Here is a 125614-nt window from a genome sequence, read left to right on the forward strand (position 1 = left end):
TCAAAATGGATGAGAAGACGTTCAAGATGATTCACGCCCGGGTCGCCCTTCCACGTCAAAAACGGATGACAATATCGAAAAAATCGGTAATCTAATTCGATCTGACCGTCGGTTAAGTATTCGTGCGATTGCTTAAACTGTACGAATTGATAAAGAATCCATACGGCAAATATTACATAACAATTTTGCACTTGCAAAAAGTGTGTACCAAAATGGTGCCTAAAATTCTCACGTTTGAACAAGAAGAAGCTCGTAAAAAAGTTTGTACGACACTTTGAATGCCTTATTCGCCGGATCTTGCACCGTGCGACTTCTATCTGTTTCCTAAGGTGTAATCTGCATTAAAAAGAACAAGATTTGAGTCTGTTGAAGCTGTGAAAGAGAAAGCGGCACGCGTCCTGAAGGAGCTGACAGAAGATGACTTCCAGCACTGTTTCGAACAATGGAAGATTCGCATGGAGCGTTGTAGGGATAGAGGAGGAGTGTATATTGAAGATGATAATAAGTAAAAAAGTATGAAATCAAAATAAAAAGTTTTACAGCGTCAGTCTCGTTATTTAATAGCCACACCTCGTATATTTTGACTTAAATGTAGTTTATTTGGTTAGGGCATGTAGAGTTAGGGGAAGTTTAGCTCTACATGAGATCTGATAACTTTTTGACAATGCAAGCCATTATGATCTTCTCTTGGCAACATGTTTTTGGTGGCGATGAACTTGGATTTTTTCCGTCACAGAAAACGTTTATCGCGCGCGTCCCTGTTTCAAAAACCCGGATAAAAAAACTATCCTATGTCCTTTCTCGGGACTTAACTATCTCTATGGCAAGTTCATCAAAATCGGTTCAGTGGTTTAGGCGTGAAAGCAAGACAGACAGAGTTACTTTCGCATTTTTTTATAATATGAGTATATAGACTAGTATAGATTAAATTTTAAGTTAGAGTAGTATAAATAATATAATTCCGAACGTAGACCGAATCGTGGTACAATCATAATATACAAATTTCAAGCAGTCTCTAAAACATGTCCATAGTGTTTTTGTTGTACCATAATAGTTATTCGTTTTATTTAATTAATTATGTAGCCAGTTTATTAAATACAAATTTGATATATTTAGTATTTCGCAGTCTATCCATCTTTTTATACCTGTAATGATGGTGTAGATGCGTGGAAAAAACAATTATACCTATTTGTCTCCAAAACAAACGATTGTGGACTCACTGTACTCGTCTCTATTACACTAGTAGTATTGTAAATTGAAGCCTTGATCCTCGAAATTCCCTTAAGCACCAATCCCCAAAATGACCTCTATTCCATCGGGATAGAGTTCAAAAACAAGTAGTAAGAGTTGATTGGCTTTAATGTCAGGGTAGTTTAGGTCTATGGCACAGATTTAATATAGATTTGCCATTATTTGGATATTTACTGCCGATACTTAGAATGGAAATTGTGTATCGGAAAACAATCTATAGTAATATTATAAAACGTTTGTTTATTTGGTTTGCAAGTTCATTAAACCTAGGCGCAGACCATCGATTTTTAGTCGGCCGATAGTTGGAGCCGATTTTAATTTGTATGAAAATTAAATCGGTGTAATGTGCGCACTTCCATATTACATGCCCATACTGATTAACTGCCCGACTAAACTATCGGCCGACAAAAAGTCAGTGATCTGCTGCGCCTAGGTTAACTTATTGACCCTATTTGATTATTTGCGTTGAACCATCACGCTACGCCGACTAGGAGCAGAGCATCGATGAAAAATGTTGTGAAAATGTTCAAAAATTATTCAAACGACTATCACGCATACGAAGTCGCCAACGTTCGTTCGTTTCAGCCAAATGACGTCCACTGCTGGACAAAGGCCTCTCCCAATGTTTTCCACAATGAACGGTCCTGCGTTGCCCGCATCCAGGCTTTTCCCGCGACCTTTACCAGATCGTCAGTCCACCTAGTAGGAGGCCTGCCTACGCTACGTCTTCCAGCTCGTGGTCGCCACTCGAGAACTTTCCTGCCCCAACGGCGATCGTCTCTACGAAGTCACCAACACAGGTAGCATTAATAAAGGAGAGATGGAAAAATCTGAACATTTACCTAAATATAGAAATTAATATTTTTGGTTGTTTTTACCAATAAGTAATAAGAATTGTAAGAATACTTATAAGGCAATAAATGGTACATTTCTAGGTAAGTCTTACTTTACCAAAGATGAGTAATTTTCCTTTTCACTGAATATACCACCGACAAGGAGGCTCAAAGACAACTAATTACGGAGGAGAGGACTGACTAGTAGGCCCTCCAGAGTTCTTAAAATACAGGGTGTTGTGTAATTTATGGTCATTTTCAGGACAAGTAACTTGTCTTCGTAAAACAAATATAATTTAATTTTTAAACAAACCAATAAATAAGGTCTCTTACATTCGTTCGTTCGTTCGTTTTAGCCGAAAGACGTCCACTGCTGGACAAAGGCCTCCTCCAAGGATTTCCACAAAGACCGGCTCTTACATTAAACAGTACAAACCTATTGTAAACTTATGATCAGAGAACTGTCAACCAAAAGGGTAAAACGAATGAACGCATATTCATTAGGTATTTCAGCATTTTTTTTCACTGGTCCTCAATATTTTAATAAATGAATTTGTAAAGACTCACACCTCTGTATGCTAATAGAGCCGTATGAGTAGAGAAAACGTCAAAAAAATAAATATGTAGTAAAAAAAAACACTTCACCAAAAGTGGAGCACCCTGTAATTACCATATTATCGATAAAGGAAATTGGATACACCCACGATTGACTGCAAATAGCACATTACAGGAAATTATCCAGAAACTGAATATTCCGACGCAAATATCATGTTTCTACTGAAATTCTAATTGAGAAGTGTATTCAAAACTGACATAAATGGACTGATAGACAGGTTGTATAAACTGAGACGTTTCTAATAACTAGACTGTACAATAAACATACCTAAATATATTAAAGTAAAATAGGCTATTTAAAATTATGGCCCTTAATATTTTTATCTGAAAATAATTGGAGATCTACAATTCTACACTAATATTATAAAGAAGAAATATGTAATAATTGTTCGTTTGTTTTGAATAGGCTCTGAAACTACTATATGAACCTATATGGACCTATATGAAAAATGCTTTCACCATTAGAGTCAAGTAGTACATTATTTCTGATGAATATAGATATGATATGAACTACTTAGTGTGAAAATAATTCAACATCTGCTTATTAAAATCTGCATTCCATGATAAATATCGATTAATAAATTCTTTTGACAAATAAAGAATCTTTAACTATTGTGAAACCAACTTAAATCATACAGTTTAATTAATTTTAAAATCTCTCAGTAAAAAGGCACAACTCGAAATGAAAAAGTAATTTAATTCGAAGTGACTAACTGCATCGAGACTGTAATCCTTTGCTGATGTTATTTATTTTTATTCCGCCGCGAGCATAGACAACTTACATTATAGACTTGACTTCTTTTTTAATTATTTATTTTGTAATGTACAACGATGCGATTCTACAATCTACAAGGGTTAAGGAGGTAGCACATACTGTCGCCATAACAACAATGTTAACAGCATTATTGTGTTCCGGTAAGATAAGAATGATAGCCAGTTCCTCCGTGGTTGAGGATTCCGGGTGATGTTCGCTTCCACATTCGGCCTGATCATCACCTACCATCAGGTGAGATACAGGCCAAGAGCTTCCTCGTTGTGGATAAAAAAAACATTTATCTACCCAGAAAGGGATCGTAACTGTATCAACTCGAGGCGGTCAGTATTATTTGTATGAAACGCATACTGCAACGCACACTTATCCGCACCGTAACGTAAACGCCTCGAAAGGCAGTGACAGCTCGCGAAAGACGATACGGTGTTGATCCCTTTCCGAGTTTATAAGTCTGCTATGACCTTTATTTTTCTCTTTTGAGGCGCAGACAGCATATGAAGGTAAAGTCACTTTAGCATCTTAAACAATTGTAATAGGGGCGATTTTGCTACCAAAATGGGTAATCTAATATGCTGTCGTCTGTTAAATACAACTTCGGATGTGTGAAACCCTAAAATATCTTTAACTAAAGTCATTCATTCATTATGTGGCTTCTACGTAGTTCAGTGGTCTGTATTTGCAATAGAGCGCTTTTAATTATCCCGAAGACTTCAAAGCCAAAGTATCGAAGGACCCTGGAGTATTACTTGCTTTATTTATTGCTATTCCAATACGTTACAGGTTTCTTTGCTATTTCTCAAGGCTTAAGAGACCCTAGTATTCCTCGTAATTGGTATGAAAGTTTTCTCAGGGGATTTTCTTTCACTAATAAGGGGACTCAAGGAAAACATAGCCACTGTGATTTTAGTTGTTGCATTAATTACTTACCTAATATACACCCGTTTACAAACATTACTATGAGGTCTCACAGTGCGCGTGGACGCATAAGGTCCCAAAAACCTATTCATAGATATAATAACTTGAGTTACGGAGTGACACACTCGAACCAATTACAGAGCTTTATTCAACGCTGTGCGTTCGACTGCGCATAGCGTTGCTGCTTCACTTAAGCAAGCGTCGTTTGTGAATACGGGTGTTAGTCACTACTAACTAGTCCACATTGCAAAATTCGTGTGGCAATGAAGAAACCTATAATTTTTATTTTAACCATTCACTACCCATTGTTTTACAGATATAATTAAATTAATTAAGGGTGTTTCGTAATGTGGCATTTCACCACAAACGTTTGTGAACTCACGAATTAAAATGGCAGATTTAAAAAATCTGTCTTCATAGGCAAAAAGCTTTGCATTTTTATTTCCGTCACAAGTGGGCCTTGAAAAAACTCAAAGGGAGCTCGGCAGTTAGCGTTTAACCCTTTACAAGCTAACAAAATTTTAATAGCAACCTTAAAACAACTGGGTAGAGCTTAAAATAAAGTGGGAACTATTTTCCCACTGCCTTTACTTAACCCTCCAGCGCGGGGTCAATTAGACCGCGGCCGCATTAGTCATTTAGACCGGCCGTGACCGTGTTAAGGCTGTCTAATTGGGGCGAAGGTGTTAAGAGGTCTGCGGTGAACAACTTTGAAGGTTTTGGGTTAAAGATTTGTTTGGTTCGGTAAAATGTGGAAATCGTAGGACTTATTTTATTTGACCTATCCATCAGCTTCATCATTTTCAGTGATAGACAAGACATTTTTAAGACAGAAAATATCATGTTGTTGCTAATTATGTAGGTAAGTAGGTAGGTATTGTGAGTATTTGTAGTGCTCTATTTATAACAAACATAATCATGAGTGAATTGAAGTTAGTGGTACTACATAGCCCTACACCACTAACGACGTGAAAAAGATAAAAAAAAAATTTTTTTACTACTACCACTACTACGCATTGTTTGGGGTACCTTAAAAATAACTGTACTATGAAATGTTATTTAAAACTAGTAAATATAACAAAAAAAAAATGTTTTCAGAATGAAAATGACCCAAACAGCATTTCTATCAAAGGAAAACATTAATTAAATTAGCGCGCTAATAAATGTCAAGGTGGACGAAAGAAAATATTTTATAGGTGGCCTATTGTGGAAAATATGTAATAAAAATTTTATGGTCCCACCGAGTGATTAAAACGGTGGCACATGTTGTAGGCGAAACACCCATTTCTGGAGAAAACTAAACGCTCAGTTATTATAGGTTTTATTATGCCACAAAATGATTTGTGATGTGCTATCTTAGAGTTGCAAAAATAAAAAAATAAAATTTTCTTAAAAACAAGCTTAAAAAGCTCTAAAAAAAAAATACCTTCGAAAAAATCAATTTATTACATTATTACTTAATTTAAATGACTAAAAGCTTGTCGCGCCTATTTTTCATTGAGCCATGTCACGTGCTTATGGTAGTTGTTGTGAGGTTTGAAGTCAGATGCGATGGTAGTACTAAAGGTGAGGCCAGGAACTATGGACAGGACTAGGACTATGAAATTCTGAAGTTTGACGCGTTTCAGAGTACGATCCTAACATGTGACTGCATTTTTAGTAAACAAATATTATGGGAAATATAATCCCGCGTCAGCTCTTCCCACATCCCACACCCATTTCCTGGGACACCTTTAATCTCCTGGTTTCCCGGTGACAACCTGGAGAGGCTAATTATAAGGAACGAAAATATTATTCCCGTCAGCCAATATACATCTTGCCCAGGTTTATTGCTAATATTTTATTACACTCATACATTACCGTTAATAGAACGGAGTTTTTCTTAATGGTATAAATAATTTATGGGCGTACCTAAATGTATAGAGAAGTGCGATCTTTATTTTTCGCTCTTGAAGTGAAGTATAAGTTAGCCAATATTTTTTTACAAACTTTTTAATAGGATTAATATTTTGTGTAGACAATCATAGTAATTTTTAGACTCCGTTATCTTATATTTTCATGATCAAACAGTTACCACATCCAATCAAAATTAAATTGTGATTTTTTTTTATTCTTACTCGTATTATTTAGTTCGGTCTAGTTTTAATCATTTCAAAATCTTCTCGCATAAATAATGTGACCTTTGATATGAAATCCTAAAATAGTTAAAATACACATTCCATAGTTTTCACATGTTTTTTACGGTACTTTTATAGACTCCAAAAACCTTTTTAGTGTAACTTTATCCATATTTTTAAGGTTTTTGTTTTTGATAACCAACTGGAAAATGCGAAAAGTAAAAAGGTTGGAATAAAACTTTTTCCTATTCAAATTGTTAGTGGACCAAAACTCAGTTACAATATTCTAGTACGGTTTCATGGTTTTCATTTCCTACTCGCTTCGCCCTAGTGGATGTCAACTGGTTAATTAATATTTTTATAGGCTATCCTAATAAAATTCTTTTACAAAATTTCTAAACTGTGAAACATTTCTATATTTCTTATTATAGTGTACGAGTACATTTCTATTTCCATAATAATGTGAGAAGTAATGGTTAATTTCCAATTTTTATCCTTTATTTCCCCTACATCCTTCCCCTAAGGACCAATCTGTCTCTAGGTTAGGTAGGTACTTACCAATATTTCGTTTTTGGTGAAAAACGTAACAAATACGCAAATGTCTGTAACATTTTCCCATTTATAATTTTACTATTCTCTTTTACACTGCATAAATGCTTTTACTTGTTGAAATAATTTTTTATTGATTTATTTCGCATTCCTTTTACCCATCAAACCCAAAGCGGTCTCATGAGGTCAAAGTCAAGGTCAAAACATTTATTCAGTAGGTACTAGGCCCTTTCCTTATACATGTCCCAAATATAGCTTGCCCTACCACCACTTCGGGACAACATAATATGGGCTGGTGCTGAGAAGAAGTGACGTAAGAAACTCAGTCACCTTTGTCAGCCTCTTTTTCAATGAGATACAGCAAATACTTACCGCGGTAGTAATTGATTTCTATTGTCTCGATTCGCGATACTTGAAAGGTATACGATTCGGTGATTATTTAAAACTAATTAATTAGACGACCGTGCGATGAAATTACTTCTCTCAAACATTATTTACCTTCCCTAGGTTAACGGAAACGAGTAACTTGAACCACAACTAATAATTACAACATTTACATGGCTTCATTTGAAAATTCAATTAATACACATTCACCAAAACGAAACCAACTGTTCGATAAATAGTTAGACAGCACATCAGACTACATAGTTGTTGCAAATTCTCCCCTATTGCAACTACATAAGACACTGCTGTGCTTAGCTCGATGGGCTGTCGTCTATAACTATCTTTAAACTATATTATGGTGTGTAGATATACAGGTTGTCCCAAAATTTGCATGTCACACTGGCACCAAAGATGGATGAGCTTAAGACGCATCGAACAAATCTATTAGGCGGTTATCACACTGCGCCGCGCTCCTTAAGTTCTTTTTAAAAATAAATAATGTCAGTCATATTTCTAAACTCATCAAACTTTTCTATGAACATTAATAACTAAAATTGATCATGTCTCAAAACTTATGAAACTTTTTAAAAGGGCTTAAAGCCTACTTGCAAAAATAAAATTATTTTTAAGAGAGATGTGTTCCTGCAGTTAGAGGTAAGATAACCAGTTCCTCATGGTTGAGGATTCCGGGTGAAGCTCGCTTTATGACTTTTCTATGGACATTAGGCTTGTTCGATGAATCTTGGGTCCAACTACCTCCAGTGTCAGAGTGACGTGCTAATTTTGGGACACCCTGTATTATGTCGCCATTTGTTCCCGCGTATAATCGCCTACCTAATTTGCTGATTGCCACTGCGTCGATTCAAATAAACAAACGCTCATGAGTAGTAAACAAACAGGGTTAGTAGCACATTTGAGACATTGACGACTTTGACTTGCCGGTTTAGGTTTGCAGATTTAGTTTGTTTGTTTGTTATCCCGTCTTCGGTCCCGTCGAGAATAATGAAGTGCCAGGATACTATACATTATGTTATAATAATATGTTGGTTATATGTGGCTAAGCAGAACACCTTTTTTAAGCTGTTAACATCTACGAGTATGTAAGTGTTGTTCCAAAGAAATCAATTGATGACTAGAAACAATTAATATGGTAAATTCATAGTAATTTTCGCTGGACAGACACTTGGTGTCATCATCATCGTCGACATCCACTGCTGAACGTGGCATCCCCCAATGTTTTCCAGATTGGAAAGTATCATTCCCCCTTGTCATGTCTTTCTTGTTTGAGATATTTGGTGTGATGATGATGATGGGAATATTAATTAATACGTTTTTATGTAGGTAACCATCACAAAATACCTACATAAATGTAAGCGAACTTAATATTTTTGACTTAAAAAAAATACTTATTGAAAAGTCTACAGTTTCGCTGCGACTAAGTCGCAAGTGTCTTAAGTGTGCGCAGCGAAAGCCTAGAGGTGTACAATCGAGGCTAATGAACGGTACAGCGCTGATTATGCGCTTGTTTGCGCCATATTGTTAGTCGATAATGGCTCTAAATGCGTGTTTATGACGTATAGGCTAAGTTTAATGTCAGACCACTGCACTGGTTTGGTCTTGTTTGGAATTATGACTGCAAATAACACTGCGAAAATTTCGATTATGTTGAAGTATGCAATTTTCATAAAAGAATTTCAATGCAAATTCCTATTGAAAAATTACTCCAGTAGTTCGTTCGGTTCAGCCAAAGCCCCAGTAGTTATCGAATTAAATTATTACCCATTAATAGGCATTCATCATCATCATCATCATCATCATCATCATCATCATCATTTCAGCCATAGGACGACCACTGCTGTACATAGGCCTCCCCCAATGCTTTCCACGTTGATCGATTGGTAGCGGCCTGCGTCCAGCGCTTCCCTGCTACCTTTACGATTTCGTCGGTTCGCCTTGTATTTGGACGTCACACGCTGCGTTTTCCGGTACGCGGCCTCCATTCCAGAACCTTGTCGCCCCATCGGCCGTCGTTAATAGACATTGACACTGCTTATTTTCTCTTTCTTCTTCTTCTTTTGCTTAGCTCTTTTTCCCCTTATTTGGGGTCGGCTCTCCTTGTTCTGAAGCTCTAGGACAGTCTGCCCTGGGTTGTCGAAATATTTATCTGGGTATAAGTCCTTGTCCACCGATTTCCTCCTTGAAATTATTAAAAACATAATGTGACATCTGAATAAATACAGATACATGTAGTTGATAGTCTTTTATATCTTTTTTTAAAGCACAACATTAAAGTATAAAAGGCAAACTTAATGCTATACTTCATTCTCTTCTACTATTAACAGTAAGTAACCTATATGCGTAAAGAGCTCAATAAAAGCATCATAAAACAACTCTAAGTTAAAGTGCAGTTCAATGGCTTGAATGAGATATGCTCGAACTGGGATCGAACTGGACAAGTTTTAAGTGGATTCTCAAAGCTGCTGTTAAAAGTCTTGAAAAGACATCGGTTATTGAATTGAAATGCATATGGATGAAAATACTTGTTTGCTAGACGCAGAAAATTGCAGTTAAACTGTAGTTAAAGGTTTAGTTAAAAATAGAGTGATCTGCTTTGCACTGGAGGGAAGTCGAACCTTAACTTCTATGTTCTTCTGATTAATTTCGTTGGAGGTCCAATGACAGTTTAACTTTCCCCCGGGACAAATTTGACCTTCACAGGAGTTGCAACGGTGAGAACGAGAGGTGGGAATAGTCGCTTCCACCTTCGACCTGATCATCACTTACAATCAGGTGAGATACAGGCCAAGAGCTTCCTCGTTGTGTATAAAAAAACTCCAGTAATTAAAAATAGAAGTTCCTAAGCTAATAATTTGGTAATAAAATATCGAGGCTCATTGAACATAAAACATTTTAATAACATCAATATTTTACATTTTTCCACAGTACCACCACCACCTAAAAGCAGTAATTTATAGATAGTACGCAAACTAAACAACGAAAATAACAACTTCCATTGTGAATATTCATGGAATGGAACGGAATAATTTGATATAGACTGAAAGCCTTTTAAAACATGAAACTACGACCGCTGACGTTTGCCGGCTTTATTGTGATGAATGAAAAATTCTAGTTTTATTTTTGTTTATTTAGATTGCAAAAAATGCGATATTAAGCAAACGACACGGGATGCTATGGAAATTTGAGCAATGCAAGTATGACAAATGACAATGTAATGTTTTGTTTCAGGGGTAAGTAATCGACACGACCCTGCATGACGAAAACGCTACGCGGTGCTACAATATGTAACGCTACGAGACACAGACGCTACGTCAAGCAAACGCTACGCGGTGCTACGAGGTAAGTAATACTCCGAGATACGGACGCTAGGTAGGTAGTACATGACGCAAACCGTAGCGTTACCGCGCTACAACATGTAACACTACGAGACACATATGCTACACGATGTGACGCTACGCTATGCTACGCTACATAATGCGACAAAAGTGCAGCATAGGTCAGACCTTGTCGCATATTGACGGCAGATGTCTTCTCCTATGTAGTGGTAGTGTATTAACAACTAAGGGCTCTTTCAATTTACTTTGCAAGACCGCACACGGCATTTTTTATGACAACTGTGTTGGAATAAAATTGAAAATTACCAATAATTAGTGTGTAGACGTGCTAAAATCAGGCACAAAACGTCTAAATTGAAACCGCCCTAAGAGCTCTGGCATCAGACTTGTTGAAACGTTATTGGTGTCTGACATGACATCTGTGTGCCTACCATGAGTTTACGTTAGGTGAGCTCGCTAGCGAATACGTCAAAAAATTCTATGAAGATTTTATTTCTGGAAAGTAGCCGCTAGGGGCGCTGCACAATATGTCATACATTTAAATGTCATTTTTTTACGCAGTCGCTAGCGAGCACACCTAACGTAAACTCATGGTAGGCACACTGAAGTAGACACGTTAGCTCCTTTCTTCAGCAAGTGTAGAAAACCTAAAGTTTCCCGAATAGTCATGTTTATTTGAAGACTACATACATACATTTATTAAGTAAGTAAATGAAGTAAGGAGACTGTCAAAAAAAAACAATTAATGCTTAATAACATAATTCTGGTTTAAATGTAAAATTAATTGATTTCCCCAGATACCTTAGTTACTTTGCCCGACAAATGTTAGTTTCTAAAACTAACAACTGAATCACGAACCCATGTTCGTTCTAACTTCACGCGGACGTTTATTGAAACGTTACGTTCGCGGAACGTGACCGGAATACAGAGTTTGTTTCTGGTTTCTTGGTCACTGCATCTTCCTGTTTACACTGTAATACTTAATATAGACTTGGTGAAGATTATTAGATATTTAAGGATACTTTCGTTCGTTCGTTTCAGCCGAAAGACGTCCACTGCTGGACAAAGGCCTGCCCCAAGGATTTCCACAAAGACCGGTCCTACGCCGCTCGCATCCAGGCGCCTCCCGCGATTTAAGGATACTTACTTAAATTTAATTTAGATGGTGAGTTTTCATTTAAAAAATTAAATAGAGGAAGAACCGTAAATTCCAGGAGGATATAGGCTGGGTTGCACCATCTTACTTTAACTTTGACAAACGTGAAAAATATGTCGAATTCCATACAAAAAATACGGTCAAAGCCAGGTGGTGCAACTCAGCCTTAGTATTTTAACCTGAAAGTTTCACATATTATTCGGTTGTTCGTGGTTTTAAATAAAAACAGAAGAAAATTTATTTGTATGCTCTGTCAGCGTACATTACTTTTCTTTCTGTGACTTTTATAAAAAGATCAGGCTTTTTTTCTCCTTTTTATTACAATAACATTTAACAGCTTATTTTTCATCATATACCTACTTGTCACTATTATTATCCAACCGGTTTAACCCTGTATTTATGAGCTTGGTTTATGAGCATTATTTTTCTTTTATGGCTTTCAGAACTGTGTTGTCTTTTTTTTAACTATTAAAATGACATTCAAAAAAGCTTGATTTTCACCAAAAACGTCTTTATTATTCGACCATTTTTAACCCTGTATTATGACGAACAACGTTGTGGTCGCGAATTTCTCTCGCAATAACAAGCGGTCGGATGCGGGCAAATATTGGGATGGCTTATGAATTAGGAAAACAGAGCTCGTCTCTATTTTCGGAGCTCTAGTTTATTTATACGTAGCATGTTTGCACCTATATCTTTAGACTATAACGAACGAACATCTGCGATTAAATAGCAGCCACGTAGTTATTTGTTACACAATACCTGCGTATACAACACATATAAGAAAAAGTTGGAAAAACACGCCTAACTTTTTTTTCTTTTTTCTTTTTTCAGCCAAATGACGTAGCTGCTGGACAAAGGCCTCCCCAAGGTTTTCCACAATGAACAGTCCTGCGCTGCCCGCATCCAGGCTCTTCCCGCGACCTTTATCAGATCGTCGGTCCACCTCGACCACCCTCCAAACCCTCCAAATGATGGCACAAACGCCTAACTTAAATCTGAAGTTTTAATTCAAAAGTCTGACATCAAATTCAGATCATTCTAAAATTATCGCTCTAAGGCTGGGTTGCACCATCTTACTTTAACTTTAACAAACGTCAAAAATCTGTCAAACTCCATACAAAAAGCACCGGTTAACGTTATAGTTACGGTCAAAGTTAGGTGGTGGAACTCAGCCTAAAAGTTAATTAAATTCGTAGAATAGGCTAAAGTAGGTAAAGTAGGAAAATATCAATTTTCTGATCCAATCTCTAGAGACCCATCGCGCGTCTCACACGAATAAATAAATTTTTTTATATTCTCTTATCTCTCGATATTACTTTTAGATGCCAAATATGTCGTAATAAACCTAAATATACTTATCTAATACATAAAATTCTCGTGTTACAATATTTGTTACAAAACTTCACTAACTGCTTGACCTATTCATTTAAACTACTAGCTTTTGCCCGCGGCTTCACCCGCGTGAAATTTATTTTGTCACAGATCGTCATAAATTTATAGCCTGTATGTTATTCTGGGTTATAAACGATAATACTGTAAAGTTTCATCAAAATCCGTTCAGTAGTTTTTGCGTGAAAGAGTAACAAACATCCATCCAGACATCCAAACTTTCGTATTTATAATATTAGTAGGATAGTAAGATTTTTCATTCCCCGATAAGGGTTAAACGAAGTCACGCGTACATCCCGGTCACAGCTAGTAATGTATAATATTCCAGTATCTTACCGTATGTGACGCGTTTAACCCTTCAATTTCCCAACAAAGACTGAGACCCGAGCCAAGTCGTATATTGACTGTATGTAACAATTGTACCCAGGGTCCATGGGACGAGAGCACAAACAGAAAAGAGCTATCGGTGTGTGTCCCCATTGTACCCTCGATAAACTAAGAGGCCTTAATCAGGGATGTTTTGGATATCCGTAACCGTAACTTTCGGATATCCGAAATAAAAAAATATCCGTAACCAATTTAAAAGTTTCGGGTAGTTTCGGATGTAGGCAGTTTGAATAGTTTTTTGTATAGCATTATAATGTAAAGGCATAACAGCCTGATTTACCTACCTTTAAATTTTAATTCATCTAGTACCAATTTTTATTTTTTTTTATTACTTTTTATTCGATGTAAAGTGTGCGGCCATGGATGAACCGTGTTGGACAACTATTGCAAATTGCATTCTAAAGCACAGATATCCGTAACCGTAACCAAAACTTTCAGATATACGAAATAAAAAAATATCTGTAACCGTAACCGAAACCGGCCTAATATTAATTATATATCCGTAACCGTATCCATAACCGAAACTACATATCCATAACATCCCTAGCCTTAATAAATAGAAACCATTTCACATGGAAATGTGTTTGACAAAACACCCAGGGTTACTTAAAGACTTCAATGGAATTCGGTCCTTTCGATATATGAATTGCGCAGTAAAGTTAAGTTTCTGTTTTACAAAGTTTCGAAGGGATCTGTTAACAATTCCATTTTGGTAAATTGCAAACAAAAAATCGAGTGAATATTTTTTTTTTTTTTTTTTACACAATAAATGGACATAAATATCCTTGGACATTTTTACACTGCGCCGCTAGTATATATGTAACAATATGAAAGTTACACAACTGTTATCTTCTGTTAATTTATTTTCGACCCATATCTTTGCCTGTATGTTTCCGGTCTGGCCTATATTTATTTCGCTTTTCACGATCAAAACATTTACCATTTAACCCCTTCAAGACTTTTTCGATAATATAGCCTAAGTATACAATATCATCATCATCATCATCATCTCAGCCATAGGACGTCCACTGCAGAACATAGGCATTATACAATATAGGCAGACCTATATCTTAGCCAGCTCTAATCTACAATATGTGTTGAATTTTTCAATAATATAGATTAATTACTATAGTCAGACCGTTGTCTTTACCCGGTTCTAATCTGTATCTAATGATAAAATCTATACCGGCAGTAAAAACGTAATAAAAGATAAGCTTACTTTATTTCAGGACTCCTTATTTACTGCTTTATTTGTTCTTATTTTAGCAATCTTTAGTAACTTACATTTCTCAAACTTACTTGTTACCTAAGTTTTTGCCGGGACTCGTGACACACCGTCACTCTATCTCTCCCAAAACACATTTATCCTCTCAAAATGTACACAAAATCTTCCACATACTCCCAGAAACAACGTTGAAATGGAAATGGCGAAATCATACGTCATTTTTATAAGATTAGCGGCACAGTAAACCATCAAAAGGAGCATGCGAGCATGTAATAAAAATGATAGATCTTTGACAAAGTGAGATGTATACTTATTTTTGTATTTGATCTTCCTTGCTTTGATCTCGACTCTCACTTTGGTACACAAATTAATGTTGTCTACATTATGCGAGATGCTGAAAGATTGTAGCTTCATATTTTTTATGTGAAATATGTTTTCCACATGAGTGGGACGTAAAAGTTTCCAGATACCTAGCCTAAGGCTAAGGCTGAGTGGTAAACCATCTTACTTTAACTTTGACAAACGTCAAAAATCTGTCAAACTTCATACAAAAAGCACCGGCTATTGTTATTGTTAATTATGGTGGAACAAATAGCCTAAGAAATGAGGTGAAAATCATAAATCATCCTTGATGGTTTCTAAAGTTACATGAATAGATATGTTTAAAAATCTTTATTTCTCTAGTTGCATTCAGAAAATTCACTCTTATGAAGTAATTCAAATATTCCTGCTATTAACTGTTCATGGACACAAAGTTTAAACCATTAGTTTCTATTCTGGATAAAATAACTACATCGAAATACATTTTTACGGTCGATCCGTAAATAAAACAAAGGACAAACAATTTTAAGAATTATTCTCCAAAATATAACAATAGGCAATAAATAGTTGCAAAGACAAATGTAACCAAATTCCTTGGGTTAAATATAGACAGTAAATTGAACTGGGCCTTGCACTCTGAAAATGTCTGTAAAAAACTGAGCCAATTCTCATTTGCACTTTATAGGCTCCAATTAATAGTTAATGAAAGCGCTGTACTAACAGCCTACCACAGCTATGTTGCCTCAATACTTAGATATGGATTAATTTTTTGGGGTAATTCATCTAACAGGGAAGTTGTATTTAGAGCACAAAAACGCTGCATTAGATCTATGTATAGTCTAAAGTTAGATGTCTCATGTAAGCCTTATTTCATAAATAAAAAAATCTTGAACTTACCTTGTCTATACATTCTGGAGTGTTGTATATTTATAAAAAATAATATTGATAAATTTGAGTTCAGGACCCGTGAACATCACAAAAACAAACTGTGTGCCATCGAAGCTAAAACTACTTTATTTAATAAGAGTTTCTTTGGAAATGCTCCTCGTATCTATAATAAAGTACCGGAATCCATACGAGACATAAATGACTTTAACATATTTAAATTAAAGCTTAAGGAATATTTAATTGACAAATGCTATTATTCGATAACTGAGTTTTTGACTGTAAAAATATGCTAATGAATTTTATTTGAATCAATATAAATATAATATTATGTAATCAATCGACATTATTTTATGATCAATTGTAATTTGCATGCTAACTGACATTAGCCAAATAGGAATGCACTTTTAATAAAATTCCAACACCACTTATGTATTTACCCTATTTTTTGAGCAAATAAATAATTTGAATTTGAATTTGAAATGAATTCAAATAAAGACCGAATGAAACAATCAGATCATTTCGTATAACGGTTCCATATTGAAACGCCTTTTGTAGAATATTTCCAATAATGGAATTGTATTGAACTTTCAACTTAGCAATCTCAAAACTCGGGCGAGTCGTATTTTTTCATAAGCCCCTTTGATCCACGTTTTTTGTTATATCAATGGAAATTTTCTTCCTTAATAGAAATTGCGATTGAAACGTAGCTCAATTTTATGTGAAATTCCATGATCTTGTTTCACAGTTCTAAGGTCAAAGACGTAAGTTAGCTGTGAATCGTGATCGAGTACATTTCGAAGATTTTTGCAAACTTAATACGTTACGTAATATTATCATGGTTACGATTAGGTATAAAACACTTCCTAAAGACAGTGTTCACGATTTAAGAGGACGCTTTATTCAACTGTTAGTAGAATATCGGTGGTCATAACACGCTCTCTGCCTTCGCGGCCTTATAAAATAACTTCTTCTTGTCGACAACAACAAACCTATACCTATAGTGTCAGCCTAAAACTCCGCTACAAGAGTGGCGTTGACAGTAGCATTCATTAAATCTTCCTGCGTGCCGTTGTTTGGGCAGTCAGGGGCACGACATCATGTGCTTCATCGACTGGGGAACAAAACCGCACCTGCACTCCAAGTTTGAGCCATCCAAGAATCCCCACCTGAATATATTGTCCTACATGATATTCTAAGGTTTTTGTTTCCTTCTCACAAAGCGCGAATTAAAACTCTAGGATTATTAATAACCTTTCATTGCAAAGCCACGAAAAAGCAAATTAATAATCCAGTAATAAAGTTTCAGAACAAATTAAGCAGAATCTATTTTTGGATTCGCACTGAAAAATCGTAGTAACTGTAGGACAATGTCTCAATAAAACTTATTCTAAGTGAAATTGCTTGTTAAAAGTTGGTCGTTTTATTTCTTGGAAGTTGGTATGAAAAAGAACTTGTTTCATCCAATTAAATTGTACTTTCGTCATAATATTTTTAGCATTGAACTGATCTAAAATTATTTTTATATTCAAACTAACTTTGCCTACGGCTTTACTTATGTGAAATTCAGATTATCAAAGATCGTTATAAATTACAGCCTACTATGTATTATTCTGATAAATAGACAACAATACTGTAAAGTTTCATCGAAATCCGTTCAGTACTTTTTGCGTGAAAGAGTAACAAACATACATCCACACAAACTTTCGCATTTATAATACATATTAGTAGGATTGTACAATATTTAAACTGATCTAAAGCCATTTTTATGATCGAATCGTACATTTTTATTTTTATATTAATACTCAATTTATCTCAAAGATTTGCAAATAATTCAATGTAATGGAAAAATGTGAAACGAAAGCTTTTGTGGCTTAGGTGTAATCCGATTATGATACGTTGTGAGCATGATATTTTAAGGCATCGTTTCCCAAACTATAGTTAAGCCCCCTAAAATTAAACTAGAAATATTCAAATGGATATCAGTATCTTCTGAATTTATTAATAAATTAAACAATTAAAATCTAACCATTTAGTCTTCTAAATTTTTAGTATGTCTGTATCTGGAAGTTTCCTACTTAACAGTGATTTGAGGATTCATTTATTATGACTTATAAGATTCTATTACTAGGTATTCGTAGATGTGAGTTGCATTATTATGATGTAGGTATTTGCCAGAAGCGGTAGATTTTCTGATATTTATACGAAGTTACACACTATTAGACTGGATTTTGGAAGAGTCTTTCGCATTATACTGATTAGAACCGCGGTATAAATCGCTCAAGTTCAATTTTAGAAAGGGACCTTTCACACCGTTTATGTTTTAGGATACATTAATCTTTGTGTAAAAATTTTGAAAGCGTCCAATGGTCTATCGGATAGTCTAAAAAATCAACCAATCTTGGCCGCGTGGGTAAAATATTAAAATGGTCCAAAAGTTTGACAGCCACTGTCATTTGAACTGTAACGAGGGCAGATAATGGTGGAGCCCTGTACCGGACGCGAGGCGATTAATCAAAAAGTTATCGGCCGGAAGACTTCTGTTGACAGCCCTGAATTACCTTAACGGATTTCTGTCTATAGGCAGCTAAGGATGTGTCAAATGGGGGTCAAAGTTTGACATGTTTAGTTTTGGATCTGTTGTTATCGTCTTTATATCTGCTTCTATCCTACTAATATTATAAATGTGAAAGTTTGTATGTAGGATGTCATGATTTATGTTTGTTACTCTTTCACGCAAAAACTACTGAACGGATTTTGTTGAAATTTTACAGTATTGTTGTTTGTAACCCAGACTAACAATAGGCTATATTTATGCCGATCTGTGACACTAAATTTTACGCGAGTGAAGCCGCGGGTGGGCAAAAACTAGTGTTTTAATAATAAGCAGGTAAAAATGAATGTTCTAGTAGAGTATAATAAAACCATTCACTCTTCTAATCTAATTAGACAAAAACCTCAATTTAAATCTCTGGTAAATTTGAAAGAGTCTGTAAAGTACAGCTGACTAAAGGATCTGATGCAGCCCATCGATAGGGGAACATAACCAAGTAAGTGATTTATTCTCTTCAAAAATACTTTCGAGCATAGTAGACTTCACAGGTCAAAATGTTGGCCACCCCTGCTATAGCGCATTCCTTAAACTTGTATTATTTTATATGAAAATACCAAAGCCAACTAGTTTAACCTCCAACTTACAAAGTAAATAACAAAAGTAGTGAGTAAAATAACACGAATATGAAACCAACGGAACTGGGTTTCTACCAGAATGTAATCTGGGCTATTATTTTAGAGAATAAACTTTCAAACCTTTTTATTTCCTCTATTTTCCCTAAAATAAAGACCCAAATGTTATTCCTATCCGATTTCCAATTTCTCGAATCCTTACTTTACCACTTCTATCCCGAAAAGGTTATAAAAACATTTCGCCGCCGAATTACCTACTTTTTCTATTTTTGTCCCTACGTTATGTAAACACTAATACATATAGATAGGATTAGAATGAAGCTTTGGCCAAATAGAAATGCAAGCAGTAGACTCAAAACCCATGGTGACTGAGTTTGTTGCGGCGCTTCTTCTCAGCACTTGCCAAATGTTGGTCTCGAAGCGCTGGTAGGGTAAAAAGATTGAGACATGTCGTAGAGGCTCCTTAAGAGCGAAATGACGATTTGTAAGAACTATTTATTAGTATAAAAACAAATAAAGAAATTTTGACTTTGACTCTGACTTTGACATGATCCGCGGCACATCAAGATAACAATATGGTATTTTATGTATTGGTGATAGGTGTGATTTTACAGCCAATATGTACAGTCTCAGGTATTGTCGACTGAATTGAAACAGACGGACAGAAAACGAATAAGAATAATATATCAAAAGACTCATTTACATACGCTATACTTAGATACTAGTTTCAACACTACAACTTTTGCCCCCGACGTGATTCGAACGCGCGACAGCAGTCATGAGGTCTCATACGCAAACCACCAAGTCAAGCGGCTATCAATCCCATAAGCAAGATCATAGCTTATTCCCACGGCTTCACGCGCCTATTCTGATCTAATAAATAAACTACTTTAAAGTGTCATCAAAATCCGTTCATTGGTTTTTGTGTGAAAGAGTAACAAACATACATCCTACACAGACTTCTGCATTTACTCGTAGTTATTAGGACAATAAATGATGAGCCTTCTGTGTCAATGTTTACTGTATAGGGGTGGATTGGGGCAATAATAACATCACACTCCGGTACAATGTAAATATTTTATGGCTAGGATTCGGGCCCGTTGACGCGTCCGTTGGAGATGGAGTAAGCATTTGATTTGACCTACTTCAACTGGCGACCCAACCTGTCCACGCCTTTAATCTTGCGTATTGAATAATGAAGAATAAGGAAACAAACCTTTGGTTTGCAAGTTTAAATTGCTACACAGTTCAAATATAGCTAGAGTAACTTACAATTTAGACTGGAAATTAGGTGTTAGAAATGTATGAATCAAGCAATTCATAAATCGTAATCAAATATTCGTAGTTTATACTCGTAGCACTCACACTTACAACCGTAAGTCTACAAAAACAGATTCCGATTGGGAACAAAATAAATATTTTCCGACCCTTCGAACCAGAATCAATTGACCCCGACTTCCCCAAATTTCCATCGAAATTCTCTAAAGAAAAATGATGATTGGCAAAGTCCAGAGGTCTTATAAGGTTGGTGTTGAAATTTGCGGTTATAAAAGCAAAGTTGTTTTGACCTACAGAGCCTTGATGACCCTTGTTGGCCGTTGGTTATCATGCGATTTCATTTTCATATCACTTAAATTATGCATACTGAGGGTTAATCCCTCAGCTTGTACCGTTTATGAAGGGCTCTAACAAAGGGATGGGTTATTTGGCCGAATTATGGCTTAATGAAAGGTTTTTAGAGGCTGTATTATGCTATTAAGGCTATAAAAAGGTATCAATTTGAAGATTTTCTAACGCATGAATAAAATACCGGAATCTATAATATATCACTGCGATTTCTGGTAAGCCTCTAGGTAAAGCGACGATCTGGTAAAGTTGAAGGGAAGAGGAAATTCATGGGAAGTACGTACTGGATGCGGGCAGCGTGGAAATCCTTGGGGGAGGCCTTTGTCCAGCGGTGGACGTCATTTGTCTGAACGATAAACGAACGAACAAATGTCGTACGCATTGCCCATTAGAGAGAAAGGTCTTAATAATGGATTTTATGTGTTCTAAAATAGGCCAATTAAAATAATCGAAGTTTTCTTTGTTGTTTTTTTATTATTTCTTTCAAAAGATTCTTAACTTTATTTTATTACCTCCAAAGATAGGGGTATCAAAGGGAAAATTTGAGCCCCCAGCGTTAGTCCGTGTAATGAATTAACGTAAGCTAAATACCCTCTAATTACCGAGATAATGTCAAACATATCAGAAACTTGGGTCGAGTTCTTATCTGTGGGCTAATGGTTGCTATCGCTGTGACGTCACATGTTATGTATATTGACGTCAGAATGATTTAGTGCGTTGATCGCGGAGGCTTGATTTTGGGAAGGGTTAATAAAGCTACAGCCACACTGTGCAGTAGATTTAAGACTGGATTCTTACTTGCTTCCTTGGTGTATTTCTTACCAATATGATTCAAAATATAAACGTTATGTTCTTCTTCCAACACAATAAGTTACGGTACAATAACTTAGAAATTAGTTTTTCTACTTTTATGTAGCTATTATTTCAAACTAGGAGGATGTTACACAGTTGTTTTTTTTTTTTAAATAAATATGAAAAGTAAATCATTCAATGATGGCGTAGTTTAATGTGTACCAAAACATTGGTTTACTAGTTAACTCGAAAATATTTAAAAGTTAAATATTTACCTACTAATCAAACATTGGTGCGTGTGTGTGGAAAATTAGGATATTATCCTTTATTTGGGCATGCACTTTTATCGGGTTACAGTCGGATACTTCGATAGCGGAGAGGCCTGGTGCTCTGTAATACAGGCTCGCAGCCAATCTCAGACACCAGTCTCTCGCAATCTAAGAGTAGGCGCACACCGTTGATTTTTCGTCGGCCGATAGTTTGGTCGGGCAGTTGATCAGTATGGGCATGTATGGGAGTGCGCACACTACGCCGATTCGATTTGACCGATTCTTCATACAATTTAAAATCGGGCACAACTATTGGCCAACTAAAAATCAACGGTGTGCGCCTACTCTTAATTGTAGTCCTAATTTAAGATAATCACCTCACATTGTAACCCTTTAGATTGTGGAGAAAATAAAGAATATTTATTATTAATTATTTGGACATGATCCTGAGTTATCAACCAGAATTAAATTAAATGCAATTCAACATGCGTAATACATTTAATAATATTTACCGAGGTTGAAAATCTAAACCGCAGTGAGGCTGTAGTATTAAATAGATTTCCAATCACACAAATTAATTAGAGTTGGTCTGCCTTTAGTTTGGGCTATGAATTATTACGAGCTCTATCGACGAGGATGCCCCGGATTAATCCTGGGCATTATTCATGGACCTAATGGACAATCCTGTTTAGTTTACAAAGGTAACACTATAAACTAATTAATCTGCTGAAGATAATAACGCCCATATTTTATACTAGCGGCCGCCCGCGACTTCGTACGCGTGGACCTCATTTTACCCCCGTTAGATATCATGTGGATAGATCCCCTGCATGAATATTTACGAACGTCAAAAACAGTAGTTTGTCCAGCGCTGTACATTTTAATTTTTAACCAATGACGATAGATGGCGTTTTTAGACATGTAAAGTTTCAACAAAATCCGTTCAGTAGTTTTTGCGTGAAAGAGTAACAAACATCCAGACATCATAACATCCAGACATCCAGACTTTCACCTTTATAATATTAAGTAAGATAAGTAAGATAAGACCTAAGATAACAATTAATAACAATGGGGATGTTGCCTGGGTCAAAAAGCAAGAGTTTTAATTAGTCCGTCATTTAACTTATCAAAAAATACTCTACACGTATTTTTCACTTTTTCAAACTAATGAAAATTTAAAGAGATAAAGCGCCCCAAAGTTCATAAGAAGAGGCCCGTGACGTCAACGCTTGCTTAAAAATGCCGCACGTTGTGACGTCGTGCGCAACTTCAACGCACCATAACTATGTAATTATTTGTTAGATTGACAAATAAAAATATATTGTCCAATATTTTTTGATATTAAACATTACGGACTAAAAAAATTTTTTTAGGCAACTAGCCTATTGTAAGTAACTAACGTAATACCAAGAAATAATATATTTTTATGTACCTACGCAAGCAGCTCATAAATAGGTAACAACCAATAACACTAGGAATGCTATAAAGTAGGTTTACTCAAGTAATACTCGTGTCCATCTATTGGATCTGCAAAACGACGTAACGTACATATTACGAGTATAAGTAACAAGTTACAAATAAACAAAATGAGTGAGATAATAGTAAAGAGCTTAATATTGTAGGAAAATGCTTCCTTATTATGTGCTTCCTTACTGTTTATTGGACGTTACCAAGTGGACCTAAGAACGAAGATTTATAGTTAGTTGGTATTGTATACAATCATCACATCACCTCTACCTGCATGCACATAAGCTAAACATGGCAGCATTTATGTATACTAGAGGATACCAATTGAACTTACTCCATCTTCGTCGGTTGAAGAGTCGAAATCATTCATTAGATAGTATTCCTACAGAAGCAAAATGACACATGGTGCCACGAGATTCAGCGCTTCACAATACTCAAAATATAGTGTGCCAATCCATTCGGTAAAATATATTCTGTGGTTCTGGACTTACTCTGTCCTCGTCAATTGGCTGAGGAGTCGAAGTCATCCATTAGCATTGCGTACAGGTGCAGAATGATATACGGACGGCGAGACACTCCGCTTGATGAACTATGTGTGGATCAGCGACGATATTCTTTTTATTCAAGATTTTTCGTAGAATGAAGCTTGAAAACTCTTTGTAGAAGAACTTAATTTCAGTGTGCCTACCATGAGTTTACGTTAGGTGAGCTCGCTAGCGAATACGTCAAAAAATTCTATGAAGATTTTATTTCTTGAAAGTAGCCGCTAGGGGCGCTGCACAATATGTCATACATTTAAATGACATTTTTTTACGCAGTCGCTAGCGAGCACACCTAACGTAAACTCATGGTAGGCACACAGTTTTCACCCATTTAAAGCGACGATAGCCGAACGGTGAAGGAGTCGGACTAGCCGACTCGTGATCCGGGGAACGCGGGTTCGATCCCCGCCGCCGCTCGACTATTGTGGTGAACTCACTCATGACACAAGCATATTTAGCTTAGTACGAGGAGCTAACGGAAGTATTAGTAATTTGTGAAAACAAATCTATACTATCTACGTATACTAATATTATAAATGCGAAAGTAACTCTGTCTGTCTTGCTTTCACGCCTAAACCACTGAACCGATTTTGATGAAATTTGGCATAGAGATAATTTGAGTTCCGGGAAAGGACATAGGATAGTTTTTATCCCGGTTTTTGAAACAGGTACGCGCGCGATAAAGTTTTTCTGTGACAGACAAAATTCCACGAGCGCGAAGCCGCGGACGGAAAGCTAGTTACTAATAATCTTTTAATAAAATGTCAAACTATTCTTTCCGTTTATAGTTGTCCAACACTGAACCGTTCCAACTATGAAATTATCAGCAGGGTGCCACTATCAATACTGGTTTATTAGTACCAATTTTTGCCACACGACGTTTTATAATCGTTTGACTGCACGTGAACAGCCATCCATACATCCATCGCTTTGTTGACAAGCAACGAGGGCATTAAATTATAATAAAGGTCTTGAAACATAGATAAGTATCCTTTAAAACAAAAAAGGTTTAACTTTCCAACAGTCTGTTATGGAAATCCAAAACTTAAAACTTCTGAAATTACACCTGTTTGCGCACCATAATATCGGCAACAACAAACCCCAAACAAAAGGACTTTACATGAATTAAAAAACTTCTACTTATTGCAGGCATGGCGGCGTCCAATATCGGATCTCACGATATTTCGATATCCCGGATTACCGGTCGTAGGCCAAGGGATAGCGGGTGAAAATAGTATGAAAACATTATTTAAGTCTTTTTTTTTCTTTTTTTCTTTTTTCAGCCAAATGACGTCCACTGCTGGACAAAGGCCTCCCCCAAGGTTTTCCACAATGAACGGTCCTGCGCTGCCCGCATCCAGGCTCTTCCCGCGACCTTTACCAGATCGTCGGTCCACCTAGTAGGAGGCCTGCCCACATTACGTCTTCCAGCCCGTGGTCGCCACTCGAGAACTTTCCTGCCCCAACGGCCATCGTCTCTACGAGCTATGTGCCCCGCCCACTGCCACTTGATTTTAGCAATTCAGCGAGCTATGTCGGTTACTTTGGTTCTCCTGCGGATCGCTCCGAATCGCCCTTTGGGTGACCTTGAGCCTTCTTATGAGGCCCATATTTTTGTTTATAATTTGAGATTTTGAGATTAATGAGGAGATCCGTAAATGAACTAAAGTCGCTGACATTACTTTGTTTTCGTTCGTACGCCCAACGGATTCGCAAGCTGAAGTGGCAATGGGCAGGGCATATAGAACGTAGAACTAACGGACGATGGGGCAGCAAGGTTCTGGAGTGGAGGCCACGTACCGGAAAGCGCAGCGTAGGAGGTCCACCCACAAGGTGGAGCGACGACCTCATAAAGGTAGCGAGAAGGCTCTAGGTGCAGGCCGCCACCAACCGGCAATTGTGGAAATTATTGGGGGAGGCCTATGTTCAGCTGTGGACGTCCTATGGCTGAAATGATGATGATGATGATGATTTGAGATTTCGAATCGCAAATACCGGTAAAGCACTTCACGCTGGCCTTGAAAAAGTCATGGTGTTCGGTTAAACATAGACATTTTTATTCATTTTGCCTAACAGCAAACGATTTTTGCAGTGAAGTTGGTGGAATGTCGAATGCATCGTCTATTATATGGATCAGCATTCTATACTCACATTTTACCTCAAAAAACAAAACGATGTTCCGTTTAATCCGAGACTTTATTCCAATATATAATCTCAAAAAACGTACCTACTGTTCCACGGTATTTTCGTAATAAGAATTCACAAGAACAAATCACTAAAACTATTGATATCACATAAATCCTTCGCAGAATTTGTTCAAAATGGTATTTCACTAAAAACTTTGTGGAATCTCTTACAAAAGGTTACTAGAGTTTACTAAAACCACAGTTTAACCTTCATGGAAACTTATGAACTTGTCATCTTTAGCATTTATTAGAATTGTTGATTTTATCGGAATTTCTACCATATTGATTATATGCTTTTTCTTGGTAAAGTACAGAGTACCGGGGCTTTTGCCACCTCTCGTTTCCACCATTCCAACTCCTATGTAGCTAGTATCTACAGCTTGAATGCCAATAAAAACCCAACCAATGAAAATCAAGTTTATCCCGAGGGAAAGTAAATGAGGGTAAGTGGTAATTGGCACATAAATCGTTCTACCCCTTTTGCAAGTCCATTCCATGAAAGTTTTAATTCTTAATTTTTTCAGCTATATCATATCTAATTTCATTAATAAACTTATTTTTAATTTCATGATGGTGAAGTTATGGGTTCAGTGATACTTCATCAGGTAATTTACTTAGTATCCATTGCAGGATCGCGACTCTCCTAGTTTATTGAAAGAAATAAAAAATGGTTATTTGGCACCAAATACATACAATTATTGGAGGATTTGGCCCACAATTCCCTATGGTTCTGGGATTCATTTGGTACAATCATTGAAATGCATCACTAAATCCCAAAAATCCTTATAAAACTCGTTTCTAAGGCTTACATCTGCAATTAAGTGTCCCGAGGGATTCTCCTCCATAATCCGCTTAGCTTCTCTACTGAGCATTATCTGAATTGTCTTTAGCTTTGTGCTAAATAACACAAACGATGCCTTAGTATAGCGTGTAGATTTAATAAGGAAAAGTGGTGAGAATAGAATACTAATATTCATATACTTATTGCATCTTAAGTTAAAATTATGTGGTTTGATCACGTGTTATTTAATCTTCTAGCTATAACACTCTAGTAATATTAATATTCGAAAAAGTTTCATTAATAAACATACCAAATACGCTTTTCTCTCTCTCGATTCCATAGAATTGACTAACACCCGTATTCACAAACGATACTTACCTATGCAAAGCAGCAACGCTATGCGAAATGAGACATTTCTCAATGCGTTCCATATGACAAGTATTTCAATTCATAAACAATACTTATACGACCCTTGACTATGCAAAATCAGAGTGTTGAATAGAGTTCTGTGATTGGTTCGCTTATGTTACGCACTTCACTCCGCTAACTGACATGACATTCCTGTCATTCAAACGGTGCAACCACAGATATGGATAGATGCAGCATGTGTCAAAAATTGTATGAAGCCGAGCGTGCCACTTTTTAAACGTCATTAGTGTCATTTTAGCGAATTTTAGTGATTGCCGCAACGTAAAAGTAATCGTATCATCGTACTGCATTCGCAAAGTCATCGAAAGATATCGTGTGACTCGATTCGAAAATTAATTAATTCCCATAAAACTGATAATTTGTTAAATACAAAACCAAAAACATCTTTATTTACCTTTTTAAAATAAAGTAATTCTTACAAATCGTCAAATCTCGTTATTTTTTTTACCCTACCAGCGTTTCAAGACATAAATTTGTCAAGTGCATGAATACATGGATCAGTGTGTGTCTTATTGTTATGAGTAAGTACGGTTCCTTGGGATCGGTATGAGTGCACCACATACAGGGACCATGGTTTTAACTCTTAAGAGTACATCGCAGGATATGTATTAAAAACAATGCTACTTTATACTTCTTCTACTGCTACTTTATTCTAATTAATTATTTGCTAATTGTGCTGTTAATTACAATTCTCAATATGTAAATAATATCTTCTTTCTACCGTGTTCGTACTACTGTTCTCGTAAAATCATCGTAACCAATTGTTGTAATCGGATTACATGAACATCACTCGACCATGTATGTCCATTTGGACATATCGGAATGGCACGCTTTGACGATCAACTTGCTGTATCTACTCTAATCCATATCTGTGGGTGCAACGGTTTTTAATTGTCGTTATTTTGAGGATTTGTGAATTAAATAAATATGGATAAAACTACAACTATCAGGTTAGTATGAATACTTCGATTAATAATAATAGTGAAAATCATGTTTCAATCATTATTTTTTAGATAAAAAAGCTGCCGTTTTCTTCTTCCGAAAGAGATCTGCTGATTGTAGCATAATTAGAGAAAGGCCTATTATTGAAGACAAGCATATTATTATCCTCTCTAAAATATCGAGTTGACGAAGCAGGCCTGGGAAATTCTAACAGTGGCGTACAATTCTGAACCATATTTTATGTTTCACAAAGGCTCACACATCAACTGAAAAGCTGCTGGAATAATTTAAAGACCCAAAGAATGAAAGAACTTTCTCAGGAATTAACCCTACAAGGCTCAATTTTTTTTTAGTGCGCGACAAAAATATAATGGTTGTAATTAGTGATGAGAAGATAGGAAAAACTTATAAAAATAAAAATAAAATCTTATTTTACTGAAAAATCAACTTTTTATTTTAGTTCCACATACGGTACCCTGAGCCTTAACTATAATTTTTGGTATTAATAATTAAAATTATTATTCTTAATAAAATGAAATAACTACACACACCGGCAGATTTAGAGGAACGGAAAAAAAAGCATCAATATCATCATTATTTTAGGAAAAAAATGCCTAATTATGACATTATTTTTTAATTTAATTCTAAATATGAAAAAAATAATTGCCAACAGTATATTTTTTTAATTATTTTGTTTAAATTACCCCATCAACAGTTTCGTTGAGTGTTTTGAATTGAATGAAGCTTTTGCTAATTTGGATTTCTTTTACGTGAAAGATGTTTTTTTCTGAGAATATTGTTGTGTAAGCATTCAGTTACTTATAAGGGTTTATTATGCCCAGCTTAGCACCGTCAGAAATCATTAAGGCAGATGAAATGAGAAGTAACGGCCATGCATACAAATCGGCTGCCGTAAGACGTCGTTGATCAGTATCGACCACCCATGGCAGTAACCAACGGTACAGATTGATCATTTCTGTCGTTAGGAGGAGGGTTCAAGTCAGAAAAAGGCGTACTTCGCGACGGGATGACCGTTTTTTACANATGTATTAAAAACAATGCTACTTTATACTTCTTCTACTGCTACTTTATTCTAATTAATTATTTGCTACTTGAGCTGTTAATTACAATTCTCAATCCGTAAATAATATCTTCTTTCTACCGTGTTCGTACTACTGGTCTCGTAAAATCATCGTAACCGATTGTTGTAATCGGATTACATGAACATCACTCGACCATGTATGTCCATTTGGACATATCGGAATGGCACGCTTTGACGATCAACTTGCTGTATCTACTCTAATCCATATCTGTGGGTGCAACGGTTTTTATGTGTCGTTATTTTGTGGATTTGTGAATTAAATAAATATGGATAAAACTACAACTATCAGGTAAGTATGAATACTTCGATTAATAATAATAGTGAAAATCATGTTTCAATCATTATTTTTCAGATAAAAAAGCTGCCGTTTTCTTCTTCCGAAAGAGAGCTGCTGATTGTAGCTTAATAAGAGAAAGGCCTATTATTGGTTGGAGTATAGGAAACGGGGCGCTATTATGTTTCACAAAGGCTCACACATCAACTGAAAAGCTGCTGGAATAATTTAAAGACCCAAAGAATGAAAGAACTTTCTCAGGAATCAATCAAACGTTCTCAACACCCACTAGTAAATAATGTTTTTAAAATATATACGTAAAATATATTCGTACGTAGATTTATGAGGAATAACTAAGCAGAATATACTCAAAGGAATTAAATTCATAATTTGCTTTTCAGGTATCAAGAAATTAAGATTAGTAGTAGCAAGAATGAAGATTAAGACAGAAACAAGAATCAAACGCACCACATTGAATAATATACAACAAGACCAGGCTTTGCACGAGTTGGGGCTACAAAGAGAAAAAATATTGATAGAAAGAGAAAATAATTTGTTTAAACATGAAAAAAGATTTATGATTTACAAATACATAAAATTAAATTAGACATTGAAGATTGATGAAAATAAAACTTCATTAAAAAAAATATGTTTTATTTGCCACTAGCAACTGATACATTATGTAGGTGGCACTGGAAAGCCTCCTCGTAGTTAATTTCCTCAGGTCTTCTTTTATCAGTGGTAAAAGTATGAAAAGTACCCCATCATTGGAAAACCTAAACTAAATTCGTCTGAATTGTAATAATCAAACGGATTTTGGGAATCCCGTATCACTTTTCTGGTACTTATTCTACTTTGCTCATTGATATAATTATCAAATTCTTCTTCACTACTGTAATCCATTGTAAGATAATATCAATAAAATACAACCATAAATAAAGCAAACAAACCTCAAAAACGAGAATAACCTAAAAATTTTGACGTAAATAGACACTATGCGTTGCGTAATACAGCTCCCTGGCTACCTTAGCTTTGCGTTCATTCTAAGGGACGCATAGTGCTTGTCACCACTGAAGTATCGTCTATGAATAGGTTTTTGGGACCCTGTGCATCCACGCGCACTATGAGGCCTCAAAGTAATGTTTGTGAATCTCTTAAATGAGGAAGAAAATTAAAATGTATTTTTTTACACACAACACTAAGTTAGATAGAAACAATGTATTCGCGGTTTATGCTGACTGTATAAGATATTAACATGGTCGCTAAACGTATACAAAATGTCACACCTGTTTAGTATACCTACAGCCCCCAGTCTATACGTGTAACAAAGTTGTACACTTTAGCGGTGACTACACTAGTGATGTTGGAGTATCGATGTTTTTCGGACACCGTACACCGTCACTACGCTAAGAATATTGCTTTGGAATTTAAACCTTACGTTCTGTAATGTCCCGTTACTTTAGAGGTGATTTGTATCGATGCACGTATTAACTAGAAAAAAATTGCATAGCCCCTTGTTTTTATGTATTTAATGTTAACAATGAAAAAGTAGTGCATATTATTTTTAGTTAAGAGATTTTTGGGTACTTAATAATTAAAATAAAAAAGACAACAATACCAAGAGCTTAATAGACTATCAAAATACTCATGAATAAGAGAACCACTAAAGGTGTATGATTGTTTCTTAATTCGATGACGTTCTAGCTTCATTAAGCCTAGGCGCAGACCACCGACTTTTAGTTGGCCAATAGTTCGGGCCCGATTCTAATTTGTATGAAGAATCGGCCGATAAATCGGTGGTCTGCGCCTAGGCTTAGATAATAGTATCATCTTCATTTGGTCATTTTATCGACAATTAAACATCGACATCGCCACATCCCACATCTACCTTGCACAAAGAATGTATCCGCCTCGGAATTCAATTTCGATGGCTGCAGACGGAACGGCGCATACGCCTGATCGCGTCGCCTTTGAGGCACGGTTTGTCTTGCTCTTCACAAATTCGATACGTCATTTGAAACGGGGTTTATGTTACACTAGTCTTTCCTGTGGATTGGTACGCAAATTTTTACAAATCTACAAAACCGCATTTTTGGGAGGAATCTTGCTAATGCTAAAGAAATGTGCCCGAAATGAAATGATATTGTGTTAAAGGGTACGCGCTCGTGTACCCCATTAAAATACTGGGATAAAAATTCCTTTGCGTATTTCCCTTTCTTTGGCCATATAACACATGGAGACGTCGCTTCTGTTGAACGACTTGTGGTGCAGGGAAAGGTTGAGGGCACAAGAGCGCGCGGCAGGTCGCCCATGCGCTGGACTGACCAGATCAGAACCGCACTCAATGGTCCACTCCACGAGTGCACAAGAAAGGCTGCAGTGCGGGAGGAATGGCGACGGATTGTGGGGCTTGCCACCGGACCTGGTGTGATGACCACGACCACTCTGGCAAAGTGTAGCGACGAAGAAGAAAAAGATTTCCCTGGGTTTCAAACTGTCTCTACACCTTTCATCTACATCACAGAGACAGACAGAGTCACTTTCATATAAATAATATCAGTGTAGATGGGGCTACTTAAAAATCTTTTACGTCGTACCAAAGTCACACACAAAATATTCCATTAAAACCACTCCACCATTTCTCCCAAGTCCAAATAATAAGATTACACTAGCGACTGCACCCGGCTTGCGCTCCATTGGTTATTCAATTTATGCCCGCCTCACTTCGCTCCAAGATTTTGAACGGAACCTTTTTTCCTAAGTACATTTGTTTTCGAGTATTAAGAAGAAAATGGGCAAAGACATTTTGAGAAACTTCTCAGAAATGCCGTTACGCTGTTCAAAATAAGGCTTTGATCTCTAACGTTGTATCTTGCGTGCTTTTTAGCAATTTTGTGTGAGATTACTGTCTGTCGTACAGTCAAATGCATTTGTTTTTGTTTTGTCATCTGTCATCCGCTTTGCCCTGGAGGAAAATCGATCCTTTCCTCTAAACTCGCCTTTTTCTTCCGATTCTATACTGTCTGATGTAATTCCCAGAACTATACCTTCCTTCATTGGTTAGGTTTTATAAGCATTCAACCGGAAGATCCTAGCTCTAGTAAATTTTATCAGCACTGGCCCATTTATTGTCCCGAAGCAGTGGTAGGATTAAATAATACTGGGGCGTGTCAAAAGTTTTTTAAAAGCCCACTTGCATAGGATTGATTAGTTTAATCAGTTGTATTGACATAATGGAAACAAAAGGTGAGAACTAAGCTATCAATTACTTGATTACTCAAACTTTTTTCTAAGGACTTAAACGTGTTAATTCCTCCATTTAAACTCCTACAGTGTTCGGAGAAAACTTTAACTACTTCGTGTAGTATTTACTAGTTACTTGATTGTAGGATAAATCTGGAGCAGTCCCTTGTGTAGCTGAAGAGTGTCCACTAATTGCCCGTGTTTGTTCAACGCGGTGGTTCTCAAACTTCACATTAAAAATGCGAACAGCACGTACGACTATAGATCGTTTCATCCACGAAGACGCGCCCCGCCATTCTTCTGCTAATGTTTGAGTGTTATCGGTACACGCTGACTTATCCATGATTGCACAACACGCACACTACAATAATGACGCTCGGATTGCTCGGATCAAACTCCCCGCACCCCGCGTTTCCCTCGACCTAAAATTGGTGGGGCGCGTCTTCGTGGAAGAAACGATCTATAAGTATGTAGGTACATAAAAAAATCTGCAGCAATTACCAAGCTTACACTTTACTGAAGTAAAGTTGTACCACTGCTGAAAAAATTACAATTATAAATGAAAAATTTACAATCATAATTAAAAATTTATAGTTTGAAGTGCTGTTGTACTGTAGGATTGCTACTACATACTTAGTTCAATGATCATACCTGGTATTATCTGATTCATACCAATTTATTCAACTAGAGTATTTTAATTCGCTTGATTAGATTAAAAAGGCCAATATTAAAGGATATTCGCGTTTGTAAAATACAGGAAGAAAACATAGTTTGACCAAAGAAGGTTGAGAACCATTGGTGTTGTGTTAGACACGTCTGTGAGTGTAGTTAAGAGCAGTAAGAAATTGAGTTTGGTGTTGTGGGTGTTTGTTTAAACTGTGAGTCTCGATAGTTATTTGTTTTGGTGAAGGTGCCATTGGAGAGTTCAAGTAAAGTTATGTGCGGTAAACCTCAAAGGACAATAGTTCAAGAGTAACGCCCGTATTCACAAACGATGCTTGCTTAAATGCAGCATCAAATCGAACGCACAGCGATGAATAGAACTCCATGATTGGTTCGTGTGTCACCCTGTGCGTCCACGGGACTTGTGAGACCACATAGTAATGTTTGTGAATACGGGGGTAAATCTCTTCGTCTTTTTATATTGTACTATTTCATTTTCTTATCACATTTTGTTTTTTTAAACCCAATCGCCTCTCGGTTGCAAGAGCTAAAAGATTGTGACGGTGTTTGATCCCTTTCCAGATTGATAAGTGTGCCATGACCTTAAAGTGACGTCTAGTATGGAAATGTTTTTTTATGTACTGAAGTGCTTTTTCAATGTAAATACATAAATATCCTGATCCTGCTTTACTCCACGTCGTGTAGGAGTAACATTGCTCATATTCAATCTTCCGAGAAGAAACAAAAAATAGGCACAGGCCATTAGGATTACAGAAAGATGGCCAGCAAAATTTTTCCCGCCCAATCCGAAGTCGACTTGACAAATATTTATGACGTAGACACGTTAGAACATAGACGTCACGAGAGACGCGTTCAAAGATTGAAAGATCATTTAGGTAAACTAAGTGATGTTTATTAATAATGATTATATTATTAGCCGGTATTCAAGCTAATAGATAATATACTAAGTAGTCTTATTAATGAATAATAGTAGGTACCTATTCAAGCTAATAGATAATCTACTAAGTAGTCTGCCCTTAGAGATAGCAATACGTGACAGTTTTAAGTCCGTAATCGCTTCGATCCAGTTTATCCTGTACATGGTTCAATTCGAAATTAAAACTGTTACGACTATTAGTTACTATTAACTTCGTCTGCGAGGGCTTGTTCATTCGTTCGTTTCAGCCAAATGACGTCCACTGCTGGGCAAAGCCCAAGGATTTCCACGACGACCGGTCCTACGCCACCCGCATCCAGGCACCTTCACCAGATTTGCGAGGGTAGCAGTCACATAATTCCGAATTGGTTGCGAATTTACTTGTTGTTATGTCGTTTTTACGACGGAACCATTGAACCAGTTTTTCTTTTTTTATTATTTTCTATTGACGTTCATAAGTGCCACTTGTGGTCTAAACTGAATAAATACTTTGATTTTGATTTTTTTTTTTATTTTGATGTATATTTTTAAAGAAAAAAGCGCCTTTTGTCTTCATTTTAAAGTCCTTTATCACTGCTGTATTATATCTTTAAGGCCTAAATCACTAATGCCATTTGAGGCCTAAGAAGAGGAGTCTATTTAGTTAAGAAGTCTAACCGCAGTCCAGTAAGCAGATAAAGAAACAAGCTTGTATGTATATGTTATTCAAAAGGTGTGGATGCCGCAATCCGTGATCTCATACATCTTACACGGCGTACACTCACACAGTGATGAATCTAGATTTGATTTCCAAGTTCCATCATCATCATCATTTCAGCCACAGGATGTCCACTAAAATAGAAAGACACGGGTCTCAACGCAACTTTTATGAATCAGTTACATTATGTAGTACTCATGACTTGACGTTTCGGCTGCTATTCTGCAGCCGTTGTCACATGCAGATTGTCCACTACTGATCATTGATGATTTCCACATTGCGTTGGAGCGGCCTGCATCCAGCGCCTTCCTGCTACATTTAAGAGCTTTCCAACTTTGAAAAAGCAATAAAGAAAGATAAAATTAAAAACCTCTTGAAACAATTAACTTTAAACTTTAACCCTTCATCCGTCCTTGGTAAATGTAGCTCGAATTCCAAGAAGGGCTAATAAAGAACGGGCTATACAAACTCCGACTTCATGACCCATCAAAAAGTAATATTTTGATACCAATGAAATATTAAGCGGCAATGAATTTCACAATTTTAATTTACAAAATTAATTTAGGTATTGTCATTTCTCATGGACATAATCAACTACTCATTTTATTTGCAAGCGAATCAAGTTCACAATCTATCACTCATGATTATCCCATAATTAATTACCCTAATAAAAGTTATTATTTAGGTCCTACGCATTTTTGTCATGTCGTGGTCGACACAGGCAAACTTGGCGGCGCACTGTAGCGGACGAGGCGAAGAAGATCGGCAAGACCTGGAGCGAGATCAAGCGAGAAGCTCAAGACCGAACGAGATGGAGGACTGTTGTTGACGCCCTCTGCCCCATCTAGGGGACATAGGACCATAAGTCAAGTAAGTCAAACAAATCTATTTCCAATCCATACTGTACCGAACCACAAAATACCCTAAACATTACGCTACGGTGTGACGTACATTCACGTCATTATTTATTCCGCACACATTAGTATGGGGCTTAGAAGACTCCTTGACGGATTACAACGTGAAAAAGTCTTAGTACAAAAAGATACGGGATGTTTTCGACCTTGTAATGAAGTGGGGGTTAAGGTAAGTTTTATCAGGCACGATGTGAAAGGTAAGTGGTTTGTCTGCGAACTAGTTTATTCGTAGAAGTTTTGTAACATTAATGTGGTTTGTAACATGACATTAAAGCTGTAGATATGTTGATATTGTGTAGAAAGGCTACATGCGGTTTTCATATGTAGTCAGTGTCAAGTAATATCAGTTCATTATGTACAAGTACAGGATGATGAATGATATTTGTTGAAGATGATAACCTCCCGCATCCCTTGAGTTTCAGTTATGATGTGTGACTTCACTGAGACCTCGCTGCGGACTAAACTCATGTACTTTTAAGAGCACAATGGTTTATAATTTACCAGTATTACAAAATTAATATTCCATTATACGAAAATAAACCATCTGCTAAAACATTTCGCTTCATTTTCCCGCCAAAAAGTATATCGGGGTTGTGGACTCTGAAAACAATTGACAATCGATGTTGGTTGAATAAAAAGAAAACAATTTGTTAGTGGCCAGGGGCGGCCAAGGAGTTTTCTGTATACGGCCTCAACAAAAGACCTCTTTAGCGAGTATAAAAAGTATTTTCTCCTAGATTCAATTTTTAGTATTTTATTCCGACAAACCCTTTCAAAAACATTCCCCAAAAAAGCAATAACGAAAAATCGATTAAGATTAAAACAAAAGCAAAATAATACAATGGTTACTCGTGCCTGGTTTTAGATTAACAAGTTAATCATACGATTCCTTGAAGTAATCTTTAGCTTTTAGCATGAAATTATTGCCTTGTTAAACGATTGATAACACGTACCTACCTTTGCTTTGAATCATTGGAAAATGTTTTAGTAAGTTCTTATTACCTTTACAATTAATCAGATTATGGTCTGTCCAGAATATTATAGTAGGTACACTTTGTATGGACTATAATATGTGAATAGATACGTATTTACCGAATAAATGAGGATAAAGAGAACACCCGAAATAACATAAAAAGATGGGCGTTTTATTATTTATTTGGAAATAATTTAGTATAGTTCCACGGATCCGATCAAAGGACAGACTCAATCGAATCGTTGCGAGGCGGCTGTGTGGAATTGACTGTTAACCGCCTTTGTGCCGAAAATTAAATAAAGCGACGACAAAATACTGGCCGCGAAAGAAAATAAAACGTTTTAATTATGAAAGAGAAAAAGAAAGTAACAAGCCAGGAGTTTCATACTTTAACCCTAAACACACCAACTTTTCTAAACTCAACTGTTGCCTTTGGACGAAACATTTATCGAGTTATCAGTTACGATTCTATAGACTAGTATGTACCCAACTTAGAGAAGGTACTGCTCGTATGCGTCCTGTCACATAAAAAAAAAATATGTATTCTGTGGTGAAGGGAGAAATCGAAACTTGATAAGTGTAGACTTGGTTGCGATAAATATCTATAACAAGTCATTCATAAGACAGCATTCTTTACTAAAGGACTACTCTTTTAATAGTCTTTACTGCTAAATGTACCTTCTTTCTCGTTTTAATATTTCATGATCATCAATCCGATCATACAGGGTGTGGTTTTGTAAAACAACGCCCATCTCAGGGGTGGTAGTACACATGAAAGTAATGACAGGAAAAATATAAATAACATTTTAACTATTACTTTAGTACTAAAAACCCATGTTCAAACATCTAAAACTTTCAAGATGGCACTTGTTACCGTCCGCACCACCCCCGCGTACCCCGCTACACCACCGAGTACACGCTGCCGCCGCCCCGGGAGAGCGGTGGAACTGTCCGATAGCTCGCCCGCATAATAATACCATTTTCCTGATTTCATGGATTTTTCCATGAAACTTTAAAATATTTTTTTATACTTTTTTTGGCATCAGTGTCGTGTATACTACCACCCCTGAGATGGGCGTTGTTTTACAAAACCACACCCTGTATAGTCAGCACTACCATCTTTGATTTACCGGCAAATAAAGTTAAGGTGGCCTGATATTTGCTCACGACGTCCACGCGGGGAGTCGAAGAAATCCTAAAAATGATCGACCAATCCGCACTGGAAATTGCCGTTCCCGTAATTTCCTATCTAGATAATATTTCGAAAGATGGCCCATCTCTAGTCCTGCGTAATAAAATATTGCACATACGTCGTACGTTAAGTATAGACGTTTCCCTCACCTACATACATCTTCGCTCGTAAAAACATTGCCCATTACCTACATCGCATTCATTCCAGTTGAAATTAAACTTTGAATGACGCGTCTGCGCCGTACATTCCGCTAACGAAGCTCTCATCTCGTAATAATGCTGAGCATTCGTAATACCTTCAAGCCGTATAGGAATGAGGGAATTCAGGAAATCTATTACAGTATAAGAATGGTAATAATCTTTGCTTAATGATAGGTGACCGACCTATCATTAAGCAAAGAAATGATAGGTGAATGACCTACTTTCATAAATGTCCACAGATATGCGAAAATCAGGCAACAAGTGCCTTGTCCAAATGTCCATCTTATTATAATTTACAGTTCATTGATTCGTATTATACAGTGAAAAACTACACTAGCTATAGCCTGACCAGGAACATAAAAACCCTGGCATAGAGGCGCGTCAATTGCATTTGATAGTGCAACACTGAGTACAGTCGTACCTGTGTTAAATTAATAGGCTAACTTTATGTATCAGGATTCAGGATTACGGGCTAATTTGATATTTTCATAAGTTAACGAAAAAGATTATACTATAGGTAACCTGGTTTAAATAAATTAAATGAAACCATCAATCGAACTAGTAGGATTTATTTTATTATTCATCAATAATCAAATTCTGAACTTGAATATTCAACTGCAATGTCTGCTCATGAACGCTTCAAACTCGGTACTTCTTTCCCAATTCCATAAAATTCAACACTTACAAAGTGACAAAAAAATTTAAAATAGGTAGTTGAAACAAACCACAGCTAATTTTCATAGTGGACTGTACTATACGATAAACATGTCAGTCAATTTGACAACCTTTGTCGGAAACATTATTCAATGAAAATATTGCCGAAACCATAGTATTTCTCTTCGACAAATACTTTAACACATTGTGAACCACTTTTCTTTCACGACTATAAAAAGATTTTAGCAATTTAATACACAAAATCAATTGCGCACATTTAAAATAAAGTTTGTTTACACTTTGACAGCAATAGACTGACATGCAAGGTGACATATCAATGAAGTTTTCAGTACCATTAGTTTTCCGCAACATGGCGAGGGTTTTTATGTTCCTGGTCGGGCTATACATGCTTGGTTTTTTTACTAACCCAACCGTTACACACGTGACATTTTGTTTTGTTTTACTTTTCCGCCTGAAATAGGCAAAGGCATGAAGCGTACACAGCCAAACACAATGCACCAGGGCTTTTTCTTTTTTTATTTGTCACTGGTGATGTCACGACGCGACGCACAGAATTCATTTGTTTCTTCTCCAATGCGCGGGAAAAATAGGCAGCATATTTTATGATCTTGGCCTGTTCCTTCGTTGTAGAAAGGCTAAATTCAAATTAATTCTATCTACCTAGGTTCTACTAAACCACTTTTTATGAGCTGATTATCGCAGATCGGTAATTGTTCATTTAAGTTTGTTATTGAGAACAAAACCTCATTATCTTAAAAGTTCTTGATCAAGGTGCAAGTAAAGGCAAACTTCTAATAGTATTATAGGTACTATTAAATGAAAAGACAGCTGTACATGATTATAGTATCACTAGCTGTGCCCGCGACTTCGTACTCGTACGCCTGAAAATGGTTGGACTTTTTTTTTCCAATTATGCAACATTTTCTATTGGTCATAGTGTGATGTTATAAAGCCTTTTAGCTTTCCTCGATAAATAACTAACCAGCATAAAAACTTTTCCATTCGTACCAGTTACCTAGGTAGTCCTGAGATTAGAACGTTCAACCAAACAAACAAACTCTAGTTTTATTATAATATTAGTAAAATATTAGTAATTATTAAAGTTTAGTTATTAAGTAATTTTAAGTTCTTATGTTCTAAATAATAAGTAAAGTATAGATTAAAATTGACTTGCAAAGGATTCAAGAAACTGGTAAGTAGCATAAACACATTAGCCGTGATAAGAAACTTCAAAACTAAATGTGTTTTAGGCTGAGTTGCACCACCTTTGACCGTAGCTATAACGATAACAGGCGTTTTTTGTATGGAATTTGACAGATTTTTGACGTTTGTCAAAGTTAAAGTAAGATGGTGCAACCCAGCCTTAGTGTTTCATAAAAATAAAACTAGTTACCTAGAACTTGGAGATCATCTGGCGTTATAACGAAAAGTAAATAGTCCAAGTTTAGAAACAATATCCAACCAAAAAGGTGCAAAATAAAATTTTCGCCTGTTTTATTTTTTTACTTTCTGTTATTTTCTTAATTGGGCGAGTTAGTTCATAATTACTTCCAGAATTTACAACTCTACAAAAGTTTATTTTGTTTTATTTTAAAATCAATAACTTAATTTAACCTCACCTTTGTATTATTTTTGAACGTCGTTATACTTATCGAATTCGTAAAATAAGACGTAACATTACTAAAACTTCTGTTAGAGTTAAAACTAAGTTTATCATGACATAACTTTTTTTCTTACAAAGCATACGCCGCGTTTTAACAAAACTAATTAGGCATCCAATAAGTAACTTCACTGGCATAGACAAGTAATTTCATAAAGTCTAAAGTCTACTTATCAAGTAGTTTCTCAGTATTGGATTACTTCAAGCCTCTATAAGTTATATTCATTTTCATCTCGGCGCTTCTCAAGACGGACGGCTGTAGACGGGCGGTTTTATAAATACCAGAATATTGGAAAAAATAATTTATTTTTAGCAAGTTTCTATTAAAACCTTTATATTATCCAATAATTTTGGACAAGACTGGCCTCGCGGCCTCGTCGTGTAAAAGGTTTTTTTACTGTGTTTTTTGGGTGATGATTAAGAGCAATCGATTAAGGTTGTTCATAATTCTTTATTGTAGAATCCTCAACTACAGAAAAACAGCTCATCTTATCTTCAACATCCGAACACAACAAAGCTTTTAAGTTTGTTATGGCTATAGAGCTGGCTATAAGCGCACTGAAAACACAAGTCATGTATATCAACCCAATCGTTCTGAAAACTTTGAAAAATCGAACCCTCTGAGCCTGAGACAGGTGGTCTTACCATATCTAGATCACATACTTCTGTGATACCATATGGCCCTATGGTAGGGTTGCCATAAGTGTGGGGACTCAGACGGGGACATTTAAAGAAAAACTATTAAAGGTAGAAAAAAGGAGCTTTTATTACAACAATAGGTATTAATCAACATTAACCAAAGTATTAAGTATCTGTCAACATTTTTTAATTAGCACACGTTCCCCCTTAGTCTTACTAATAATGGTTGTATAGCGGTGGTATAGCTATACAATCTTTTGACCTTATCTGTCATTGTGACATTTGAATTTGACAGATAAGGACAAAACATTATATTGAAACGTGAACGGACAAGACTAAGTGTCAGCGCTTACGTCGTTCTATCAACGTACGATTAGCCTCATTAGCCTAGCTAGTTAGTCGCGTTTATTTCTACGTAGGTATATTACTGTTTACCAAGTCCAGCCCTCTATTAAATGACTATGATTTTTAAACGGGGACAAATTGCTTATCGGCCGGGACGCCAGGACACCATGCTTCAAACGGGGACATGTCCTGGCGTACGGGGACGTATGGCAACCCTACCCTATGGTATCACAGAACCTAGTCACTGGTCATATAGTAAAGTCCAGTCGCACAATATTTTTTTTATTTTTAATTTTATGTACCTAATTTTTGTTTTGTATCAAAAATAAATTTAATATTGTGTAGGTATATTTAAAAGTGCATGTAATTTGGTGCCAAATAAACATTATTATTCTTTCTTATAAAGTAATTGGAAATTACATAAAAGAGTTGTTGAAAAGACACAATTGGATCTGACCACAAAGTACGAAAGTAAACAAATATAATCGCTCGTCTGCCTCACCGTGTATATAGCGAAAGTAATTGAAAACGTATTCAACATTTTCAATATAACTTTCATAGATTCGAGCTCTACCTTCTGATATTGGTCTTCGACTTCGAATCCTCGTCTGGCCTGGATAATAGTTTTGCTATTTTCCGGTCTAGACTAATACAGCTGTATTTATTAGATTTAGATTTGTATTATTTTGGAATATAGGGTAGAGATTCCGTTTGACGCCATAATTTTTTTCCTCTTAAATTTTAAGGTTGAAATGAGTATCAAAAACACTGTAAAATTAGAAATTATTAATAAAACTAAATATAAGTAAAAAGATAAATTATATCGATTGATGCTTTACATAAACTTAAATAGAGTGGCCAAAACGGTGTAAAGATGACCAAAACCGGTACTTTTACCCTAGGAGCACATCCAATAAGGACAATGTTTTAAAGAAGTCTGATTAAACATAAACAATAGCACTCAATTCCGTAATTAGATCCTCTTGCTTCCTTGCAATCTAAGAGTAAATCGAATCTAGTAGAGAGTTGACCACCCCTACTTGATACAGTCGATTTCGAAAAAAAACATGGGCTTGTTGGATTTATTTACAGTAGGTTATCGGTTATTTTGCTTGTTATACAAACGACGACACGTTAAGCTAAATACTATATCTCATGTACTTATAATAGGTCTTATTAAGAGTATCTTAGAAAAACAATAAACAATTATTACAATTTTGGAAAGCAAAGTATAAAATAAAATAATGTTGAAAAATAAATAATTATAAATTGCAACTTAAATGTTAGTCCGATGTATTTAATTATGGCCTTTATGTATGTACTTATCTATTATATTTTTACAGTAAGTACATTCATTATTTTATTTGTTAAAATACTTACAATATTTATTATTTAGTAGGTAGTTCAATTACGGAAGAGGCGTCAAAATTAATTACATTGTATATCATTAAACATGAGCAATTAACACAATTTGCCATTAATTATCGTCAAATTAGTCGCTATAGTGTGACGTAACACCCATTCAATGAACTACATATTAGGGATGAAATCGGTTGTTATTTCACTAATATAACTTGACATACTTAACGCCTGTAATAAATAATTTTCAGATTATATTTTAGTTAGAGTAACTAATTAAAATTCCAATACAAATAGTTTTGTATGCCTTTTTAGCGTTTTAGGTAAAAGGTTGTTATTACTGTTAAAAATGAATAACGTAAATTTTTTTGCCCCATTACCATATAAGAAGAAGCATGTTTGAAATAAACATAAGGGGTGCAATAAATATACCTAGTCCAAACACAATATTACTGAATCGTTACGCACAGAAAGTTACTGAATTCAAAATGAACCATTCTCAAAACATTCGACTAGAAGTTTTGAGGCAAGTAGTTCAGTTTGTCTCAGCAAAACGACAAATTACTTATTTAGCCTCTATAACTCTAACACTTTTCTCTGCCAACTCTCTATCAACATCATCAGCCTTTAAGATTCCACTGTTGGGCATAGTTTGCATGCAGCTACTTCACGCCACCTTAGCTCGGTCCCACTATTTCTTTCAAACGAATTATAATAAAAAATGCTTATTCTATTGTGTTGTTTATTGTAAGTCAACAAGCAATGTTAACTTTATTTTAAAGAAAAATACATATAATTTTTTATCCAAAATGAGGAAGCTCTTGGCCTGATGGTAAGTGATGATCAGACTGAAGGTGGAAGCGAGCTTCACCCGGAATCCTCAACCACGGAGGAACTATTTTCCTTTTTTATTATTCCACAATAAAAAAAATATCTATCGCTACATCACTCCCACCCTACATACGGTTAGAAATAGCATTTATTGCTAAACGCCTCAATAAATAACCGACAAGAAAAACGATGGTTATCTTAACGACTACCCGTGGAGATGAGGGCACTACATACGATGACGAAAAAATTTACCGCCCGATAAGGAATACCTAAATAATGGCCGTTACAAGGCTTTTCGCGTGAAAAAGTTTGATAGAGCACATCAAGCTTTAGGCACACTACGGCATTTAATGTAGAAGAAAAGTGTGTGTAGGTTCTAGGAAAATCTTCAATATTTAAAAAAGAGCTTACCTACAGCTTTCCTTCCATAGCCCTTCATTCAAACTTCTCAAAATGTACTAGGACACACTCATAATACACTCAGCGGCACGGAATTTGGCCCAAGCCTAAACACCCAGATATGAGGCCAAATAGGTGTTGTATACCTAAGTTTCGTGTGACATGTTAACAGAACATTTGTTTTTGTTAATTTAAGAGCCTAGATTTATAAAAAAATGCGTCTGTTTAACTTTTTTGACTCTAGAAACGCATTTCGTTGTTGGAGCGTAAAGAGTACGGGTAAGTTTAAATTCGATATTAAATGTTTCAAGGGTTTGGCGTTTTGTTTTTTGTTTTTAAATTAATCTTAGGGTTATTCTCATTTCCATAATTTGAGAATAATGCCCATTACTCCAGCTCAAGTTCCTCAAATAGTGTTGCTTAGAAGTCAAGGGCGTATGCAGCGGGAGATGGCTGAAACTTTCAATTTATGGCGTACAAACTTAAGATACACGCTAAAAAAGCATGACCAGACCGCATTTTACATAAGAATACCAAGAAGTGGGGAATTAAAGTGTAAATTAGCACGCGATGACCCGATTATCGTGCTTGCAATATCAAGAAATCGGGTTCTCACTACGTTTGAGATACGCCAGCGTTTACAAACAGCTAGCCCAGTGAATATCAGTGAGCACACAATAAGAAGAAGGATGGAGGATCATAACCTGCATACTCGAAGACCAGCTCGAGGACCAGAACTTCTCCGATACCTCGGAGCAAAAGAATGGCTACTGGGTAACATCTCGCATTACCTCGGAGCAAAAAAATGGCTACTGGTTAACATCGCGCGTTAACTTGGAGCTAAAAATGGGTCAAAGTTACGCGTCGTGTCACAACGCTTATAATAAAAATGTACGAGCACTTGCACAAAATAGTTGTTACAACCAACCTTTTGTTGGGTCTAATTCTCGTCACTACACTGCACAACTTAAAATAATTACGTTTTTTGTCGGTAAAAACGTCCTGGTGACGTCACTTAAGCATTTTTCTTATACTGCGTGCGGTCGTTGCGCGTGCGCACAAAGGAATGAGACCGCTCGGACACCGAGCCCACAGCGTGGTAGGGGTGGGGTTGCCCGCTCTTTTGTTTTTTAATACTACTACGCTGAATATTGTGTGCGGATTGGGTTGTCGTACAGGGGTACTACATGGTAAAATAAATCTCGGAGGCGAAAGCAGGATAATATCGAATGTAAACTTACCCGTACTCTTTACGCTCCAACAACGAAATGCGTTTCTAGAGTCAAAAAAGTTAAACAGACGCATTTTTTTATGAATCTAGCCCCTTAAATTAACAAAAACAAATGTACTGTTAACATGTCACACGAAACTTAGGTATACAACACCTATTTGGCCTCATATCTGGTTGTTTAGGCTTGGGCCAAATTCCGTGCCGCTGAGTGTATGTAGAATCGATTAACTACCTGTATTAATTTAAGAGTGATGAGTAAATAATGTAACATTTTTTCAAAAAGATTGAGTCGACGTTTTTGAACAGTTTTACTTTAAATAGGTGACGCACTAATTTCAGCTATACCCACACATAATTTATTTCATACTATTGTTATAAACAGGAAAGATTTGTATGTTTGTAACCAATAAACTCAAAAACTAGTGTACCAATTTCGCGAGCGAAGAAACGTCAAAAGTTAGTGTTTTAAATAATAATCTTACATTCTTGCCTCTGAGTCCTTCTTTTCACAAATAGAATTAGAGTGTATTTTGTTTAAGCAACCCAAGTTTAACCCTTGTTCCCGACTTTGAGAAATGGTTATTAATACAAAGTTTCCGAGCTAGACGGTTAGCTGGCGTTGTTTTTTAACCCACGGAGAAAAAGGATTCTTTGGAGAGTATTTTTTGTTCTTACAAATTTACGTCTCGGTGAGTTTTGCAAGTATTAAAACGGATATTTAAGCTCGCGTTTTGAACAGGTTAACAGCTTTCTTAATCAAAAAATAAATCGTTTAATTCATAAATTCGTCTGCGTTTAATTCGATCTACAGTCGTAGATACCAAATACCCTATTTATGATTTTAACATTATCTTGAATCCTTGACGACTTATGCATAAAATGTGCACTTCCCTTTTTATCCTTTTGCATTCGTAATTTTAACTCTAGATAATTCATGATTTAGCAGTAGTTTGTCAAAGACACTGTTTGTGAGATGTGCCCATTGTGTTAGTAGGGCAATCTCTCATCATAATCTTTATGATTATGGGACCAAAAGTATTCTTCCATTTAATATCCACTGTTTCCAGACAGTATTGATTCAGGATTTAGAGCTGCCACACCCTCCCCTGTTCCACCAGTCCACCTAATCCAAGTACTTGTGATGCTAATGCATTGCAGTCTAAATGCATGGGGTCTTTGCCGTTTCGCATTTCCATTACACCATGTCATTTGGAAGGAGGAGAATATTAGATTTTGTCTACGTATTTCATTGACTCTTCAGTTCACCTACCTTTGGCTGTCTACATTTTTGAGGCTTACATCCGTATTCACAAACGATGCTCGCTTAAGTGAAGCAGCAAATCGAACGCATAGCGTTGAATAGAACTCTGTGATTGGTTCGTATGTCACCCTGTGCGTCCACGCGGACTATGAGACCTCATCGTGTTTGTGAATACGGACGTTAGTATAGTACACACACTTTTACTACTAATATAATCGTCAGGTTTTAATGTAGACACTCACAAGTTACACTAGAATTTACTTAGAAGCGGTGTACGATAACCAAACTGTTAACTTTTGTATGTTAACAACTTGCTCTACCTAAGGCTTCCGATTAAACTTAAAGACTACAACTAAGCAAATAAGTTTTACATGCTTGCCCAATAAAGCTTTGTAATACCTGTATAAAGTGCCAAACATTCTGTATGTTTGGCCAGTTAGCCGGTCTCCCTTTCGTTCGTTTGTTGCAGCCAAATGACGTTCACAACTTGACAAAGGCCACCCTCAAGGATTTTCACAACGGCCAGTTTTGCGCTGTCTGCATCCAGATTCCAGGTACATCCCGCGACCTTCACCACATCTTTGGCCCACCTAGTGAAAGGCCTGTCCGCCCACACTACGTCTTCTTACTTTCCTATAAATATTTGTCTTTTCTTTTTTTAAGCCACAAAGATGCGTTTAATGGATGACATCATGTCCCAATATAACCAAAGCCCTATGTCTGTTTCGGGACAATAAGGTGGTGGTGTACCTACAAACGGGACACATAAGTAAAAGTAAAGTAAAAAGTACTGCAATAAGATTACAATCTTTATTTTTTCCGTAATTTTAAAATCTCGTAACGTGCTATAAGTTGGAACCAGTAGCCTTCACACAACTGCTGGGTCGAGGTTCATTTCCCGCCGTGTTGATCCAGGTCTGTTGACTCAGTCGAGCTTGAAAACATTTCAACTGTAGGGCTGAATGTTCCACGTTTGTGAGCCATTGAATATATGTACTACGAAATAAAACTGCTTGACCTACCTCTCCTTAAACGAATTCACTGAGTTGACCACCAAAAGATGGCGATATTTCGTAAGGCGAGTGACATCTGTCCACAAACAAATGCTGCTTATGATAATTACCATCACTCGAGAGATATCACGGTTGAGAAGAGAAGAAGCAGTTTTTTCTAAAGAGTATTAAGTATTATAGTAAAGACCTATGTTCAGCAGCGGACGTCCTGTGGGAGATATATGATGATTAAATATTCCCACTAACCCTCTCAAAGCGGTTGTGATAGGAGTGGATCCATGCACCACGCCAGAATTAGTCCAGCGGATAACAAGGTCATGCTCTCAAAAATTATAAAAAACATTCAAGTTTGGGTCCGATATTGTTTTTATGTGTACAATAAAGATTTTAAATAAATAAATATAGTGTAATACAAATAGGCTCATATGAATTACGAATTACTTACTGTACCTATCGATAGTTAATAACTTTCCTGCTTCTCAACTGCAATGAGCGTCCGTTATTGTAATAACAACTACGTTTTAACGGCAAGAGTGTAATAACAGCCGTAAGTGGTGTAGTAAAAGTTCTGTTCTCCCAGAGTTGTTATTATGACTCTTAGGAACACAGTAAATATAAATCTCGCCATTTTGCACGGAGTTTTGTTACAATGGATTACAATGCAGTAGGATTACGTCATTATTATTTCAGTCGACTGAACATAGGCCTCCCCCAATGATTTCCACATCGACCGGTTGGTAGCGGCCTGCATCCAGCGCCTTCCTGCTACCTTTATGAGGTCGTCGGTTTAGGGTTACGTAGAGTGGCGTAATTTTCAAAGAGACTAGCTGCTAGAGGGTACCGAGCCTTGTGTAACTAAAACTTCTTCCGCCTTCAGAATGTTAATAAAATTGTTTGGAAAACATAGGAAAAATACAAGTTGCGGTTTCTATAATATATTTTTTTTAACTTGACTTGATCCATAGCATTGAAGAGAACCTACTGTATTCCCGTACCTTGTACAGAACTACTTAAAATGCATTGCGGTATCCATTAAAAGTCTCAATTGAGAAAAACTGTACCTACTCTATTTTAACTCACTACGTTTGTTATTACGATGGAAACGGTTTTCCTTTTTACGGTTTTTTCGTCTTCAAACTTAACAAATTCACACTTTCAGAGATAGATAACATATGAAATCAGACAATGCATGATTCGCAATTTAATTAAATCGACTCTCCAAAATGTAATTCTATTCTAACTTTGCTATAACAATATTTGATTTTGAAACATATTCAGTACTCACCAGTTTTAGTATTGGGTTTAAAGACAACTTCACGCCATAGATGGCGCTTACAAGATAAAATTTGCTATTAGAAAAACGTGAAAATACAGCGCACTTCATAGCATAGTTATTAAGTTGGTAACATTATTAACTTTTCTCTATTATTGATTTATTCTTTGATTTATTAATCACTTATATTATGGTATGCCAACCAGGCGAAACATAGTGAGACTATCACAATGTAATATTTTTATCTGTAAACACCTATGTTTCACAATAAATAATTTGGATTTTTTGAATTTGAATTATTCGTATTAACTATCTCTTCGTCCTCTTTGGTATCTAAGTATCGCTTGTTACAACAAGAGAACAATCCAAATAAATCGTCTCTTGTAAAACAACAAGAGAAGATTTGTTTCGCTGTTTGAGAATAATTTTATTTTTAAATTTTGTAACGTTTTGTAACAGGGATTCGAACACAACTGGAGTTGTAGCCCAACACAAACACTAACCTAGAAGAAAATGTAAGTAATAGCACAGTTTAATTTCCACCTACAAGGCGGACCGAAGACCTCATAAAGGTAGCAGGAAGGCGCTGGATGCAGGCCGCTATCAACCAGGCGATGTGGAAGTCATTGGAGGAGGCCTATGTTCAGCAATGGACGTACTGTGGCCGAAATGATGATAGTTTAATTTCAACATTGTAGAGTCTATTGAATCAGTTTGTCTATAATTTCAGCTCTCGTCTGCCGGAGCTTTAAATTAATTAACCAGTCAGAACAGACTATTAAATTAGCTGCTGTATGGTATAAATAGAGCTGAATGAAAGTTAAACCGTGTCTATTTTTGCTCAGTCTACAATTCTACATGTCTCCATTGTCCTGGCTAGTATTTTAATATTATTTATTCACGTTACTTTTAACCGAGTATGTGGTTAATGCTGTTGTCTTACATAAAATATTATAGACTAGAGCTGGTGAACGCCAGACCTACGTCATTTTATAAAAGCTGAACGTTTGTTAGCGTATGCTCCCAATATAGGATAGAATGTTGGTGAATCATGAAGTTTGGGTCATCATGGCTTTGGCAGCTATCCTAAAAATACTGTCTGGCAAGGAAATGGAACTTTCAAAACTGTCTGGCTGATGTGGAAACAACTTCTAATCATTGCCCAAATATTATACATAAAAATCAGATTTTATGGTATAACGATTTACAATAGAATTCTCTCACCTGTTAATCACTGGGTGAAATAGACAATTTATAAGAACAACAATAAGCTTATAGCAAACAACAGGGTCTCAAAGGAAATCATAACTTGCAGAGAGCCAATCCGGCGCGAATATAACGGTTAACTTTGTAAAACTTTATGAAACTTCAATAGGGGTAAGAATCACCTTCGAAGGCTAATTTTATAGATAAAAAATATGACTTTTCTTAATATATCTAAGTCAAGACAAAACAAAAAGCATATTTACATATGGAGAACCCAAGTGACCGACATAGCTCGCAGAATTGCTAAACTTGGCAGTAGGCGGGGCAGAAAAGTTCTCGAGTGGCGACCACGAGCCGGAAGACGTAGCGTGGACAGGCCTCCTACTAGATGGACCGACGATCTGGTGAAGGTCGCGGGAGGTGCCTGGATGCGAGCGGCGCAGGACCGGTCTTTGTGGAAATCCTTGGAGGAGGCCTTTGTCCAGCAGTGGACGTCTTTCGGCTGAAACCAACGATGGTCATTTTACATAGCTTCCCACTCGGTTGACTGACTATCTGGTGAAGGTCGCGAGAGGTGCCTGGATGCGAGCGGCGCAGGACCGGTCTTAATCCCCTGACCGCGCAGGGGTGGCTTAAATCTAGAAGTAGACGAAAACATCTGATTGAAACGATTTTAACCAGCGTCATCTTGTGACAAAATAAGCAAGCTAAATCATCTTATGATTTTTGTCTCCATCTAGTCTGCATTATAGAAACCCAGCTCCCTCCAACTTACCACAGGCGAATTGAGTATGTGGCCTACGTTTACGTTTACGTTTGCGTTAACGACAAAAATCAGTAAATTCGAATTCAATTTTTCCGCATCAATAAGTTTTCCATTTAGATTAAAAAGTGTAGGTTTAACGATATATGAGAGACAATATTTTTGTGTAAATTAAATCGGATACAAGCAAACCACGGGCGAGTGCGAATTATTAAATATTGAGAGGATAAATGGGTTTAGGAAAAATTGAACGTTGTGTATATTGTAAAAGTCCGCCTGGCTAGCTACCACCATCTTTCCTAAGTCTGTCGCCATAACAACAATGTTAACAGCATTCTTGTGTTCCGGCAGTTAGAGGTAAGATAGCCAGTTCCTCCGTGGTTGAGGATTCCGGGTGAAGCTCGCTTCCACCTTCGGCCTGATCGTCACTTACCATCAGGTGAGATACAGGCCAAGAGCTTCCTCGTTGTGGATAAAAAAAAAAAAAAAAAAAACGTGAATTCATTTGATTGCCTTTGCGGTTTGCATATTTTAAATAAATAACTGGTATTTCATTAATAAAGAAAACATTGCCTATTGAAACAGTCGTAATGAAATACTATGAAAAAAACCTTACGACACAACTTTTTAGGGGCCTACCTCAAATCCTCAAAGAAAAACTACTTGATCGGCAAATTAGTTCTTTAGTAATGTGTTTTTCTTAATAACCGTCATAGCCATCTATATGGTTCAATGAGGGCTACATATTATCGATTTTACATCGTGACAGTACCTGACTTAAGACCTTACTCTACAGGCCGCCGCCTGGTGAGGGCAAATATAATAGCCCTCACCTTCAGAAGCATGAAATCTTCGTATCACACACGTCAACAGCACATCAAACTATTATTTGTCGCCTCTATTACAACTACATAAAACACCACAGTTGTCTTTATCTCCGTGAGTTCCCCAAATAAAACACAATCGCAAGCGTTTCATTGTAGTTTCACGCTGCGCCCGCGAGCGAATCGTGTAATATTCTTCCCATTTGTTGCCTGTCGCTTAAAAGTCCCGTTCTATCCCGCTGATAAGTATCGGGATTTGCTGGGAATTCCTGTGTGGAGCGAAAAATAATACTGTGGATTGGAAAGCGAAGGAATAGGTTGCCTTGCTTGTAGTAATGTAGAATCGAAGACACCTAAAGTATTTTGGTATCTCTGTGTAGTTGGAATGGATTAGATTTTCAAGTTCACTGGGCGACGTGTCTTATAGAGTGCTGTTTTAAAATATTCTAGAATGCTGTTTTAAAAATACTCCACTCTTCTTAACACTCTCTCTATGTATAACTTAACTTTACACATACATACTCCTAAGTCAATCAGAAGAACTACCAATCCAGGTGGCTGTCATAGCTATACAGGGTGGAAACGATAAGTGATCTCACTCGATTATTTCTAAACTATACAAGATATCGAAAAACTGATTACTGACCCTGAAAGTGCTTCACGAGCTCTTTCAAACGGTACCAATAACAGGTTACAGAATAATCGGGATCTATCCGAAAATTCAATGTTTCCAGCTTCCATACTAAATGTATGCCAACCACTCAATATTAGGAGTGTACTTTTTTTAAAACTTTAAATAAACTCGTAAATTGCATTCTTATTTAAAATTATTTATGAAAAACATTAGTTTTAGGCTTTACTTGCTATAAAATTTGCTATAATATTATCAAGAGATGAGTACCATTATCTGTGATAGTACTAAATGTATGGAAGATGGAAACATTGAATTTTTAGATAGATACAGTTTATTCTGTAACTTAATATTGATACCATTGGATAGAGCTCGTGAAGCACTTTTAGGATCAGTAACCAGTTTTATGATATCTTTTGTAGTTTTTAATATTATGAGGCTGTACCAAATGTATGGAAGCTGGAAACATTGAATTTTCGGATAGATCCAGTTTATTCTTTAACCTATTATTGGTACCGTTTGATAGAGCTCATGAAGCACTTTCAGGATCAGTAACTAGTTTTTTGATATCTTGTATAGTTTAGAAATAATCCAGTGAGATCACTTATCGTTTCCACCCTGTATAGTAATTTCTAAACACCAATAATAGCCCCGTTAACCCCTTGTGGTAAGGTCCTCAGATCTTGATTCGGCCCGTCCGCTACCGAGTACCGACACTTTAAAGCTATCAAATCAAATCATTTAATTAGCTTGAAAGTGGTACATATAAGTAGACGATAAAGTAGATTAGAGTAGGATCACACATTTCACCATAACAATGTGGCATGCAAAAAAATAAAATGTAAACAATGTCATTATAATATTTCTGGTTATTCGTTCTGGGTGAACTAACTTGACCCTGGTACATTAGAAGTTGCACTGATGTAAACAAAAGATTTAAGTAAAGGTAATCCTAATGTTTTCTTTCAGAGCTTAATAATCTCTAACGTAAGCCCTAAAACGTACAAATGCGACCCAATTTAGGAACCGGCTTGTTTAATTTGCCCCCGAATTGAGTAAAAGTATTTAATGTAATGGAGAACAGGAAAAAAGATTTTCTTTCACATACACACATACTGGAACGTCTCAAGAGAACGTGAAGGCATTTTCTTTATATCCAAAAAATCCAAATTATTCTAAAGCCGCCTTTGCGAATAATTAGGGGTAGGTACACAAATTGTAAAATATCCTGCTGTAAAGGGCAAGAATATACTGAGTGGCAGTAGCAGATTTCTCGAAAATGTCCGACATATATTTTAGTTTTTTTTTAACCCTGCTACACTAAGATCACTAAGTACCTAGTATTATTGTTGTAGGCATAATTACTGCTACGTCTTGTCACTTAAATTTTAAAATGTTTAATCTACCTGCAGTCTTTTCACCACACCTCAGCACTACTCTATTGATGTTCCGAATAATAAAATAAAAAACCCTATATAGATTAAATCATCCAATATGTATGATGGTTCTGAAGGTTAGGTTGGGTTAATACTAACAGTACTCATGTGCCTAGAATGGAGGCAATAATCAGACAGCAAGCGTTGTTCTGTCTGGCTAGACTAATCTGAGGGCCGCGAACATAATAGCCCCTAATTATTACGTGAGGCTACGCTGGCTCTGGCACAGTACAATTGAAACAGCTAGTTCACTCCGCTACTTAACCAATTAAGAATTGATAATCATCATCATCATCATCATCTCAGCCATAGGACGTCCACTGCTGAACATAGGCCTCCCCCAATGCTTTCCATGTTGGAAGCGGCCTGCGTCCAGCGTATTCACAAACGATGCTTGCTTAAGTGAAGCAGCAAATCGAACGCACAGCGTTGAATAGAGCTGTCATTGGTTCGTATGTCACTTTGTGCGTCCACGCGCACTGTGAGACCTCATAGTAATGCTTGTGAATACGGGCGTTAGTGTAGAGTCTTCTGTGCCATTAAGAGTAGAGACGCAAATGAAATATTTAACATTAATATTATGTAATATTATAGGACTTACCCGAGAAGATTTCTTCATACCTACTCTGCTTGTCATCGGTTCTACTTGAAAATGTCCCACTGCCACCTTCGATTTCAATATATTTATAAATGTAATTTTCCCTTTGAATTACAGGTTACTTTGTCTAAAAAGTTTGGTTGAGGAGTCCGGATGAAGCTCGCTTCCACCTTCGGCTTGATCATCACTTTTCATCATTTGAGACGCACGCCAAGAGCTTCTTCGTTGTATATAAAAAAAAAAGATAACTTATTAGACCTGAAGGCTTAAGATGCGCGCCGCGATAAGCGGTTATCATGCCATTTTATCGATTTTGCCCATACATTTTGACGTCGATAAAAGTTATCACGGCGCGCATCTTAGGCCTACTGGCTGTTCTTCTTTAGCTACATCTCATACATACATATTTGGGCAGAATTATGCGCGTATGTAGAGGGTAATCTTCATAACTAATGAAGGGATTCTACCTACAATACAAGTTTAATTGTTGACGTTACGGCACTAGATTGTAGTCAGACAACTGGTGTGTGATTAACGATGATTAAAAGCTGGAGTGCATGAATTGTGCAACTTTTTTGGTACCATCTTATAATGTGGTATAAAAGGTCACTGATTTTTATTTCAAGAGATCGCCCGTATTCACAAACGATGCTTGCTTTTAAGTGAAGCAGCAAATCGAACGCACAGCGTTGAATAGAGCTCTGTGATTGGTTCGTGTGTCACCCTGTGCGCCCACGCGCACTGTGAGACCTCATAGTAATGTCGATGATGATGTCGAGCGTTCGGCGATGTCCGTGAGTAGACATTTGTGAATACGGGCGTATGTATATTAGGTCCTGAAATTAGGCTGTACTTATAGCTATTTCCATCCGTAATTTAGTGAATTTTGCTGATGATATAGATTATAGAGATAGTTGGGACGGTATTTAGTCGGTTAATAAAAATTTTCAGGTAGGTAAATATATGGTGAACTAATTTTATATTATTGTTTAATCAACAAACCTTCCTTTCTTAACCAACCTTTTTCTTTTTATCCAATAATCTTCTATATCCCTATCCTTACCACGTTCAATACAATTTAGCTATAATCTCCTCGTTCTTCTGAAACGTTCGTACTGGAAACATAGTAATATGTATACAGATACATATTGAAGCCTCTGACATTCCCGGCCTATTCGTTACGCCTACGTGTAATAAGATATGTACGAAATGTATATGTACTAGAGAATGTGCCTGTCTGTATATTGACACAGGATAAATGTAGGAGGTTCATTTTATTGTAATTAAGTAGCTCATAAGACTTAGAATTGAGAGCCTCGCTTAATATTTATTTTGAAATAAAATGCTTGCCATAAAGTACTATATTTATTTGTATGCTATTTTATCATACATGTCTCAAAATTAGCACGTCACACTGACACCAGAGGTAAATGAGCTTAAGACGCATCTAACAAGTATATTAAGTCAATTTTTAAAAATAACTAATAAGAGTCATATTTCAAAACTCATCAAACTTTTCTATGGAAATGAATAAATAGAATTGGTCATAATATCTTAAAACTTATGAAACTTTTCTGTGGACATATTAAGCTTGTTCGATGCGTCTTAGACTCAGCTACCTCCAGTGTCAGTGTGACGTGCTAATTTTGGGACACCCTGTATAGTAACAATATACTTATTTATATCTGAAATAAATGAATAAATAAATTACTGGTGTAAATATAATAATAATCTTTCAATCATTGACTAGTTTAACCTTATTTCTTTTAATTTTCTTCAGAGATGACGTCATAATACTAAAACAATTAAAAAAGCATGTAAAGATAAAGTGCTTTATTTATTACAGAATTTATACAGACTCCGCCGAATACATACAAAAACATTAACAATTTCAAGACGAAACTAATCACATCGATACCTACCTATAGCATAGTTCCAAATAACCTATAGCTGAGACCTATCAAGCCATAACAATTAGGATGCCCGCGCACGTACGATTTCGTCGCTTGAATAAATTCCTACATTTCGACCGATTGATGGATTGATTATTCGAAATAAATTCCCAAACGAGTGACAGATTCCCCGAAGAAATCGCCCGTGTGCGCATACCCTTAGTACTAATTGACGACGATAGTGACAAACAAGGCAGTGACGACTGTGCGAAGAAATGAACTTCTACTTTAAAATCGAGTACTCATATCATTATCAGTCCATACTTAATCGCTAAAAGAATCTAAAGAAAGGTCACTGGACTATGACGGATGATCACTAGTCGAGGTATCTAATTAACAAATAAATATCTTAATACTAAGGCCGTACACAGACTGGCGACGTGTTGTCGGAGTATTTTTTGGTGTGACGTCACTCTGTGTAGAGCCTGCTTGTCAAATTGAAAAGGGAGATTACACTTTAAAGAGTTATAACTAATGTTACTATACTACTTTTATAACATGGCCACTATTTTAAATTAAACTTTTCTAATTAGGCTTTCCAACTAGAGATCTTTAGGCGTTTTTACTTGGTTTTAACAGCAGTTATTGGAATCAAGTACGCTTTACTCCAAATTAAATTCAAATATCGTTGAAACCAAACCTAGAACTACATTTTGTCACATTTTAGTCTTCACGATTCGTGTAGTGCACATAAACAACTACCAAAAGCCACAGTAAAAAGTCATCAAAGTAAGACACGTCTCAAGAAACCCATTTTATGAATCGTTTTTGAATTCTGATGCTTTACAAATATGGTTTCAGGTAAGTTGTGTTGTCTGATCAAACTTAGTTTCAGTGTCAAACCTCTAGTACGACTCTACCGTTAAATTGAGCGTACCACAATCGTATAATGTTTGCACTCATTACTAGCACGAATGCATGCCACTATCGAGAAATTGCTACTACTAAGTGTGGCAGTGTAGCAGTGTGCACAGTACATACTGTGTCGAAACACTGCTAATAATAAGCATGCTCACTTCGATATTTCATGAGCATGTGTAACTGTACCTTTACACTCATAAGCACGCGCGTGTCTTTAAGTGAGATGTCTTACTATAACCTTTTTACTGTGGCTCACAGCGTACTAAAACGTTGGTTTAGAGTTTTAGACCACGAACCGTATCTTTACAGTGTAATCCCCCAGTGTATACGACTAAACCGCGTTGCCGGCACTGTGCACATTCCCGTTCACGCTCAGTGGAATGGTGTTGAACTCATCGTCGATATCTTCGTTTTTCCTGGAAAAGAAAATTGGTGTTAGCGTAAATTTGACTGTGAACACGTTAGGTTTAAATCGGTGGTTGGATCAGCGAGATTTTCTCGTATTAGATTTTAGATTTACATGATGATAAAAGATTACATAGAAAGAAATCAATTTACGGTGTATTGGAATACACTACGGTTAATACGGATTAGGTATAATGGAATGACTCTCCAATTAACTAGGACAATAAAATCTACATAATAATATAACCAAAATGACTTCATATTTTTATCAGCCGACAATTTAACCTGCTTCTAATTTTTATGAAGAATCAGCCAAAAGTTTGGTTGGGTTTGAGGTAATTTGTAAGGGATTGACCGAAACCAAATCGGTGTATGGGTATTTTCATACATGTTCATACTAATTAACTGCCTGACTAAACTATCCGCCGGCAAGTCTCTAAATCTGGTAGTCTGCGAGGACGTTTATAAATTGCTTTACATAATAATATTAATTTTGTCCACTAAAGCGCCAGAAATTTTCACAGTAGGTGGTAGTGACAAAAACAGAGGCTCACAAATTAGGTACGAATATATTTCCATCCCTAGAGTACTAATAAACATTTTAATTATCTTAAAAGGTTAGTACCTACGTAAAACTTAAGTTATTATGTACTAGCTTTTGCCCGTGGCTTTGTCCGTATGAAATTCAGTTTGTCACAGATCGTTATAATTTTTAAGCTATATGTTATTCTGATGTTAAACAATAATACTGTGAAGTTTCCTCAAGATCCGTCCAGCTGTTTTTGCGTGAAAGAGTAACAAACATACATCCATACAAACTTTCGCATTTATAATATTAGTAAGATCACGTCTATCAAGTTACACAATTTCTGAAAAGCGCCAAAAATTTTACAATAACTAATTACTCTAAGAATTAATTCATGAACGAAAATGACTGACTGAAATTTTAAAGGGTAATCTTGTGAATTTGAAACTGTCTTAGCTTAAGCCTCATTTTCAACATCTTTCTTAAATAGTGATGCCCCACTGTCGATGATGGACACCATCGATTTATGACATCTATGAATAGAGAACATGTGGAAAGAAGATTTTGCTTATTTACAACCCTTGATAAACAATTAACTAAATAAATAAATAGTTATCCTTGGACATTTTACACTGCGCCTCTAGTCTTAAACTAAGCAAAGCTTGTACTATGGGTACTAGACGCCGGATATACACTTAAATACTTTAAACATACTAAACTGGAATAAGTAATGATGATAATATCATGACCACTACTTAATCGTCAAAAAATGCTAAACTTCACATTGTTGTCATATTGACGTAAATAGCATGATGTTTACTGTGCTAACCAAATCCCTTTATTAATTTCAAGGAAAAAATCTCCATTTCCAACATTCTTTCGAAAATCCTAAAGTTGAAAAAAATATCAAAAATTATATTTTTGTATTTTTATCGCCACTAATTTAAATTCTATCGAAACATCGCCCATCACTACTAAACAATGTCGCGTCTCGAAATGTGTATGAAAATTTCATCAAACGCTCATAATTCGTATTTACACAAATGAAATGGAAATTAATTCGGATCTAATTTGTTAAATGAAAGTCGAGTTTAGCAAAGGGCAGATGTTATCAAAGATGGACTATCGAGGGTCTAGTAAGTTCATTATAACAAAACTGGAAACAAATTCCGAATTATTAATATATTAATTAATTCCAATTGAGGCAGGAGCTTGATAAGGAAAATTTAATTAAAACTGAAACAGTTTAATAAAATAGTATTGACTAAAACTCTATTTTGTCTGTTTTCAAAACAGCAATATTTTTAACACGATAGAAAGGAGCAAAGTATTTATAAACCATATTATTGTTGATGTACCTACTTAGGTCTTGGAATTATATTCCAGTTCCTATAATAAAAGAAGAACGATCATTCTGTGACCCAGACTCGACAGAAACATGGGTTTGAGTTTTTTTTTTGGGGCGTGACCGTTCTTCTTTCGACTAGGTACTTATTTATTTTTTAGCTATGTGGATCATCCGACAATCACTAGATTACAAAGACGCATGAAATCCGAAACAAAAAAGAATTCGATTGTTACTTTTTCCTTTTCTTCGAAAACAAAAGATTGTCGCCTAATTAATCGTATCGTAACGGAAAAGTATTATTTCGAGTAAGCTCCTTACTCTTACTAAGATGATACAAGCAACGTGACTTCCTCAATCAACTGGATTGGACAATAGTTTGTGTACGGACTACAGAGCCTGGAGAACGTTATCTTAGACAGCTGGATGCCCCATTGTGAGTGGGCCTTTGTACATTATCTTTGCCTTGATTGCTAAGAGGCAGTGCTTCTAAGATAGGCATTTCATGGCTTAGATGATGAAATCCAATGCTTTATAGTTTAAAAACATTAAAATTTCCTCATCAGGTCATTTATAGGGAATGCTAATGCTTAACCGGAGTCAGTGCAGTGCCTCAAGTTTGTAAGGTAGGGTGTTTTTCTGACAAAACTTCAGATCTCCAGATTTCGTGGGTCGAATTACGAAAAGGCGTAACTAACAAAATGGCGATATTGAGTTACACACCATGTTATTTAAAAACAATTTTATAACCTCATAAAAGATCGTAGCTGAATTCTTTGTCAGAAAGCAAAGTATTGACAGTTAGAAAGGGCCGAAATGCACATTTTCCGTACTTCCAAATCTTTAAATGTCGCTCCTGTAAAATTGATAAAAATCAGTTAAGTCTTTCGTGATTCGACCCACGATTTAAATCACTGTCATGTCACGTCACTTTCTGTGCCGCTCCCATAAGGCACACAGTTAAGAGTTATACCTATAGCCTTCATTGAAGCCCTGCTCCTTCTCCTTAGAAGCAAAAGAGAGAACGCTACAACAGCGTTCCCAAATATTGCCAAAATTATTGCAATGCTAGTTAACTACCTCTAACTACAAATGTAATCAAATTACTGTATTTATTATACAGGGTGTTAGGTAAATGGGTATATGAGCCGACACTAGCGAATGTTAACATGGTCATATAAATGGTATGGTGAAGTCAGAAAATTGATATCTTCATTTTATTTATTTTAAATGTTCATACAAAATAAAATTTACAAAATCAGATTTGTATGAAAATTAAAATAATTAAAATTATGATATCAATTTTCTGACTTCACCATACCATTTATATGCATATGTTAACATGGGCTAGTGTCGGCTCATATACCCATTTACCTAACACCCTGTATATGTCATTGTTTACTGTACATACGTCATTGTCAAAAACCTTGTCTTCGCTTCTCTGGGTCCAGTTAGTATGACGGCTATCTTTATCAAAGCAAATTCTCCATATTTTCTCTATAATAAATTAATCAATTCAAATAAAAGTAAATCATGCTGTATTGTCTGAAGTGAAAATAAAATAAATAAATGTACCTAATTCTTCGAAAAAACAAATCGTATAAGCAGCTAATAATAGAATAATATCGATTATTGTTGCTCACTAGTTCTCTAGTCTAGGCTGTTCTCTACGAGTATGTTGATCGATAGTCTTGTATTAGATATTGGATACTCGATAGTCGATAAACTATGATCGTGCTATATCGACAACGTAATAAAATATTATTTTCACAATTTTTCAATCATGATGTTGAAAAGCATCATTTTGCTGACATACATTTGTATGTACAAAAAGAATTTGTTCAAATTCAGCGATAAAGTGTCTGTTTCTAGTGTCAAAGCTAAATTGTTTTGTCTTTTTTCATCACAGTAAAATTATCATTTGATAGATAGTAACAAAGCATTCTATAAACGATGTTATGGTACGTTTTTATTTTGAACTATGATTTTTATGTATCTTCTTATTGACCGTTTTGGTTGTAATTTCAAACCAGAATGTTGATTTTATTTTACCAAATACTAATTTGGAAATAAACACACACTGCTTATGTGTCCCACCGGGAAATGAACCCAGGATTTACGGTATTATCGATATCGATAACATACATTTTACTCGTTACATCACTCAAGCCTTCGGACCCTATAGTTGACAAATCTACGCTAATGGACTGACTTCCTGTGGTCTACCGCACCTTTCAATGCCTCACAGAAACAGTAACTCTTATTGCAACGGGGTAGAGTTCAAATTGCAGTGACAATGGTAATAGCAGAACTAGCAATCACTTAAGGCACGACCTGTCAGTTGTGGGCAACCTTTTGAATTTACAAGTTGTGTTTATGTATAGGGCCTTCAAGTATAGCACTTAAAATTACAATTAAATGATTCTTAAATAATAATGTATTTCATGATTGATTGATGAAATGAATGATTAAATTATTAATAGATTCTTTAAACAACAGCTTTTGAACACTCTTCTGATTTCATATAGGCTATTAACAGCTTCAGACCCCTACGGCTTCCAAAGCACAGAATCTTATTTCTCGGACTTCCATCTACTGTCCAGTCTACAATGGAACAATTTCAATGTGACCAATTAGTTTTACCAATTCTTAGAACGCAACCAATTAGTTCTTAAAAAAAGACAGAACGAAACCAATTTCACAGATTAACAATCCTTGAAGCTTCTCAAAACTTCACTGATTAAAGGCTTGCATAAGTCGCACTCACACGTTGAGGACCCCTGGCTTGTGCAAACAATCTTGCGCATAGTTTAACGAACTCTATAAAGGTGAGTGTAGACTAGAGCTTACTTATAGCAGAACGAGCCGCTCTGTGAATGTTCTAGTGAATCATCTTTTCACGAACCAAACGTCGAGCACGTTCGCCGTTTTGTTACAACCTGATTGTACAAATCAACGACGTATTGGTGTAACATTTTGTCTAGCCTTTGCGCGAACGCGGGCGATACACATGTCAAGAAAGAGTGAACACAAGGTACAACAAAGTGTTATGGGTAAATGCACAGTTGCTGTGAGAATTACACCGAATAGAGCTCTTGAGCATTCGCAGTAACGTTACATTACATAAAAATGCTTTAGCAACTGAATTTTTACCTGTATTGTACCATTCGTAAGAACGTTACATCACATAGAAATTCTCTAATCCAGTGTTTCTTTACCAGTGGTCCGCGGACACCTGAGGGTCGTCGAGCATAATAATATGTATGGGGGTTTATAGGACCATTTAACAATCCTAAATAAATGCCACCATTTTTATTAAGGGGGTCCTTAAAATTGTGCTTAATTTCCTAAGGGTCCGTGGACCAAAAAAGTTTAGAAACGCTGCTCTAGTCTATAGTCACCTTAACTTTGAACGAACTGTTCTATGCGCGAGGGAACTATCCCGCGGCTCTTTCATATGAATGGCTCAAGACGATTCCATGCATATTAAACGATGTGCGCTCTAAAAAGTGTTATTAGAATTTCCATTCAAAAATGTTCTCTTGTGGGTTTTTGGACGGCATTATGCATGTGGGTTTTGAACGTAGTAAAAGTTAATAATTTTATACTCGGTGAAACGTAGATTGTCGCTCGCTAGCCAGGATAAGTATGCATTTATTTTAACACCAACAGCTGAATGAGTTAAACTGAACTGAATTGTCAACAGGAGATAAACCTGTATGAAGAAGAATACAAACCTGTATAGACACCTAAAACATAGCACTATTTACAGGTTGAGTTGGGAAGGCGTTGCCGAAGCCGAAGAGCGTTGACATTATTTTCCGCATAATACAACTATTTGTTGACTCGAAAAGAATCAATAGCAATTTTAATAATATAAAGCTGTATTGTGACATGTAATACGTATTATTGATTCAGTTGCTTATGATGTACCAATAAAACTAACATTCATAGTAAATTTTATATTTTATCATTTGTCATATTGTCATTTTTACTGCGCTAGTATTTTTCATAGAAATACCATAAATACACGAACTACAAGAATAAATGTCTTTAGGGCCAAAATAATCAGTATGTAATACAACAACATACTTCTTCTTAATCCACGCCCCGAGTTATAAAACACACTAACTCCCAAACTAACAACTCTAACCTATACAAAATGTTCGCAGTTCCAACATTGATAGGGCAAAAAGAAACAAGAGTAAAAATGTCCGACAACATTGTTCTCCACACAGAAAGTTACGGATTTCGTTACAGAATTTAGTTACCAGATTTCTGTCCAGAACAGTGAAGCGTGTATTTTAGGCAACTTTGAAAATACACCCGGTTTTTAAAACATTTTACGGTAGATAGAGTTTCATTTATCATAGAGACGCATGGGTTTTTATGTTTGGATAAACTAGAGGTGAGCTTGATTTATTTACGTTGAAAGCATTTACACGAAATGCATTGTTATATAAACTGAGATATTTTAATATTTACGCTTTACATTTTTGAAATTAAATAATAACAATCTTTATGAGCAGGTTCGATTGGTAGTTTAGCTCTACACTAGGCAGACCAAATCTGTCGCATTTTAAATGTACATACCTACTTATGGTAGGTTTTTTAACGCAGAATAAAATGGGGCCTATTGTCCTGAAGCTATTCACTCATGTAAGGCTATAGATAGTATGGAAAGAAGACATCAGCCACTAGACTAGCCAGACCACAGTAACAAGAAAGACATCCTCACTAACTATACAGGGTGCAAACTGAAAACATTGAAATTTCGGATAGTTCAAGTTTATACAGTAATCTATTATTGATACCGTTTGAAAGAGCTCCTGAAGCACTTTTAGGATCAGTAACCAGTTTTTCGATATCTTGTATAGTTTAGAAATAATCGAGTGAGATCACTTAACGTTTCCAACCTGTATAACATTTGGCGCAAAATTTCCCTTAAAGGCCATGTATCACCAATTTGTAACAGCGATTTCGAAGTCTGCTATAATCATTGGGGTCGCTCCGAGGACCCGCATGGCTTAAACTGGCCATTAGCCTGGCCTCCCGCCAAACACTACCCGCATTCGACTTGTGATAAGTTGGCTTCTTGCGGACTTTACACTGGACGAAATTTGCCAAGGTACGTAACGATTGCGAGTTGTAACGATTTGGAAGTGTGCTTTAATCAAGGGACCCCGCATGGCTTAAACTGGCGATAGCCTGGCCCCCCGCTAAACACCGCCCGCATTCGACTTCTGGTAAGTCAATGCTTCTTGCGGACTTTACACTGGATGAGATTTGCCAAGGTACAAAATCATTGCGAGTCTGCAACGATTTGGAAGTCTGTTATAATCATAAGGGACCTCACGTGGTTTAATCTGGGCATTAATTACTCTGGCCCCCCGCCAAATACTACCCGCATTCGACTTGTGATAAGTTGGCTTCTTGCGGACTTTACACTGGACGAGATCTGCCATGGTAGAAAACAATTGCGGGACGAAATATGGTTAATTTGTGATTTAAGCGATGTAATAGAGTACCTTGTTTATTATACAAACAATGGTTTATGAATTTGAGATACATAAAACAATCAGAACCAAATTAATTTGGTTTTTCACTCTTTATCACTCTCTATCACTCTCTATAACTCTATATGATCAAAATGCGGGCTTCAATAAGACCACCACTGTACACACGGCCACACTGTTAACTATCCATTTCCGTTTTTGCTCTCGCTCTCATCAAATAGCGATTCTTTGCGATAGAACGAGACGACATGATAGGCAATGGATAGTTAACACTGTTGCCGATGGTAAATACAAAAGAGGCTTTAGAATCAACCTTGATGAACCAGAACATAAAATCATCAGTACCAAATGATTCCAACATAAAACCTACAAATAGAAATGCGTTACCAAAACAAAACGCCAATATTCAAACAGTAATTTCCTAACAACGTTTCGTTTCTCACAGTCTACAAAACTATAAAATAAAGTCCAGCTCATAAAAATATGGCAATAATTGTTCTGCAAATATCGTCCCGTGTAAAGGACATTTTATCTCTTAAGCCATGGTTCCTGACTCTTAAATGCATCGTATTACATCGAAAGTAATCCTATTAGCTCGCTCCAGCTCTCCCTAGGGACTTCCATTCTAGAATTTCCAGGATTATGATAATTATTATGGATCAAATCGATCCCTTTTTGTAGTAAAGATAGTGAAGTCACAGTAATTTTGCTGTGATGAAAAAAGACAACAATATTTAGTGATGTTTGTTTGTATGGATGGTTGGATTATTAAAAAAGGTATTACTGCTGTTTGTTAGGGGTGCTCTAAGTAGACTACGTCTCGGAGGACGAACAAATAGCACCCGCACGTACCTATGTCACTTGCCCTAGTCCACGAAGAGCAATCGATATCGCTATTCGTGGATTTAAATTATTTTTTCATTTTTTGTCCACGAACAGAGTAGCAAAATATCGATAGGTGCTCCTCGTGGACTGGACCAGGTGCTATTCTTGCAGGTGCTATTTTGCAGGTGCTCTAAATATTATGTGCAACTTACCGTTTTCTATATTTGTATATGATGAGAACGATGAACGCGTTCCCAATGAACAGCGCCGCTATTAGTAGCGACGGAATCACAATATCTGTGGACAAACAGAAAAAACATCGTTAAAATATTCACAGATTTAAGAAGATAATGGTCTTATGGTTCGATAGTCGATGACCACTGGACTATAATTGTGGCAAACCCACCCCTAACGCAAGTACATATTAAACCTATTTATGTCTAACGCCTGTATTCACAAACGATGCTTGCTTAAGTGAAGCAGCAAAGCGAACGCACAGTATTGAATAGAGCTCTGCGATTGGTTCGTGTATCACCATGTGTGTCCACGCGCACTGTTAGACCTCATAGTAATGTTTTTGAGTACAGGCGTATTAACTCTCTACATAGAACTTTAAAATTTAACGTAGGAAACAATCTGTGCAGCACTCGGGAAGAAAAGAGTAGGTATATTAATTACAGTCAACGATTACTTAAAATGGGAAAAGTAATCGGAGTTTAAATACATATTAAAGAAGAAAAACGTTAACTTTGAAAGGTCTGTACCTCTAGCATGAACAACTTTCGTTTTCGAATCGTTTGCGTACTCGACAAAATTCGATATTAAATCTTCGAATTAAACGATAACGTGATAATTTTGATTCTCAAAATAAGTTTCGTGCAACCATTTCTCATTATAGGTTCACTTTACGACACGTTCACAAGGGCGCTGTTGTAGTTTTTGTACTAAATCTTTTGATGACGATTCGAATACGCAAACGATTCGAACTCGAAAGTTTTTCGTGCTAGCCGTACTGGTAACAACTTTTAACCAAATCACTTATTGCTCAGTAAACACAATTTAATCAAAACCTATCCACCCAACCCATGCTATAATTAGAACTATCGTACCATCCCAAGTTTATCACATTGTGCTATTTATATTATGCAAACCAAACCTGAAATTATTAATGAAATTCCGCCCACAGAGACCCCTTAGTACGTGTTTGGAAACCACCATTTTGTCAATATTAATATGTATATTCACGTTTTTATCTTTTTTATTTGCCTAATTATAGAATTTAAATAAAGGGTGTTAAATATAGGTTGGAAAAAACAGAAACAGGGAATACGAGTGGAGTTTTTTACAGGCCTACCTAATGCACGATTTTTCCGCAAATAAAACAAAATTTTCAATAAATTGGCTTACCTATCTGTATAAAATACATAAACCTTTATTATCATCATCATCCCAACTATAATATTATAAATGCGAAAGTAACTCTGTCTGTCTGTCTGTTACGCTTTCCCGCTTAAACCTCGCAACCGATTTTGATGAAATTTGGCATAGAGTTAGTTTGAGTCCCGGGAAAGAACATAGGATAGTTTTTATCCCGGTTTTTGAAACAGGGACGCGCGCGATAAAGTTTTTCTGTGACAGACAAAATTCCACGCGGGCGAAGCCGCGGGCGGAAAGCTAGTAATCTATAAAATAAATGTAATAAACTGAAATACAGGCATATTTAAACTATCGGTAGGAAATAGAAAAATGTCATACGTGTTTTCTATCATTGTAAATATTGTAATTAACTTAAAACCTAACTGTAACTTTGTTTTAGTCTACTTGGATTTTCGATAACATGCAAAAAACCTGTGCTCGTGAAAACTCAACTGCTTGATCGATTTTACCTTGAGTTATTCACAACCTATCTTATCACGAAAGTTTTTTACGATCCAAAATATCACTGACATACTCGTAACCTTTCATACTTCCCCCGACCTTGCCATGCCAACAGTGAAATATCTACCAGACCAGATATATTCCATAACTTAATTCCAAGGGCGATTGTCTCTATTTTAGTAACGAATATACGGCGTGGTTACCATGCTTTCTCGTGTCTAGACAATTTGGTTGTGCGTGACCAAAGCTGTTACAAAAATACTTTTAAATTGTCAATATGTGACTCATGTTGAATATTTCGAGCTAACTAATAGGAAAAGATAGTGCTTAAAACAACATCAATAAGAGTACTTCTTTCAGATATGAATTTGGTTATTAGTCTGTTAATGTTTCACTGTATGTTTACCGAACAAAATAAAATAAAATAAAATGAAGCACCTACTACTAAACTTTACCTTTCAAAGTATCAATCGTTCATAAGACAATAAATTGATTTCTGATAAGTAGTTACCTCTTTCTCGATTAGTTGGTGCTCGAAAGATTAATTCCCCTAGGTAACGAAGCTCTTTTTGCCTTAACAACCCTGTCACGAGTTTAGTATTTCTTTATCCATGAAAATTCCTACACGGGAAACTTTGTTGTCTTTTCTACCTACTTTTAGTACTGTGTGCTTACCATGAGTTTACGTTAGGTGTGCTCGCTAGCGACTGCGTAAAAAAATGACATTATGACATATTGTGCAGCGCCCTTAGTGGCTACTTTCAAGAAATAAAATCTTCATAGATTTTTTTGACGTACTCGCTAGCGAGCACACCGAACGTAAACTCATGGTAAGCACACTGTACCTACTTATCTACAGCTTAACATGGTTGATACCAATACTTATTTTGGTACTTAGATGGCGCATTTTGTGTTGGTAAATTATTTATTATTAAACGTGAACGGGAAAGTTTAAAAACCCTTACCAAAACAATGGTAAGGCCCGCCGCAGACTGAAAGCCGCAGTCGTCGCGGGAGACTGGGCAACTTTGAATGTTGCTGAATAATGCCAGAACTCCATTATTCGCAAAACGCTCAGCCGCTAGATGTTTCAATGGCTTCTGAGATCTTCTGAGATGCGGCATGCGATAAAATTACCGTAACTTCAGTAAAGTTTCGGACAGGTAAGAAAATTAAGTTAATGGAGGATCCTGAATTTATTATAGAAAGGCTTTAGAACTAGGACGAGAACTCCTGGGAATACTGGCCAATAATCTCTTATAATGTCTATTAAAAAGGTCCCTAAGTGTGACTAGAAAAAGTAGACATGACGATTTGGGGAAAGCATTTAATATTAGTGACATCAATTATTTTTATTGTGAATTACTTTAAAGAAACATATACCCAATAATATCCTGAATGAAGTTAACCTATTTGGCGTTTCGTAGCTCGTGCCAGATGACAAAAAAATCTGGTACCCATTCAGAGCCCGATTAGATTGGAAGTACCTACACAGGTGGCTTCCCACAGTTTCATTTCTCTCTCAGCATAAGAACCATCGGGGTTACTCCGAAAAACGTTATCCGAAGTTTCGAATGTTGCCATCCCTCTCACGCAAAGCATGATGCTAGTACGAGAGACGGTGACAAATAGACCCGAATCTACGTAAACAGCGTTTCGTAGTAGCCCTGCATTTGTACTTACAAATCAAAAAGTAAGTCTTGTACTTTTATGACATAGTAGATACAAGGAATTATTAAAACAAAATGTCCACTCACCGACTATCATGTCTGGTTGCTCGTGCGGCGGCAGCTTCGCGTCTGTGTCGTGCCCAGAAGCCGAATCGTTCCCGCCGGCCTTCGCAGCCGCCTCGGCTGGAAAGACATTCTCATTAGTACTGTGGCGACATCTACGATACGCCACTACAAACTAGTAACTAGTAACCAACAGATGGCGCTGTTACAACCTCACTATGGCATACACCAACGCGCGTACAATCCTGCATCGCGGTGTCGGAGTGTTCTGCCCTGCCAAGTATACAGGGTGTTAGGTAAATGGGTATATGAGCCGACACTAGCCCATGTTAACATGGTCATATAAATGGTATAGTGAAGTCAGAAAATTTATATCTTCATTTTAACTATTTTAATTTTCATACAAATCGGATTTTGTAAAATTTATTTTGTATGAAAATTAAAAAAATTAAAATCATGATATCAAATTTCTGACTTCACCATACCATTTATATGCCTATGTTAACATGGGCTAGTGTCGGCTTATATACCCATTTACCTAACACCCTGTATAGAGGAAAACCAAGATGGTAGAAATTGGACTTTGGTCCCCGAGCACAACACCCGCTCGAAAGGAAGCACTATCACCTTAGCTTCCTTATTGTGGTTGAGCATCATATCCCACAGTAGGTACCACAATCAACACCTCATCACCACAATCGTCATCATCATCACCACAATCACCATCATCATCATTAGGTCATTCATGCCCGTATTCACAAATGTGGTCAAGTGAAGCAGCAATTCGAGCGTACAGCGTTGAATAGAGCTCTGTGATTGGTTCGTGTGTCCCCCTGTGCGTCCACGCGCACTGTGAGACCTCATAGTAATGTTTGTGAATACGGGCGTCAGTCTCCACTATAGGAGGAAGATAGTCTCTAATTCACCAGAAGCAAAAGGGACAATTTGGACTACGCTGGCTGACTCTCCTTCAGTCACGTGATGACCTGACTAACATGTACTATCGATTGAACATCAATCTCCCACTAAATTCCAAAAAATACTAAGATAATTCGACCCAGTAACTAAACGAAACACGTGTACCTTAACTTAGGAACAACAACCCGTGCCAACTTGAGTAATTTAGTCAAAATAACGATCGCAAGTCCATAAAAGAAACTAAAAATAACATGTTATAGATATTCTAACACAACTCACGTAAAACTTATTAAACTTTCGAATACGAAGATAAAACTTGTACAATATACATCTCTCCATACTTTAATTGGACTGATAAAAGTTGTAGCAAGTTATCCGTTGTATCAAACATCCGAGTAGAGAACGCTCAGGAGTTGCTTGTTTGTTGTTTTATACAAACACTCCATGTCGTGAAAGGAATTAAATCTTTGACAAATAGAAACCTATCGCACGTTTAGAAGAAATCCTTATGCAGTCTAAACACCAAACACCGACATAAGTCGTCGACATGATTCTTTTGAAATAAAGCCGCCGACAACAAGCTAGTGTGTAGAGTCCTTAAAACTACACAAAACGAGTCATAGGACGTGCTCTACAAAAATTAAGCAAACCAATGAATGTTGATTATAACACCAGTAAAATATGTTATTCATAGAAAAGGCGACAAAAAGCATATAGGTCCCTTGATGTTGAGTTATCATCACTGCCCGTGCCCATGGCAGAGTAATGGATGACCTCAGGATAAATAATGGTTCCCATGGACTGGCAAATGTATGATATTATGAGAATATAATTAATTTCATTTTGAGGCTGATTTCATAAAAAAGTGGAAATAAAGAAGAAATAAGAATGCTCAAAATAAAAACAAACGTCTTAATAGCACGTCGATTAAACGAAATAATTGTGCAAATGTGCACTTTGGTACTATTTGCTCACAAAAATAAGCTTGGCTTAAATAAAAAAAAACATAATAGTGCTCGTTATGAGCCAATTGCGCCCCGGGGGCTCATCGTAGTGTTTTTAACCTAAACTAAGTGATATTGCTTAAATGAGCTAACATTATGCTAAAAAACGAATTAATTTTAAATGAAACATCGAAGCTATTCTAGGAGATTATTTTTATGCGGCTAATTTCGTCTCGTAGTCATTTAATTCACAAACGAGACAAAGTAGGGTAACTAACAATGTTATCAACAACACATTTATTGATTCTTACTTTTATAATGTTCGTATTACAACTTTATCAAATGCAAGCTTTGAATGTCGATACGTTTCAGATTATTTACCTTTCGATTTGAAGCACAGAATAGTACGAAGCCTACACGCTAAAAACGTGTGAAAAATATTGTAACAAATCCAGTATATTGATCATGCTTGAATATGTATGCGGAAATATAAAAATAAAATATTACAACACTCCGAAAAACATGCCAGCGAAATGGAGTCCATATTTTAAAAAGGGACAGTCCGTTGACCGGTACTACCATTTTTAACCCACAATGGAAAAGAAGGGTATGTTGTTTATGTACCTACAGCAACAGCACAAACAGACCATACAATTTCGGTGCACAATCATCTATTTTTAAACTAAATTAGATGCCACAGTTAGTTTAATGCATACGTCGTCAGTCTTTGGCATCATAGCTCCCAAACGAATGAGTACATGTTGTTATGGTAAAGTGCTTAGGTTCAAAAATTACCTAAATTGTTTCAAGAGAGATATTTCATGAAGTTTAAAAAAACGTGAGGATCTAGCTCAGTACTAATTTATTTCAAAGATGAGTCATCACAAAATAAAAATACACTTTCAGGACCAGTACCTCTAGCTAGTATGAACAACTTTCGTCTTCGAATCGTTTGGGTATTCGACAAAATTCGATACTCAACCTTCGAATTAAACGATAACGTGAGAATTTTGATTCTCAAAATAAGTTTCGTGCAACCATTTTCACTTTACGACACGTTCAGAAGGGCGCTGTTGTAGTTTTCGTACTAAATATTTTGATGGCGATTCGAATACGCAAACGATTCGAACTCGAAAGTTTTTCGTGCTAGCCGTACAGACCACAAGGAATATCTTTCCAAATAAAGAATAACATTTGAAGTAAAATAAGAGACGATTGACTTCTCGAGCCTGTACCACTATTCCCTCGGCACACATCTCGTCTTCCGAACCAGAAACAACTTAATCTACCCGCAAAGCGTTCGATCGTCAAAAGTTTCTCGATAAAGAACAAACTTCAACTTTTATTGTCCCCAAGTGTACGGGACCCTCAAAGGGGTGACGGATGGGATAATTCAGGGAACCCGAGACAGGCCCCGGTCCATAACTAATGTGACGTATGGCCCCCCTGAGGTCTAGGGCTGCCACGCCTTGGTCGTCCAACTCCGAATTTAATTAAGTCTGAGATGGGTAGCAAACTTTGATATTGTGTGAATCAAACTGTTTTAACTCTGATTTATGCGGTACATAATTTAATTTATTACGTGCACTTACACCTATTCTCAGCTTACTTAATTTTTTATGTCTTGGATTCACAAAAAGACAAACCAAACTTTTCTCGCCATCAAAATTAATGATAGCAAAAATAAACCAGATCCATTTCACGCATCACAATGTAAAATCAGACAACGAAACCATCATTAATCCATTTCCCTCTGAAAGCAATATGGCCGCCCGATCCCGCCATGAATAAGTCATGCCTTCAAAGGGATCCGGTTTAAAAGCCTCTTTGCACGCAATTTCATATCTATACCAACACGAGAACCGCAAATTTGGCCAATTAGTATACGTAATTGAAACATTAAACCCCATTTGGGCCCGTCTTGTCTTCAATCAACAATGTGTGACAGCCCTGCACAAAGTCGACTGTAAAGCTGCGTTCACACTAGGCGTTTCGTATCTCTATCACTGTTATTATGATTTCTCTTGCACATTATTTTCTGAATGACTGACAAAAATTCTAACACGGTCTTTGAATGAAAAGGTTCGTCACCTTAGCGTCGGTTTTCGCTTGCACTAGGTACTGTAAGAGTCAAACCTGCCAACATAACAGTGCAAGAAACAGTGCTGCTAACATTTAAATAAATATGACGTTTGCTAACGAATAAGGTTTTGCTTGTTTATTTTTCTATCCCATCATCAGTGCAATGCAATGATGACATTGACCAATTGACAATAGTTTTTTTTATTTTATAAGAAATAATATAACGGCAGGTTGAACCAACAAGAAGGTTTTAGTTTAGCAATCATAATAATAATCTTGACAAGATAAATCGTCAAACAACTTTGATCTGAATAATTTTGAACTTTACTGACGAACAGTTAAAGATTATTTTCTCTAACTCGAGATTATTCTGTAACATAGTTTCAAAAGGTAATATTCCGTAATATGTGCTCATTTGAAAACTGACGAACCTTTTCATTCCGTGACTGTACAATATCATGCAGATATCACTTAGCCTATATTACGATAGCGATGATGACAGTGATACAATAATGCCGACCATTTATAAGTGCAAAATGGCATCGCAGTGATAGATACATCAAATGTGGTTCCGATCGAAGTACCTATTTTATTATTCTGTGTCCCGATGAAAAAACAATAAATTAATTAATTTTAAAATTCATAATATAATGATTAAACAAAAACGCAAAGCAACAAATTATGCCATCTTGATGAGTTTTCAGCTACATACGCGCACTCGATGAATAAATGACGCAATTTTACTACAAATATGCATCCAGCTTTATAGGTCCCTTCGGCCGAGCTAAACCGTACCTTCAATCGGCATGTCTAGTCAACCCTATTGTTTTAATAATAAAGTCTTATTTTCAATGGTCGATGAGTACAGTCGGCTCGTAAAACGGACTTATCGAGTTTAATTATAGTGACGACTGTACCCTTTGTTGGCGCTACCGTGAATTATAGCGTTCGTGTCGGGGCTTAATCGGTCTAATTCAGGTTTTATTGTTGAATGTTTATTGTTTATCTCGATACAACGGAGGTAAATTGGCAAATACTGCATTTGACAGTCATATAATAACTTCTGCTTTCAATTTCTGGCACAGACATTCTAAGGTTTGTTTTTCGAGAACGAATTTCCTGCTGTTTGATTAAAATGCGTCTATTTTGATATTTTGTCAGCTAAATAATTAAAATAAGTATGTGCCTACATGAGTAAAAAGTTTGGTAACACAATCTTTTAAAAAATGGAGAAAGGACACACAATATTTTTTGACATTAACGGTAAATTCATACGTTTTCGAAACTCCAAATTACTCAAAGTATAAATTTTCAGGGCATTAAATATCAAACGTAAAGTGATTTCCTTCGAAAATTCTCTGTATTAACCAACGCACGAGGGATTTTATAAAGGTTCCGCTTTTACAAAACATAAAACAACTCTGTGTAGGTACATTGTGTGTGTTGAGAGCCAACAAAAAGGGCAGACTGATGATGATAAATGTAGTTTATTTCACACGTGGCTTAATGGCCATTTCCATGTTCTCAGAGTCCAGGGAATAACTAAAGACCGACCGCGAGGGTGACATAAGCCGATTTACATAAAAATGTCTTTACCTTTTTCCATCAGTCAAACGTTAAAAACACCTTTTGTCTTGGAAAATCTATTTTGAAACCACAAATATTTAAAAAAAGAGAATTTTGGGAAACGGGTCATTCAAATTAGGTTTATAAAATTAGGTTGTTCCTTGTTTATTAAACTTACGAACGTGTATTATTAACCTCTACTTTTATGGAAGACGGTAGGCCTGTAATTAAACGAATGAAAGAATCTAAACTCGAGAAGGGATTCATCCAATCAGACTTGAATCTATCTTGTACGTTAATCGGGATTTGAGAATATATTTCTAATGCACTTCTACTCTAATGCCATGTTGTACCTTGTTGTAGGTACACAACACAAACATTCAAAACAAAACTTATAAATGGTACCTAAGTCAGTAAAATTCCGGGAAGAAATTCCGCATTACATTAAAATCTGACTGGAACTAGGTAACTAAGTATTTAATTGAAAAACAAAAGTCCCCCTTGACTTCATCAATTCATTCTAACCACCACGTCTGTACAGTTCTGAAGTTTACGACATTGTGAAATAATACCATCAAAAACCATCCAGTAGCTTTTACGTGAAAGAGTAACAAACATTCATCCATCCCACAAAATTTTGTAAAATATGTATTTATGTTAAGTACAAGTATAGACAGAGGATATTATGTCTTTAAAACGGTGACAGAGCTAGACCACATACGAAACGCGTGTTATTCTGTAAATGAACAGTCGTTTCAGAGGTTAATGAGGGAAGCCACTTAACGACGCCATGTCATGCATGCCGTGGCTTGACACAGTTAAGATTTGGCTCGTTATATAAATAGATTTTATATAAAAACTGTGGTTTTAGACGAGCAAATTCACCCTTTGTTAGCGACCGAGTTCGTTGCGACGCTTTCTTTCAAGGTTTTGCAAATGTACGCCAAAAAAAGTCAAAGAATAACAATCTCCGATGAGTAATGCATGTGAAATCAATATAAGAACAATAAAATTTTAAAGGTAGAAAATGACTAAACAAAGAATCTGTTAGCAGGGTCTTTGAAGACCAGTAAGAGTCCTGCAATATGTAGATAGAATATACATGTGGAATTGAAAAAAGAAACATATTATAGTCGGATTGAGAACCTCCTCCATTTTTGAAGTCGGTTAAAAATTACAAAGCAATTCAATTAATTGACTTCTTTTAAGCTCTGTTTAATGTGACTTCACCTGACTTGAAATCTGAGGTATCTTTTTACAATTTTTGTGTAAAACCTGATCTTGACCTCTCTAATAGAAAATAGCTGTCTGAAATCGTAAATTTAAATTTATTTTTAAATTTTTGTCTATAACTCTAACCTTGAACTCTACTGGACGTAGACAAATACGAGTATAAACTAGCGGTCATGATTGTCTGGACCCAAAAGAAAAACGATAACCGTCCGTACAAACTTACACACATCTCAACACACCCTTTGTACAAAAACACGGGTATTACCCCATTTATGAAGGGTTAAAGCGGTATTCGTTTCAAATATTCTCCGTATCGCGAAGGTTGGATCGCTCGTGCTTTGCTGAGCGTAATTTATAAGGGCCAGTGTCCACAAAGGTGCGGTGCAGAGACGAAAGGAGATGTGCGGCGAAGCTGGCTATTTCCACTAAAGCGGAGCGGAGAAGAGCGGAGAGGCGGAGATGTGTTGCGCTGTGCCGCACTGCCGCAGCTATCGAATCAATATCTCTAAAAGCGAAAGGTCACTGATTGACTGACTCACTCATCACGAAATCTCAGAAACTACAAGTGCTAGGAGTCTCAAATTTTGCATGGGGATTCCTTTTAGAACGTAGGTACTCAATAAGAACGGATTTTACGAAGAGAAACCCCCCTTGGGGTTAAAACGGGATTTACGGTACGAAGTCGTGGGCGGCCGCTTGTTCTATAAAAAACAAGTCCGCCCGACACTTCTCCGCTATTTTGCTATCGATCCATTTCCACTCCGCTTTGTTTCAGTGGAAATGTGGGAATAATGAAATCTGATTGGTCATTCAAAATACTTCTCTGCTCCGCTCCGCCTTAGTGGAAACCGGGCCTTACGAAGGTTGAATCGCTTTGCTGAGCGTAAATTATAAGGGGCAGATTGTTCGCGAACGTTGAATTCTTAAAACGAATGTTTGATCACTTCACACTTCGTATTGATCCGAGTACGTGTAACGCGTATCTTGAATAATGTTCGTTTAATTGAGTGGTTCAGGTTTTACGTGGAATTTAAGACTCTTTTGGTAGCTATGAGGTTTTAAATCGCTGACTTGAGAATTTATGGGCTGCCTTACGTCGGATGTAGCTTAATCGTGGACTGGTTGATATAATCTGCTATTTCTTTATCAAATGGGCATGATTACAAAAATACATATATTTTCAAATATTGTATCTCATGAAGGAACTCAAGATCATTGGATCGAAAAAGTTCATTTACTAACCACTAGATTACAGAGGCGCTCTTGACGCAATTGATCATATTGTTTCACTTAGGTACGCGATCTATTTACATTGCAATAATACTGCACTAAATAACCATTTCCAATTATGACATTATCTACTAATAACTGACCTAATAACCTCAGCTTTACGAGCAAAATTACCCGAACTCTACTAGCGTCTTGATAACGGACACGTATACCATATAAACTTCCACGACCCCGGGTATTTACACCACTTAATTGTAATCACGCATACGCAAACAGATTTGCACTACTCGCCGCTAGATGGCGATGGTACGCTGTTAACTCGCGGTGGTAAAGTTTTTGTTGAGTTACATATTCAAATAAAAAAAGTTAAGTCTTAACTGATGTAGTCACTGTGCATCGGTACAAGTATAATTGAAGACGTCTGTAAGGATAAAGTACTGAATAAATAATATAGTAAGACAAATTATTCTTCAAACTATACATTATGGCATGTTATTGTGGCAAAATACAATGTCATAGCTAAATCTATGGAGTGGGTATTACACATCAGAAATGTTTATTTATATTGCAGATTGCCCAAGGTATTAATTTGCCTCAAATATCGCTACACAAATCCTCAAAATAACACAAGCACGTGACCCGTCACCAACGCCCTGCGGATTGGGTTATTAATTAGGACTCGCTTTAATTGTTATAACCACAATAAAGGGCCCATTTGAAGACGGTCAGGCTCTAAATTAACAGTAAAGTATAGAATTACCCTGCTACCTACTCGATATTGAACAATAACATAAAATAAATTATTTCGGTAGAGAAACAGGTATTTTCAGATAATTATTTCTTAACCTCGACACGGCTATTTTGATAATTAGACCAATTATTTCATAACCTACTGACATTTCAAGATCTTCGTTAACTTTTATTATATTTTTAATTAGTCATCCGTAAGACCAAGAGCTACAAATCAACATTAATTTTTAAATGGGATTATTATCCAAGCCTAATAAAATTGTGAAAAGGCAGACAGACCTTTTGAAGCATAAAATAATCCCTGAAGCAATTTTGGTATAAATAAATAGAGCACTTACCTACTTTAGAGAAAGTTTGAACTTTTGAGAAGGACATAGCCTACTTTTAGTCGAAAAAATAAAACTTGAGTATTATTGACGATCACAATAGTATCGGTCGCAGTGATACTAGGACTTTATTGGACTAGAATAGCCGTTCAACTCAAATAAAAAAATAGAGTATTATTACAAAATAATGTAAACTTCTAATCATTAGACGCAATAGATCGTTTCATCCATGAAGACGCGCCCCACCATTCTTCCGGCGATTCCCTCCACCAAAAATTGGTGGGGCGCGTCTTCGTGGATGAAACGATCTATACCAGGCATTGGACAAATCAAGCCTTGAATAGATAGTATTACCGTGCCTTGAACGTCCTAAAAAAGAATATTCGCCCTTTTATGTAGTTTTATCTCCATCAGTCAGAATCTCTTAGTAACGAGAACTAGAAAGATTTTGAAAATCGCTTTTTGCTTTTGACTAGACTAGTTGCTAATTAAAAACCCACAAGATCTATCAAACTAGCCCAGGCGTTCAGAATCTAACAAATATTACTGAAGCACCGAGCGAAGGCATTTCCTTTGTGCCTTCAGGATCATATTAATTACTTTATTCATATTAATTACATTATGAAAGCAGCTCCAATCCAGGCTCATTTAAGTATTCTCAATGCATATGACTATAAAACTTTTTTCTACTATTGTTCTTTATATCGTTTGCTCGATCGACCCTCATGCCTTAGGAGAAGTTGCAGAAAATTTATGTAAATAATCATTAATTGACTTTGTATGCGAGTAGAAAATATATTCGGGACGTGTAATTAGCACCTTTTAAAAACCTACGTGAAATCACTTTAATAATCACCTGAGCTTATTTATTTATCAAGTACAATAGGTAAAGATTATTATGTATATAATACAGTTTTTATAGCTACAATAATTTAAAATGTATTTTATAATTAAATCATGCCCCACCAGAGCCTTGGCTATTTTGGATGAAGTGCGTTAATTGAAAAACAACTGTAATTTCGAGAAGCTAATTTTCCAATTAGTTAGCCATCGGTTTAATTTTAATTGGGTAACGAGTAAAATGAGTGGTTAAAAGCTACGTCACTGAATTATTTACACATGAGTACTGCTTTAATACAATATTGCGTTTGGCGCTCGCAAAAGGTATTATTTACAATAATAATTAATCAATCAAAGTATGATTCATGGAGTAAAACCCTATCTAATTTTATACCACTGGTACCTACACAACCATTTTTTATTAAGAATTGATTCCCTGAATCAAATACCCAAAACAGTCATAAGAAAAAGCCAATATCAAGAGTTTGCAAATTTTAATTCCAACTGGAATACTAAGAAATTCTATTTTTGGCTAGACAATATGACTTCAAAGGATCAAATATATTTTCAATAAGGATATTTTTAACGCACGTAAAATACTTGTATCTTATCGTATCATACATCAAAAGAGATGAACAACCCTTTTGTGACGGCTCGAAATCCATCGGATTGTCTTGAATTTTCGTCTCTCCACGAATTTTTATTTTTGGCCGATTCATAAATATTTGGGAAACGGAAAGTTGGACTTGAGCCAAGCCCGTTGCGTGGCGAGACGGGTGCGTGACGCGTCCGCGACGTGGCTAATTACACAGTGTATCACGAACCGAGATTGCTATAGCAATGTTGTTAAATCCTGACGTATGGTAAAATTCACGCACCTAATTACTAGCCAGAAGTTTGTATATTTTACCCTTTAATTTATGTATATCCTTTTAACCAAATGGTAGGCTAATGTAAGGAAATAAACCACGTTTGAGGCGAACAGTCTTTCAGTGGTCTAAGCACGAAAGGTAGCAAATAGGTACAAACATACTAGTAGGCATAATGTACTTTAGCAATTTTGTAATTATACAAAAGCTAAACTCTTGACAAATACGGCGTTATAGCAAAAAGTCGATTGTAATGTCGTCTGGAAGCCTGTATGGAATAATGGCTGTATTTTTTTTTCAAAAAACTCTACTAGTTGGAAGTTTCCTACCAACCAGAAAACAAAATGGAAAAAATAACGCATAATTATTATAATATCCTGGCCTTAAAAGTACATATTATTATGTACATGGCATAAGCTATTCATCATAAAATGTTATTCCATTTACTTCGATAGTAATAATCAACACTGTAATCATTATCAAACGATACTTCGATCTTTATTGTTGATACCGATTATTTAATAGATACACATATTTATCAAGTCCTTGATAAGATAATAAGAAAGGTAGAGATACGAAAAATAAGTAGGATCTCAAACATGATATCCAATAAATTATAGGAGTAAGTCAATCATGCGTGACCCTTGACCTTCGCCCGTGTGACCCTCTGTCAGTATAAATGGCGTCACATTTGACAGCTTAAAAGGTCAAGACAGCTGCTCATCCCTTTAAAAGGTGCATGTGTCGGGTGATAAATCATTCCTAAGTCCGTGAATCATGTAGAGACTTTGTCATGTAGAGAACAGTCTTTGTTATGACAATAATGTAGGTATTCTTTTTTGTTTGTTTTACATTTGAACTCTGGCTTGCATTGATAAGGGTGGTTGAATATAGATAAAGCATGTTTTAACGCTAAAGAGAAGCAGTCTTCATTTGTAATTTAAAACAAAACAACGTTTTAATTTCTAATTAGTTAGTTATTACTTGCTTCATTCTGTATTTCAACAGTTAAATATGAACTAGCCTTCAAACAATAAATTGGCCCAAATATTGGATTTCAATCAACCACAATCTTAATTCTATTCTCAAGTTAGGATCGAGATTTGAAAGAGCTTTGTTTCTTAATACCAGGGTAAGGCCCGTATTCTGTAACGACGATATGACTCGATACTAATTGATATAAGATCTCTTTCACGATCTCCAAGTAAAGTTCTAAGTACATAATTACTTCCTGAATAATAGTAAGAAGTGTTTTAACGCAAAAATTTTCAATGTCATGGTTTTGGTTGCTACTCGGACTTTAAGCAACGAGTTGGCTTATTTGACACTTAACTCAGAGATGTGGTGTACGAGGATCTAGAAATTTAAATTCAACAATCACAGGCCTAAAGGTATTTAGGCCTGTGATTGTTGAATTTAAATTAGATTCGTTCAGAATATTTTTACTGTTAAAATCCATTAATTTGAAATCGGTTTGTATTTTTATCAGTAAGAGCAAACTAGGAAGCACAACCGATGCGTTCTTAGGCTATTAACCTACTCGATTTATCAACAAAGAATGTTCAGAGCAGATACTTTTTTGTGTAACATCTGGTGAGGACAAAGGCACGAATGTTCGTCCGAGTCGATAGCAGGTAACTTTGAAATCCCTTCTATTATTGTTATTGTACAGACGTTAATAAAACAATTTTGCAATGAATCAGAGGAATGTTTGCCTTTTGTTCTATTTGTGCAAGAGCCGTGTAAGTATTTTGACATTAGAGCAATTAGTAATTAGTGCAATTTTAATTACTCGTCTAAATTGCGCTCAAGCGTTTATTTTTAGTACAAAATTTTGTCTATTTTATTTTTGACCAGTTATTCTTTGGGGACGTACAAATGGTACCTATTAAAATGGAGTAAAGTGGACATAATCAATTTGTTTTCATTGAAATAATTATGAATCAATGTTATTATTCTGAATAGATACGTAGCTATTTTGATGCAATTCATTATTTACAAGTGACGTAAGTTTTACTCCCAAGACCTTGATGAAACGTTTATTTATTAGTTTATTTTATTGTTAATGAGTATACTAGGCTATTGAACCGATAACACACATTGTTTCCAACGGAACTCTTATCACTGTTACTAATATTATCAGTGCGCTATTATCAAAGACTTTGGAATATTTAAAATAATTAGGTAGAGATTTATTCATACATGGTTATCAAATTTTTTAAAAATAAATTGCTCCTTTTTGCCTTGAAATCCTCGACTTTGCCATGCGATTCATTTAAAAAAATTTCAATCATTTTCCTTTATAAATATGAAACATAATAAATTAGTATCATTTGGTAATCATAGAAAACAAAGCCGGAAAAATAAAATTCCCTATATTCCCGGAAAACGTGTCAAAAACACGTAAAATCCCAAACAACGACGTAGAGTCCAATAACCTAAACAAAAAAAATGCCTAACTACAACTCTCACCCGACCAGAATAATCTTCCAATCAACCACCAACGAGTCACAGAACGAATTAACAATTTATTTAATTCAATGCACAATATAAAAATAAAATATTTAAAATCGCGCGTATGAACTCACTTCAACACGTGTTGTCTTGACGCGCGAGTGTCAAAATGTTCCCGAGTCCAGACGAGAGTCCGCGACGGCGACCGAACACAGAATAATCTTGTATTTACTAACGACTGAAGTAAAGGAAGCCCTTTTGAATGATACCATAACAACCGTCCACAATTTTATAACCCTTATCACGCACGGCATAAAGCTGATACGAAACGCACAAACAAGTCAAATGTAAATAATCATGTAGTAAGCGACGCGAATCATGCTATTTCGTTCTTTTAGTACCAAAATGGAGGGCGAGACAGGGATAGAGATATTAAGCAACCCTCGCGCATGTGCATGTGTTCCCTTGATCACCAAGGAATAACCTCAAAAGAATTTTTTTATGTTTCTATCGACAAGTTCTATGATGTGGGGACAGTTAATAGTGGTTTTATAGGCCGCTTTATGACCGGGCCCTTTTTAAGAATTTATAGTTTAACATTTTATATGATAAGTACTTATTCTATTTTTACTATTTTATGATATGTATAAACTTTCAAATTATAACTAAAAACCGCGAATGTTGAATTAAAATGGTCCTTCGGGCCGGATAATAGGTGTTATTATTAACAACATTTTTTAATTCTTCAAGAATTCGTTTTATTATGTTAATAATATTGATAATGAATATTATGTAAACAATAATAGACTTACCCACACACAAAGGCACTGTGTCATTCCAGCTATTATCATCGTAGCACCATATTAATCGCGCCCTCTGTCGGGTGTCGACGAAAACGTAGTTCACGTTGCACATGTAGTGAGCAACGTCATCCTTGCGGTACACGAGGTAACCGTCAGATGGCGCTGGCAGCGTTACGCAGCCAATGCCTGAAAGAAAACTTAGTTTCAAATGCCGTCACTAGATGTCGCTGTACAGATTCGAAATAGTGTTTGTAGATGGCGTTACTAGTTACATTTTTAAGAATTAACAATGTAGAGTCCTAGAAAACTTTGAATACTTGACAAACAGTTATTGCTCTACTTTATTTATTGCAAAATATTACGTTTTGCTTACTCAAAAGGAGTTAACAGGGATATTAGTAATTTGTGAAAAAATACTGGTTTAAAGGTTTTTAAACCTTTAAAAACCTACGGACTTGTTATAAAAAACACTTTAGTGTTCCTTTACTAAATTAATGTATGAAAGCTGAAAACATTGCATTTTCGTATAAATTCAGTTTATTTTGTAACCGATTATTGATACCGTTTGATAGAGCTCGTGAAGCGCTTTCAGGATCAGTGACCAGTTTTTTGGATATCTTGTACAGTTTATAAATAATCGAGTGTGATCATCTTCATCCACTCTGTAAGATCTTTTTGTTTTTGTTTAACCGCCTCTGTGGTCTAGTGATAAGACCACCTGCTTCAGGCGCAGAGGTCCCGCGTTCGATTCCTAGTGGGAGCAGACTTTTCTGTTCGGTTTGGTTGGTGGTAGGGCTTGTTCTAAGTCCTTCTGGCTAGCTACCATCATCTTACCTATGTCTGTCGCCATAACAACAATGTTATCAGCATTGTTGTGTTCCGGCAGTTAGATGTAAGATAGCCAGTACCTCCGTGGTTGAGGATTCCGGGTAAAGCTCGCTTCCAACTTCGGTCTGGTCATCACTTACCACCAGGTGAGATACAGGACAAGAGCTTCCTCGTTGTGGATAAAAAAAGATTAGGTACTCACTTTTATAATGCAGGAGCACCCCTCTCTTCGGGTAGGCGCCCTGCGACCGCGCCTCTACTTTCACGTCCACCGCGTTGGTGGCGCTAGTGAGGCGTAAGGGCAGCTCCACTTGCTCGCAGGATGACAGCATAGAGTCGCCGTTCGAGTCTTGGACCGAGACGTAGTCTTTGCAAGAGCTCTCGAAGGGACCTATACCTGTGAAAACATTGGATAATTATTCACAAGAACTTTATAAATTTTCCTAATACTGTTGGGCCAATCAGGTTCCATAGAGAAACAATAAAAGTAACACCTTTTGTAATACCAATATCTCATAAAAAATTTTTTGTTTCTCACACAATTTATCATCAGCAAGCAGTCATTCAGTTCAGGGAACGTGTTTTTTATATTTGATTTTGGTCCTGTAGGAAAAGTAGTTGTATTTGAGTATTGAAACAATCCTTTTTGATCAAATATGTATATTCATTCATGTAGAGGCTCCTTAAGAGCAAAATGACGATTTGTAAGAACTATTTATTAGTCTAAACAAATAAAGAAATTTTGACTTTTGACTTTTTTTGACTTTTATTAATCATAGCTTACACAGCTATCTGCGTCTTTCTGCTGTAGCTGACACCTAGCAATACACCTAAACAAAGTCCTCTTTGTCTGCTGTACAAATAAATAATCAGATCTTTCTACAAATGAACTTACTCCTCAAACTGACGTCCAAGAACGTCACCCGTATCCTCTGCTCAGGATGCGCCACCAGCCGCCACTGGCAGACATCTTCCACGTAGAAGTTAGGGTACCCTGGGGTACGGATGTAACCTTCGCTGTCCTCGCCCGATATGGCGACGTGGACCTCCCGGTTGCAGTAATGGATTGATAATGTGTCTGAAACAAGAAGATGAATTTAATATAACGAATAATACCACGAGCGGGAAGACGTAGCGTGGGCAGGCTTCCCACTAGGTGGACCGACGATCTAGTGAAGGTCGCGGGAGGTGCCTGGATGCGAGCGACGCAAGACCGGTCGTTGTGGAAATCCTTGGGGGAGGTCTTTGTCCAGCAAATTTGTCAACCAAAAATTCGGCTGAAACGAACGAATGATAACGAATACAGAGAAACAATCCAAATAGCATACAGGTAGTTATTCCATTATTTATAATGCCTACAGTTAGTGCGACATAAGCTTCCCCCCGCCACATTAATCGTTTTCGGTAATGTCACAGAAATGCTTATCAAAATCACTTGACTTCTTTACGAAGCACATAAAATCCCTTAAATTGAAAACTTATAGAAGGCACGTAAGATATTTTTATAAGTAGATTTAATTATATTGGCGACTCTACAATTTTGCATAGTCAAATTACGAGCTGTTTCTGTGACTAGAATTTGTTTAAAAGACCTGTAAATCAGACCTTGTCGTAACAGCCCCAAACACGAATTACTTAACTCCGAAGTGAAAAACCCTGTTACTAACTGACCTACGAATAGGGTTTCAAAACTTCTGGGAAATCTGAGACACTCAAAATTTTCCCGGAACATCTGGTAGGAGAGACCTGTATCCAGCAGTAGACTACATACATGTAGCTGAAACGACGACATAATACAGTGTATGTGCAGTAATTTCGATGTGGTAATTATTGGGGAAGGCCTTTGTTCAGTAGTGAACGTCCTGTGGCTAAATGATGATTATGATGATGACAGTAATTTCATTTTATTATCCCAGAACATTCAGAGCGATTATTATTACGAGAAGGGATAGTAGGTAGACCACACACTCTCCTAGACAGAGTGCCCTCCTTTTTCCCTTCTATAAGAGGCATTCACATTTCTGTAGGTCAGCGCTTAACTCAGTGCCTGAGGTATGAGAGCGACACGGGTGGGTGTTTTTGTAACGTCAAAACGTCAGCGAGACTTCAGGGCACCGATTGCGCTAAATATTTTCAACTAGGTAGGTACAACGTGACTAGTAGACAAACGAAAATCACAAATTCGTATCGCGGTGTCGCTTTGACAGCTAATTCAAACGAAAACAAAACGCAACTGCTTCTTTGTGTAAAAGCTGAAAGAAAGCTACTTTTTCTCAAACTCAAGTCAAACGCCTTCACGAGCATTTGCTGTGTTTTAGCGAAAAAATAAGGTGTTCGGAGTTTTACTGGAAAGTGATTAAATCCGTTGTTTCGTCTTTGTTTGCGTGTGAAGTGTGAACTTTACCGCGATACCGATTTGCACCTCAGCTGGAATGAAAAACAGAGTGCAACTAGTGAAGAAGCGCCAATGAATTGGTGACATTTATAATTAACTTTAAAAAAAATAAAACCGACATCAAATGCGTGAACACAAAAAAAAACTAAAAATTAAAAATATTGCGTATAAAAAAGTTCATCCCCAATTTTCCACCCTTGGGGGTGAAATATTTTCTTCAAATTCGCATGAAACCACCCTTTTGATAATACCTATTCAACAAAAAAAAATCGTTCAAATTGATTTATAATCAGCGGAGATATTGCGTATAAAAAATTTCATCCCCAATTTTCCACCCTTGGGGGTTGTTTTTTCTATTATTAAATTTAAATGGGACCACCCTTGAGGTATTACCTATACGCCGAAAAAAGATTTGTTCAAATCGGTTCATAATTGGCGGAGTTATCGCGTAACAAACATAGAAAAAAAAAACATACGGGTCGAATTGAGAACCTCCTCCTTTTTTGAAGTCGGTTGAAAATTAGCGCAATCGGGGCACTGATCTCCTTCTGATTTGTATGCTCTGTCACGTCATAATATGTCAATGTCACCTCTCCTGTGCCGCTCCCATACCTCAGGCACTAACCTAGTTCAGCGTTAGGCCTTTAAATGTTCGTCTAGCTTTTTATCCCAAAATTCGCAAACATACCCTATTCACCCCATTCACGAATGTCTGTAAAGTAGTTTACTACCCTCCATTCCGATTCACATCAGCCGAACAAGGTTGAACTTGGCTTTGATGGGATCGCGATCGGGAATGGATGTGTCCCGGAGTTTTACAACTGGCAATGAAACTGACCTTCTGACGCTGGTTTTGTTCGGATTTTATCGGTTGTCTATAAAGTACTTTTTTGTGTAGTTCTGTTTTAGACAGATACTTACTTTTGGTCTTTATAAGTTAATTCAACAATGATATCAATTACCTACTTCCAAAGTACGAGTAAGTATTGAAGAGGTTGTGCTTTAGAGACTAGATGGATAGACATAACTTTTACATGCTTGTACATTGGCACATTTATAAATATTACTATAGTATAAATAACTATATCAAGTAATCCGGAGTTAAAATGCTCCTGCCCATTTCAATAACAGCGAGAGTCAAACCTTTAACCGCCGCGGTTTCAGTAACGTAAGCGAACAACAAGGTCATGCTATCTTTATTAAACACAATGCAAAGCATTTTAAATATATTTTTCTTTTATTTTGCCACCACCTAAGAATCGTTAGAGCGTTAGTTCTTTCCAAAGTGATATGCCAACCAACATAAATACTCTAACACAACTGTCATAACAGTTTTATGCCCTTTCATAGATCATATTCATCGCAATATAAATATTTTGATAGCTTCTAATAAAAGCACTATTATGCTATTGCCTGTAGACAGTCACCCGTTGTATTATGACATTCTGTCTAGTGTTTTGTTTTCAGGGTTGGTCCTTATAAGTTACTAGCAGCCGCCCGCGACTTCGTACGCGTGGATCCCGTTTTACCCCCTTAGGGATTTAATTTAGCAAAATCCCATCTTAGTGACCACCTACGTTCTAAAAGGAACCCCATGCAAAATTTGAGACTTCTAGCATTTGTAGTTTCAGAGATTTCGTGATGAGTGAGTGATTCAGTGACCTTTCGCTTTTATAATAGTTGCAATAGGCGTTATTCTACTAAAGCCTGGTCCGTGAGCACGTAGAATTTTGACCAATGACCCCAAGCTACTACCCCTAGCTTGGGGTCAAAATTCTACGTGCTTACGAACCAGGCTTAAGCGTTTGTTAATATGCTGTTGACTCTACAAGTAACCAAAATATGCTTACCTACAATAGCTCCGATTTGATAGTGTCTTTTAGAGAAAAAAATGCGTTTCTCGTTATCTATATCCTCCATCATAATCATCATTAGGTCATTTAATGCACGACCCTCTAATTTACCCTGGGGTAAATATGTAGAGCATTTCTGAGATTTAGAGTCTGCTGCACTTCAATCACTAGCTAGACAAGTTGTGGAGGACAAAATAATGTTCTAAAATGTTTTTGTCACTTGATGATGGTCATATTCTACTTTGTTGCAACCACACAGTTGACTTTACAGCTACTATCCTCAATATTTTCGACATTTTCATGAGCAAGTATTCCTGCACGCAACAAACTCCTTTACTACCCTTGATAGTTTAGAATTTTTACGAGCTATTTCTCTCATTTTCTTCAGTTTCTTTAGTAGCATCCCTACCACCGGCGCCGTCCTTTATGCCCATATTCGAAACAAAAAGCGGGAACATCTCCATTGTGCGTAATTGAACGGGGACGTTTACGGGCCTTTTACGGCTTTTTTTACGTCACGGGGCCGTTGACACCTCGTGCCGAATTTGGGTTAATTTAAATGAGCCATTAAAGTATTTGAACATGACTCTTACGTAACTGATCATGTTATTGTTTTTTACACGTTCATGGACACAAATACCACGTGGTATGGTAAAATGATAGTAGAGAATTTCATATTTAGCAATTTCCACGCCAATTGACTTATTGTGGCTTAAATTCGTGCTTACACCGCTTGCATCGTCATAGGAGGAGGTGTCACTTTTCAATTTGAATAAACTCTCCTTAAATGGCTCTAAAAGTGTATAATTACGTGACGCGCGACAAAGACTAACGCCCGTATTGGCAAACATTACTATGAGGTCTCACAGGGCGCGTGTCGCACAGGGTGACACACGAACCAATCACAGAGCTCTATTCAACGCTGTTCGTTCGATTTGCTGCTTCACTTAAGCAAGCGTCGTTTGTGAATACGGGCGTACGGTCTGTGATATAAATCCAGTTGTATTGAGGCAAATCTAATAAATCTCTGGGTAAATACTTTTAGCCTTTAGAAAAGAAGTAAGAACAACTGCTTTCCATAAATACGAAACAAAATCTGAAACTAATACCGACTTGAATCTAACAAAAATAAACCTCAAACCTCTATCTGTTTGAATTTTATTACATCAAGTATTTATATTATTTAGATAACTGTTAAATGAATTGCAAATCAAAGTCCGACCAAAGCCAGATCAAAGAAAAACATTTCACATGCTTCCGTCAGACTCATTAATTTACAATCCATTTTCCGATACTCAAATCAGAGTTTATTTTTGATTCTGTACGATATACGTACCTACAGGGTATTTTTTACACGATTTAGAAGATTTGGCATATCAAAATAAACACTATGGAAACGCATGTAGTGTTATTATTCGTTAAACAATATGAATTAAGCGTTAAACATATACTAATAAATATTATTTTTTATGTATCTGGGGGCACGGCAGTGCCCCCACCAAGTCGAGCAAAAAAGCGGCACGGCCGTACCATCCTTTTCTCGAAGCAATTCAGGCCATTTTCGACGGCCTGTAACTTCGTTGTTGATAAAACTAGAAGGCTGAATTTTCATTAGCTATGCAGGCATTGTAAAGACACGGTATATTTAAAATTTCATTCAATTTGAACCAGTAGTTTAAGAATTATAACGGGTCAAAGTTACTTAATTTTGTCACTCACTGACTCACTGACTCACTGACTGACTCACCGATCATCAAAATTCTAAGGCACTTCTAGCAGACCTAGAAGCTTCAAATTTGGAATATAAGTAGTGTTTGGTGTATGAATCAAGGAAAAACTAAAATATTTGGAGGCACGGTAGTGCAACCGCCAAGTCGAGTAAAATTTTTCAATTTCGCCAAGTCAATATATTTATGTAAAACGTTAAAGATTTCCTGGCCTGGACTTGGTATTACATGGATCTCACAACTTTTTACCGTAGTAACAACTGAGTTGCGAGACTTGGTTTTTTTGACAAGTATTGTTTTTGATGGGATAGTTACTGACTGTACATAAATGGAGGAAAGAATTCGACTGGCCAACTTTCAGTGCAAAACGCCAACATGTTTCAGGTCTAAAAATACACCAGCTACGCAATGACGTACGTCAGACGTGATGCTGTGGAACGATGATGTCATGGATGTAAGGAATGACAGCAGATTACACTAACATGTCTGTCCATGAGTTCGGAGAGTTTATCTATTAAAGGTTGGTATTCTGAACGCGTAGTTTCGTTTCATCTTTGGGGAAATCATCCATTTTCTTGGGGTCAATTTAAAGCTAAATTACCGTAGTTCTTGAGAACTAATAAGCTCTTACGAAATATTATCCTGCTAATATTATAAAAGTGCATGTTTGTGAGGATCAATAATGGTCTCTGTATAAACTACAGCACGGATTTTCATTAAATTTACATATCTTTATGTATTTATATTTCTATGAAAAAACCGAATTTGACGCGGGTAAAGCCACAGGCAAAAACTAGTAAAGTCATAATCGTGACTTTGAACTTTAACCTTCAACGCAAAGCGTTTTTAATCTTCTTGATTGATGACTGTGATTTTGGATATTAAATATACATTTGACTTAAACTTCGATGTTCAGCGAAAAGTAAATAATTTATTAACGCTTTAGTTGTCTATTCAGCTAGCAAGATAATATCTGCATATTTTAAGTTAGCCTTGAGCACATAATAGTACTGGTACTCGTATTTTCGTTATAATCTTATTTTACGCTATTTTTAATCTAATTTAAAGTCTGCAGGCGCAGACAATAATTCCCTTGTAATCTAGTTCAAGTTTAAGGCGCAAAATGTTTAATCCGCCCTACGCAGACGGGCCGCCCGCCTAACGACGGCCGCCCTTGAACTCGACCTGTCCCGCCCAGGTCGTTATGTAAACAGTAACCCGTCTTCAATATAGACTTGGGTCGGTTTGCGTATTATTTTTCAATATTTAGTTTCTTTTTGGGAAAAAGTAGTATTAAAATATTTAAGCATTTAGTAAATAATATTTTAAAATATCTACGTATGTACTGAATTTTGTTATCTATGGTTTTAATTCAAAGCTTTTTAAACTTTTAATTGATAGTTTGGGCCTTTGGTTGTTATGGTTTGTGTTTTAGTAAGTTTTATTGGGTTGTAAGATCAAAACTAAATCAAATTAAACCTAAACACCACAATATACGAAGTAATATTGCAATTTTTCCAATTATTGACTAGACAAACGCATGAAAGCAAATTTATCTAACAGAATGCATCAAAAGATTCCTTTAGTGGGGTCAAAATCAAAAAGATCTGTCGATTTCATACTTAACTGCATTGATTGAAGAAAAAAGTGCATATGAGCGGAAAAAGTGCGAGGGTCGAGTGTTTGCAGACCATTGGAAAAAATATTTATATTTATGTCGCATTTTTGCTCAGTAATAATTCTTAGCACATTTTACAAAAGCGGATAATTGTTTTAACTACGAGTAATCTATAGCAATTAAAATGTAATTCAACAAAAAACATAATGTACCTTAGTACCTAGTGGACTTTATCGAGTAGATACTTTTGTAGTAATGTGTAATTGTGTATAAAAAAATAATTACACATTACTACAAAAGTATCTACTTACTAGAATAGAATGAAAGATAGTGAATGCCATTTAAGTGGGGTATTACACGACTCTCATCACCGGATTCAAGCTCAAGCATCCGTCTATGGTCTATGCCTTGGGTCTTATTGTACTCCGAGTATTGTTATGAGATTAAAACCAATCATAGGCTTGAAATCTATGCTCTTTGAATCGAATCTTTAGCATAGTTGATGATTGATAATTGGAAATTTGATCTTTTCGTAAGGCCTAAAGCCGGGTCCAGTTGGTTGTAATTTGTAATGTAATCCACCGTGTAATATAACACGAATTCTACATGTGGACGACACTACGAGCATTACATGTAAAGTGCTGCCCATACTATTTCCATTACATTACACGACACATTTCATTACGCGTTACACCCGTCTAGACCCGGCTTTAAACTTAGTTTTACTCGTACGAATTTGGTTCCCTAATTCCCGGGTTTGCCTTCCTGCCAATCGGTCATAGACAAACTGGCAGGGATCTATACCCGTGTTATTTATGAAGGCCATGACGTCAATGTTACTATGTTCGGCAAATATCATTATCCCTTACGTGTGAGTAAATATCTTTCCAAAATGAAACTATTTCTGGCTAAAAATACAATAGTGTACGTACGAGGAAGTGACATATACAACCTGTTATTTGATAAAGGTCACATATCAGTAAACATATCCCTTGTTGTGAGGATAAACTGCGTAATGGTATGTAAATAGTTAATTATTCTAGTGTCCGTGACTCCCACTCGGCATGGGGCACAGTGAAAACCAGCGTCGTGGCCTTCCTCACCGTGGACCACGGTATATGCTGAGTGGAGTCCCATTGCGATGGGCATCGCTGTGATACAGGGTGGCACTGCTCAATTTGCTTTCTCTTCCATTGTATGTTTTATGGGTTACCTCCGTCTTTTTTTTGTTTACCTCTTTTGTCTTTTGTGATGTCCATTGTAATTTTTTTTTCTATTCTTTGAGTGCATAGAAAGAAACTAGAGAATATTTTGAATTATCTGAAAGATTGGAACAGTTTAGAAGCCTAGTTTAATTCTTTGTTGAAGCTCCTTCAATTTCAGTCCAAACTGCACCCTCTTTTACCAGACCCTGGTTTATTTACACTGCATCTAAGCCGACGCGGTGTAGACATCGATTTTCTACAGAAGGACTAATCTTTTTTATACACACCAACCCCAGAGGCAAATCAATGGGAGCTTTGCTTTGCTAAAGCAGCCTCCAGAAAGGAAAATTTGTGCTATCGTAATTTCTTTTAACGACTGCATTATTCCAGAAAAAATGCGCCTAAAACTGTACGGTCGTTGGCAACACATTTTTTTTGTTTCAATCTAAAAGTACTTAGAATTTTAATAAGTGAAATTATTTGTAACTAATTTTAGTTTTATTGTCGTTTCAAATCATAAAATGTAATAATTAAAATAAAAAGAAGATGAGTAATTTGCTATGGGTATTTTATCATTATTATAACTAGGTATAAGGCCAGTAAGGTTTTCTAAAATTGTTCAAATACATCCCAATTACACTAAAGAAACGCCCCAAATGGCCAAGAATCAACGATATTAACGTCCATTCAGTAAATGGGATTAATAAAATCGATCCGATATCGAGCACAAAGCCGATTGACACGGACATTTCGATTCCTATCCGATAGAGAATCGATTTGGCCGAGGGCTCGGCGTCAGCTGATGCTAGTTTAGATAAGAAAATTCGCCAAATTGGAGCAGTCACCACCAAATTAATGCTCTAGGGCGTTAGGCTATGTTAGACATCTGTTCGAAACGAGAGATTATTTTAAAAAAAATCAATGTTTAAATATGATACTCCTTATCTAGCTTTAAATAGTAACCCAAATTGAGGTACCTACTCGTAAAGTTTAAGCGAAATCATAGAGATACGAGATAGTCACAAATAAAGCAATGTTTAAAATGTTTGGTAGCTATACTTAAGTCTTAAGTTCACTTATTGTGACCTAAGCAATGTAGTTTTTTAAAGGGCACATTTTAGAATCGCACGTTTGTGGCGCTGTTTATGAAAAATTCTAGTAACATTCTAAAAACGCGGTGAACGTGAACCTTAACTGTCGATCTTAGAATAAAACTAGCTCATTTCACTGCCTTTAGGGCAACATCCCACGGTCTACATACATCTAACTTGCTATTTTATACAGGGTGGCCAGGGAGTTGATCTTCAAAGCTCTTATTTAGATTCCTTACATCAAGGTGTATCTAAATCACCCTCATAGGCAGGCCTTCTACTAGGTGGACCGACGATCTGGTAAAGGTCGCGGGAAGAGCCTGGATGCGGGCAGCGCAGGACCGTTCATTGTGGAAAACCTTGGGGGAGGCCTTTGTCCAGCAGTGGACGTCATTTGGCTGAAACGAACGTGTTCTACGATTTTGTTTAGTTTAGGAGATAGAGTTAATTCTTTCATTTAAAATCACAAAATGAACTATATCTCCTAAACTAAGCAATATCGTAGAACATACATGGGGGTGTTTTAGATACACCTTGATGTAAGGAATCTAAATTTTTGCTTTGAACGTCAACTCCCTGGCCATCCTGTATATTAACCTCCTTCTGGCGCAGTCGGGTAAAAACACCAATTTTCTTTTTAATAAGGCCGTATATGTCACAAGCTTTTTAATATCGCGTCCGAAACATGTCTGTCTTGGGCTTAGCTTAGTCCCTGTAAAGGGCCTATTCCGGCCGATAATAAAACCTGGATTAGAAGCATGTTTCATGAATATTCACAGCCCCAGAGGGTTAAATGAACTAGATAATTGTGGCCTGGACTACATAAGGATTAGAGGTTATACTAGACTGCATGTAGAATATAAGACCGCTTAACATTATAATGTTGGAACTAAGGCCACAATCAACAAGGAAACGAAATCGCTATACGATTTAAACGAACTTTTAAAATCGCTTTATCGTTAACTGATGCATAACTGCTGAAATAGGCAACAAAGAGAAAACAAAGCTCTACAAATGCAGGATATCGATTGTACCTATTGCATTCCTGAAATCATACTGAAAACACTTTGCTCTTCTAAAAAATATATTAGACTAGCTATTGCCCGCGGCTTCACTCGCATGAAATTTAATTTGTCACAGATCGTCATAAATTATAGCCTATATGTTATTGTGGGTTATATACAATAATACTGTAAAGTTTCATCAAAATCCGTTCAGTAGTTTTTGCGTGAAAGAGTAACAAACATCCAGACATCCAAACTTTCGCATTTATAATATTAGTAGGATCACTAGAGGCCTATGCTACTGTCTATCAGCTCGGAATTAATCTTAGGGTTTTATTTGATTTCAATTTTAGCAATGCTTATCGACGCCGAAAATACAGTATAAGCAGCACATAAGTACGAGTGTACATTTTTATGGTAAAATGCCACAGTGCTTAATTTGATGATGACGTCCGTACCTAATTACTCCTTCATTTTAATTTAGAAAATACTGTAATATGCGAAAAAGAAAATCATTAAAACGCTTTTTCTAGAGTTACATGTTTTCTATGAAATAACTTTAAACCGACACAACTAATTACAATTTAATATCTGCATCGGATGGCGAAGCATACATATGCATGGTAACTATGAATTTAAATTAACTCGCGTTTTGTTCGCTGGCAATAATATAACTTTCATGGTCTAAAGCGTTCGCAATGTATGAAGGCAGTTCAAGTTTTACGCTGTGGCAGCTTATGTGGTTGTAATAAGAGCTATATTACAACAAAAATGTATAGTTTGATATGCATCCAACATTACAATGGGCAGAAATTTAATGGAATCCGTAGCTGTTGTCGGAAATGGCCTTTTTGTTTTGCAATTTACAATTTGTAATACGTACTAAATTGAAAATTGTAAGTACTCGTAATTCGAAAAAGTTGGAATCAAAACGTGCCACTTTTAACTACATATCATACATCATGCACGTGGCCTAGTTTTTATTTTATTAATATCGATTTTCGATTCCGCAAATATTGCTCGTTGGGAAGTGTACCCATGGGTTTAATGAATACTAATAAGATGGATGGATAGTACAATTCGTTGAATAACTAGCTTTTGTTGGCGGATTCACCCGCCTGTATCTACAAGTCACTCGCCCGTATTCACAAACGATGTTTGCTTAAGTGAAGCGGCAAATTGAACTTACAACGTTGAATAGAGCTCTGTGATTGGTTCGTGTGTCACGCTGTGCTTCCACACGCACTGTGAGACCTTATAGTAATGTTTGTGAATACGGGCGTAAATCTACTTATTTAACAGTCTTTTTCGCGTGTGTGATAATGGTATTAGATCTTAAAATGAGGGTTTGGTAAAACGACATCATCATATTTCCCTAGAATTAATGACTATTACTTATAACAAACTAGCTTACCGCCCGCGGCTTTGCCCGCGTGGAATTTTGTCTGTCTCAGAATAACTTTATCGCGCGCTTCCTTGTTTCAAAAACCGGGATAAAAACTACCCTATGTCCTTTCCCGGGACTTAAACTATCTGTATGCCAAATTTCATCAAAATCGGTTCAGTGGTTTAGGCGTGAAAGCAAGACAGACAGACAGAGTTACTTTCGCATTTATATTAGTATAGAAGTATAGATACACTAACGGCACATAATAAAGACATTACATTTCTTCCATTATCGTAATGTCTTATTATCCCCCCAGAACACAATTACTAGCCAAATAATCGAAAAAGCACACAAAAAACTACAATAATGGCGCCTGACAGCAATATTCGCGATAGAAATGGGCTAGGCCATCAATTTTCTATTATAAGTCGCATGATAAATGTTTTTATTATGCGTTGGTCATAGGGCGTAATGGATGCCCATTCGTACTAGAAAACCCACGGGCATTGGCATTAGACTTAGAGCTAGTGAACGCCAGACCTACGTCATTTTATAAAAGCTGAAAGTTTGTCAGCGTATGCTCCCAATATAGGTTAGAATGTTGGTGAATCATCAAGTTTGGGTCATCGTGGTTTTGGCAGCTATCCTAAAAAAACTGTCTGTCTGTGAGTTGGAACTGGTAAAACTATCTGGCTGATGTGGAAACAACTTATAATCATTTGACAAAGTTTCAGCTCATATAAAATGACGTAGGTCCGGCGTTCACTAGCTCTTAGTCTACATTGGCCTCTACCGAATGGCTAGATAGGCAATAAATTACAAGATAAGTAATGATCTGCCCCTGGATTTCTTGATACGAATGTATTAGTTCCATCGATGTTACGAAAGGAAAAACTTTCACCTTGGTAGAAACTCCTTAAAACATGACAAATATAGCTTAAAAACTGCAGTTCATGACGACAAAAGTTGTCATTGTAATACCCATCATTAATAATATCAAGCTCTACGCGACGGTTGACAATACCGAAAAAAGATCAGTCATTCTACAGAAAAACATTTCGACATAGAGCGTAACACTTGGGCTTAAAAATGCACAATAAACTGCGGAAATCGCTTGCATTTAAGTGACTACCCAACTGCTACACCACTTACACCCGTATTCACAAACGATGCTTGCTTAAGTGAAGCAGCAAATCGAACGCACAGCGTTGAATAGAGAGAGCTTTGTGGTTGGTTCCTGTGTGACCCTGTGCGTCTACGCGCACTGTGAGACCTCGTAGGAATATTTGTGTATACGGGCGTTAGTCTCAAACACCATTTATTTGGTTTCCTTACCATTATCATGCGTCATTCACGCACTCACCGACCGGATAGTGACGTACAATACCACGTTCCAATCATCCGATACTTTACAAGCCTCGTAAAACATCTTTCAAATCACACGCACGTGCCTCTAAATGTTCGTTGCCATACTCCATTAGCCTGCCCTTGATTTCGGGACATTTCGACATTTTGGGGTAAAATGTGTCAATGCCAAATCACCAGTGTAACTTGAGCTCTTCCCCCCTTTGAATTCAAGAGAGTCTCTAAATATTTAGATGATGATCGGAGGTTTGCGTATACTGGTTTTAGGACAATAGGGTTGGCACGTGGGAATCTAATAGGGGAGACATACTACTGTTACAATGCGTTTATGGCCACGAAATGGTAGCCGGTGAGTTATTTGTGATCGCCTATTATTTCTATCAAGCTACAGGGGAAAATTCTCCTTAACTCCATTAGTTACGGTCTATGTTTTTAATCTTTGAATTTTAGATACGATTCAGAACGAAATTTTTGTTGTGTGGATTGCTTATTCGCAATTGGGTAACAATCGCTGTAATTACGTTTATGTAAACATAAGGCGATGTACATTTGATAATTCTTTGTTTGACTGTGATTTAGTTTGATGGTAATTTTAACTGTTAACAGAATGTTAAGTATCCTGGGATTAATTTAGTATTGGAAAATGGTTTCAGGGTCAAACAATGATCTTGATGAAGCTATAAAACTTAATCGATGAAGGCCAAATAAAATTTAAACTAGTGCATGCATTGGACCCGCAACGATATTTTAATCATAAGAAAGAAGATCGTAGCTAAAATTCGTGTAACAAAAAAAAAAGTCATCAATATACATTTTTTTGAATTTCATTTAATGGTTTTCATTCATTTTCATTTTATGCCTCGCCATAAAGCGGAACATAAACTTATTAAATTTTTATACAAATGGCAATTGCATAAACTTAGGGGGCGTGATATGGCATGCGCAGTTGCACTGTGACGTCACAGATAACTTATTGCATCTGCCCAAAATCAATTTCACGCGTCACGTGACACATTCGGGGTAAATTTTAATAAACGTGGAAATAGGACAAATTATCAACTTTTCGAGGGAGTCAAAGAATGAAGTCCAAATATTATAGTGAAATCCTTCTGAATAATATGAATTTCTTTTCCTAAACAAAAGATCCCGAGGTAAAGTGTCGTTAACTTGAGACATCAGCAGAAAAGACACCCTTTTAACACCTTTTATTGCTGTCTTTACGTTTTTGCCCATCGAATTGAACATTGTAGCGTTTTATTTTAGTTGCTATTTTTCGACAAATGGTCGGTCCGGTAATTCAATGTAGTTATGGTGATCTTATGGATAATCATATAAGTAATGCCTTAGGTATACATGTTACAGTCAATACTCATAATCGGTCAAAACCACTTTTGACTGCAAAAATAAGTCAAAAGTGGTTATGATGCCCTTTCTCGATATCACTTTTGACTGATTTTTCCAGTCAAAAGTAGGTATGGTTTTGACCGATTATGAGTTTTGACTGCAACATACATATTATGTCCTATAAGCATCTCACATTCAAAATAAAGCTGCATTTGGACACAAAATTAAAGAGTCATAGAAATTCAAGCGAGCTTAAATTAAAATTTTCACAAGTCAATATAATAAGATGATATTTTACCATCAAAGCACGCGTACTTGATGTAGACCACTCCCGGAGACCAGCTCACTGCAGGCGGGTAGTCTTCAGCTAGCACGAAGCTGCAGTGGTTCACACCAGTGCATCTGAAACAAAAATATCATCATCAGACAACGGTATTCTACGGGTAAGGAACCGATTACCGAAGGAACGCCACAAATCATCATCTCCCGCCTTTTTTCATCTCTGTCGCTATCTGGACCGATATCCTCAAAAGATACTTTTATTGGTGAACTATTAACCCGCCCCGACTACCCACCAAACCTTTCTTTCCCTTAAATCACTCTATCTATTGATAAAAAGTGCAACCAAATCCATTGCGTAGATTATAAAATGTTATACAGACGGTTTGTCGTTACACACCGAAAATGTTTGCTGTCCGTTGACAGCAAACATTTTCGGTGGTTTACGAAAATGTCTTCTTTTGAGTTTTAAAATTGGAAACTTTAAAAATACCTATCCATTTACATTCTGATATTTATTCATCGCGAAAACGTAACAATGACAGATTGAAGCAAACGATTCAATGAAACTACAAAGTATGCTCTTCATTTCACATTTCTCCATCAAGCCCAGTCGAAAAGTCACGAACAAGTAACATCAAGTACGAAGGATTTCGTGAAAACTGGAGATAATCAAACATTGCGCCTTGAAACTTTTTCTGGCTGTATATTACACCGCAATGGAAGATAAATGTTACTTAGAAACTTATCATAATACCTACTTAAGAAACCAAATAGATAATGCTTAAGCATACGATCGAACATTGATCTTACTTTACATGACGAGCTGTCTGTACACGACGTTAATTGCTCTCGGTAACTACCTGCGTGTTTTTAGAAATCAAATGTCAATCATGTGATGAACGAAATGAATCCGTGTTGAAAATTAATTCAACTCTATTGTATTCTTGTCTATGGCCAGTACTCATATGCACATGGGCAAACTTGCACACAAAAATAAAGCATTAGTTTTGATTAAGAAACATGTTTTTCATTCCCAATACAATAGTACCTATATTATGTATGGCATAGATAATACAGTGTGAGTCACGTTAAAGTGTACATATGAAAATAGATGAAACTAGAACTATTTTTATCGACAAAAAAGGGGTCAAAAATTTTTTGAGATTTTTTAAAAAAAAAATTATAGATTTTTTTTTCTTCCAATTACTTATTGTAAAGAAAACGTAATAACTTTTAAACTATATCCTATATCCTATATAACTAGCGGTATATCCTGATAAAATAAAATCAATAATAATGCTAAATAACAGGCGATACTAAAAAAATACATAAAGTACACAAAAAATGTCAACATATAATAAAAAAATATACTTTTTGAAAAAAATCTGCTTTAAAATTCGTGTTTTTTTGGTTATTTCATAAATTTCTCCAAAAAATGCCCCTATAACAGGTGGTTTTTATTACTTTGTATTATTCTCTACCGTATTATCTTTGTAAAACCAAAAACCGCATGTCTCTATCCCTATCACAACATTTGCTATGATCGTTTGAACAAAGGCCTGCCACAACATTATTCTCCGCTACAGGTAGAGACAATTTTAATTTTAACTAAAATACATATTTTACTTCGAAATCTTTTGTTTTTATTTGAAATCTAACTTGTCTTTATTAAAATTACAAATCTAGAGCCATTTTCAGTTTCGTTGTTAATGAAGCGTTGAATGGCGCGCCCGGAGAGGCATAGTTCAAACGATCATTGCAAACGTTGTGATAGGGATAGAGACATGCGATTTTTGGTTTTACGAAGGTAATACGATAGAGAATAATACAAAGTAATAAAAACCACCGGTTATAGGGGCATTTTTTGGAGAAATTTATCAAATAACCAAAAAAACACGAATTTGAAAGCCGAATTTTTTCAAAAAGTATAATTTTTTATTATTTGTTGGCATTTTTTGTGTATTTTTTTAGTATTGCCTATTATTTAGCATTATTACTGTTTTTATTTTATCAGGATATACCGCTTAGTTTAAAAGTTATTACGTTTTCTTTACAATAAGTAATAGGAAGAAAAAAAATTCTATAAAAAATTAAAAAAAAATCTCAAAAAAATTTTGACCTCTTTTTTGTCGATAAAAATAAGTCTAATTTCATCTATTTTCATATGTACACTTTAACGTGACTCACACTGTATAGGTGCTATTGTATTGGGTATTGGCATAGATTCTATGCCAATACCTAACCCAATATTCACACCCCTCAAAAATATAAATTCTACAAACCCAATTGAAAATCTCATAATTCACTCAATCCCTTCGGAGTTTAGTTACATGCACAGTTACAGGTTTATAGAAATAAAATCCTACGATGCAGTAAGTACCAACTTAATAAAAATATTAGCATAGTCTTTAAAAAGGATTTCGCTTCGGTGTGACAGTATGACAGTTAAAAGGGCTTCAAACAAAACGTCTTTTCACATTGAATACATTACCATACCATAGCATTCCCCTCGAACGGTTTTAACGCGGTATTAATTAAATTTCTCAATTATTCGCGATAGAATCTTTTTGTAGACATTTATATAAATGAAATTCCAAACAGAGTGCAACGTCATGTCATAATTGATATTTGATTAAATATTTTAATTAATTTTTACACCAACAATGTGCCAGTGGTGATGACAGTGACTATTAACAATTAATTGTATGGTGAAGTTGAAGATTGATTTTGTAATTCCAAGCCGTGGTATTCCAGCAGAGTAAAATAAGATAGAACCACTCCCATTCTTCCCATGGATGTCGTAAGAGGCGAGGCGTCCAAGGGAGAAATATGCGTAGCGACCTCCCGTACGCCAAATCCTCCCTTTTGCTTTTGGAAAATTGAGAGAGGGTTTTCCTCGTGCAGTGGCTAAATGACCTGACGATGATGATGAATCTTAATAAGTAAGGTGTAAGTATTACAACTAGTCAAATGTTTTATGTAAGTTTGTAGGTTTATGGCTGAGTTGCACCACCAAACTTTAACCGTAGCTATAACGATAACCGGTGTACTTTGTATGGAGTTTGACAGATCTTTGACGTTTGTTAAAGTCAAAGTAAAATGGTGATACCCAGCCTAATTCTTGCTGGATGGCATTTGATTTATTTACAGTTTTTCTTATTTTTCTTAACTCAATATTTAATATTCAACGTTACTTACTATAATATACATACTAAACAGGAAAAAGACGACGAAACATGACATTACAGAAACAAAACCTCCCATTCCCATTGTACTCCCTTTAAAAATCAATTTACATACCTAATAGGAAATGTTACCCGTAAAAATATTGTATTTGAGTGGTCGGAAATGACTTTAACCTTTCATAACGTTAGTTGATTAATGCTCCCGCGTGAGGCACCCACTACGTAAATGGATAGCGACAAGTCGAACCTTAGTTGCTATGAAAATCAAAGGAGTAGTGATTTAAAACTGTATTTTATTCATGAAAGAGACAGGATATTTATAAACGTACTGCTTATCTCAGAATATAGCGTCACTGCCTATTCCTACTTGCAATGACGATGCTAGCAGAGCTCAGTAAAGAAGCAGAGATCCGTTCTAAACATACCTAATAATAAATTGATTTACACCTTGGTGACTGTAATAGTTTTTACCTGTGGGAACCTATAAGTGGTTTACTTGTTACCCAACTTGTCATTATTTATTATACACTGTAAAACCCTAGTTTTCCTAAATAAATAAATATCTGCCCAGTGCCAGCAATTTTAGCGAAAATAGCCCATTAGTAAAAGTGTCAGACTGACCAACGATCTGAAGAAAGCTGGTTCAAACCCCGCTAGGCTATTGTGGTGAACCCATCCGTAATATAGTAATACAAGCTTAAATTATGTTAAATGTTTAGCTTACCACGAGGGGTTAACGGTACTTGCTATTAACAAAATCGCCATCACTTCACGTAATAAACCTTGTAATCTCGGAACCCGATCTACGAATAAACGGTAACAGCTATTGGGAACTGATTAACATCGATTTGTACGTCCAAAGTACTCACAAACTCGTACTAACATTGGTTTGAAATGCTACTGATATAATCAATAGTGGAATATTTGTTAACAATGCAGCATATCATTGGGACAAATAATGTATTTTAAATAGAGTCCGAAATAAGTTTACTTTTCACACAATTTCACGCGGAGTTAATCAAGTTTAAGGCTGAGTTGCACCACCTAACCTAACTCTAACCTTGATTATAACCATAACCGGTGTTTTTGTATGAAGTTTATCAGTTTTTTGACGTTTGTTAAAGTTAAATTAAGATGGTGCAACCCTAAGAGCAGTTTTGCGAGCAAAATTCGTACGTAGAGACGTCCGATCTCAATGACTGTATCCGTGATAGTACTGTCCGAAGTACTTAGAGTCATGGAACTATGGTATGGTAGTTTTAGCACTAAATCCGTTTCCATCCGTCATCCGATTTCTCTAGTTAGTTTTCTAGATTCGTGTTTTGACGGATTCTTCTTATGTGCTACGAGAAGTACAAATTATAGAGTCAGTGAGTGTCACCAAGTTATACGTTACTTTATTTAGTTCAAAAACTACCCCATACATAATTATCAACAATATGAAGGTCCCACTGAGCCCATATTAATTTAAGTACTTTTGAGACGCACAGCTCTGAACTAAAAATCCATCACGTACAAAACGCGTTATGAAATTTCATTAAAAAGCTCGTAAATTTCAGAAGCTACATGCCTAAGCTCGCTACGCAATTATACAAGTCATGCTTACCTATACTTATTTATAGTACAGGCATAATTAAAATATTTCAAAACCCCTCCATGGTTTAGTGAGTAAAATTGGAGTAGGTATTGGTTCTGGGTTCGATTCCTAAATTAAACACAGACATAAAAAAAGAACACTATAATGGATAATTTTATTGCTCCTAGTTTGGTTACGATACTGGCTTTAAACAGCCTGAGACTATAAGAAAAAGAATATTTATATCGATATTAATACTTTTATTTTCTTTTTCACATTCAATCTTGCTTTTAACCGAGATTTGGTTGTTCCTAAGTCTGCAAGTATAGTCAATTCCCTAGCGTGTCATGGCAGACAGACGATAGAGTGATCCTTAAGAGTTCCTTTTAAGTCCTACTAGTGGCTTGCTATCAGCGGTCTAGGATATCTAGCCTGAGACTATGCTTAGACTATACATATAGCGCAATGTAAAATGTTATTATTTATTATTTTTCCCATCGAAACCCTAAAAATCCACATTCAATGGCGCTACGAACCCTGCCAAACATGCAAGTAAAACAAATAGCTGATCTTTGATAACACGCGCACGCACTCGGCACCTGGCTTCACTCGCTTATTCAATATAACGCTCCATTGGTTTTAGGGATCTATCAATCAAACGTTAAATAGCTGTCTGATACATTTTATTGTACGGATTTTAAACGTGAGATCATAAATGTAAACAAATGTTGGTATTAATTAACGTTTAGCAGCTGAAAAATATTTTGTTTGTACAAAATTATCTTGAGTTTGAGCAAGAGATTTACCTAAATAATTGTAAAAGGGACTCACTGATATCACAGTTGTGTTTGCACAAACTTGCTTTCTTTTCGTAAATATGCACTAAGAAATAGATCGATAGCGATCTCAGTGATTCTAGGACTGCATTGAACTACAACAACCGCTGAACAAAATTAAGGTTTTTTAACATTCAACCCTATTAGGCTAAACACAGAGTCGCAGCGCTAGAGTCCATTGTAAATATCTGTCTAACCTGCCAGAAATCAAGCACAATAAATGTTTACAATCTATAATAATAACAGTTCATCAAACATTTGCCCAGTTCTCACACCTAATTAAACACGTATGTAGATTCAACGGACCAGCGCACGCGCCGCAACGGAACATGACGTTTTACAAACATGGCCGCCCTTCCGCCGCGTCACTTCCGGCAGTCCCTATAGCTTAGTGGGTTATTAGAGGGAAAATGGCGCCGAATGTGTAATTAGAATTCAAATTGTCTTAATATAATGGCGTCCGGTTTGAAGTGTCTCATACCTTCACGAATTTAAAGGGCCCCTGATAGGAGCCTCCTTGTACACATAGAAAGTACTTCATTAGTAAGTAAACTAAAAGCATGAACCCAGATTACCATACTGAATTATGGAAATTAAAAACCCATTCATCCTTAAAAGTAAAAAACTAGTCAAAGACTCTATCCTTCACAATAAAGCCAAGATAACTCTATCATGGCATTGCAAAGAACTCTCTTTAGACGCTTTCATTGGTCTGTCCTAGTTTCAATTCCAAGGGATAAAGTTGAAGTCACTTAAGTTTTGTGATTCCCGCTGCCTGTCAAGTACACATTTAAAGAATAATATCTGCCAAAGAATATCCACTGCTGGACAAAGACCTCCTCAAGGATTTTCACAACTACCAGTATAAATGCTTTAGTTAAAAGAAAAATTCACAGCATTTTACAATATTAACAAAAAATATTATAAAGCTTGCACCCGTTACGAGAGTGCAGCAGCTTTCTTCCGCAATTTAAAAGTATAATTACGAATCCTCGTAAGAATTTCATTACTGCAGAAACTGGAGCAAGAGTTAATTATGTACAGAAAAATTCTTTGAAGCTGAACTACTTTTTCTAAAAAGGAAACATGCACAATATCACCATTTTTACCCCCAGGAAAGTAAACTATACAGACGAACTCTCATGTCAGTCATATAGTAATAAATGGTAGGTACCTACTGATGGCAACCACCATCAAGCAACCCAGATACTTGATTAACCTTTCACTAAATTACATGAATTTTTAGGGAAAATTCAAGTCACCTGTAGGCCTAAGATGCGCGCCGCGATAAGCGGTTAACACGCCGTTTTATCGATTTTGCCAATACATTTTAACGTCGATAAAAGTTATCACGGCGCGCATCTTAGGCCTAAAGGGCCTACATTACTTACATTATTAACTATTTTGCTACCAACATAGAGCAATAAACATGATCTTTCACTTGAATAAATGTATTTTCTCAGTGTATATTCTAGTAAACTTTTGCCATTATACCTAAATGCAAAAATGCAATTCAGAGTATTCTGAGTCATTATGGAAATCATTGGGGGAGCCCTATGTTCAGCAGTGGACATACTATGCTGAAATCACCATCATCATCATTATCAACAGCCCTCTACAGTCCACTGCTGGACTATGAGCCTCCTCCACTATAGTGGAGGGTTTTGCCATGATCCCTACCTTCGTGTTGCGTCGCGGGTGTCGTAAGAGGCGACTTAGGGCCTACAGTTCAAATAAAGAACGGGCAGCAGTGCTCTCTGAAAAACATGAATTTTTTAAACTGCGATCTCCATGGCTGAGATGATGATGACGAATTCAGAGATACAAAAATAAAGAAGATATTATTTTTAAAGTTTAACTTTATTACAGTAAAAACGGTTTGTATTGTAACACACTGAAGTCATACAGTTAAGACAAAACAGTTGTCGGAATCCCTTCATTCTAATTAATATTATCTACTAATCCATCTTATTAGTTACCCATTTTAAGTTCACGAACCCTGCGTGATGGTGCTTAATATCCAACCATTTTAGGATTAAAGAGATCCTGTAGCATTAATCACATTGATTTATATTACTATGCTTAATCCTTGAGAAAGACGTCTTCGTAGTGTGGTAATGACGATAGTTTTACTAGCGATAGCTTGATAGTTTATCTGGAACGTGTGAAAATTTAATATAACACTACAATACAACACACAACTACCATTTAATATAACAGTAAAAATGGGGTTATTGCGTAGTGAAACAGTACTTCGTCTGAACTTCGGAACAATAAACTGCCATCGGTTAAATTATAATGAAAATAAGTTAGAACAAAGAAGAAGAATAGAAGAGCCAGTGAAGGAATCGTGAAGAACCAGGTGCAGGAGCAAGTTGATTCGTAGAATAATGTTATTGTAATAAATATCGTAAACTATATTAGTGACACTCGCCAAATTAAAACAAATCGATTGACGTAAGAATAGATTATTGTGGCCACAAAGGAACAAACATACTCGTATCTCGAGCCGAGAGCCGCGAAATCGGGATAAAAACTGACAATATTTTTTTGTAATGTTATCGAGATATTATATTTACCTACATCACTAGTACCAATCTCAATAAATCCCGAATAATACAAACGAAAACAACGGTAATAGGTTTTCGTTAACTTAATGATGTTTGTTTACGATTGGTCTCGAGTTTAACAACTTGATTGTGTAATCGTTCATTAATGGACGATTAAAACATGGCATTTATATCATCAATAAAGAACTTTCTTGAATCAATGAAGTTGAAATAAATCTTCGAAATACATGGTTCTCTGTCTTAACTATGACGTTAAGTATATACTGTTGGAGATAAAAAAAGATACTGTAAAATTACGTAAATATTAAAAAGATATAGGCTATCGTAGAATAACGTAAAATTAATTAAGCACATCACTTTTATAAATGTCTTAACTTTATCGATAATATTTTGTTTCAGATTACACGAGGTAAGATGGCCAGTACCTCTGTGGTTAAGGAGTCTCGGAAAACTTGCTATCACCTTCAGCCTGATATTTTCACTTATCCATCAGATGAGATAGAGCTTCGTAGTATTTAAAAAAAGGCTTCATCATCATTTCATTCATTCATAACATAGGCCTCCCCCAATGATTTCCACATCGCCCAGTTGGTAGCGAGCGACCTGCATCCAGCGTCTTCTTACTACCTTTATGAGGTAATCGCAAAAAAAGGCTTAGGTTGGAAAAAATCTGCTTTTTACGGCATCCAACTTCCCTAAAAGAATGTTACAATACGGTTTAAAACTTTAAACAATGCTACGAACACCTTAGCTAGAGCTGAACTAGTTAGCATTCCTTTGAGCTATGTATGTCGAGTGCGATGCGACGCAACCCGGCGGTTCTATTTCCGAGGAAGTTCGGCGGATGCGCGACCCACTTACATACAGCATGTCTAGCTAAATACTGCAACCTTATGCAGTTGAAATTGGGGTGATTTTACAATAAAATATGAAGTCTGGTATGGCTGTACATACCTGGATCGAACTTCAGAGAATCGGGAACGGATTGCCATTGTGTTCTGGGATTAGTTCTGAGCGAAGTTTGTGCTATGCTCTATAACTCCATAATAGTTTTATACGTAAGAAGACAAGAAATTCTTAGGTAGGTACGTATAAAACAATGTAGAGCATCATATTTAAAGTTCGTATTCGAAAAAATGCATAACCAGACGCTATTGTTTCTTCATAATACTCGTTTAATGCCAAATAAGTTTTATTTCGTTCGTTTCTGCCAAATGACGTCCACTGCTGGACAAAGGCCTCCTACGAGGATTTCCACAACGAATCCAGGTGCTTCCCGCGACAAAGTATTTGCATTAATAGAAATAGAAGATTTTTATTTGACCCGAACATTGACATTGATACAATAATGTACCTACTATCCGTTCGCGATAAGTTTGCCGCTGGCGATATGACGTCACTAGAAGGAAAGCGTCTATAACTTTAGCAAACTATATTGAAAATATTTTTTATTTATTAATATTGATAAAAATTGTGTATTTGCGTAAAATAAAACACTCAATTGCGTTTAATCACTAATTATTTGCGTTTAATCGCGGTTGGAGGAGGGGACGCGCATTCCACGGACCGGCAAACTTAGCGCGAACATGATTTATATATTTATAACTCAAGTTACGTACTAATATTATTTATTTAACGTAAATGTTTTTCACGATAAAAAGCTGTTCGTCTGCTTTACATTAATTGCCTGCACAGATGAAGGCCTAACAACAGAGCACTCAGTTCTCCATTGTATATGAGTACATCCCACAGGTTATACAACCTATGTGCCGCGTAAAATATTTGCGGGACACCTTTGTTTTTCCCAAACAATACTACTCTTTACTCGTCTGGGTGGGGCTTAATAATAACGACGAACGCACCTACTGAATCATGGATATAGCCTACGCCAGTTAAAACTGTCAATTTTGTAAATGTAAAATGAAAATAATCGACTCGAAGTGAGATTGAACTGCCTCTGTATCCTTAAAAACAAAGATAGTTTTAAGCACTGAAATGAAATATTAAGGCTGAGTTTAACCACCTAACTTTGACCGAAAATATAACGATAACCGGTGCTTTTTGTATGGAATTTGACAGATTTTTGACGTTTGTCAAAGTTAAAGTAAGATGGTGCAACCCAGCCTCACGCCCGTATTCACAAACTATGCTTGCTTATGTGAAGCAGCGAACCGAACACACAGCGTTGAATAGAGCTTTTTAATTGGTTTATAAATGTGTTACCCTGTGCGTCCACGCGCGCTATGAGACCTCATAGTAATGTTTATGAATACGGGCGTAAGTCTTTCACTCAATTTAGGTCAGGATTAGACACTCATAAACGACAAAATAATTAAAAATTAAAAGGTAGCACTTATGGGTTCTTTACAAAACTTGCTTATCTTTGAGCCCTACTACTTAGCGCATCGAGACACAATTTTATTATGGCAAGTGCTGAAAAGAAAGATAACAAAGGAACATAGGTACTCAAATAATTAGATTAACAGACAATTCGTATCGATGTTGTTCAGCTTCATTTGTGACAGAAATTGCCAGTTTTACTGAAGCGGACTTTAGGTAGGACTCATCATTTCACATCCCAGTATTTAAAGCTTTCAGTTCGAAAAAAGCGCGTCTGAAAATAAAACCAGAGCTTTTATAAAAATAAAACTTCATACTCAGGTAACTCGTTCAGAAGTGGGACACGTACGGAACGGTTCCATTTGTAATTGCGTTCCGAGCTTTCTATGATACGGGAACTTTAAAAGCTCCGCAATTAGCTTTTAAACATGAGTTACGAGTAAGTAACGGAGTTAACTCTAATGGTACGGGGAAATAATGGTTATCTTAATTACATCTTTTTTAATTGATCTTTTAGTGGTATTTAATAAAGAACAAAATTAAATATTTCCGATCGCGCATTGAATGCGTTGCTACGAAACAAACACTTATGTGTAAATTTTATTTAAAATTTAGTTAATAAAAGCAAGAACAAATCAACCTAACTAGGAATTAAACTCAGAACCTCTGAAATCCAAATAATTAACAATCACAGACTAAAAACTATGTTATATTTCGAATCAAATTTTGGGTGCTGTTAAAATTCGGGTCGAAGTTCAATTTTCAAGCATAGAGACTTTTCATTGGTTGAACTTCGATAGATATTTTCTTTATACCTAAAAGTTATGAAGATAAATCGTACGTACGTAGTCGTTTCGTAATACGAGCCTGCGGTCACGGTCACAAAGTGTCACCTCGATATTTCATTATTGAAATATAACAGAGAAACCGATTATTATGTTAGATTATCGGTTTTCCCTCTAATTTATTCTACCGCATAGCAGCAAGCCAACAATTATGGAACGTATTGGTATTTGCCAAATCAGGACTTGGCTGGACGTCAAATCCACTTAGTTGGTACATGGGTGTCACCCAGCCAACAACATAGCATAATACTCGTAGGCATGGCCGCCACTGCGCTGATCCACGCAATTTTGCCAACATGGTTCTTTTTACTTCAAAATGGGTTGTAGCATATCACTGCACTGGATCAGTAAATATCGAAAAGTGCTATGTATTATGTTTACTAAATGCTATGTGTGTTATTGAACATTTGAGGTAACGTATGAATCTTTCATTCGTAGGTATTTGTATATTAAGAGCATCTCCAAATTAGAAGCGCTTCTTTCAGTAGCGCCAATGATAGTTTTCACACAATTTCTAAAAGCGCAGTTGCAGCGCCCCTACCAGTTGTATGGAAATGAAATTGTATGTCTCTAATTTGAAGGTGATATGTAATCCTTAATTTCTTATAAGTATTTACTTTAATGTTTAACAATTTTAATGTCATATATTGAGAGACGGTAGAGCTGGCACGCATTAATTAGAAACTCGGAAAATGAATTATATTGGGAATACAGTTCCATTTTATTGTGCCATAGCGCAATTTCGAGTAAATGAGTCAGTAGAAAGCTGCGTTAGAGTTGCTCAGTTGACACAACCAATTTGCTCAGTCCCAGCCATACGGGTAACCCCACGTGGCGTATTTGGCACCAAGCCAACGTGGATCCGATAATTTGCATCAATATCACCAATATTGGTCCCAACTCCAGCCAGCTCCATCCGTAAGTAGATCCTTTGAAATGAAGGCCTTTTTTATTTCAAGACTTATTTAAAACTCTATGTATATCAACTGTGCTTTTCAAACTGTCTGTAGTTCTACTAACCCACAATAAATAAATACTGAAGTTGTTTAAAAAAAAGAATCTTCTCCTTGGGTTGTCGGTTTCGTGTATTTTTTATTTATGTGTCTATCTTGTGTGGTGTACAATAAAGTATATTCTATCTCTTCATTATTTTCAATTAAGTGGTCAATAGGTAAATCCATTACAGAAAAGCCTTATTCGTTTAAAACTTAATTAATTACATAATACCAGGCAATCTTATCGTTCACCTCGAATTGCCAGGCCAATCTAGGCTTAATTTTCCGGTCTATATAATTTTACCACCCACAAAGCCTAAGCTAATGAAGTAATTAAATATAATAGGCTACGTTTCATAAAACAATTAACATTCCAGCGAACGATTTACATAAAAAAACTACTTATGGTTATTTAAAAAAATACAGTCATAAGCGCTGTTTTAACCATAGGTAGCGCTTTATCTTTTTACCCGATTGCGCCAGAAGGAGGGTTATGTTTTTCAGTGATGTTTTAACACGATTTATGAACAAGATGATTAAGTGATAAAATTATGAAAAAACTATTTTGTTCCTTATTTATGGATAGACTAGCTTTCCGCCCGCGACTTCGCGCGCGTGGACAACATTATCTATATATTTTACGGAACCCTATTTTTTTTTTTCAAAATAAAATTTAGCCTTTGTTACTCGTGGATAATGTAGGTTTTGAATGGCGAAAAAATTTTTAAAAATGGTCTAGTAGTTTTTGAGCCTATTCATTACAACCAAACAAACAAACAAAGTTTTACTCTTTATAATATTAGTGTAGATAGTGTAGGTAGTAGATAATGGTAATATGGGTTTAAAAAGTGAACCGTTTTTCTTCTGACCCTGTAATAGTAAGTGTATCGAAAAAAATAATGTAGTCAAGTGCATACTTTCCCTAAAGCATCAGTACACACCTTGCATTAATTTCCCCAACAACCCCTAATTTATATTAGAGTGGTGTGATATCGCTCCCATAACGTATGCAGTACAGACGGCCCCCGAGGGTGATTGTCGGGATAGGGCCCCTCCTGCTAAATATTCCAGGCTGACTGAAATCACGGAGGAAATTGAAAAGGAAACAAGCCTAATAACAACTTATATAGAGTCTAATATACAGTATACTATAGTAGGTACCTAATTTCGTTCGTTTCAGCCAAATGACGTCCACTGCTGGACAAAGGCCTCCGCCAAGGATTTTCATAGCGATGGATCCTGCGTTGCCCGCATCCTGGCTCTTCGCGCGACCTTCCAGATCGTCGGTCCACCTAGTGGGAGGTCTGCCCTAAAGTACCTTAATTAATTGCTACATTATCGGCATTTTTGCAAAATTGAGAAGGAACCAATCCTAAGCATCTAAGGCGCATCCTACCCTATTTTAATAAGATTTAAAAACATAATTAGCCTCCTTAACAATACAATTAGTTACACACATTTTGTATAGTAGTTTCAATGACTTGCCTGTCGTTATACATATTTTAGCAGTTCAGTGAAATCACAGAGGAAATTGAAAAAGAAAGACTAATTAATATTATTATTTAAGGCTGAGTTGCACCATCTTACTTTAAGTTTGACAAACGTCAAAAATCTGTCAAACTCCATACAATAAGCACCGGATTATGTTATTGTTACGGTTAAAATAAGATGGTGTAACTCAGCCTAAGAACGCTGTCATGTCTTTAGAAATACTCGAAAGTAAAGAAAAGTATTTATTGGTACAGACAGTATACAATAAAGCAATTAACTTCTTTTCACTTCATATTAGACATTGAATATTGTTTATAATTTTAGATAATTAGCATTGACTTGGTTTCACTTGATGTTTGAAAGTGAAAATTTTAACGAACAGATGTGGAAAACATGCAGTTAAAACTTGTAACAAATGTTAAACATGATTTATTTCTTATAATTGCTTATTTATGTGGTGTACGATGACGGTACATCAAATTAAACATTGTAACAAATCTTATATAGTTTTAATAATTGGCAAGATTTTATATTAAAACTAAGTACCTATTAAGTTTACCTACTGACAACTGTATAATAAAGAGTCTAATGCCCGTTTTCACCATCAATCCCTAATTTTTAAGTGAGCCCTATGGTAACACATAACAGGAATTTTGTTTTCATAGGGGTCACTTAAAAATTAGGGATTGATGGTGAAAACGGGCATAAATCTCTATGTAAGTATCTAACTAAAACATTGTCAGTGATTTCTGCCTGTAATCAATATTGCAATTAACGCAGACAAACGGGTATAAGTAACTTTGAAATTCAAGCATTCAATAATGTTTGTCCATGAAATCTTATTTTGGCCGAAGTATTCAATCACAACCATTCTATGTAGGGATAGCTAAGGGCGAGCTATAAATCAGGGGCCAGTTATCCTCTCATTTTTTATTTAAATACGAAAACCAACTTTATCCAAATCATCTCAAATCGCACGGAATTGACAAAGGTTCTCTTATAAAGTGCGAATTTATGGTCTATTTATCATGGGAACAATGCGGAAGATGCCTTTAAATTCACTCTTATGACTACTGCAATAAAGCACATATTTATTGCTATCGCCAGTCATTCAAACTTCGTGCTATGCTCTAAGCCAAAAGATGAAATAATCCAACAGAAATACCATTTCATATAAGCGCTGAAAGAATTTAAACCTACTAATGTTTTTGTTATTTGGTAGTATCTTTAACCTCTTTCTTTTACTTTAGGACTAAATTTTCCGCTTGCTTCTACTTAATAAATTAGCTAAAACAAAATTATCTTCGATTGGTATTAATGGTATTGGTATCACACTGCGAAGAATTTCATAATTGTCGTCAATATAATTTAACAATGTAAGAAGGTGCCAGCGTAACGGCTTTATTATTGTTTGCAAGTCACAAAAAACTTGGAAATAATATTCTGTGACGTTCGCGGCGGAGTTCAACTCCGAGAGAGTTCCTACAAAATTCAACTAAGATTTGAGTGTCTTCTGTACCATCATATTCTATGGTGGAGGCAAATTACCCACCCTAGTTGTGCCTTCGCTTCGTTAGTAGCATCCTTTTTACCCGTTTGACCCTCTGAAGGATTAAATGAGGACAACTGTCTTTGTTTGGGGATGTGAGGAAATTGCCAAGTAATAGAGAGAGAGAGAGGATATTATTTTCGATAATTGTGACGTAAATTAGTACATATAATAATAAAATATACACACATCCTGTATTCAGCTATCACATACTTTTAATCACATAATTTATTTTCTGCAACAAGGCTTTTAAGAAATGCTTATACATTTCTCAGTATTGCTTTAACCCTACCACTGCTTCGGGAAAATAAATGGTCCAGTGCTGGGAAGAAACAGCGCAAGAAACTCGGTCAACTTTGGTCAGCCTCTTTTTCTAGGGTTTACAATATAATTAAGTCTCTCTAAATGTGAACTAACGAAACCGTTTTTCACTTATGTCACAATATTTTACCTATCCTTGTGTAACCTGGATACAAGCCAAAACTCCATTGACTTTGATGATTTCTAAGTACGAGTAGAATCCAAGTGTCAAAAAGTATTTGAGGATTATTTAAAAAAAAAACAGTTTTAAATTCAATGACCCAGTTCTACATATACCAAAACATGGACTGAGTCCAAAATAAAAGTTATACTTATAGCCTCTTGCGATATTAAAAGAAATGCAATTGGCACGGAAACTGAAAAAGGAGCTGTAAAATAACTCTGCCAAATGACAGTAAAGATGTGTCAGGATGCTATTTTTGGCTGTATAGTTTTATTGCCTTAGCCTAAATACGAAATAAAAAGGCAAGCCTATAAAGCGCAACTATTGAGTAAATAATTTTACATAAATTCCACACTTATTAACATACAATAAAGCCGTTTATGGCTTGCACCAATCCATAAAACAATACTCAATTCGCAAACATATCCAATTTTGCGGTTGCTGAAATGCAATACATTGTGTTTTAAAGCTCTAACATGGGTAAAATACCTACCGAATTTCATTGTTGGAATTCGCTCAATTATACAGCCAGAATTCTCGTAAACTCAATTATCCAAGCATATGAGTAGAAAAATAAAAAATACTTACATAGTAAATTATGTAAGTATTTTTTACAGTCAACATTACTTCAGACTACACATTTTTGTTGCAATATCATACCTATTACAATTACAAGATACAACAGTGTTTACCTTGACGGTCCGTCGTCTGTACCTCAAGAAGTTTCCTATAAGGCCCAGAACAGATGGTGAAACGCAACTGCAACGAAACTGCAACCTTGTGATGATTCTGATGAATGAAACTGAAACTGAAAGTTTCAAACTGGTCGCGTCATGTGTGGTCTCTCAACGGACGCTATAGCAGAAACTTAGATGCAACTCAAAAGTCTGGGCCTAAATCATGATCAAGTGTTCAATAACAGTAGGTAAGTATTTTTTCATTTTTGACGATGACGGGACACACCTGGATACGGTCCTATACGGTCAGCGCAGGACCGACGGTTGTGGAAATTCTGGGAGGCCTTTGTCCAGCAGTGTACGCATTTGGCTGAAACGAAGTGAGGCATATCCAAGAATAATGCCCGTATTCTCAAACATTACTATGAGGTCTCACAGTGCGCGTGGACGCACAGGGTCACACACGAACCAATCACAGAACTCTATTCAACGCTGTGCGTTCGATTTGCTGCTTCACTTAAAAGCAAGCATCGTTTGTGAATACGGGCGTAAGTCGCACCAAAGGAAATCTTTAAAAGAACATGATACGTGATTTTAAGTGACGACTACAGAATTAAGTACACATCAACATGACGAATGTGTTCAAACCCAATTGGGAAGCGACACCATTCATAATTGCATTCCTAATTAATGTGTGAGCTTCTTGCATTAGCTTATTTTGAATCCCGGCCGCGCTCTGACCTTTTTATTGTGAGGAAGACATGTGTTTGTGGTCTTAGGGTTCAGTGAGATAATGATAAACCGAGTAAGTAGGTACATTTTGAATAAAGATGGAATTGGATTTTAAAGTTTACTGCTACGCTCTAACTAAAGCTTCAATGAGGGCTATCGTTTTAGCGCTCACCAGTTTGCGCCACTGTAGAGTAAGGTCCTGTCACTTGCTAGTAGCGAAGACAGTGGCACCATCTGGTGAGTGCTAAAGTGGTAGGAGAACTATCGCATTGGCACTCATCAAGATGGCGCCACTGTAGAGTAAGGTCCCGTCAATCGCCAGGGGTGCCAACTGTTAAGTATAAAAACGATAGCCCTCATTGTAATAACAACTACATAGCTATATCTTACGCTAAATCTTAATCTTATAAGACAACTTTGTTTTTAAAGGATGCATTCTAGGAGTCTTCTAGCCGTTGTTCATTCAAATCTACAGAGATACGCATTTTAAATCTGATAGTGATTCTAAAGTTAAGTATTTTATGAAATCTTGAACTTATTCGTATTCATCACGTCTATGGAACCCCGTTTGAAAATAAAATAATATATGGAACCCGTTAGATGAACTATTCTTCTGAGATACAAGATAATTATGATGCCGAACTCAATGAATTCGTGACTGGGTGGTATTCTTTAATTAAGCTCATCTGTTATAATAATTCAATTCTACTGTTATTTTATTGCTGTTGATTGGTTTACATTACAAGTAAACAAGTAAAAAAAAATATAAAGGCTGACAATGTATTTTTAATCTTAAGTCCAAATTAAAACGACACAAATCCAAAAAAGCTATTTCGTAAATTCCCACATACCTCAGGTTTCAAAACAACACGGTTAATTTGGATCTTCGTGGCCGACTCGTTCGGAACGTTTGAATTTAAACATTTAAAATTAGAACAAAAGATTTCGTTTTGTAGTGTCATTTGTTTTGTTTCTCATTAGCAAGAAATAGATGTCGTATGTCAAAATTATGTTCGGCCAGTTACAATTTTATCATTGTAGAATAAATAAATAATACGTATAAAGAACTCTTTTATTCGTGATATTAATTTCTTACTTTATGAAATTATGAAATATTTCATAAAATTAATTTGGTTTTTATTAAAATACAAAAGAAACTGCATAACACACAAAATATTATCTTAACGGCTTTGACTCGCACATGTAAAAAATATCATTTAGTCTCTTGTTTTTACTACTTTTCTATTTAAAATTGTCATGACCTACTTTTGAAAAAGGGCTATAGATGATGTTACCATCCATGCAGTTCATCAAAATACTACGCACGGCATCAACTCAAAGAGTCATTGACCTTGTTTTGATATCAAAAGTGCAGCGTAGTAAACTACAACGCACGTGGTAGAGTCATTCCCAGGGGTCTTATTCTGCGCGATGAATTCGAACTAGTGTTTATCCTTTTCTCTCCTATGTATAGCTGTGTGTGTGAAAGAGACGACATCAATATCATATTTTGGAATTATATTCCGCACCAGTAAAATATAGCAAACTTTCTAACAAATGAAATCGAATAGCGATTTCTGTAATCGAACGGTGAAGTTTGTAGATTCTGTGTGAACCTCACTTCTACCTTCAGCCTGGTCATCGCTTTTCATTAGGTTACAAAGGGGCGCCTAAAAAGAAGAAAAGCGCCTGAACGTAGGCAGCTCTGAACCAGTCGTTGTGAGTGACCTCTGTCTTTTGATGGAAAAGAAGAATATTGTGTGTAAACCTCTCTTCAATTTCAATAATAAAGTAGTTAAGTTTATTGAGTCAGTTCAACCTCTAAGTTCTTTTTTTTCCTTACCATATTTACAATTTCCGGTTTCCATTGGCGCGGCGTATAACCCTCTGGCCTACATATGGGCTTAATACGCGTTCCCACAAAGGATGAAATGGGCCGACCATTCAAGCGGTTTGGGCTGAATCTGCGCACTACGTTGATGACGGTCAAAAGATCGTGACACTCCATTTTGTGGAAGATTAGGAACAAACACCAAAGTTTCTACAGTAAAAGACGAAAGGTATTGTATGTTTAGGTCTAAACTCAATTCATCGTGTTATCTCAGAAACTACAAGTGCTTGGAATCTCAAATTTTGCATGGGAGTTCCCTTTAGTTTAGAACGTAGGTGCTCACTAAGATGGGATTTTGCAAAATTCAACCCCTAAGGGGGTAAATCGGGCTCCACGCATACGAAGTCGCGGGCGGCCGCTAGTATAATAATAATGAGTGGGAGTTGCATCTCACGGAACGTTTAAATAGAAGTTCTTAGCTTTGTAAATAAGCTTTTTCAAAAATCTATAGGTTTCGAAATCCCGTATTTATTTGAACTAATGTAACCAATATGCGTATGGTCGAACTGAAAAGCACGGTGCAGCGGTATCGTTTTCATATTTAATTTTAACAGTTGAGACCACTGACGAATGACAGGACCTTACTCTACAGTAGCACCAACTAATAAATAAATAAATAAATAAAAAATAAATAAAATAAACTTGTAAGCGCCCTCATTAAGCAAAATCTATAATAGTACTTAAGGAGTGGACGTCTGTAGACAAGTTGATGAATGATATAATGAATTCAACTAAGCCCACCATTCACACTCACACACAATTTAAATCCACACATCTTTAATCAATTCACAACTAATCTATACCTAATCACTCTCAATCAGAAGTTAAATCACAGACTAGTCAAAGCAATTAAATAGGTTAATGGGCTCTTGGAGCAGTTCCAAGATGGCCGACAGCAACTGTCACGCGCGCGCGCCGTTTCCCGCGCTCCGCCAATGGATGACAGATCGGTGCGCTGTCAAATGCAGCTCGTTTTGGGTAGATTTGACCCATTTTGAAGAAGATTAATTTTTATGTGTAAAATATTAAAGATGTTCTGGAATAGTTTTGGATAAATAAAGCTACTTGCTTTTTGTAACCAATTATTTACTTCATAGACAATTTAGATTTCATATTTTACTTCAGTAACCTTAGTTAAGTCATATGTCGCAGATCTGTACCGACATAAATCATAACGCTCGGCCACCAAAAAGAATACAATTCATTCAAAAATCATAAACACCACCGACCGAATGGTTTTTTATCCCGAACTTTTCGTACAAACGAATTTACAACGGAGCTGGAATTTGCAATCGTTCATTCCAAATTGCAATAAAAAATCAAACGAGCAATATCCAGAGCTATTCGCTAGTAACTTGTTAACGAATGTAACATCTGGCTTCGCTTTTACATTCAAAACCAACAACAGAAGTTCCACAAACGGCTAAGTAAGTATTTAAGTAGAGCAAGAGTGTAATTAAGACAGAGCCAAGATATCCCCATTTGATTTTATAAGCGAGACTTTAACTTAATTAGACTGGGTTGATTTCCAGGCTGGAACACAACCCAGTCTAATTCCAGCTTATTAAAAAGACTATCTTTATTCGGCAGCTTTGCTCGTGTGAATAATCAGTCCATAAAAGCTAATGCCTATAAAGTTAATGCATATATCTTTATTTAAAGGCTCCATTTTCTCTCTACACTAAAATTCATGAATCTAATAATTCAGCCGTGAAAACGTAACAGACAGACAGGCTTTCGTATATGAAAAGAACTCCCAAAGCACTTAAATCTTTGTATGGCTATAATTCTCCGAGCAAATCTGTATAGTGAGTAGTAGGTATGTACCATTTCACCATTCACTAACTAAAATAGCGATTCCATTAGAGCTGAAGCTACCTACCAACATCTGGCTGGATTCTTAAACGCCTGGGTCTAGACACAGTGTAACATGGGCAGGAGCAGTAGGTCCATTGTCTTATCTTTTTATTTACTAGTACACAAAATATTTCGAATCTTTTAATGTGTATTGCATTTAAAGATAGTTTTAAATAGTATAAAGCGGTGACCATAACCCAGTTACCACCATAATAACGTGACTGATATTTTGTTGTCCATAGATCATCAGGCTTGGCCTGATGGACAACAAAACATCAGCTATGGCTTTCGGGGTCAAATCCCGAATGTAAATGATTTAACACAAGATAAACCCGGAATTACTGTTTTAGTTATTGGGAAGAAAACGCTCTACATTTTCGTTTATGACTGTTTGCAGGTCCGAAAAAAAAAATGATCTAAAAATTACTCAGCAAAATAAACTTTTTTTTTGTTTTTTTTTTTCTATCTATTTTGGGTCTACTTATTTTGTAGTGTAGTAGAAGTCTGCTGTGTGATCGAAGGATATAATATCGCATCGCTATTTTATTCTTTGTACTTTGATATTACGTTTCTGTTTGCCGATACTTTTCTTGCTTGCTACATATTTTGGTAAATATTACGAATGGGCAATACTTTATTTATTTCAATACATTTTTTCTTGGGTATTTTGGATCAATGTGCGATTGATTACGATTTATATTATGTAATATCAACAAATGAAATGCAGTACGTAAAAATCTAGCTATGCTTACTATAGGTAATCCGCCGACTAAATTTTTTTCAAGCAAATAAAATTATTAATTAATTCCCTTTAAAAAAATCCTACGCCTTGATCAATAAAATTATAACACTTGGGCCTATCAAATAGAAAAATACGAGTACCTTGTCATTAGGTAGCAATTTAAATCAGTCAGCAATGTTAAACACTCTCTTTTACGGCGTTAAAGCATCATGACATTTAATGGCCACTACTACTTGTAAATACTTTAATTTGTCATCAAAAGCCACACTAAAAAGCACGAGCGTCTTCAAGCGCTTATTTATGACCTCAATTAAACGTCCCTATCTGAGTAGACATTAAGTATATTTTTATACTTGATCCTAACCTAAAAACTGCCCATTCAAGCAGTAGCCAGATGTTCATAAGGGCCATTTAGCCGTAGTTTAATTGTACTTTATCGTGAGAGCTTATTTCAAGGACTAAAGAAGTTAAAAGTAGCATCGAATCTACTTTGCTAAGTCTGTGTAACTAGTGAAATTGCTTCGACTAGAATAAATTGAAATTTTCAGTTTCACTTTAGACAATTTTTTAACGCTAGACGTCTAAAGCCGAATTATTTAGGCCTCAATTTGTTTAAGTAATACTTTTTTATACATACCTATATAATTATTTTTTTTTCTTGCAGAAAGCCATTTAAAAATAAAAGAAAACCATTTTGTTCTGTGGAGAAACTCATTTATTTTTCAATGGTTTCACTTTGCATCTTGCCAGTGAAAAATCTTGTTAAGTTATTATTCACTTTCACAACCAAAGAGGTTTTTATTTCTTTCAGCAAAAAGTTAATAAGCTACTGGCTGGTTTTTATAAAATGAGTATCGATTCCCGCGCTTTTTCCTGCATCGGCCATTTGCGGCAACATCGGAGCATATCGGCAGTAACCGTTACAAACTGCTGTTTACGGAAAAGCCCCAGGCTACACCCAAATCTCATTAAGTACTTAAATATTACGAGGGACAAGCTATTATCAGGGAGAACAATGCTCTATGATTATAGATTTTGGATATCATGTAGATTGTTGGACCACCAGTGCAGTAAGTAATTTCATTTTCATGTAAAGTTTCCTATTTAGTTGTCTGTTAATGTTTTAAGCTAAGTACATACCTACTTAGATTGAAAAACAAAATCTGAAGTAAGTAATTAACCTTTCCCAACCTTTATACTTCCAAAACGTCGATTTAGTAAAATGGCTGCTTTTCTCCGTGTTTTTTATCAGAATCTCAATCATGAAGACCACTAAAAAACTGTAATAAAAGCTATTCTTAAACATCGACGACATTCGTACGTCTCTCGTCAATTTCCCTTTACGACCCACTATGTATGGGCGCCTAATTTTCGTCCGTCACGACATTCTGTACAAGAATGCAGTTTTTCTATTTCCATCGCATTGTGTTTACGAATGGCCGCGATTTATTGACGCCATAACGTGTGACGACACAGATTCAACGACAATAGCGTTATTATTGCTTTCACGAGCTATATTTAGAGATCCTGTTCCGAGGACAAAAAACTATGGTGGAAAGTTTAGATTGATTTTTCTTGTAACTACAAATCAACTTGATATAACAGCTTTATTGATACACTAGCGGCCGCCCGCGACTTCGTACGCGTGGAACCCGTTTTACCCCTTAGGGGTGGAGTTTCGTAAAATCCTTTCTTAGCGGATGCCTACGTCATAACATCTACCTGCATGCCAAATTTCAGCCCGATACGTCCAGTGGTTTGGGCTGTGCGTTGGTAGATCACTATGTCAGTCAGTCAGTCAGTAGGTATAATATTTAGATGTAGGCGACACGACGGTGAATAATTATGCCAATGCATGAGTACCTTTTAATTTAAGCTGTTGTAATAGGTGAGATTTTGCAAATACATGATACTCATTATTACATACATAAGTAAATGAAACTTGGGTCTAACATAAAAGTTACATTCTAATGAAATAAAAATTCAATCTCGCATTTCATTGAAACGGGTTCGAATATATTTCAACGAAATCCTAAAGTACGAGTAGCTTGTTATTTATCTCGCTACACGAGAAGACAGATACTTCTCAGTACCTCTAGCACGAGAAACTTTCGACTTCGAATCGTTTGCGTATTCGAATCGCCTTCAAAAAATTTAGTATTTAAACTTGTGACGCGCCCCGCGACGCATCGACAGCCCTAGCACCGAGCACGGAGATTTTGACAACCCTACGGCTGCGCGGCCGCACGCCGCACGGACCGAGCTAATATAAGAGACGGCGGCGACCGCGGGCGCCTAGCGATTCGCTTCGCATCGCTCGCACGGTACGGACGTGCGCTCCGCCTCGCCCGCCCGCTCGCATGCGCTGCGCTCCGAGTTCCTCGAGCTTATCGCCCTCGCTCTGCGAGTCTTGTTTCTGTGGTGTTTTGTCACAATTACGTGGCTTGCCCGCGGCTGCGCTTGGGATACCTAACGGTGATAACGAACAAGCGTAGTTAAACGCCTTTCTAAAGGCGGTTCGGTTCGATTGGGAGCGACCGACAGTGCCTTTTTCAAGGCGCTGAAATTTCCTGCCGCCGCCGGTATATTAGGCTGTGAACCTTGGCCTCCTGGAAGGCACGTTTGAGAGGGTGAGGCGTTCCTCCTCGCCCTTGAGACACTCGGTTTCACAGTCTTTTCACTGCCGGGCGTGACCCCCCTACACTCAGCGGCACGGAATTTGGCCCAAGCCTAAACAACCAGATATGAGGCCAAATAGGTGTTGTATACCTAAGTTTCGTGTGACATGTTAACAGTACATTTGTTTTTGTTAATTTAAGGGGCTAGATTCATAAAAAAATGCGTCTGTTTAACTTTTTTGACTCTAGAAACGCATTTCGTTGTTGGAGCGTAAAGAGTACGGGTAAGTTTACATTCGATATTAAATGTTGTAAGGGTTTGGCGTTTTTTTTTTTTTTTTAAATTAATCTTAGGGTTATTCTTGTTTCCCTAATTTGAGAATAATGCCCATTACTCCAGCTCAAGTTGCTCAAATAGTGTTGCTTAGAAGTCAAGGGCGTATGCAGCGGGAGATGGCTGAAACTTTCAATTTATGGCGTACAAACTTAAGATACACGTTAAAAAGGCATGACCAGACCGCCTTTTACACAAGATGACCAAGAAGTGGGGAATTAAGGTGTAAATCAGCGCCCGACGACCCGATTATCGTGCTTGCAATATCAAGAAATCGGGTTCTCACTACGTTTGAGATACGCCAGCGTTTACAAACAGCAAGCCCAGTGAATGTCAGTGAGCATACAATAAGAAGAAGGATGGAGGATCATAACCTGCATACTCGAAGACCAGCTCGAGGACCAGAACTTCTCCGATACCTTCGCGAAGTGCGACTTACGTTTTCTAGAGAACATGCAAAATGGACGCAAGGCTAATGGAGTAAAGTTCTATGGATCGATGATTGCAGAGCCACCTTAAGAGCTCCAGATGGCCGTGGAAGTGTATAGAGAAGGTGCGGAGAAGAGTTACTACGCAAACAGACAGTTTTCATAAAGAGTTTACTCCATTAGTCTAACGTCCAATTTTTGCAGAAGTAAGAAAGTACTATTTTGTAACGGTTGTGGCAAGATCGGCAAAATGAGTAAACAGTGTTGTAAGAAAACAAGTGAGTACACACAGGCCATGACAATGAATACAAGTCCGCAAATTAAAGATAACCGTCCCTTCGTAGATGTATTGATACTAGGCGAAAAATATCAAGCACTCGTAGACACCGGAGCCACGAGATCATACATAAACGACGAAGTGTACGATAAGTTCATAAATAAAGACTTAAAACCAAGAACGGTATGCATAACAGCCATAATGGCAGATGGAAACAAAGCTGGAATAAAAGAAGCACTAGACATGCAAATAAGTATCAAAGGGAAGACAATTAACCATCAAATGTTATATCACCCACAAATCAAGAAAATACTTATA

General features: G+C 36.4%; 1 protein-coding gene and 1 long non-coding RNA gene across 2 annotated transcripts; one reads left to right on the forward strand and one right to left on the reverse strand.

Moving 5' to 3' along the window:
• The first annotated feature begins 29698 nt into the window (after nucleotides 1-29698).
• Nucleotides 29699-30300, forward strand: LOC114366118 (uncharacterized). The gene is made up of 3 exons (XR_003657007.1): nucleotides 29699-29766; nucleotides 29946-30042; nucleotides 30153-30300. It is a non-coding gene; the product is annotated as an uncharacterized LOC114366118 (long non-coding RNA).
• A 26232-nt stretch (nucleotides 30301-56532) lies between these two features.
• Nucleotides 56533-109028, reverse strand: LOC114366102 (uncharacterized). The gene is made up of 8 exons (XM_028322887.1): nucleotides 108991-109028; nucleotides 99886-99989; nucleotides 85494-85676; nucleotides 84801-84995; nucleotides 83780-83956; nucleotides 69780-69875; nucleotides 66357-66441; nucleotides 56533-57943 (listed from the first exon to the last, which is right to left on the reverse strand). The coding sequence occupies exons 1-8, from the start codon at nucleotides 109026-109028 to the stop codon at nucleotides 57859-57861; spliced, it is 963 nt and encodes a 320-aa protein (XP_028178688.1). The 3' UTR covers nucleotides 56533-57858.
• Nucleotides 109029-125614: the final 16586 nt, after the last annotated feature.

The sequence above is a fragment of the Ostrinia furnacalis genome, unplaced genomic scaffold (assembly GCF_004193835.3).
Source record: "Ostrinia furnacalis isolate ACB-3 unplaced genomic scaffold, ASM419383v2 OfSCF0535, whole genome shotgun sequence".
Classification (NCBI taxonomy): Eukaryota; Metazoa; Arthropoda; class Insecta; order Lepidoptera; family Crambidae; genus Ostrinia; species Ostrinia furnacalis.

What these genes read in the sequence shown, in the direction of transcription:
- LOC114366102 (XM_028322887.1), bottom strand. Translation starts at nt 109,028, where the DNA reads ATGGCAATCCGTTCCCGATTCTCTGAAGTTCGATCCAG. An exon ending in CTTGGACGTCAGTTTGAGGA is followed by an intron (nt 84,996 to 85,493) that starts GTAAGTTCATTT and finishes ATGTTTTCACAG; the next exon opens with GTATAGGTCCCTTCGAGAGC. An exon ending in GGTGCTCCTGCATTATAAAA is followed by an intron (nt 83,957 to 84,800) that starts GTGAGTACCTAA and finishes GTTTTCTTTCAG; the next exon opens with GCATTGGCTGCGTAACGCTG.